General features: G+C 39.3%; 8 protein-coding genes across 11 annotated transcripts; 4 read left to right on the top strand and 4 right to left on the bottom strand.

Moving 5' to 3' along the window:
- Positions 1-1,636: 1,636 nt before the first annotated feature.
- Positions 1,637-17,977, top strand: nedd1 (NEDD1 gamma-tubulin ring complex targeting factor). 2 transcript variants are annotated; one of them, XM_041796363.1, is made up of 16 exons: positions 1,637-1,723; positions 4,177-4,320; positions 4,472-4,566; positions 5,803-5,919; positions 6,236-6,376; positions 6,703-6,932; positions 9,162-9,363; positions 10,590-10,713; positions 11,014-11,142; positions 11,272-11,322; positions 14,185-14,274; positions 14,358-14,524; positions 14,608-14,788; positions 15,117-15,258; positions 15,348-15,414; positions 17,295-17,977. In XM_041796363.1, the coding sequence occupies exons 2-16, from the start codon at positions 4,185-4,187 to the stop codon at positions 17,397-17,399; spliced, it is 1,977 nt and encodes a 658-aa protein (XP_041652297.1). In that variant the 5' UTR covers positions 1,637-1,723; positions 4,177-4,184; the 3' UTR covers positions 17,400-17,977. The 2 variants fall into 2 exon arrangements, with proteins under 2 accessions (XP_041652297.1, XP_041652296.1); XM_041796362.1 differs by having other exon boundaries at positions 11,011-11,142.
- A 2,829-nt stretch (positions 17,978-20,806) lies between these two features.
- sycp3 (synaptonemal complex protein 3) lies at positions 20,807-28,997 on the top strand. 2 transcript variants are annotated; one of them, XM_041796364.1, is made up of 8 exons: positions 20,807-21,240; positions 21,342-21,423; positions 21,525-21,559; positions 25,552-25,669; positions 25,789-25,888; positions 27,326-27,424; positions 28,263-28,367; positions 28,585-28,997. In XM_041796364.1, the coding sequence occupies exons 1-8, from the start codon at positions 21,114-21,116 to the stop codon at positions 28,636-28,638; spliced, it is 720 nt and encodes a 239-aa protein (XP_041652298.1). In that variant the 5' UTR covers positions 20,807-21,113; the 3' UTR covers positions 28,639-28,997. The 2 variants fall into 2 exon arrangements, with proteins under 2 accessions (XP_041652298.1, XP_041652299.1); XM_041796365.1 differs by lacking the exon at positions 28,585-28,997 and having other exon boundaries at positions 28,215-28,301.
- Positions 28,998-31,302: 2,305 nt separating this feature from the next.
- Positions 31,303-41,789, top strand: si:ch211-59o9.10 (uncharacterized protein LOC561841 homolog). The gene is made up of 11 exons (XM_041796637.1): positions 31,303-31,438; positions 31,922-32,132; positions 37,259-37,316; positions 37,412-37,841; positions 38,931-39,022; positions 39,111-39,191; positions 39,414-39,489; positions 39,858-39,949; positions 40,221-40,339; positions 40,421-40,520; positions 41,504-41,789. The coding sequence occupies exons 2-11, from the start codon at positions 32,008-32,010 to the stop codon at positions 41,573-41,575; spliced, it is 1,245 nt and encodes a 414-aa protein (XP_041652571.1). The 5' UTR covers positions 31,303-31,438; positions 31,922-32,007; the 3' UTR covers positions 41,576-41,789.
- lyrm5b (LYR motif containing 5b) lies at positions 41,670-46,599 on the bottom strand. Of its 2 annotated transcripts, XM_041796639.1 has the most exons (4): positions 46,322-46,599; positions 42,663-42,717; positions 42,003-42,203; positions 41,670-41,920 (listed from the first exon to the last, which is right to left on the bottom strand). In XM_041796639.1, the coding sequence occupies exons 2-4, from the start codon at positions 42,705-42,707 to the stop codon at positions 41,915-41,917; spliced, it is 252 nt and encodes an 83-aa protein (XP_041652573.1). In that variant the 5' UTR covers positions 42,708-42,717; positions 46,322-46,599; the 3' UTR covers positions 41,670-41,914. The 2 variants fall into 2 exon arrangements, with proteins under 2 accessions (XP_041652573.1, XP_041652572.1); XM_041796638.1 differs by having other exon boundaries at positions 41,670-42,203; positions 46,322-46,595.
- Positions 46,600-50,701: 4,102 nt separating this feature from the next.
- Positions 50,702-60,904, bottom strand: actr6 (actin related protein 6). Its single transcript, XM_041794663.1, has 11 exons — positions 60,706-60,904; positions 58,877-58,994; positions 58,725-58,793; positions 57,342-57,465; positions 55,250-55,385; positions 54,413-54,469; positions 54,231-54,329; positions 53,936-54,014; positions 52,199-52,370; positions 51,803-51,941; positions 50,702-50,966 (listed from the first exon to the last, which is right to left on the bottom strand). Exons 1-11 carry the CDS (start codon positions 60,771-60,773, stop codon positions 50,837-50,839), a joined length of 1,191 nt encoding a protein of 396 aa, XP_041650597.1. The 5' UTR covers positions 60,774-60,904; the 3' UTR covers positions 50,702-50,836.
- A 1,927-nt stretch (positions 60,905-62,831) lies between these two features.
- Positions 62,832-82,194, bottom strand: LOC121515474. The gene is made up of 13 exons (XM_041796265.1): positions 81,701-82,194; positions 80,830-80,923; positions 79,438-79,525; positions 78,858-79,194; positions 78,596-78,689; positions 78,321-78,408; positions 74,416-74,722; positions 72,963-73,056; positions 72,760-72,847; positions 70,120-70,438; positions 67,327-67,420; positions 67,158-67,245; positions 62,832-66,150 (listed from the first exon to the last, which is right to left on the bottom strand). The coding sequence occupies exons 1-13, from the start codon at positions 81,759-81,761 to the stop codon at positions 65,581-65,583; spliced, it is 2,322 nt and encodes a 773-aa protein (XP_041652199.1). The 5' UTR covers positions 81,762-82,194; the 3' UTR covers positions 62,832-65,580.
- Positions 82,195-85,960: 3,766 nt separating this feature from the next.
- Positions 85,961-93,928, bottom strand: LOC121515259. Its single transcript, XM_041795933.1, has 4 exons — positions 93,822-93,928; positions 87,772-87,865; positions 87,487-87,574; positions 85,961-87,269 (listed from the first exon to the last, which is right to left on the bottom strand). Exons 1-4 carry the CDS (start codon positions 93,865-93,867, stop codon positions 86,223-86,225), a joined length of 1,275 nt encoding a protein of 424 aa, XP_041651867.1. The 5' UTR covers positions 93,868-93,928; the 3' UTR covers positions 85,961-86,222.
- Positions 93,929-95,086: 1,158 nt separating this feature from the next.
- On the top strand, positions 95,087-101,664 carry kcnj11l (potassium inwardly rectifying channel subfamily J member 11, like). Its single transcript, XM_041795944.1, has 6 exons — positions 95,087-95,215; positions 95,776-95,938; positions 98,601-98,840; positions 98,917-99,186; positions 99,273-99,480; positions 100,727-101,664. The coding sequence occupies exons 2-6, from the start codon at positions 95,780-95,782 to the stop codon at positions 101,161-101,163; spliced, it is 1,314 nt and encodes a 437-aa protein (XP_041651878.1). The 5' UTR covers positions 95,087-95,215; positions 95,776-95,779; the 3' UTR covers positions 101,164-101,664.
- Positions 101,665-102,677: the final 1,013 nt, after the last annotated feature.

Genomic DNA, 102,677 nt, shown 5'->3' with positions numbered 1-102,677 from the left:
TTCACCACTTTTCCAGCCATTTTGCCAGTTTTAACACATTTTTTTATTATTTACTAATAACGGCTTACAAGTGAATTTCCGTAAAAACAGGTCAAATGTTAGTCATTTTTAAAACACTTTGAATATTTATTGATTTTGGGGTGGATTTAACAGCTGCAGACATTTAAAGCCAAAAGATACTGTTAAAACCAGAACATCTTCTTTTCCTGCTTTTCTGAATTTAATGATCTTCTGGGGGCCGGACAGGAAGCTTTGGGGGGCCTGATTTGGCCCCCGGACCGCCAGTTGATGATCACTGCCATAGACATTATATAAAATACGACCCGATGACTTATTTATTGTTAAAGAGTGACCAAACCTCGTAGTTATGGCTGAAGTACGTCAATCCTGGATTAAAAAAAAGTTTATAAAATGTTGTGATTATAGGATGAATTGAAATAAAACACCCTTCTGAAAGCACGATGTTAACAGAAATATTACCAAAGTGGTTGATGATGTCAGACCAGACCAGCTCAGCCAATAGAAACAGTTCAGTTTCAGTTGCTAGGTTTCAACCTGTAGAGCAGGGGTCATCTACTACATCGGTACAAAGGCCAGCGTTTGTCTGTGTAGATACTGAGGGGACCCGTTAAATGACCCAAAGAAAAGAAACAGTTCTCTCTAAATAATTTCATTTTCTTTGAAATGTTCATGTTTAGCCCTCAGCAGTGAACTCAGTCCCTATTACCTATACTGAAGCCAGACACGAGGGGGCGACTGAGACATTTAAGCCACATGTAACCCACACATTTCCAGAGGGAGGTTTCTGGGGGATAGACTTATTCAGTCAATCCTGATCCATCATCAGAGCTGGACTTTACTATTAGAAAGGCTACAGCTGGGGCGCCATACAACCAGGAGCGCTGAGAACACATAATTATCTTTTCTCTTTCTGTCCTCTTGGAATTTAAAGGGGTAAAGACGCTCATTAAAAGTGTGAAATATTAAATAAACTTGGTCATGTCATAGTGGCATTTAAGAAATCTTAAAGTAAAATGTAAATGTGAAATATTTATGAGTCACTTTGGAAAAAAAAACACTGAACACAAGTTATTTTGTGTCCTCCGTTATTTTAACAAATATTAATTGTTCACATTTATGATCATATATATCAAATCTTGAGAGTTTTTGGTTAATAATAAAATCAAAAAAGAAAAAAAAGTCATGTGTTATTGAAATAAACATTCAAACTTAGTATTCTAAAGTCAGTTCGTTACCAGAAGTCCATTAAAAATGTCCAAACCAACATTTAGAAATTTCTTGGACATTTGAGGGCCTCATGTCTGTGTTTGCCTAGGGCCTCAGAATTGCTTAATCCGCCACTGTTTATCATAATAATCTTTTTAATTTCAGAAATTAAAAAAAAAAATAAACTATTGTTTTATTAATTTGATGTAAATACAAATCCGACATATTACACAATAAAACTAAATCAAACTTTTCTTCAGTCTGTCTAAAATTGCCTGTAAAACAGCAATATTAATATAACTTTTACTTTAAAGAAATGACAGTTTTATATTCACTTTTTGCCGTAGACTTGGATGTTTCTCATGTTATTTTTGCTTTCGCGTTGTTCCTAATTATTGTCCCTTGCGGGGCTCCGTAGTGGCGGTTTATTGGCTACAGGCGGATCACTAAACAGAACATCCTCAACAACGTATCGGTTATTAATCCGTCTTTTACGGTATGTATGCCTCTGTTGACAAACGTCGGTGAAGCAGTAGACAGTCTTTGACCAGTTAAATCCTGTTCGGTGCTCTTTAACGGGTTTTAACGGAAGTTTGTAACTTTAACGGCAGCTGGGGCTAAGTGTCGGTAGTTGTGATAGGAGCTGCTAGCTAGCAGAGCTTAACAGTGAACTCCTTCATGTTTGTTTATGTGAGGGTTTATTCATCACACCAGCATCGGTGAACTAAAAGTTAACTCTAGTTTGAATAAAACATGATTCAGTTATCGGTCTATTTCCACTGTTCGGACTGTCAGCTGATCCTTCCGTCTGTTCAATAATTTAAACTATTAACGCTGCCTGTTATTAACAGTGCTGTCACTGTGGACTAAAAACATTTTAATGTTAGCTTCATATCTAGTACCTGTCTGTATATTTAGAAATACATGTTTGTGTTAAAGTTAAACGTTTGTAGCTCACAGTCATACATCTGACTTTCGCTGCTTTTTATTTTATTTTCTTTATTTTCTTTTCAAATACATGTACTTTAATATATTCCCCCCTTTTGCAGCTATAACAGCCTCCACTTTTCTTGGAAGGGTTTCTATAAGTCTTTGGGGTGTTTCCGTGCCCACTCTTTCTGTGGAGCATTTATGAGGTCTGATGTTGGACCAGAAGGCCTGGCTCTCAATCTTTGTTCCAGTCCATCCCAAAGGTGCTGGATGGGGTTGAGGTTAGGGCTCTGTCAAGTTCTTCCCCACTAAACTCATCAAACCATGTCTCTCTAGTCCTTCTCCGAGCCACAGTCATGCTGGAATAGAAAAGGGCCTTTCCCCAAACTGGTGCCACACAGTTGGAAGCATAGCATTGTCCAGAATGTCTTGGTCTGCTGAAGCAGGGGTTCTCAACCTTTTCAGCCCGGGACCCCAAAATAAAGGTGCCAGAGACCGGGGGCCCCCGCTGTACCTGAAGGTGGTTGAACACGGCCATGCTCATTCAAGAACAGTCATGTGGAGTCAAGGCTCCCCATAAGGAGGGATAAAGGGGAAGGTTTCTGGGATCCAGCCAAACTGGGGGCCAGCAGAATCAGGGTCCATTGGGAAATTAAGCTTAAAATGAAATAACTTTTGTTAAAAACATATTTAAAATGGGTAAAAGATGTTGCTTGAGTTCGTGAATAATAGCAAAAAAATGGTGGAAATGGTGTTGAAATTGGATTTTAAAGAACATAAATGGGTTAAAAGTGGCAAAAATTAGATACAAGTGGCCAAAAATTGATTAAATTGGCAAGAATGGGTACAAAAAGTGGAACAAGTAGATTAAAAAGTGGCTGAAATGGCTTTAAAGTGCAGAAAATGAGGGAAAGAAGGTGGACTGGGATGAAAAATTGATTAAAAAAAACTGGCAAAAATAGGTTAACTGTGGTTAAAATGGGCAAAAAGGGGTGTAAAAAGTGGTTAATAATGAGGTAACAATAGGCAGAGAGTAGCAAGGATTGGTTTAGAAGTGACAAAAACAGGCAGAAAAAAGTGTTGGAAAGGGTATAAAATTTACCCAAATTGGTTTTAATTGGTAACAATGTGCTAAAATTGGCAACATTGATGTTTAATAGTGTTGAAAAAGGGTTAGAAATTGGTCAAATTGGTGTAAAGTGGCAACAGTGTAATTTGAAAAATATTCTTAGTTTTTTTAAGGCATCTGGAGACCCCCTCTCAGTGTCTCGTGACCCCAAGGTTGAGAACCACTGTGCTGAAGCATGAAGATTGTTCTTCAGACCCTGAAAACAGCCCCATATCATTATCCCTCCTCCAACCAGAATCCACAGCTGCTCGGCAGTGGAAACCCATTCATGAAGCTCTGATTGAACAGTTGTAGTCTTAACATTAATGCCTGTGAAAGTTCAGAACTCTTCAGCGATGGAATCAGCGGAGACTTGGAGACTTGTTTGCACCATGAGCCTTAGCAGTCGTTGATCCTGTCTGGGATTTTACATGTCTCCTGCTTTGTGGCTGAGTTGCTGTTCCCAAACTCTTCCACCTTCTAATAACATCACTTAGTGTTGACTGTGGAATATCCGGCAGAGATGGAATTTCACCAACCGTATCTTGCAAAGGTGGCTTCATCACAGGACCATGCCTGAAGTCACTGAGCTCTTCAGAACGACCCGTTTAGGATCTCAGATGTTTGTAAATGAGACTGCATGACTAGGTGCTTTAGGTCACGCATATGTGGCAACAAATCTGATTGAAACACGTGAATTGGATTTGATTTGGATCCATTGGATTGGATTTGAAAAAAGAAATGTTTTGATTTCGTCTAGAATTGTATTAAAGATTAAGATTCTGATATCAGGACGATCCTACAACGACATAACCTCTGAAGAAAAATAACTGGAACTAGAATCTAAATCTTTGATTTTATCTTTGACACTAAATATGAGTGCTGCTTTATTGTTTGTGTTTTTCTTCTAGGTGTTGCCATGGAGGAGGTGACCCGCCTGGTGTCAACGGGGGACTGCGTGAAGATCTGGGATGCTGTTTCCATGGCGCCGCTGGAGCAGTTTAACCCCCACAACGTCAGCCACCCCGTGGCACAGGCCTGCTGGAGCTCCCACAGTATCCTGATGAATTTTATGTTTTTATCAGCTCAGTGTTAACATGAAGAGGCACCACGCTCATTTAAAAAACACTTTATATTTGCTTATGTAGGCAGTTAAAATATGTGGGTCAAAGATGTAGAATAAGTATCCTTGATCAGCTGTTCCAGAGCAGTACCTGGTCTCAGCCAGCAGCAGCGGAGACAAACTGGTCGTTTCCAGCCTCAAATCTTCTCCTATACCCGTCCTGGAGCTCGCTGAGGGGGTGAGTGTTGAAAATGTGCTTTTAACGTCACTGCTGTCCACTTTTCTTTGTGACTATGTCCTAAAAAGTCAACGTAAAGCAGTGTTACTCAACCCTGCTCAGCCAAAGAGCCAAATCTTTGAATAATACCTTTGCAAGAGCCACAATCTCAGTGGGGAAAAGTGGAAATTTAAATAAGTTAACGGTGGCAAAAAAGGTCAAAAAGTGGCAAACGCTGGGAGAAAAGTGGCAAAAATGGGTGGGAAGTGACTAAATAATGAGCTAAAAGTGGCAAAAACATTGCTAAAATGGGCAATTCTAAGAAAAAAAGGTGGGAAAAATGGGCAAAAAGTGGCATTTAATTGCAAAATGCAGCTTAAATGGGAGAGAACAGGGAAAAGGGTCAAAAAATTGCAAAAAGCAGGATAAAAGTGACAAAAAGAAGTGGCAAAAAGGGGCTTAAAATGGTAAACACTGGGAGAAAAGTGGCAAAAATGGGTGTAAAGAGGCAAAAAATGAGTTACAGATGGCAAAAATGGTCCAAAAGTGGCAAAAACATGGAGAAAAATGAGTGAAAAGTAACAAAAATGTGCATAATCTGAAAAAAATGTGGGAAAGATGGGCAAAAAGCATGGAAGAGTGGCAAAATGGGAAATTGGCGGCATTTAATTGCTAAGGGCAGCTTAAATGGGTAAGAAGTGGCAAAAGGGGCAAAAAATTGCACAAAGCTGAATAAATGTGTCAAAAATGTACAAAAAGCCGTAAAAATTGAATTAAAGGAGCAAAAATTGCAAATAAGGGCAGTGGAAATATGCAGACAAAAAAATAGAGGTTTGCAATTAAAGCCTACTGCATAATTGTTGGAAACAAACTGATTAATATGACTTGCAATGGATAATTTCTGATGTAAAATTTCCCCTTTTTAAGGTTTTCTGTGGAATAATATTTAAAATGAAAACATTAAAGAGCCACATGTGGCTCAGAAGCCACACGTTGAGTCTCACTGACGTAAACCATCAACAAAAGTGAGACACTGAACTTGTATTTTCTAACGAACACGCAGTCTTTCAGGGTTAACGTTCCAAGTTTGAGGCAGCAAACATCTTGTTTGACTCACCCAACACTGAAGGGATTGTTTATACCAACTCTCTCTTGTTCATTTATTTCTACCTGTGATTAAAAGTATCAGAGCGATTTTCTTTTGTGAATGCAGACCAGCACAGTCACTGAAAATCTCTCTCTTTTACATCTGTTCAGAAAAAACAAACCCGGGTTTGTCTGAGCTCATCCTCTCAGTTTGTGGTCAGCGGCGGTCTGGATCACTGCGTTTACATCTGGGACCTGAAGACCAAGAGACTGCACCGCTCCCTAAAGGTGAACACAAGCGCTAGAGCTGTTATGATGCCAGATTTTCAAACCTTGAAATGACTCTAGTAGAAATCCAATTATATCTTAAATGATTTTAATGCTACAGCAGAAAAATGGAAGTTCTGGGATCCAAATATCACTTATGTTTAATGAAAAAATGCAAGATCCAAACAGGACAACTAGACTTGGTTAGGGCTCTTAAAGACATTTCGACACTCCTCCAAAAGGCGTCTTCTTCTGTAAAAGTGACTGAAAAGGCCTTTAAGAGGAGAGGCAAACTTTTTATCAAGGCAAAGTCTCAGTCTTTGTGCCTCCTCCTCAGGACCATAAAGAGGAAGTGACCTGCGTGTCCTTTAACGCCAACGACAGTTACATCGCCTCGGGCTCCACCAGTGGCGATCTGGTCCTCCACAGTATGACCACCAACCTGTCCAGTAAACCCTTCGGGCACGGCAGCAACCAGGTAAGATGCTTGGCTGTCAGCAGTGTTTGAAGGAGAGACGATTCAGCTTCAGGGTCTAAACTTTCACTGTGAGAACGCAAAACTATTTAACTTTTTTTTTAGTACTTTACAGCTTCAAACACGCTGCTTTACTCCTGATAGGTTGTAGATTTCTGTCTCATTCAGTGCTATTTTGATGCGAGTGCATAACTTATTTCCCTATAAAGAACTGGGATTTTTGGTAGTTTCAGAATAAATATAAAGAAATCAAAACATTTGCAAGTCTTAAGCTTGTGGAAATCTATCATCCACCGCTGTTTAAACACTATCAGAACTTTCTTTTTCAGCCGATCCACGATCTGAGGCTGTCCACGCTGAAGCGCTCTCTCCTGGGCAGCGTGTCGGACAGCGGCACCGTGGTCCTGTGGGACTCCAACACTCAGAAGGAGCTGCAGGTGTTCGACAGCGCCCACAAGGCTCCAGGGTCTGGCCTCGCCTTCTCCCCTGCCAGCGAGCTGCTGGTGGTCAGCGTCGGATTGGACAAAAAGATCGTCTGCTACGACACCGCCAGCAAGATGTAAGAGTGTGCAAAGTTTGAAGAAAAGTCCTTAAAGCAATCTTCAGGTATTGCAATCACAAGAATCACCTGGACAGGAAGTCAACCTGCAAACATAATGCTTCTGGCCTCAGCTATTGCTTGTGCAGGGGCATAAAAGCTGCAGGGAAATTCCTTCAAATCACCAAAATTGCGCTTAAGCGTTAGAAATATTTTGGTATTTAAACATTACCAACTTTTTTGTGCGATTTAGACAGTGTTTGCAGGATTTTCTCACAATTTTTGCTGGATTAGTTGCTCTCATACAAACCTGTCCTATAAAATAGACATATTTGATTAAAATGTTTTTTATTTTTTGATTCTATCCATCCACCCATCTTACCAGGCTAAGTCAGCACAGACATCCCTCTCCCCAGGGATATTTTTGCAGCCAGATGAGATATACAGTACAATCAGTCCAGTGAGTCCTGGGTCTACCCTCGGTTCTCCCAGAAGACCTCCAGAGAGAGGCGACCAGATGTCCGAGCCACCTCGCGCTGGTTCCTTTTCAGTGGCTCTCCTTGAGCTCCATCTGGATGTCTGAGCTTCTCACCCTATCTCTCACGCTGAGTCCAGACACCCTCCTGAGGAATCTCATTTCTACCCCTTGAACCCACAATCTCTTTCTTTAAGTCGTTACCCAGAGCTCATGACCGTAGGTAAGGGTTGGAACGAAGATCCAACGGTAAGTTGAGAGCTTTGCCTTCTGGCTCAGCTTGGTCTTCACCACAGCAGTCTTTTACAACTGTAGATCAGGGGTTCTCAACCTTTTCAGCCCCGACCCCCAAAATAAAGGTCCCAGAGACTGGGGACCCCCGCTGTACCCGTGGTTGAACACGGCCATGCACATTCAAGAATAGTTATGTGCAGACAAGGCTGTCCATTAGAGGGAAAAATGGGAGAGTTGTCTGGGGCCCACCCAAACTGGGGGCCAGCAAAATCCTGGTCCATTATAAACTTAAGCTGTGGTATTTTATATTGAACCTAAATTATAATAATAACTCTTACCAAAGAAGCAATTCTTAATTGATTTGTGTAGTAAGTAGTCCTCTTAAAATGTAAATCCTTTTGTTAAAAACAGAATGAAACATGTTAAATATAGCTAAAATGGGTTAATAATTTCAAAAATGGTGGGAAAGGTGTTGAAATTAGATTTTAAAAGTAGCAGAAATGGGTTAGAAATGCCAAAAGTTACATAAAAGTGCCAAAAATATCAAAAATGGCAAAAATGGGTTAAAGTGGGAAAAATCTGCATATTAGGTGGTAAAAAGGGATTCAAAAGTGGCTGAAATGATGTTAAAGTGGCAAAAATAGATGGAAATTTGGTGAAATTGGATGAAATTGATATAAACTGGCTAAAAATGATTAGCAAATCATGAGAAATAGTCAGAAATGGGTTAAACTGGCAAAAATTGGCATATCAAATTGTGAGATGTGGCTTAAAAAGTGGTAAAAGGGGTTAATAGTGGTAATAATGCATCGACAAAGCCAACAATAGGTGGAGAGTTGCAAGATTTGGTTTAGAAGTGGCAAAACAGGCAGGAAAAAAGTAGTGAAAAGGGTTTATAATTGACCAAAAATGGGTTTTAAGTTGCAAAAATGGGTTAAAATTGGCAAAATTGTTGGGGAAAGTGATGGAAATTGGTTAAAATGAAGCATAATTGATGTAAAGTGGCAACAGTGTAATTCAAAAATGTTCTTAGTTTTTTTTAAGGCATCTGGAGACACCCCCCCGTCCCCCCAAGTGTCATGCGACCCCCAATGGGTCTGGCCCTTAAGGTTGAGAACTACTGCTGTGGATAATTCACCAATCTGCCTGTTAATTCCACGATCCATTCTACCCTCACTCATGAACAAGACCTGAGATGTTTCCTCACCTGGGGAAAAACTTACTCCCTACCCAGAGATTAATCCACAGCTTTAAACTCAGCTACAGACCAGCCCAGTGTCTGCTGGAGGTCCCTGACAGAAGAGGCCAACAGAGGCACATCATCTGCAAAAGGCAGATTTGATACCACCATTCATTAAAGTTTTGAAATCAAAGTATTAAAAATGTGGACAACTTTATTACGACTTATGGTTGCTTCATGGTGTTGCTTTTACTTTCTGCTGCTGGAAGCTTTAAGCGTTTAATATTTCCTCTCATCAGTTCCTGTATTTATGTGTGTTTTCATTAAAATGTTTAAACCTAATGTGCTCTCATGTTTGCAGAGTGCTTAAGTCGATCCGGGTCGACAGTCCTCTGACAGCGGTGGACTTTACTCCAGACGGGACCGGTCTGGTGGTCGGGTCCACCCAGGGGAAGATCTACCAGTATGACTTGAGGAACTCCAGCGCCCCCACCAGGATCACTGTGGCACATAAAACCTCAGTGACATGTTTGCGTTTTCAGGGCAACGCCAGCAGACTCAAGGTACAACAAAAACCTGGATGGACCTGAAGTTACTGCTAATTAGTGGCGTAAAGATAAACTAGTCTGATTTAATCATAGAGATCTGAGTGCTTTAGTCCATGGAGCACTGAGTCTGTAGAAATGTAACACTAACAGCTAACGTACAGGCTGAGGTACGATAAATCAGTTTACTGAGGTCCTGCTGCTTGTTATCATTTAATCTCATGAGACACGTTTGAAATCAGGCATGTAATCCTAATGTCTTTATTCCCTGAATCACTTTTGCTCATTAAAGTCATTTTTCGTATTAGACTCAAATAAAATGGTAGGAAAAAATTGGACAAAGCCTGAGTGACATCAGTTATGTGGCGAGGGTTGAGCTGGCAAGGATCAAGAGTCCCAAGCTCCTTGTCAGTTCCACCCACTTTTGCTAATTTTGCCAACTAATAAGGCTCTCTATTTGTTAAAAATCAAACCCTTGCCTCTTGAAAGACAATTTCATCCTTTAAAACCTATAAAAGATTCCATCCTTTTGAAAGACGATGTGATCCTTTGAAGCCTTTGAAATATCCAATCTTTCCGTTTGAAAGACAAGGTCATTCTTTAAAGCTTGTAGAAAATGTCATCCTTACTTTCTGAAATAAGATGTCAAACTTTAAAGCCTTTAAAACATTCTATTGCTACCTTTACAAGAATTATGTCATCCTTTGCCATTTGAAAAAGGAAAATTATTTGAAGCCGGTAAAACGTTCCTTCCTTGCCTTTTAATCGATGCTGTCATCCTTTGAAGCCAGTAAACATTCCTTCATTGCCTTTTAAAAGGCACTGTCATCCTTTAAAGCCAATAAAACATTCCTTACTTGCCTTTTAAAATACACTGTCATCTTTTAAGCCAGTAAAACATTCCTTCCTTGCCTTTTAAAAGATGCTGCCATCCTTTGAAATCTGTTTAACATTCCATCTTTGCCTTTAAAAAGCAAAACACTTAAAACACTTAAAAACATTCTATCTTTTGCCATTTGAAAAAGGAACATTATTTGAAGCCTATAAAACATTCCTACCTTGCCTCTTAAAAGACGCTGTCATCCTTTGAAGCCTATAAAACATTCCATCCTTTGCCTTGTACACGTGTTTGCATGTTGTCATGTCAGCCACGCCCCTAATTGTTCATAACTCTTATCCTTCTTCAAACCAAAACAGACAAGTTCTAAAAACACCGTTCCTCTCTCTTCTCTGTTTCTCTCCAGTCCAGCAAACTTGGCCCCACTAAGATCGCCAGTGTTGCACGATCCTCGACCAAGCTGTCCAACAGCCAGCCAGAGTCCACTCCCAGCACAGGCCAGGCCCCCCACAGACAGCTGACGAGTACTGGTAGGAAAATCTTATCGTATCTGTGCTCACTTTATCTTACATTAACACTTGAATTGGTAAGTAATGCAACAATAAGTCTATCAGGAAATGTTAATCAACATCATCAGCTTAACCTTCAAGCTGATGACGGAGAAAGTGAAATAAAGGTGATACAGTCCTGAATGAAAGAACTTACTGCTCTGCTACTGAATGTATTTAAACACAGAGAATGTTGTGGTTTCAAACCTTTGACCAAAACAAACAAACACTAAACTAAATACTTGAAAACGCTGTCATTAGTCATGGTGTTGTGACCAGCAGGTGGCGCTGGGGTGGAGGTGATGTCCCGTGAAGCAGAGGGTCAGCAGGGGTCAGAGCAGACTCCTGTGGTGGAGAAGTTCAGCAGCGTTGGACGAAACAGTCTTGACATGTTCTCACCTGCTCGGGAAGGTAAATAACAAACTGATGATGTCACTGATGGACAACACACCCACTCCCGTCTTTATTTATTTACAACAATCATTCATTTCATCTGTTGATATGAACTCTTGTTTAATTTTCTTTCTTCTTGTCATTCAGACCCGAGGACTCCGGGGTTTACAGCAGACACGCTGTCAGGTAGAAGTCAAGGTATGAAACCATATCTTTGTAAATGTTAACAGAGGTAGGGGAGACCAGTGCATGATTCTCCACGGGTCACAGATAGACCAGCATTGTTCTTAAGCTCAGTGTCTCTCTAATTTTACTCTGCCTTCTAAACGAAGACTAGCATGCGTCCTGTCACCAGTTGGTAGATGGTTTGAATATTGAATATGCTGAATTGTGTATTTTTGTATCTTAAGGTCACTGTAAATGAGGGAAACCTCAACAATGTCCAAGACTGAAATTAAAGCTGCACAGTTTGGTAATAATTGCAGTTTACTGGACAATATTAGCGATTATCATATAAAACCTAAAGTTCTGGCAGTTCTGCTTACAAATTAACTCAATAAATAATCAAAGGTACTTCTACAAAGTTGAGTAGTATCAGTGTTGTAAAATTTAAGGCCTTTCTGCAGATGTTTTAGTAAACATTTACGGTTCTGATTATAAAAATAATCACAGCCCTTTATATAATAAAATAATTGTACACCCTGATGTCATGATTGAGATTAGATTAATAGTGCACTATGGCTGGGCAATTCATCGCAAATTAGATTAAATTGCAATATGGCCCGCTGCAATTTTCAGGTGTAGTATTTCTTTGACCTTAAATTTGTGTCAAAATAGCAGATTTAAACTTTTTTTTGCAGCAGAGATGTTATGCATGACATATGCAATCATTCCAGTGCTATATTTTTAGAATCGTGTACTAAAATCATATTTTCTTCATTTTTGCATGTTTTTCTTATTAAATTCTGAGAATTATATAAAAATTATCACTCCTTTTAATACAGCAGTTCATGTCCAATTTGCAAAATGAGTCAAAACCATCACATTAAGATTTTTTTTTTTTTTTTCAAAATTGTTCAGCCTTAATTCAGTTTAACATTTGGTTGGTCATAATATAGAATGAATTATTGCTTGTTTTTAATGGAAAATGCATGAGATTAGGAACTTAAGAAATAATCGCATATTAAATTGCAATATTGGGTTAGATTATTTATAGATATATAAATATATATATATATATAGGTATATATAGGTGTAGATTATTTTCCCAAATCGTTCAGTTCTATGCAGCACTGACTTAAATACAGGTTGAATAGATAGGTAAATATTGAATGGGAGCAGCTGTATATGTGTAAGAGTCAGTGTAAGTCCACAGCATGGATCAGTGTGACCAGGAAGTAATTTCAAACGCGTGAACTCTGTATGTGAAGTGAGCGAGCGTCGGCAACAGCTTCAGCTTGATCACACTGATTCGTCTCAGGCCGGCCACACACTAGACGATTTCCTTTAATCTGAAACGATTTTAAAACCGTGAGAGTCCACAGACTTCAGGACAGTTTCCAAATATTTTTCATCTTTAATCCTCTGAACGCACACACTAGACGACTCAGCCAGACTGTCAGATCACTGGAGACCACACACCTGCCGACCTGCCTATGACCTCACATGATCACGTGACTTCAGAAAAAAAAAAACACGGATGTCTGTCGATACCGTCTTGCTGTCTCTCCACAACAGGCTGTCCTGGCAGAGTTACAGGTGCAGCAACAATCATAAAACAAGGGAAAGACTCAGGATGAAATCATGGCTGAAATTAAGGTACAGTTGTGTTCATGGTTGTGAGCGGTGAAAGTACGTATGATCCGGCTGTGACGCTACCCCCTCTGCTCGCTCTCATTGGTTTTTGTGGGTACTCCGTCAGCGGCACTACGACCTAGAATCGTAAATATCAAATGTGTTTGATATTTATGGTTCGGGATTTTGGAGGCTATGACTTGATTTGGAGCTGTAAAACAATTGTGTTGACACCACACACATGCAGACTACTCACACAAACAGTCGTTTGCGACGAGGCTCCTCTCGGGATACGCCCCAGGATCGTCGGGTGAGGCAAATCTTGCCCCAAATCAGGCTTAAACTCCTGTAGTGTGTGGCCGGCCTTACAGTACCCTAATAGCATGAGCTGTGCACTGATAGCTTGTGTTTTCCCCATCACCCCTTGTCTGCTTCTCGTTTCAAACTGACCAACTACAAGCAGAATACTTTGTGTCATTAACCAGGAAGGCCACTTTAACAGCTTTTCTCCCCCATTATGTGAAATTCATCTATGAAACCAAGATGGTGGTGTTATGGGCTAAGCCCGGATAATAAACAAAGACCAATCCACTATCCCTGACGTTAATTTCATTAAAGAAGGGAGACAGTAGAAGGTAAGGACTGGTTGTCATCACTGGAGATACAAGCTAGGTAAGCTCACCTGAAGGCCAGTCAGCGAAGCCTCTGGCCTTGTTCGCTCTACAAGGCGCTGTGGTGAGTGGAAAGCCCAAGCTTCGCTGGCGTTCTCTTATTGTTTGGTTTTAACTCAAAAACATTGACTAGTTTCATTTAAGTTTGTGGGTGTGGGTCTGCTGTAGAGTCCAGTAACAGGCGAGATGATGTCTTCTAATCAGCAGTGGCCATCTACCTGAGTCTGGTGACGTCATCTGAAAGGGACACAGCAGCAAATATCGCACCTTCCGTGATTTGTAAATTGCAGTCGGACATATTGCAGTTAAATCTAAATTTCGATTTATTGTCCAGCCTTAGTCTCTACACCATGCAAACATTTAAGTGTCAATTCTTTTAGAATAGTTTGAAAAAACTGCTTTTCTTGTTTTTTTATGTTTTTCTCATAAATATTGAGAATAAAAAAAAAATGCATTCCCTTCAATACAGCAGCTCTCACTGATAATGGGAATCTGAGTCAAAATGATACATTTAGATGGTTTTTCAGAATCGTACAGACGTCCAGGTCTGACTGATGCTCCTGGTTCTGGACTCACTCTGGTTCTTTGTTTCTAGTTTCCAGTTCAGAGATGTTGTCCAGAGAGGCAGAGGGGCAGCCTGTCGTTGGTCGGGCCAGTCTGGACATCTTTTCTCCTGTCAGAGAAGGTCAGTCTGGTTAACTGGTTCCTTTGGTTTCCTACTGTTTAGACTGAGAGCTGCCATCTTTATTTACATCTCTTCATTTTCAGACTCCTACTCTGGAGGGGGCTCGCACCGTAAAACCCCCCTGGGAACACCCCTGGTGTCCTCAGCGGGGCGATGCTACAGCCCACTGTCAACCTTCCAGACTCCGCCCCCCATCAAAGAAGAGGAGCCAATCTCTACTGCAGCAGCAGAACCATGTGACACTGGGAAGGTGATGACCTTTGACCTCGATTTGTTCATAATTACTGATTAGGTTAAACAGAATAAAAGCGGTGATGTTGTTTCTGTGGACAGCCGAGCAGCTCCAGTCTGGAGGGTGATGGTCAGACCACGCCCACGTCCTCCCAGCAGACCAATCACAGCCAGGCAGGCCCGCCCTTCTTCACCCCGGAGCCAAGCCTGAGGAGAGCCAATGGGATTCAAACTCAGCTGAGCTACGATTCACCTGTCCAAGGAGCTCCGCCCACTGCAGCAGGTATTCAGATCAAACAGTCAGTGAAAACCACCGGAGGGCGAATGTTTGAGACTCGTAACAGACCGAAAACACGGATAAATTACAGCTAACATTTAGAGTAAGATCTGAAATTAGTACTGATGGTAGAGGAGGTGCTAAAAACTATACAGTGAGTGGTTTTTTTTGTTTGTTTGTTTGTTTGTTTTTTTGTGGTCATGGTATCATATCACAGTACTCTAAAATTAAAATGCAGATACTACATCCTGTCCACTGGTCCTCGCTCTGATCTGATGTTTCTATCAGTTATCATTATAATCTTTCTTTATCCGCTGTGTCTGTCTGTTGTCAGGTCCCGCTCTGTCTGCAGCTGTCTCCTCGTCTCTCTCTCAGAACATCGCTGATGTGGTCGGTCAGGCTGGAGCTGCTCCTCTCACTTCGCTGCAGATCCACTTTATCCAGAACATGATCCACGAGACGCTGGAGGACTTCAGGTCTGTTTCAGAGCTTCAAATCTATAACAACATTATGATTAAGAGCTTTCTGAACGAAGAGACTAAGCGTTTGTCTCCATCCTCTGCAGGGACGCCTGTCACAGAGACATCGTCAACCTGCAGATGGAGATGGTGCGGCAGTTTTACATCCAGCTGGTACGATTAAACGTTCCTACATCTCAGCCGATTTATCCTTCTTAGTAAATGTGTTCCTCTTTAGATTTTGGTGTCAGTCTCTAGTTATAAATCTTCTTCAGTACAGCAGGATGTTCATTTAGATACATTTAGATCAGTGTTACTCAACCCTGGACAACCAAAGAGCTGAACTGTTGAAAAATACCTTCGCAAGAGCCACAGTCTAAGTTGTCAAAAGTGGCAAAAATGGCTTGAAGCAGCAATAAAAAATAAGTTAAAGGTGGCAAAAATGGTCCAAAAGCAACATCTGTGAGTGAAAATGGGGTGAAAATGGGTCAGAAAGTAGCAAAAATGGGTGAGAAATGACAAAAAAATGAGTTACAGATAGCAAAAAATGGTCCAAAAGTGGCAAAAAAAAAAAATCAAAGTGACTAAGACTATAATGGGCAAAAAGCAGTCAAGAGTCACAAAAATGGGCAACAAACAGGAAACAAGTGGTATTTAATGGCAAAAGGTAAATTAAGTGGGTGAAAATGGGATAAAAGTGGTAAAATTAATGGGTAAAAATGGTCAAAAAAGCAGGAAAAAAGTGGTATTTTTAATGGGAAAACGTAGCTTAAATGGGTATAAATGGGACAAAGTGGCAAAAATTGAAAAAAAGTGTTAAAAATGGACAAAAAAGTGGAATTTAATGGCATAAAGTACCTAAAATGTGTGAAAAGTGGTGAAAAAAGGGGAAAAATGGGATAAAAGTGGCAAAAAGATGTGCCCAAAATGGGCAAAACGTATGAAAAAAGTGGTATTTAATGACAAAAGGTTTAGTTAAGTGGGTGAAAATGGGGTGAAAAAAACTGAGAAAAGGGGCAAAAATGGGATAAAAGTGGTAAAAAAAAAACAATGGGTAAAAAGTTGCAAAAATGGTCAAAAAGCAGCTAAAAAGGGTAAAGTAGGCATAACATGCCAAAAAGTAGTTGAAAAGTGACAAAAATGGCAAGAAAAGGTGACAAAACGGGCAGAAGTGACACATAAATGGGTTACAGGTGGCAAAATGGTCAAAATGTGTCAAAAACATGACAAAAAATGAGTGAAAAGTGACTAGAATTGGCAAAACACAGCAAAAGGTGGGAGAATGGGCAAAAAGCAGCGAAGAATGGCAAAAATTTGGGGGGGAAAAAAGTGGTTTTTAATGGCAAAACACAGCTTAAATGAGTGAAAGGTGGCCAAAATATCAAAAAGCAGGATATAAGAGTCGAAAATTGGGCAAAAACTGGATAATAGTAGCAAGAATGGGCAAAACTAAGTGACCAACGTAGCCTTAAAGTAGTAAAAATGGCAAATAAGGGCAATGGAAATATACAGACAAAAAATAAAGTTTGACAATTGAAGTGTAGGAAATAAACTGATTAATGTGACTTACAATGGATAATTTCTGAGGTCAAAGTTTCCCTTTTTTAAGGTTTTCTGGGGGAATTATATTTCAAATTAAGCCATAAAAGAGCCACAAATAATCACTAAAGAGCCACATTTTGAGTATCACTGACTGAGATGTTAACTCAAAGAGAGCAGGAAGTGACCATATTTGGACATGAAGGTGAAACTCCACCTGCTGTCTAAGTATGTTCACTTTTGCTTCAGAAGACAAGGTGTTGGCCATGATGCTTATCTGGTAAGAGTAGGTCAGAGAAAGAGGATTGTGGGTAATATAGGCACCAAGAAAGGACGTGTGTAAATAGAGTCTTGGTCTTTAGTGTCAAAGTGGATCTTTCTTTCTTTTTTTTTTTGCTGTTTATCATGAGGCAGAAATGTGATGCTCAGAAACTTGTTCACCAGTAAACATCATGAAGGTTTGGAGGTCTTTAAAGAGTCAGGCATCTTCAAATATCATGTCCAATGTTTTTCAGAATGAGATCCATGGTCTGATCGAGAAGTACTCTGTAAACGAGTCTCTGGTGGAGGAGATCGAGAAGCTGAGGGAGGAGAACCGCCGCCTGAGAGCAAACTACTGACCCTCAGATCAGAACGTTTACCAGCCTGTCGTGCCCTGGGTTCAGTCTCCCAGGCATCCTTCACCTCTGCGTGCCGAGGTTTACATTAGAGACCACACAGGGAGGAGGTTTGGATTTTCATCCTGGAGAGTCTTCAGTCAGCCAAAGATAAAAAACAAGCTCTCTTCTCTGCTCTTCTCTCACTGCCAACGACTGAACAACAGCGCCCTCTGCTGCCGAGGAGGACTGCAGCATAACGGACTAGTTTTAAGAACAAACATGGAGCTGAAATGTCCGTACAACATGTAAAAATCATATTTTATGGTTGAGCTCTGGCTAAGCTGCATGAAGAAATGACGATGAACATTCAGATGAACATTTTCAAACTAAATCAGAAACTGTAAAAATCATGTGTGTTTAATGTTTTTTGAAAATAAGAAAATGTATAGATAATAAAAAGATTCATATGGAAATGAAACAGAAAAAGTTGATTTTATTGGCATTAGAAAGTCAAATGTGCTGGAAATACTCGTACAAACAAGTTGACCGAATTGTAATACAACTGAAAGTTTTTAAAAAGATGCCTTCATTTAAAAAAATCTGAGATTTTTATTTGTGTAACTATGTATTTTTAATAAAATTACATAGTTTCAACCATTTTGCCACTCTTAAACCCCTTTTTGCAACTTTGCCAGGCTATTTCTGCTGTTTTGACACTTTTAACCCATTTTTGATACTTTTTGCCTCTTTATCTCATTTTTTCAATTCTTTAGCCCATTTTAAACCATTTTTTCAGCATGTTATATCCTGTTTGAGTCACTCTTTTATCCATTTTTGCCACTTCTGTTTTCCACTTTTTAACCCCTGGACATTGTGCAACGATTTGCAGGATTTAAACCCCTGTTAGCCCCGTTTCCTGCATGTTTTACCCACTTTTATCCAGTTTTGCCACTTTTTAGCCCCTTTTCATTACATTTTTTCAGCATTTAAATCAATGTTTGCTTCTTTTGACCCATTTTGCCACTCTTTAACCCTTTTTTGCAACTTTACCAGGCTATTTCTGCTGTTTTTTCTTCTTTAAACCCATTTTTTCGATTCTTGACCCCTTTTAAATCACTTTTCCAGCGTGTTTTATCCTCTTGGTCCCACTTTTCTTCTATTTTGACACTTTTTAACCCCTTTTTATTACTTTTTTTGCCCCATTTTTGCCACTTTTAACCCATTTTTGATACTTTCACCCATTTTTTCCTGTTTTCACCACTTTTTCATCAATTTTTGTCCCTTTGTGCCACTCCACAACCCATTTTTCCATTTATCAGCCATTATTTTGTAACACTTTTACGAACCTTAACCCTTTTTTAAATATCTGCTAATTATGACAGTAAATTTCAGTAAAAACAGATCAAATGTTCAGTCATTCTTAAACTATTTCAGTATTAATTGTTTGTTGGATGATTTAACAGCTGCAGACATTTAAAGCCAAAGGATTCTCTTAAAACCACAACATCTTCTTTTCCTCCTTTTCTGAATTTAACCATCTTTCGGGGGCCGGACAGGAAGCTTTGGGGGGCCTGATGTGGCCCCCGGGCCGCCAGTTGATGATCAGTGATTCAAAGGTTTGAAATGTTAGTTGGTCAAATCAAGAATTATAAGGGTTGACATTTTTGGGCTCTGGGTTGGGACAGGATCAAACCAAACAATGGAACACAGACAAAATAATCTGCAGTTTAGTTTAGTTAATATTCACTTCTCATTTATTTTTTTTAAATGTTCAACATAGAGACCAGCTGGAAATACTAAAATGATCAAACCTGGTTTTATATTAACACACGTGTAGTAATCTTATAACAGTGTGAAACTTGACTTAGGCTCTTCAACCAGACTGCAGCCATAGACAACACTCAACAACATACCTACAAATTACACATAATAACACTTTGACATAAAACACATGAGCATCAGTGAATAATTCCCCTGAAAATCTAGACCACAAACACTATTAGATTCTATTAGAAATGCAAGCGAAATCACAGTCCAGTCCAGTGCCATTCCTGCTTTATTTGCTGCTATTTAGAGCCTTTATATATGGAAATAAATCTTGAATCTCTAACTGGAAGGCAGCAGTTCATATTCTGGATGTAAAACATGAGATTGTTCATTTAGAATCTGTGTGACCTGTCTGAGAGCAGCTTGTTATAAATAATCTGCAGGGATGTGTGATTTTTAGTGTAGATTTTTCATGCACTTAATCAGTTGCAGCGTTTAATGTTATAGAACCAGTGATAGTTTTGACCTTCACAACTACATTCTAATGATTAGACCAATGTTATTTTACTCCCTATCAAACATACTCAGGCTTCTCATAGTATCATTAAATACTGTTTGAAATTAATGTTTTAATGGATAGTTTTAATGCTTTTGCTTCAAGTTGGAATAAATAGATCACAATCCTTAGGGTTGAAAGAAATGCCATTTTGATCATTTAAGGTTTTTTTTGGTATTAAACCTAACTCTTTCTTCAGGGGAATCGAGGAACCATAAACCAGAAAAAAGGTGATTTGCTTTTCTAACTTCTGCTGTGCATGGAGCAAAATGGATAGACTTAAAGTTACTATAGGGACTATGCTAGAGAGCAGTGTTACTCAACCAAAGAGCCAAATTATTGAAAATACCTTTGCAAGAGCCACAATCTAACAGGTAAAAAGAGGCAAAAACAGCTTGAAGTAGCAATAAAAATAGGTTAAAGGTGGTAAAAATGGTCAATAAGCAGCAATAAAAGGGATGAGAACGGGGAGAAAGGGTGGAAAAATGGCTAGAAAGTAGCAAAAATGGGTGAGAAGTGACAAAAAATGAGTGGAAAGTGACTTAACTGGGCAAAAAGCAGTAAAGAGTGGCAAAAATGGCAAAAAAAAAAATAATAATAAAAATAAAAAAAAATAGGAAACAAGTGGTATGTGATGGCAAAGAGTAGTTTAAATGGGCAAAGAATGGCAAAAAAAGTGAAAAAGGGCAAAAATGGCAAAAGAAGAGGCAAAAATTGGGAAAAAGGGAAACAAAAAAGTTATAAAATGGCCCAAAAAATATGTAAATTGGGTATTTAATAGCATTATAACTGAATAAGAGGGAAAGACGGATGTTTAAGGACGTTTGCAAAACAAAATATCCAAAATATATTAATGTTAAAAATGTTTAAAAATCAGACATAAATGTTTGAAATGCTGTTGTTTAATTTTTTTGATTACAATCCTTTTTGTGGGTGGGGGTCCATTGAATGGATCAGTTCTTCTGAGGGGAGGCTCACTCTCACTTTGAAAAGCCCTGCTCTAATCTAAATAAACTCTTCTGTCCTGTAATCCCTGTAGGATCTGGTATATTTTGGTATGGCCCTTTAAAGTCCTTTGTTGACTTTTGGCGGGAATCCTGGCGGACCCTGGGCGCTAGCGTTAGCTCGGTTAGCTCCACAACTTTAATAAAATTTGTGCTGACTTGCTGTTACAGCCATTTTTCGGAAAGAGACCGAAGTGGCCATCCCTTTTAGTTTTAAAATTAACTACAAATACGAGCTAAACTCGTACACTATCGAATTATTTAGCGTTTGTACTTTTTATTTTCAAACAAAGAAGAAGACAGCCAAGTTAGCAGTTAGCCGGCTAGCATTAGCTGCGTTGTGTGTGGACTGAATTGATCAAGCTACCGGCCATCAGTTTGATTTTTACTGAGAGAATCTACTGGGAAATGGCAACAGGAAGAAAACTAATGAAGAAGAAACACCCTGAGGAAAAATCAGACAATAAAGTGTTTGATTTTGTTGGAGAAGATGAAAAGAAAGAGCTGAGTGGCTCAGAGGATGAAGCAAGAGCAGGTATGGGAAGCTGTCACTACTGATGACTGCTATTCACCTGTTAAAGCTGCCCAGTACTCACAAAAACCCACAATATCTAAAATATTTCTGTATTTTACTAGATGAAACTCCAATAGTGGAAAAGACAGGCAAAAAGAGACCTTCGGTGGACCTTGAAGATGAAGGAGCTGCATGTGCAGTAGGGTATGGTATCTTTATGTTCTATCACGTATATAATAATAGCTTGACTATCTTTCTATGTAATAATTATCTCATAGCAATGCTTTCTCTCCACACTATTACAGAAATGAGGTTCAGTCCATGTTGGAGAGGTTTGGAGGTATGGGTACTACTAATACTACTACTACAGAAGCTACTAATGGAAGAAAGTGTTATTTAAAGCTAGTCTTTGATAATTCTGCACGTTTCAAAGTCTTGTTTTTGCTGGAAATGTATTTAATCAAAGTCATAATCAGTTAAGCTTCATTTGAGAGGCACATTTGGGAAACTCATACTGCAGACTGAAAGTATTATCAGCCATTAATAAGCCAAATAAAGGGTTAACCCCTTAAAGCCTGTTGTATCATATTTGATACATATTTTTATGGTACCTCTATCTAATCAATATGATCATAAATTACTGAAAAAAAATCGGAATTCAATCTAATAAATGATAAAAATGCCCTCAAGTGGATTATCAGTTACCAAAAACACCTAATGTGTCAAATGAGATACAAAAAATACATGTGTTGAATGTGATGGAAATTTGGATTTTTTTGGATTTCAGTAGAAAGTGAAATAAACATTTCAGTTACAAAAAATGAGAATTTTCTGATTATAATTTATGTGTTCCGGCTTTAAAGGGTTAATATGAATAAAATAATGTTCACAGTTCTGTAGACCAGCAAAAGTTGATGTAGAATATGTCAGTGCAATTTAAACTTTATTTATACAGGTTTTTTGAACACTGTTACAAAGTGCTCCACAAAGTAATAAAACAGGCAAACGATCAAAATGGAGGAACTTTACAGAAGTAAATCACAACGTCAAAGCATCAAACACAGAGACAAGCTAACAGAGTTATACAAAAGTTTGTCTTGGGTGTTTTAAATGTTTTTAAGCATTTCACTGACTGCATTTCCAACGGATGTAGGACAGGGGTGTCAAACTAAAGGCCCGGGGGCCAAATCCAGCCCGTGGTGCAGTTATACCCGGCCCACCAGATCATATTATATTTTTATTAGAACTGGTGCACCAGTATGAGGTCTGCAGATTTCCTCCAGTATAAAAATGTAAACTTAACCTTGATGATTTATAATATCCTCTTTAAGTCATAACAATTAGAAAAAGTAAACAGTAGAAATAATTTGAAAAAAGTTGGTAAGAAATTCGTTTTTTCGCTGTATTTTTAATCTTGTATCTCACAGTTATGACCATAAGTTATGGTTTGACTTTTTATTTCATATTTAACCTTTACATCTCACATTGTTGACTTTCTATCTCACATTTTTACCTTTTAGATTCATAATTTGAAATTTTGGATCCTATTTTGACCCTTTAAAGTCATGGTTTTGACTTTTATCTCACGTATTGACTTTTTTCAACTCCTAACTTTAACTTTTATTTCATTGTTTACCTTAAAAACTCATGATTTTTTATTTGATTTCACATTTTGACATTTGAAACTTGCGATTTCAATGTTTACCTCATATTTTGACTGTTTAAAATCATGATTTGAATTTTATCTCAGTTTTTGACTTTTAAAGTTCATGGTGTAAGTAATTTATCTCACATTTTTCCTTTTAAAAACATTATTTTTATTTTAAATGTCATGTTTTTACCTTTTAAACTTATAAGTTTGACTTTTATCAGATTTTAAGTTTTTAACTTATTATGTTCACCTTTTAATCGCAAAGTCATTTATCATCGGAGCCAAGTTTTTTACCTCAATAATTCATTTCTGGTGAAAACAAGGTTAACATTTTATGGTTAAATATCGACCCTGGTAGGCCCTCAGGTTAGATTCAGGTTCAGAATCCGGCCCCTGCTGTGACTGAGTCTGACACCCCTGGTGTAGGAGTTTATTCTGGACTGTCTAGAACAGCAAAAACCACAATCTTCTTTTGATGAGACAATATCCTCCTGAGACCCTGCGTGCACAGTAGAGGACATCATTGCATTTTGACTTTCCTACAACAACTAACAATTTCTGCTACTAGAACTTTAGTGGTATTTGTCCAGAATTTTCATGAAAGTTTAAAGTTATTTGCTTGGAATATCTGGAGAATTCATTTTGGATACTTTTGTGGGAATTTAAGGAATTTATTGGAAAATCTGGAGGATTTGATCGGAAATGTGTGGAGGGGATATTCTTTGAAATTTTCTTGAATTTTTATTGAACTTTTAGGGAATTTGCTTGGATTATGTTTGGATTTTTTCCTTGGAGATGTGGGTGGAATTTATTTGTAAATTTCTGTTAATTTGATTCGAAATTTTTGGATGATTTTCTAGATTTTTTCAGTAATTTTCTTTATGTAACTTTATTGAAATCTTTAGGCCCTTTCAGAAAAGTTAACTGAAACATTTGAGGAATATTCAAGGAGATTTGGGGGAATTTTGAAATAATTTTTAAATTTTACTGAAATTTCTGGTGATTTAGGGGATATTTTTTATTTTTTGGGAATCTCTCATTATTTTGAAGGGATTTTTTTCCTGGGATTTCCAGAACTTTCTGTCAAAATTTCTTTGATTTGGGTGTTACACTGTAAGGTAAGCCTGTTGCCTTCATTTGCAGACATAATTTTTTGGTAAAAACCTTCCCGTTTAAAGACAAGACTTAATACTATTCAGATCATCTGACTGATAAATCAGAAATGGGTGAAACTAAAAATGCATTCCAAATAAAAGCTCAGGTCTTAGGAGGATATAAACGAAACAGACAAATAGAATCAAGTAGAAATGTTGTGAATTTATTCTTTCTCAGAAGGTGGAAGTAGCTGATTGGATGTGTAATTTTAGCAGAAACAACAGCTTCTCAGAAATGGGACAGTGCCTGCTAAGGGTGTACCAGTATCTGACGGTAAAATGATTAATTATGGTATTTGATTACTAGTTATGATAAGAAATGAATGGACAGGTTTAGTGCAGGGGTAGAATAGGGGCCCATATAGAGAGGCTCTGTTTGAGGGATAGATTCCCCGGTCTCTATCCTCATACTTCCTGCCTCTCTTCAGCTATCCTATCTAAATAAAAGCAAAAAAGCCCCAAAAATATAATTAAAACTATCTATAGATATATATAAATGGACAGGTTTAATTAATTTGAAAAAATATCTAGATTATAGTTATAATGATGGTTGGAACCAGGGCTGGGCAATTAATTGCAAATTAGATAAAATCGTAATATGGCCTGCTGCAATATTCTGATCGCAGACAGTGGAGCATTTCTTTAACCTTAAATGTGTCAGAACACCAGATACAATTTTTTGCAGTAGATGGTTTATGCTCTACACTCATGTTACTCAACCCTGCTTAACCAAAGAGCCAAATTGTTGAAAAGTACCTTTGCAAGAGCCACAATCTATGGTGAAAAGTGGTAAAAACGCCATGAAGTAGCAATTAAAATAAGATAAAGGTGGCAAAAATGGTCAAAAAGCCGCGAAAATGTGTGAAAAGGGGTGAAAATTGGGAGGACACATGGAAAATGGTCAGCAAGTAGCAAAAAATGGTCCAAAAGTGGCAAAAAAATTTGTGAAAAGTGACTAAAATGGGCAAAAAGCAGTCACAAGTAGCAAAAATGGGCAAAAAAATAGAAAACAAGTGGTATGTAATGGCAAAAGGCAGCTTAAATGGGGAAAAAGGCAAAAAATGGGGAATGAATTCTGACATTGGCTAGCTACCAACAGTGCTGGTTTTTAAAGGAATTCATCCTCAGTTAAGCAAAGTTTTGATATCAGATATTCAACTAGATTATAGTTTAAGTTGTAAGTTTGAAGTTATGTTTTATGAAACATCTTTTAAGACATTTTTATTATCAGATTAATTGAATATAAAAATGATATTTACTCACACATTGACTGTGATTTCACATTTTTGTGTGGATCTGTTGTGAAGTCGGCTGTTCGTTCCTGTTTTAGTGTTTAAATCAGCAAAAGTTTGCCGAGCATCACTGCCAGTGCTTGTTGGACTGTTAGTGTTGCTGTTAAACTGGAATGGCTGCTGGTTTCAGTCCCATTATTTGGTCTGATTAGAATAAATGATATTGTTATTTTAACACCTCTGTAATAGTAATGTGAGAAATGTCTGTGGTGCTGTGTTGTTTTTTTGCCTCCAGCTGACATCAGTAAAGTGATGCAGGCCAAGAAGAAACGCCTGGAGACGCTGACGAAGAACTACATGAAGGGAAGCCAACACAAACTGGAGCAGCTGTGGAGCACTTACCACGCACAGAGGTCTGACATTCTCCTTCCTGTTTCTGCAGGAACTCTGTGATACTCACAGTCAGCCTCCATTGACTGAAGAAGCTGATTTGATATCATCTTAAAACTACACTGTGTTTGTGCATGTTTAGGCAGAAGATGACCCAGCAGTACTCCCAGCATGTTTCCACGGCGCTGCAGCAGTGGGAGACCGAAGCCCAGCGAGCTGAAGAGCAGGAAGAGAAGCTCAATGTTTGTTTACTTCCTCGTTTGATTGGTTACAGCAGTGATACTCAACGTGTGGCTCTTTTGTGATGATTTGTGGCTCTTTATGTCTTGGTTTGAAATATTACTCCCCAGAAACCTTTTAAAAGGAAACTTTTACCTCAAAAGTTACATCAAAATCACATTAATCAGTTTGTTTCCCACACTTACATAGTAGATTTTAATGGTCAAACTTAATCGTCAACTTTTTTTTTCTCTCTGTCTATTTTCATTGCCATAATTTGCAATTTTTGTCCCCTTTTTACATTTTTTGCCACCTTTTTTGCTGCTTTTAGCCCATTTTTACCACTTGTAGCAACTTTTCAACCATTATTGCCACTTTTATCCAATTTTTTGCCATTTTTCATCAGTTTTAGCCACTTTTATCCTGCTTCTTTGCACTTTTTTGCCCATTTAAGCTACCTTTTGCCATTAATTGCCAATTTTCCCCATTTCCTACCTTTTCACAGCTTTTTTGCCAATTTTAGTCATTTCGCACTCATTTCTTGCAGCTTTTTGACCACCTGTAACTCAATTTTTTGTGACTGCACCCATTTTTGCGATTTTCACCCAGTTTTCTCCACCGTATGCCTATTTTGCCACTGATCCCCTCATTTTTAGCCACTTTCTTGCTGCTTTTTGACCATTTTGCCACCTTTCACTTAAAACTCATGTAAAAACTCATGAATTTGAATTTTTATTTAATTTCTTACCTTTTGAACCCATGTTTTTTAAATTTTATTTCATATTTTGACCTTTAAAACTTGTGATTTTGAGTTTTATTTCATTTTTTGACAGTTAAAATTCATGGTTTCAGTATTCTGTCTCATATTTTGCCTTTTGAAAACATTATTTTGACTTTAATAGTCATGTTTTTACCTTTAAAACTTATCTCAGATTTTAAGTTTTTAACCTATCATGTTGATCTTTAAATCACAAAATCATTTAGGTTGACAGTCTATGGTTAAATATTGACCCTGGTAGGCCCTCAGGTTAGACCCAAATTCAGAATCTGTCAGTGTAAATTTAGGGCTAATGACGAATATACAATCATTTTCTGTGAATATCAATACATATTTTCATGGGTTTCTGTACTGAGAAAAGGAGGGCCTTAAAATATTATTGCCTATTAAAGGGGGCCCAGCAGGGAAGGTCAGGAACCACTGCTCAAGAGGAATTTGTCTTGTTGTGTTTTACTGAAAGAAGATTGGAGTCTTGTCACATTAAAACAGCATAAAACATGTTATTTGTGGCATAAAAGTGGCAAATCAAGAGTAAAATTTTGTCAGTAGTAAGACTGGTGAATCAGAACCTGATATTGGCGACAGAAATACACCTTAAAAGCTTTGCTTTCACTTGGTTTAGTTAACGATTCTGAATTTAAAGAAATGAAGGACTTTTATCATCTGTATTTTCTTTTTGTAGAATCTGTTCAGACAGCAGCAGAAGCTCCTGCAGCAGGCTCGAGTGGTCCAGGCCCAGAAGCTGAAGACTGTCAGACAGCTGTACGAGCAGTTTGTTAAGGTGAGGCTTTGACAAGCTCACTCACATTGCTCCATGGCACTTGATTTCCTCTTGAAATAACTCGTCAGTGCCTGCAGAGACAATAACAATGCAGAAAATTGTGCAAATACCAGTTCAGAAAAATGCAAACAGCAGTGACACATGAAGAAAAGCTTTTTGGTTTCAGTGGTTTACTCTGGGAGGTTATGATTCTGGTGTGTTTGGTAATGTTTAGGTTAGAAAAATTATTGGATGAAATTACCAAACGTGAACTCTTAATGAAATGATTAGATGTAAAAATGCAGTTAAACAGCTTTAAACTGCAGATGTTCAGTGAACAGATACAAAATCCAGATGGGAAAGGCTGTCAATGAAACACATGATATCCAAACTATTTTGTATTTCCTTAAGAACAGTGTTTTTACTCAGCCTACAAGTCAGTTTAAAATGTCCAGAAATGGTGAATGTGACAAAATCTGCCATGAACAATAGAAACATCTCTATAATTATCTTTTATTTTCTGGTATATGTGAAGATCAAGAAATCAGAGATAAAATTGGCTGCATTTTGCTGAAACAATCTTTTATATGCAGCGTATGAGAACCATAAGCATGTAAATAAAATATGCTGAAATTAAATAAGTATTGGGTTAATGTCTTTGAAAAAGTAGTTTAAATTGGCTTAAATTCCTTTTTTAGCTGACCGCTTATTTCTTTTGAGTTTGAAAAATATAAATGTCAGTATGATAAATTGTGACAGCTCTAGATGGTCTCCATGTGTTAATTCTAAGTAGTTCTTCTTGTGAAATTAGGAGAAATTTGGCCCCGTCAGTAACCAGAGCTGTCCTTTCCTGCTCTAGAACATGGAGGACATGGAGAAGAACCACGATAGCTTCATGCTGGGGGCGCAACAAGAGCTGAAAAAGGAGATGGCCACCCTGCAGAAGAAGATCCTCATGGACACGGTGAGTTCAAATGTAATATATTTAACTATTTTACCAGTGTGAGACAGAAAGCAGAAACACTGACTCTCATTCTGGAGCTGCTGTGGCTAAAAGGCTTTTTCTCCTTTGGCTTTCATTGAAATTTATGTAAACGCTAACGCTTCATTTCTCTCCAAACTTTGCCGCTGTGCTCCTGTGCTGAGATTGATAAATCAGTTACACTTCCTTGTTTCCACAGCAACAGCAGGAGATGGCCACGGTCCGTAAGTCTCTGCAGTCCATGCTCTTCTAGTGAAGAGCTTTGTTCCAATCCAAGGATGCATTCTGGGTAATTAACATGTTCCTTTGTTGTAACGCTGCAGCGTTGTCATGGTTACATGGTGTGACGTTTTTAGAGCTGGCTTTGTTGTGCATCACCAGAGTTTATGATTTAAGAAGATTTTTACTGGTTTGTCAGATAAACAGATGATTGCTGGTTGTTGTTGTGTAGCAGTCACAGTTAGACAAAGAGGAAATGCTTGGAGACTTTAAACAGTTAAAATAATCCAGAGATGCCTTTGTTTCCCGAGCTTTGTTTGGATTGTTTTACTCAAAACACAAGATAAAAAAATCACTTGTAGATTTCTAAACTTATGGAATAACTTTTCCATGTGAGACGATTTAAGTTTGAATAAACAAATCCTTTTCTAAAGCCTGGCTCTGTGGCTGAATTCACTGTTAATGGATTTATTGTTTGTTTTATCCATGCAGTTATCAGGGGGTCGCTTCTTTAATTTGTAATAGAAACATCAGATTTTAATGCTCAGTGAATGGCTCCTTCAACTTTCTGTGTAAGAAAGTCTTCTTTAACTGGTCTTTTAAAATATTCAGATGAAGCACTGGAATTTTTATTTTTGATTTATATATTTTAAATTATGTTAATTTAGACTACAACTTTCTGAATTTAATTACAGGGAAACAATAGAGGATCATTAAAATTTGAAGTTTAACTGTTTTTCTGTCCTTTTTTAACAAGAGGATTAGGGCCACTGTTTCTTTTTTCAATTCTGGGGTGGGGGCGGAGGATTTCAGAGGGCAAAAGTCATATTTTCTGTTCAAGACAATTCGGGGATTAGTCAGACTTCTGAGATCCCACCCATCATTTTTGTATGTAGGCAGTTATCTCAAGACACTTTACAAAGAGGGTAGGTGTAAACCAGAGTCACTCAACCAAAGAGCCAAACTGTTGAAAAATATCTTTGCAAGAGCCACAATCTAAGTGGGAAAGGGGCAAAAACAGCTTGAAGTAGTGTTAAAAATAAGTTTAAGGTGGCAAAAATGAGGAAAGAAAGTGGAAAAGGGGTCAGAAAGTAGAGTGACTGAAATGGGTTACAGGTGGCAAAAAATGGTTCAAAATTGGCAAAAATATGGCAAAAAAATGAGTGACAAGTGACTAAAATTGGCAAAAAAGTAGTCAAGAGTGGCAAAAATGGGCAAAAAATAGGAAACAAATGATATTTAAGCACTAAATGTAGCTCAAATGGGCAAAAAATGTTATAAATAGGAAAAAATGTGGTATTTAATCGCAAAAGATAGCTTTAATGAGGGAAATTGGCAGAAAATTGTGAAAAAGGCCAAAATGGGATAAAAGTTGCAAAAATAGGCAAAAAATAGTAAAAAAAAAAATGGGGGGGAAATGTTACATCAAAAGGTAGCTTAAAGGGGCAAAAACTGGCAAGTAATAGGGAAAAGTGGCAAAATGAGCAAAAAAGTTAAATGAAAAAGTGGTATTTAATGATGAAAGGTAGCTTAATTGGGCAAAAAATGGGATAAAAATGGGTAGAAAAAATAGGAAAAAGTGGTATTTTGTGGCAAAGGGTAGCTTAAATGCTTGAAAAGTGGCAAAAAGAAGTGTCAAAAATGGGCAAAAAAGTAAGAAAAGAAAGGTATGTAATGATAAAAGGCAACTTAAATGGGTGAAAAGTGGCAAAACAGGCAAATAATGTCAGAATAAAGTGGTATTTAATTACAATAGGTAGCTTAAATGGGCAGAAAATACAGCAAAAATGGGCAAAAAAGGAGGTATTTAATGACAAAAGGATGCTTAAATGGGCAAAGAAAAAGTGAAAATGGGCAAAAATGGGATAAAGTGGCAAAAATGGGGGAAAAATAGCAAAAAAATGGGGCATTTAATGTCAAAAGGGAGCTTAAATGGGCGAAAAGTGGCAAATAATAGAGAAAAGTGGCAAAAATGGCCAAAAAGTAAGAAAAAGTGGTATTTATTGGCAAAGCTAGATTAAATGGGCCAAAAAAAATGTGAAAAAGGGCAAAAATGGGATTAAAGTGGCAAAAATGGGTAGAAAAACAAAAAATGTGGTATCTTGTGACAAAGGGTAGTTTAAATGTGCCAAAAGTGGCAAAAAACAGAGAAAAGTGGCAAAAATGAGCAACGAAGTAAGAAAAACATGGTATTTAATATCAAAGGTAGCTTTAATGGGAGAAAAGTGGCAGATAACTGTGAAAAAGGTTTAAAAGATTTCCTTTTTAAAGGTTTTCTGGGGGAATAATATTTAACATTAAGACATAAAACAGCCAGAAATAATCACAAAGGGCCACGGTGAGTATCGCTGCTCTGGACCAACACAGTTAGAATTCTACATTTCTGAAAATGTGGGTTATTTTCTTTCTGAAACTGTCTGACCCCCCCTTTCCAACCCCCCTCCCTCCCAGCACACACAAACAACAGTGGCCCCTCCTCCTCCTAAGCACCGTTTCATTTTATTCAGTCATTTTTCTGAACTGTAGTTGTTTAACTATAGTTAATGTAATTATTAAGCTTGCGTCACCAGGAGGTCTACTGCTCTACGCTCAGTCCGACAGGGGGCGCTCATGCGCCTTCAGCTTTCTACTGCTCTACGCTCAGTCCGACAGGGGGCGCTCATGCGCCTTCAGCTTTCTACTGCTCTACGCTCAGTCCGACAGGGGGCGCTCATGCGCCTTCAGCTGATGTACCTCCCGTTAATGAAACCCAAAGAAGAAAGGAAGTTTGAGAGAGAGCCGCTGAGTTTCAGAGATCATCTACGATCAGACCGAAAAAACTGTATAATACTGAGGTAAAGTAAGCTTTAATGTAGTTTATAATCTCACTGTCTTTATTGATCGTAAATGTTAGTTGAATTTTACTCTGATAATCGTCGTGTTTGGTTAACTGCAGCTACTTTAGTAGCTCCCTATGCTAACAGCTAACAGAATGAATGTGTTTACTGATTCCTCTAGTAGCCAGTCTGACTGAGACTGAGTCTGAAATGTTGGATTAACACTCCTCTGTTTCATTAGCTTTAATCTGGATTTATATAATCAAAGGTCAGATTTTATAGCTTGTACATGGGCTTTACTTTCACTTCATTTATTCAGTGATATGTTCCTCTTAAAGCTCTCTTTACATATTTATTTTACCCTTATCAGACCCGTTAATGTCCATTTATAATTATACTGTGTAAACACATGTTTTATTTGCTTTTCTCTGCCTCCCCTGGTCATGTTTGGTTCCTGTTCCTGCCTCTGAATTCCCCTAACCCCCTCCCTCTCTCTCTCAGACGGACTTTCCTCTACATCCTCATGCTATGAGTCTCAGTCTGGTCTGATAGACAGAGGAGATCCAGGTGAGAACCAGGTGGAGGACATGGATGAGCCGTTAACAGGCAGCTCTGAACCGGACAGTCCTGGAGTCATGAACCGAGGCTGTCTGCTGGACCCGGATGATGTACTGTATGAAGACCTGACTGTCATGGTTCCTGAAACACCCAGGTAAGACAGCTACAGGATTCATATGCTCACCTTTAATCAGTCTCTATGTGTTCAGACATGGTCCCTGAAACACCCAGGTAAGACAGCTACATTATTCATATGCTCACCTTTAATCAGTCTCTATGTGTTCAGACATGGTTCCTGAAACACCCAGGTAAGACAGCTACAGGATTCATATGCTCACCTTTAATCAGTCTCTATGTGTTCAGACATGGTTCCTGAAACACCCAGGTAAGACAGCTACAGGATTCATATGCTCACCTTTAATCAGTCTCTATGTGTTCAGATATGGTCCCTGAAACACCCAGGTAAGACAGCTACAGGATTCATATGCTCACCTTTAATCAGTCTGTATGTGTTCAGACATGGTTCCTGAAACACCCAGGTAAGACAGCTACATTATTCATATGCTCACCTTTAATCAGTCTCTATGTGTTCAGACATGGTCCCTGAAACACCCAGGTAAGACAGCTACAGGATTCATATGCTCACCTTTAATCAGTCTCTATGTGTTCAGACATGGTCCCTGAAACACCCAGGTAAGACAGCTACAGGATTCATATGCTCACCTTTAATCAGTCTCTATGTGTTCAGACATGGTTCCTGCAGATCCTGGAAAAATCTTTAACACACTTTATAACTCTAAGGTCTTTAAAAGTCTTGTTTTACACCTGATTTTAGAGTCCACTCTGGCTTTAATCTTATTTTTGTAGCTAAATTTCTGTGATTGTAATCTTTATGCTGGTTTCACATGTAATGATAGATATTAGGGATGCACAATATTATCAGTCTGGTATCGGTATCAACAGATATCAGAATTTCTGCCGATATTTACATCAGTATTATCAGTAATTTTTGGCTGTGATTATCAGCACATACCGACTGTAAAATTTGGCCATATATAGCAGTGATACTCAACATGTTGCTTGTTTGTGATTATTTGTGGCTCTTTTATGTCTAAATTTGAAATATTATTCCCCCAGAAAACCTTAAAAAAAAAAGAAGGAAAACTTTTTTTTGCCCTTTTTTACCATTTTTGCCACTTTTCACCCTTTTAAGCTACCTTTTGCCATTAAATACCACTTGTTTCCTATTTTTTGCCCATTTTTGTCAGTCACCTTTCACTCATTTTTTTGCCACTTTTGGACTATTTTACTACCTGTAACTCATTTTTTGTCACTTCTCAACCCATATTTGCTACTTTCTGACATTTTCCACCTTTTCCTCCCCATTTTTGCCCATTTTCACCTATTTTTGCTGCTATTTGACCATTTCTTGCCACCTTTAACTTATTGTTGTGATATTTCAAGCTGTTTTTGCACTTTTCCCCTCTTAGATTGTGGCTCTAACATGGGTATTTCTCAATAATTTGGCTCTTTGGTTGAGTAATGTTGAGTATCACTGATATATACTAATAAATTAGTGGATTTTTAGTGTGAACCGACAGACCTATGTCAGGTGAGGTCTTTATCTTTCTTTATCCTCATTCTTTAAACTTTGAATTGTTTTTTAAGGACTAAAGTTTGTTTCCCGGTCATCCTTAAACCTTAAAGTGTGCAAAAGGACTGAAATTTTTCTAATAGATATCTTACCCCATATTGATAGAATAGAGGCAACAAGTGTGCTAGAAATAATCAGATTTGAGTTTTCACAACCAAAAAGTGTGTTCTTCTCAAACAAATGGACATTTTATTAATGTTGCGATAAATAATAATATTGTTGAAATAAGAAAATAAAAGAGTTAAACTACAGAGATGATAAAATTGGCCCATACTTCAGTCTTTAAGGTTCCAGAATGGTTCAGTCTCTGATATTTTAATCATTAGTGTATCAAAAGGTACAGAACTGGAGCAGACTTCACCTGCTTTTTAAAACATCTTCATAGGTGAGTCATTAATCCATCAAAATATCAGGAAGTTTTGTACTGAAGCATTCCCAATGTTTCTGCAGTTACGACGCTGTGTGGGAGTTCGTCTGTAATTTTCAAAGATCAAAAACAAGAATTTAGGTAAACGTTTATTTGTGAAGCACATTTCAGCAATAAGGCGATTAAGAGCGTTTCACATAAGACATCAGAACCTAAGGACAAAGGGAAAAATAAATACATTTGAAAACAGAGTTACTTAGATTAAAAAAAAAAAAAAACACAGAAAAGGAGAACAGTCCAAGGCTGAAACAGAAGCTAAAATGCAGTTAGACAGCTGTTTAAAAAAGTCAGAGCTATGGTACAGTGTTGTGTTAAATATATATTTTAAGTGTTTTAGTCAAAGGCAGCAGTGAGCAGGTTTCTGCAGCCTTTAAAGAGCTCAGACTTACCTGGTACTTGGTGCCTATGAGCACTATTAAAGTACGGATCATGTTTGAGTTTAACCAGAATCACACTGAAGGTTAGAATTCTGTCCTGATGACGACTCTAGTATTACAGATAGAACATTACATACACACACAGCATTTTATCGTCCTGACTCATGAGACACTGCTGTTAACCATCCATATTTAAACTGAAAATAACGGACTGTGGTAGGTGATAAAATGTGTTTGTATTTCAGATGTTTAAAGTGGAAGTGACAGTTTGAAATCTTGGTGTTTTCCCACAGCTGTTAGAGATCAGCTTTCACTTTCATTTTGAGGTGACCCTTTGAACTCGATCAGAACGCTGACGGGGCGATGAGTGTGGAAAATCCAGACATTTTATTAACGTCTGGGTAAAATGACTGTTTCTTTAGTGTTTATTCAGGTCGTCTGATTCCAGAATTTTAAAACTTGAAGCTAGTAAAGAGGGGTGGGTAAAAATATCCATTAATCAATGCATTGCAACAATGCATTGGATCGATTCACCTCCTGGCCAGTGGGGGTCGCTGTGCGTGTGATTCGCGTTGTATGGACCGAGGCGGCTCTGACCAAACAACAACCAACCATAACCATGTTATGTGAGGTTTATTACAATTCCAAAGAGGACAGAAGTATAATTTAAGTTTACATGCACTTTACTTTTTCAGTGTTTATGCAGAACTGTCCTGTTTTTTAGTTTTGTACTCCATATGCATAAATTTATTAATTTTCAGATGTTTTACTGCTCAAAAATGTGAGGTGACTTACCACATATGTTCACATGGGCATGAAAATAATTATTTAAAAATTGTCAACAGGTTATTTGTGTATTTCTACTTCTTACTGAATTGACATCGAAGCATTTAAATCAATATCGAATTGTGAGGTTCTTAACAATACCCAGCCCTACTAGTAAAATAAATACTGACTCCTGCTTTGATACCACAGAAACAAAACTAAAAGTCCTATTCTCTCAGTACTGGGTGGTTTATTGTTCTTATTTATCAGAAAATTCCAGACAGACTCCTGCTCAGTCTTAATTTCACAGAAATGTTTGAAATGAAGCGAGTTCAGGCTTTCTACTGGAGCCTAAAGATTCACACCTGACATCATAACCAGATCTCATGACACCCATCCTGCTGATTCAGCAGTCTTCTTAAGCTGCAGAGTCTCCGCTCACTCTCCAGCTCTGCACTCCTGCTTTCAGCCCTCCTCCACCCCAGCATCCTCCTGTCGGCCCAGTTAGGGGTTTGAAATGTTATCTCTTCACTCCTCAAGGTCTGCATGTCAAATAAATGTGTGAGGATGCAGTCAGAGCCTGACGCCTGGACACATATGCTGCCATAATAAATGCCTGAACAGAAACATGAGCTGACTGAACTGTTTCCACACTGAAACATCACTGATACATAGTTGTGTGTGATTCTATAACTCCAGATAAAGTTATTGATTGATTTATTTAGTTAACTTCAGATACTTCAGCATTAAGCCTGCTTTTGTGGTGTTTTCATTTAGGCTATTTGAGTTTTTATTCATGCTTTTATTTTGAAAGACCTGGCAGTTTTGGCAACAGGTGAAATGTAAATATGAGGGAACAGGGTTCAGACATATGTTTGAAATCCATGAAAATGCTTGAATTTTAGTGTTTTTGGTTTGAAAAGGGCTTGAATTTTGGAATAAGTGCTTGAAAATTCCAAAAATTGTCGTTGTTTACTAGGGATGCACGATATTGAATTTGTGCTGATATTCGATATGCCGATATTTATAGATTCATTTTAGCCAATACCGATATTTAAATGTGTTTAACATAACCAAAAATTCTTGGAACATAATTTAAGATTTGAGGATGAAAACAGAAACAAACAGTTTTTCTTAAATCAGACATTTAAGTTCAAAGATTGAGGATAAATACAGAAAAAGATATCAACTTACACTGGTCTGTTGGTCCAGCCTAAAACTCCACTAATTTATTAGTATATATGGCCAAACTTTACAGTTAATATATGCTGATAAATCATGGCCAAAATGTCAGATGCAAATATCAGCGGAAATTTTGATATCTGCCAATACTGATATTTGCCTTTCTAGCTAATATCTGCTGATACCGATATCAGGCGGATGATATCGTGCATCCCTGTTGTTTACGTCTCATGATAAAATGAGCTATCTGACTGAACAGTTTGTTAGAAAGAGAATAAAAAACGTTTTTTATCCTGCCTGAAGAACATCAGGTGGTTGTCCTTCAGTTTTTACAGGATATTTGTTCTTTGAGTTTTAAAATTTTCAGTCAAATATTATATTATTTGTGTACAGTATGTGTATAGAATTTAGCACATATTTAGGGTGCTGGAAAAGCTTGAAAATGCACCTGAAAAATGTTTGAAAGGTGCCTGAATTTGACCTCTGGAGGGAATGTAAATGTTCTTTTTAACCAGTAACATGGAGCCATGAGAGAAACACTAGAGAGCTATTTCTGGAAGAAAGAACCATTAAAGAAATACAAACAGACACAGACATATTGGATACCATATATCCAATATAAACCATATCAGGATTCTCTGTCTCCATCCTAAGTTTGATGGAGCCCTTCCTCTCCTATGAATCTGTTTTCTTTAGTTCTCATTATTTCTGTGTGGAGATTAAATTGTGTAAAGTTGTGGGTTGTTGAGAAGTTCCAAACATTTTTACAGCCGTACATAGAAACACCTCAGCAATGAAATTTCTGCTTAAATCAGCGAGATGATTCTTGATATGTGAATAAACTGTTGCTGAACTGATGGATTTGTTTGTTTCAGTCCTCAGCTGGGTAAACGGAGGAGGCGTACTCGCCGCACAGATGAACCTTTTGTTGCGGTAAGTCAGCGCCGTGGTTCACAGTACCGTCTAAAGTAATCCTCAGTGTCTTTAAAAATCTACACAGATTCACGGCTGTGTTCCTCTGTCCTCAGGCGGCTCTCGGCGGCTCTCCAGAAGGTTCCACCAGCAGTGAGCGAGGGTTTTCACACAAGTCCAAACGCAGGCGTCTGGCAGCAGCGATGGGCGAGCAGGGCGTCGGTTTTGTTACGGCGTCGTCTCTGATGACTTTTCCTCTGGGCAGCTGGTATGAGCCCCCGCTGTCCACAGCATCCTCCTCTTCCTCTTCATCCTCATCGTCAGCATCTTCGTCCTTCTCCTCCTACCTCGCACCTGCTTTGGAGAGGGCGGCGGCGTTGACTATGGCGGGCTCTGCAGCAGGAAGCGGTCCCTCTCCTCTCCGTGAAAGGGTGATTCAGAGTCATTCCTCAGCGCCTCCTCCAGCAGCGACCTCTGACGACCTGTCCTTCCTCACGGCTGAGGAGAGGAGGTGGCTGAACGGCGAGCAGGGAATCAACTCAACGGGTGAGGACAGGGCGGAGATATTTTCATCTCTCTAGTGGGGATGCATGATTTTATTAGTATGACGTTATATCTGTTCAATAATATCAGTGTCATCAGATATTATCCTTAAATGTTTAATATCAGTATCATCAGATAATATCCTTAAATGTTTAATATCAGTATCATCAGATAATATCCTTAAATGTTTAATATCAGTATCATCAGATAATATCCTTAAATGTTTAATATCAGTATCATCAGATAATATCCTTAAATGTTTAATATCAGTGTCATCAGATAATATCCTTAAATGTTTAATATCAGTATCATCAGATAGTATCCTTAAATGTTTAATATCAGTGTCATCAGATAATATCCTTAAATGTTTAATATCAGTATCATCAGATAATATCCTTAAATGTTTAATATCAGTATCATCAGAAAGTATCCTTAAATGTTTAATATCAGTGTCATCAGATAATATCCTTAAATGTTTAATATCAGTATCATCAGATAATATCCTTAAATGTTTAATATCAGTATCATCAGATAATATCCTTAAATGTTTAATATCAGTATCATCAGATAATATCCTTAAATGTTTAATATCAGTATCATCAGATAATATCCTTAAATGTTTAATATCAGTGTCATCAGATAATATCCTTAAATGTTTAATATCAGTATCATCAGATAATATCCTTAAATGTTTAATATCAGTGTCATCAGATAATATCCTTAAATGTTTAATATCAGTATCATCAGATAATATCCTTAAATGTTTAATATCAGTATCATCAGATAATATCCTTAAATGTTTAATATCAGTATCATCAGATAATATCCTTAAATGTTTAATATCAGTATCATCAGATAATATCCTTAAATGTTTAATATCAGTATCATCAGATAATATCCTTAAATGTTTAATATCAGTATCATCAGATAATATCCTTAAATGTTTAATATCAGTGTCATCAGATAATATCCTTAAATGTTTAATATCAGTGTCATCAGATAATATCCTTAAATGTTTAATATCAGTATCATCAGATATATTCCAGCTTCTCCGGCTCTGTGGTTCTGATGCCTGCTGTGTTTGTGCTGCAGCTCCAGAGGAGATCGTCATCAGTGACGATGACGAGGCTGCGGTTCGCTCTGCTCAGGTGGAGGAAGACGAGGCGTTCGCTCGAAGCCTTCAGGTACACAGTAGTGTCTACACCTGTAGACACAAACGGCTAACCTGTGCGTACGCAGAGAAAATACTCTGACTGGTCTCTACTTCTTCAGGCCCAGTTTGACGAGGAGGAGGCAGACAGCACACACCACCACCATCACCTTCATCATAGTCATCATCAGCATCATCCCACGGTGAGACCGACTCTCTGGTCCAGAACCAGTTCCTCCTAGCCCCTTCCACTTAGCCCTAGCTCACCTGCACCTCTAGGTGTGGGGTGTCCTGGTTCTTTAATGGAAGGTTAGCATTACATGGTCACTCCAAACTGAGTGTGATGGGAAATCTCCCAGCATGCCTTGTAAATCATCAGGATGTAGTTCTGTCTAACTGAGGTAAATCTCTGCTGGTCTGTGCAGTTTCACCCGTACGTGGAGTCTGGCTGGATGCCCCAGCTGCTGGCCGCCGTCTCTCCTCTGGTCAGCTTTGAAGAAGGTGAGATCTCAAACACAAACCTCTGATTGGCTTAAATCCTCTGATTATTCATGCCAATGTTCTCTGAGCTGCTCCTGATGGATAAATCAAGTTTATGGGCTTTCATTCAGTTTGGATAGAGCTGGAAATCAGGGAGAGGAAAGACTGGGAATGACAGGCAGGAAATGAACCCAGACCGCTCTCTTTGAGGGCAGCAGCGCCCCCTAGGTGCTGCAGAATAAATGCTTATTAATATAAAGCTGCCATGCCCTTCTCTTTAAAGTGAAAATAACCAACAGCTGGAGCGTTTCTCTCTGCCACAAGCAAGGAAAACTTGAGTTAAATACACGTGGAGGAAAAACAAGCAGGTTCGTTTTTCCTTTCTGCAGATCTGATTGGTCAGCGCAGAAGACGTGGGCGGGGCAGACGGCGGAACGGGCTGCCTGATTTTTCAGAGGACAATCAGGGAGACGACTACGAGGTGAGGAAGAGGAGTTGCTTTAGTTTCCTGCAGCCTCACATGTAAACAGCATAGTCAGGGATTTAATGAGTCAGTAAACACGCCTGCATCACGGCTGTTAGTATCTATGACACTAGAGCACTGTTCAGATTATATCTGCTCTCAGATAAAAGCCTCCGTCATAGGAAGGCCTGCTACACTCAGCTCAGTTCAAAGCCCTGCTTCTTATTGGAGGATTTATGCTTTGGAGCCATTGGATCCATCTGTATAAGTACACCTGCTCATGTTTCAGGCTCTTCTGGCCTTCGAGGAGCGTCAGGGCGCCGTTGTGTCCAAGAAGCTGAGTCGTAGGGAGATCCAGCGGTTTCCCACCAAATCCTACCAATCAGCAAACAGCGGCGGGAGCACGCAGTGAGTCTGCCGCTCTGATGTATCCGCTCGTTTTGTTCGATATCCGGATTTAAACGGCGCCTCTGTCTGCTCGATCCACAGGTGTCAGATCTGTTTCAGCGACTACACTGAAGGGGAGAAGCTGAGGATGCTGCCGTGTTTCCATGACTACCACACTCAGTGTATAGACCGATGGTTAAAGGTAAAATAAACAGATCGATGTTTAGACCAGCGATACTCAACATGTGCCTCTTTGATGTCTTAATTTTAAATATTATCCCCCCAAAAACTTTTTTCTCACCATTTTTCCACTTTTCACCCATTTCAGCTACCTTTTGCCATTAGATACCACATTCTTCCTCCTTTTTACCCATTTTGACTTTTTTTTTCAATTTTTACCCATTTTTTGCCACTTTTATCCCATTTTTGCCCTTTCTCACTATTTTTTGTTGCCATTTTTCACCCATTTAAGCTCCCTGTTGTCATTAAATACCAACTTTTTCCTTGTTTTTGCCCATTTTAGCCACTTGCTGTTGCCACTTTTATCCCATTTTTGCCCTTTTCACCACTTTAAGCTACCTGTAGTCATTAAATACCACTTGCTTCCTCTTTTTTTGCCCATTTTTCACCACTTTTCACCCATTTCAGCTACCTTTTGCTCTTGACTGCTTTTTGCCCATTTTAGACTTTTAACTCGTTCCCTTGCCACATTTTGGACCATTTTATGTCACGTATAATTCATTTTTTGTCACTTCTCACCCATTTTTTGCTACTTTCTGACCATTTTTCCTCCCCATTCTTTCCTTTTCAACCATTTTTGTTGCTTTTTGACCATTTTTGCCACCTTTAAGTTATTATTGTACTTCAAGCTGTTTTTTCTTCACCTCTTAGATTGTGGCTCTTTCAAAGATGTTTTTCAGCAATTCAGCTGTTTGGTTGAGCAGAGTAATACTGGTTTAGACACAAATAAGAGAGACAGTTTTTATTTTTTATCAGTTTATAATCAGAGAGAAAAGCTCTGCTGTGTTTACACAGCTGAGGTGTGGCGTTTAGTGTTTGAACTTTGTTTTAACCTCTCTATACTGCTGTTAGCTGGGGATGTTTTCCTGCATTCATCATGTAGAATCAGGGTTATTAAATGCCTCAGAAGCTCAGATGTTCTGGTCTGTTTCTCTCCTCTGACAGGACAACACCACGTGTCCCATCTGCAGAGCTAACCTGGCCGACGGCGGGTCCCTCGCCCCCCCACACCTCTGACATCTGCCTCCTCAGAGCGCTGACAGCTTCCTGCTCTCATCCCGGCGTCTGAGCCTGGCTGGCGTTCACGTTTAAAGAAAGACCACTGGAGTCATTACTTTTATATTTTTATTATTTAAATGTTTTTCCTCAGAACTAAAATCAGGAATCAAACCTTTAAAGCTGCTGGACTTTTTTGGTGTCAAGTTTTCAGTCTAATAAATTACAACAAAGATTTCTCCTCTCATGTTTGTGTCTGAATGAAGCTCTGATTGGTGGTGAGGTGAATCTGATCATGTTAGAGTCTCTATGGTGGCGTTTTCTCCTCGTAGTGTCGTCTCTTCATGGCTCCGGTGGCGTTTACTCCTCGTAGTACCGTTTCTTCATGGCTCTGGTGGTGTTTTCTCCTCCTAGTGTCGTCTCTTCATGGCTCCGGTGGCGTTTACTCCTCGTAGTACCGTTTCTTCATGGCTCTGTATTTCCTCAGGTAATAAAGCGCCTCCAGCTCTCGGGCCACGTACTCCCCTCGAGCGATCATCTCCTTTATCTTCTCAGGATCCTCCACAGATTTGTTTTTAGTGAACGCTGCTCTCAGACGGTCTCTGAAGTAGTCTCCACCTTTAGGATACTCTCGGCCCAGGTAGAGGAGCTGCAGAGGAACACAAGATCAACGACGAGAACTTTAAAATCCAGCGCTGCTTCACTTAGGCCATCATAATAACAGAAATGTAAACTTGCATATTATTCTTGTAAAATCCTGGTTTGAGAACTAAAACCAAAGTCCTGGATGCTCAGTTTTGTAGTGTCACGTTATTACAGTCAGACCTGTACGGGGTCTAAAGCAGTTCTCAACAGGTCCATCATCATCATCATCATCATCTCTTTATGAAACTGATCCACGTCTGAGTTTTGTAGCCCATTAAATTTAAAGAGTAGAGGACGTGTTAACTATAACCAGTATATTCTGGTGGTTCAGTTGAGATCGTCGACAGGCGACACATTATCAGGAGAAAAATAGATTTTTTTTAACCAAATATAAGAGGATTATTTTGTCAAGAACCTAAATCAAATTTGTAGCTCTTGGTTGACTTTGGGCCTCCATACTCACATTTTTGTAAAGTCTGATGACTTCAGATCTCAGAGGATTCGCCATCGTCCCCGAACTAAAGGAACGGAGGAAACGTTACATCAGATATTTACAGAAAGCACAAAAATATTTTCTGAAAATACTGAGGAAAAAGTGGATTCATTAAATGACTGACTCCATGTCTGACACTTTACCCTCAAACATAAACTAAGAAGTGAGCTGCATTCATAAAAAATTACATTTTGTTATTTACCTGCTTTTTTGACATCGATTTATCAGAAAACTTAGTTTTATGACAAATACATTTCTGTTGGAGCTGACTTTCTTTTAGTTCTCTGGTCAGTACCCAAAAATCCCAGCTGACACTGAAGCTCTCACCTGCTTACTGCTACTGATCAGCCTTGGCCTTTTTCAGTAAAATCTCTCAGTATTTCAAATAAAAACAGAAATAAAGCTGGATTAGACCATGTTCACGTCCATGTGTGAGAGCTTCTGATGTTTATATTAAAATGAGACAGAAAATAACTCAGAGAAAAAGATTATTTTCCCCTGTGAATGTAGTCTGTTTCTGTAGTTAAATGCAGAATTTTGATATTTTATTGCAGCAGTTTAAATGTTTCAGTTACTTATTAGATGTTCATCTTTAACATGTGGAGTTATGACACCAGAAGTCTTTAACTTAAGTTTAAAATATACATTTTAAATGTAAACTATACTCTGATTTTTTTATTAGTTTATTATCCGCATTAAATTATTTCTACATGCTCATTTCTTCTTCAAATAGTTATGATGATTAACCTTTTGTCACACGTATTTCTAATTTATTATGTACGGAAGCAGATTAGGGCCATTTTTGATGGAAAAAATAATTTTGGGCAAGTTGAGATTAAAGTCGAAATGTTGAGAATAAAGCGAGCTAGCGAGCTGAGCAGATACTAAAAGGTGACGTCGACCGACTGCCGGCCACTGATTGGTCAGAGAATGTCGTCACCGAAGAGTCATGAGCGCGATGCCCGACAGGAATCGAACCTGCCGTTTTTAAAAAACGACAACAGGTACTAGGGCTGGTGGAAAAGGTTCCCAAACCGAGTCAAGTCAAGTAGGGCTGGAACTGTGTAGTGGAAAAGCGCCATTAGATACTCACACATTAGCAGGAGAGTCAGACCAGCCCCCCCCGTCTGATCACCTGTAGAGACGCACAGGTGACAGACTCAACCTCGGTAATGGGAGAGCGAAAGGAGACAGATGGCTCGTTTATTGATCAGTGTTTGTTGTGGTGGGATAGACAACATGAATATAAACAGATCTACTGACATATCTGAAGGGAAGCATGGAGGCGCTGCATGAAAGCAGCAATTAAAACATACGGGGATTTTTATTTCTAAATGCCATACAAAAATGTAACGTACATCGTGTACATGGAGTTTTGCAGGTAACATTTTCTTCATGTATCAGACACGATACTGTTAACGAGGGCTGGACGATCATGGCAAAAATAAGGATCACAATATTTTGATTGATATCAAAATCAAGATTAATAAACATGATTATTCATTGATTTCAACATTTGAGTATTTATTGAACCACAACTTAAAAGTACAATCAAAAATAAATTAGTAACAAGTAAAATAATAATATTAAATAATAGCAATAAAAAACAATAAATAAAAATAAATATCCAATCTACATGCACTCCTGTAAAATTTGCAAAACTTGCAACATGCAAAAACCGCTAACAGCCAAAAACACAACCCAGAAATACTCTCTGAAGCACACATTAGCCGTTTTTCTTCGATTATAATGTTTTTATGATCATGAGAAGCCAAAATTGAAATCACGATCAAAACTGTCCTGCCCTACTGCTAACCAGAGTTTCCAATAAACACGTGACAAAGTCTCCCTTTTTTACCTTTTCTAACATTTTGTCATTAGCAGCAACTTGTCTAAGATCAATAAACGAGGGATCAATCTCCCATGACCCAGGCTGTCTGTCACCTGTGCGTCTCTACAGGTGATCGGATGGAGAGGAAGAGGAGAGCTGGTCTCTCCTGCTGTGTGACTATCTAAGACAACAGCAGAGAATACCTGTCTCTACAATGTTACAATGTCATTTAGCAGACGCTTTTCTCCAAAGCGACGTACATTTGAGAGCAAGAACAACACAAGCAACGATCTAGACAAGAAGAAACAACATCAGTAAGTGCCATCAAGTGCTTCAGGTCCAATTGGACGCAAGTGCTGCCATGTAGAGTTTAAGGCAGAGTACCTAAAATATACGTTGTTTGTGGAGGTTTTTTTTTTTTGTTTGTTTTTGTTTTTTGTTTTTTTGTTTTTATGTTTTTTTTTTGTTATTAGACAGCAACAATGAATCAAGGAAAATGTGGGATCACTAATCGCCATCCATTAGACTTCACAACAACTATTTACCAAGTACCAAGTGCTGGATCATTCCCAAAGAGCTGGGCAAAGAAATCCCAGAAGTAGAGCAGGACAGTGCGAGCTAACTTTAGTTGGGAAACTCATTCAACCACTGGGGACAGCAGTGGAGAATAGTCTGGCTGAGACTCAATCTACTACTGGGGGCAGCAGTGGAGAGAACTCTAAGTGTTCTACTACTGGGGGTCTCTGAAGAGCTGGGTCTTTAGCCTTCTCTTGAAAGTAGACAGGGAGTCTGTAGATCGAATGGAGTTGGGTAATTCATTCCACCATTTAGGGACAACAGAGGAGAAGAGTCGAGCTAGTGACTTAGGAGCATGATGTGCTGGAAGTACCAGGCGCCTTTCGCTGGCTGAGCGTAGTGGGCGAGAAGGGGTGTAGACCTGGATGAGGGACTCCAGGTAAACAGGAGCAGTTTTAGTTACTGCTTTGTAAGCAATGATTAGAGTTTTGAATTTAATGCGAGCTGCAACTGGAAGCCAGTGTAGAGAGATTAAAAGAGGCGTGACATGAGCTCTCTGGGGTTGGTTGAAGACCAGACGTGCTGCTGCTCTACAAACTGCCTGACATCAGTGAACATGTGAAATCACTCATTACTGATTGAACGTGAGATTCTCTCTAAACGGCGTCTGTGATCCGCTGTTAGTAATAAGAAGTTTCCACGTGAATCTCGATTTGCCCAAAATGATTTTTTCCATCAAAAATGGCCCTAATCCGCTTCCGTAATTCTGTTATTTTTGCTTGGGTGTGTTTTAATGAACTATTTCAGGATGAGCCAAAATCCTTTGAATGGTTTAGTTTGGTTTGTTTTTAGCTTAAATAGACGTAAATGTACTGTAAAGATTAAAATAATGTAAAACATTTAAACATAAAAGGAAATACAAAGTTGATAAATATTTAGCAGACACGAGCAGTAACGTTTCTCACATTTGACCCTTCTGCTCTGCCGTAGTTGTTTTCTTCTTAAGTGACCCATGTTCAACGAAAATATCCAGAAAAGTTCCAACAGACTAAAGTTTAGGCGCTAAAATACGAAGATTTATTTTATTAATAAAAACTAAATTATCTGATTTTTAACCGCTTTTCCCCTCCTGCGTTAAATCAGTCTGTTTATTGACGGTTATTTATTTACGTTTATTTTGATCCTATTTGACAGTTAAACAGGTTAAATGTGATAACCCACTCCTTACCCTCGGCTCATTAGTGTCAGTGTTAGATAAATATCCAGTCAGAGGTTTTCTTACCTGGAAGGTGATCTTCCTCTCAGCAGCTGGACAAAGTTCACTTCAGCAACAGTTAGCTAGCTCAACTTAGCATTAGCTTCATTTAAAGCTACAAAAACGTGCCGCTATCTTCTGTTTGTGGCGCCGAGTTCATCAAAATCCGCTCACAGAGACTCCGACAGACACGGAGGCTGAAGGAGAGTCAAACCTGGACGTGTGAGCTCTAAAGTTCAGACCTGCAGGAACACGCAGAGGGTAGTCCACCAAAACAGGAAGCTGACGGGTCCGCGCATGCGCGCAACTGCTTTCACGGCAATGACATGTTTAGGTCGTGAAAACGAGTACCGAGTAAAAAATAAACACTAAAAGCCACAACAAGGAGGTCCAGGCTTTCTGCCAGCAACATGAAAACGACCAGTCGATGATTTCAGGACGGAACAGAGTCAAAGAATGATTCAATAATTATTCTGAACCGCTGCTGTACTCTGCTCCGAATAAGCCTATAATAAATAACCTTCAGAGGAGTCAAAAATATTCACATCTATTCCTCCTTAAACCGCTGCTGTACTCTGCTCCGAATAAGCCTATAATAAATAACCTTCAGAGGAGTCAAAGATATTCACATCTATTCCTCCTTAAACCGCTGCTGTACTCTGCTCCGAGTAAGCCTATAATAAATAACCTGCAGAGAGGTCGGAGATATTCACATCTATTCCTCCTTAAACCGCTGCTGTACTCTGCTCCGAGTAAGCCCTAAAATAATAAATAACCTTCAGAGAGGTCAGAGATATTCACATCTATTCCTCCTTAAACCGCTGCTGTACTCTGCTCCGAGTAAGCCTATAATAAATAACCTGCAGAGAGGTCAGAGATATTCACATCCATCCCTCCTTAAACCGCTGCTGTACTCTGCTCCGAGTAAGCCCTAAAATAATAAATAACCTTCAGAGAGGTCAGAGATATTCACATCTATCCCTCCTTAAACCGCTGCTGTACTCTGCTCCGAGTAAGCCCTAAAATAATAAATAACCTTCAGAGAGGTCAGAGATATTCACATCTATTCCTCCTTAAACCGCTGCTGTACTCTGCTCCGAGTAAGCCTATAATAAATAACCTGCAGAGAGGTCGGAGATATTCACATCTATTCCTCCTTAAACCGCTGCTGTACTCTGCTCCGAGTAAGCCTATAATAAATAACCTGCAGAGAGGTCAGAGATATTCACATCCATCCCTCAGGTAGAAGTATAGATACCAGGGTTTAAAAAGATTTCTGTAGAAGTTGAAGTATCAACTCAAGTAAAAGTGTAAAAGTGCTGGTTTCAAAAACTACTTCAAGTATAAAAGTAAAAGTAATGTAAGGAGGAAAATACCATTAAGGACGAAGTTTACGCGGCGCCACAGGCCCACCTCCCCCAAAAACATTTTTCTAAAGGCCATAATGACTTTAATGTTATATTAAAATGGTTTTAATTTTTTTTTACCAGTTTTAGTCATTTTTCACTTTTCCCCCACCTTTTTGCTATTTTTTTTTTTTTTTTTGCCAATTTTAGTTATTTTTCACTCATTTTCCCCACCTTTTTTGCTATTTTTTTTTTGCCAATTTTAGTTATTTTTCACTCATTTTCCCCACCTTTTTTGCTATTTTTTTTGCCAATTTTAGTTATTTTTCACTCATTTTTTCCCACCTTTTTGCTATTTTTTTTTGCCAATTTTAGTTATTTTTCACTCATTTTCCCCACCTTTTTGCTATTTTTTTTGCCAATTTTAGTTATTTTCACTCATTTTCCCCACCTTTTTTCTATTTTTGCCAATTTTAGTTATTTTTCATTCATTTTCCCCACCTTTTTTCTATTTTTTGCCTATTTTAGTTATTTTTCCACTCATTCTTTCCCACCTTTTTTCTATATTTTTGCCAATTTTAGTTATTTTTCACTCATTTTCCCCACCTTTTTGCTATTTTTTGCCAATTTTAGTTATTTTTCACTCATTTTCCCCACCTTTTTTCTATATTTTTTGCCAATTTTAGTTATTTTTCACTCATTTCCCCCACCTTTTTTCTATTTTTTGCCAATTTTAGTTATTTTCCACTCATTTCCCCCACCTTTTTGCTATTTTTTTTTGCCAATTTTAGTTATTTTTCATTCATTTTTCCCCACTTTTTTCTATTTTTGCCAATTTTAGTTATTTTTCATTCATTTTTCCCCACTTTTTTCTATTTTTTGCCTATTTTAGTTATTGTTCCACTCATTCTTTCCCACCTTTTTGCTATTTTTTGCCAATTTTAGTTATTTTTCACTCATTTTCCCCACCTTTTTGCTATTTTTTTGCCAATTTTAGTTATTTTTCACTCATTTTCCCCACCTTTTTTCTATTTTTTGCCAATTTTAGTTATTTTTCACTCATTTTCCCCACCTTTTTTCTATATTTTTTGCCAATTTTAGTTATTTTTCACTCATTTCCCCCACCTTTTTTCTATTTTTTTGCCAATTTTAGTTATTTTCCACTCATTTCCCCCACCTTTTTGCTATTTTTTTTGCCAATTTTAGTTATTTTCACTCATTTTCCCCACCTTTTTGCTTTTTTGCACCTGTTTCAGCCGTATTTATACCCATTGAAAATGAACGCGTTTTAGTACAATGCAAACACATTCAAGAACCATATACAGTATGTATCTACTACCAACCTCCTCACTGGTGATTGGTTGGGACATTTCGAGTTTCTGTCATGGACATCTTCGTACTAGGCTTCATACGTCTGCTATTTCCTTGCTGAAGTGTGACGTGATTTGTGTCGTGTGAAGGTGAGATGATCGGTACAAACCAATAGGGTGTCAGAATGGTATTATGTTTATACTCCTTATCCAACCACAATCAAATTCACTCTATCCAGATGGCGTGATTTATCTGCATAGGTTTTTGTGTTTTTTTTATTTGTGTTGTTTTTAACAATGACAAGCTGGAATGAAAACAAGCTGAAATGAAATAGGAGTAACGAGGCTATTTTTAAAATGGCTAATTACTCCAGTAAAGTATAGATACCCAAAATTTCTACTCAAGTAAGGTAACCAAGTATTTGTATTTAGTTACTTGACACCTCTGAGAACCTGGTTGGAGGTCCAGATTTCTTTTTGTTATTTCACATTAAGGACAGGTCATATTTCACTGTGAAAGCCCCTTAGGTATCAAAAGTAGCTGCTAGGTACTCTGAGAACATTTTAAATCACTTTTTAATTTTGAGTCGAATTATAGACCAGTACTTTTACTTCTACTCAAGTATATTTTAATCAGAGTAACTGACTTTTACTAGAGCAGTGCTTCTCAACCTTTTCAGCCCAGGACCCAAAAATAAAGGTGCAAGCTACTGGGGACCAAAGAGGCAAGTATGTTTTTTATTCGAGTGGTAGATAGCCTTCTTAAAAATGGGTTCAAATTCCTTTTTGTTAAAAACAGAAATAAAATGGGATAAAAAAATGGCTAGAATAGGTTAATAATGGCAAAAAACGGTGGAAAAGGTGGTGAAATTGAATTTTAAAAGTAGCAGAAATTGGTTAGAAATGGCAACAATTTGATAAAATTGGCAAAAAATAAGCAGAAAGTGGCCAAAATTAGAGAAAGCGGCAAAAACGGACACAGATAGTGGTAAGGGTAATTAAAAAAGGCTGAAATGACTTTAAATTGGCAAAAATGGGATGAAAATTGTGACGTAAACTAACAAAGAGGGTTAACTAAGACAGAAAAATGGAAAGAAATTGGCAGAAATGCATTAAACGGGCAAAAGTGAGCATATCACATAGCGAAATGTGGTTGAAATGGACGTAAAAAGTGGTTAAAAGAGGCAATAATGGGTTTAACAGAGGCAACAATAGGCGTAAAGTGCCAAAAACAGGCGTAAATGAAGTGTTGAAAAGGGTTTTAAATGGGAAAAATGGTTTTTAAGTAGCAAAAATATGTTTAAATTGCAAAATTGGTGGGGAAAAAACTTTAGTGGTGTAAAGTGGCAACAGTTGAATTTTTAAAATATTCTTAGTTTATTTAGGGCATCTTGAGACCCCTCTCAGTGTCTCATGACCCCCAAGGGGGTCCCGACCCCAACGTTGAGAACCCCTGTACTTGAGTACAATAGTCTGGTAGTTAAATATATCTGTGCCTTTGGGAGAAATTTGGGTTCAGGCTTCGTTTCCAAGCACATGACCACACGAGCTGGGGATCAAACCGTCCCGTTGAGGACCATCTCTACCACTGAGCCACAGCTGAATCATTAATGGCCTGTAAGCTGCTGCTTCCTTTTATTTTCTGTCATTGATGAGACTCAGGAGGCTGAAACTCAGGGATAAAGCTCTGAACTACCAGGAGTTACTGGAGAAATCAGGATTCAGGAGGAAAAACAAAGAAGAGTTTTCAGTCCAGTTGTCTTCTGGCTCCACGTCTTTTATGAGTGAAACAATCAAAAACAAAAGTATAAAAACAAAATACAAAAGAAACAAAGACAAAGCAGCAGAAAAATGTTCAGATCTCTGCAGCCTGAGTTTCAGTCCTTTCAGATATCAAACTTTTCTTCACACACACAGTGTCCGTTCTCCTCGTAGTCCTCTCGAGTTACCACGACCTCGTCGTAGTCCGGACTGTGAGCCAGAAGCTTCCCTCCTTCCCACGAGTACGTGATGGGGCTGCAGGACGAGAGGATTCATGATGAAACCGTCAGTAACAGCGTGTTTTTAAATGAGTCCTAGTCCTGCTCTGCTCCACTGAGTCCTGTTCCTGTGGTTTCCACCTCCATGTCTACTGTTAGGGGGTCCTGGTTCTCATTGGATGAAGGTCCAGGGCTGCATGGACCTTCAAACAGACATTTAACGGAGCCACACTCCAAACTGAAGTATCCCAGAATGCCTTGTACATCAATGCTATAATTTTAAAATAATGACAATCATATTTTAATGTTGCTCTAATGCAGCGTTACTCAACCCTGCTCAACCAAAGAGCCAAACTGCAAAAATACCTTCGCAAGAGCCACGATCTAAGTGGTGAAAACTGGTAAAGACGGCTTGAAGTAGCAATAAAAATACGTTAAAGGGGCAAAAATGGGGAGAAAAAATGGGAAAAAGGGTCAAAAAGAAGTGTCAAAAATGGGCAAAAAAGTAGGAAAAAAGTGGTATTTCATGGCAAAGGTAGCTTAATTGTATGAAAAGTGGCAAAAATGTAAAAAAAAAAAGGGCAAAAATGGGACAATGAAGTTTGACAATTGAAGCCTTCTGTATACGTCTGTGAAACAAACTGATTAATGGGATTAATTTCTGAGGTCAAAGTTTCCCTTTTGTAAGGTTTTCTGGGGGGAATATTAATTCAAATAGGACATAAAAGAGCCACACGTTGAGTATCGCTGCTCTAATTCATTCTGATCCTGTTAACAGGCTCGTTCAGAGACCTTTAGAGGGTCAGCCTCTCCTCTCTTTTGTGTTTCTTTTCTTTCTTTTTTCATTCAACTTCAAATCATCACAAGTCTTACTTTGGAGGCAGCAGCACGGACACAGGGAGGTGGGCAGGAGAGAGCGATCGTAGCTCAGCCTCCAGGCGCTCTCTGAAACCAGGAAACAGAGAGTTTCCTCCGGTCAGGATGATGTTCTGGTAGAAGTGTGGCTGCATTTCTGCTGACAGAAGAACAGACGAATCATGTTTGAAAAGTTTTAAGCTTTTATTTCAGCAGTAAATCAGTCTGAGTTTGGCGTTTAAGCTCCAGCATCTTCATTCCCAACATTTATTGTATGTGCATAAACATGTATGAGTAATATCTAAAACCCAGTCGGTGCATGCAGGCAGATGCTGCAGTGGTGAGGGGATTTTCAGAGCAGCACTGAGACATTAAAGTCTACCTAATCTAAAGACCCGTGGATGTTAGTCTGACCTTCTGGCAGCGACTGGATGGCGTCTACGATGGCCTCGGGGATGCCCATCTCCTGGATGCCGATGTCTGACGGGTGGAAGAGCATCTCAGGAACAGCAAAGCGCTCGTTGGCCAGCCTCAGGATCTGCTCTCCTGTTTTATACTTTCCACTAAAGACCATCTCCTCTCGAGGCTGGAGGGCAGAGAGAGGGCCAAGACCGGTGAGAACAGCGGACATCTCTGAAAAGTCAGGCTGAAGTAGCAGCTTTTAAAAATTCACCCTTTCTTTTTCACAACAAAACAACTCCAAGCCATTCTCCAAGAAGTCAGAGTCCTAAAAGCAAGCTTTAGTGCATTTCAGCATCAAACTTTCAACAGGAAGTCAAACAAACCGCCTGATTTCTGGTGAATTCTTCATGTTAAAACACATCAATGTGAGTTTTTAAAGTCTAAAAACCATGCCGTGAAAATAAGGACATCTGTTTACAGGGAGCTTTTTTCTTGTTAGTGGGGATGCTGAGTAAGCAATTTTCACCCATTTAAGCTACCTGCTGTCATTAAATACCATTTTTTTCCTATTTTAGCCACTTCTTGTTGCCCCTATATCCAATTTTTGCCCTTTTTCGCCCATTTTAGCTACCTTTTGCTACTAAATACCACTTGTTTTCTATTTTTGCCCATTCGAGTCACTTTTCACTCATTTTTTTTGCCATTTTGTCACCTACAACTCATTTTTTTGCCACTTCTCACCCATTTTTTTGCTACTTTCTGACCCCCTTTCCACCCCCCCCCCATTCTCACCACTTTTTACCCATTTTTGTTGCTTTTTGACAATTTTTGCCACCTTTAACTTACTGTTATTGTACCTCAAGCTGTTTCTGTTTCACCTCTTAGATTGTGGCTCTGTAAATGTATTTTTAAACAATTTGGTTGTGTTTAAGTAACTCTGCTGTGAACAACATCTCCACCATCTTTACCACAATCTCACACACCTTCAGCCTTTAGACTCAAGAGGCTTCTCCGTCAATAAGGCAGTGTCTAATTTTTTTGTTGACTAAATTCTATATTTTGAGCAACGATTTCACATTCTTCACAAATCAGGTATTGCACTCTTCAGCTTTTATGCTATTTCCAGCTATTTTTCCACTATTTTCAGCCATTTTCATGCTATTTTAAGCTATTTCTATGCCTTTTGGCTATTTCTATGCTTTTTCGGCTATTGAATGCTATTTTCAGCTGTTTATATGCTATTTTCAGCAAATTTAAAGCTATTTTCAGCAATTCTTAAGCTATTTTCAGCTATTTTTAGGCTACTTTCAGCTATTTTCATGCTATTTTAAGCTATTTCTGTGCTTTTTTTGGCTATTGAATGCTATTTTCAGCTGTTTTTATGCTATTTTCATCCATGGTAAAGCTACTTTCAGCTATTTCTATGCTTTTTAGGCTATTGAATGCTATTTTCAGCTATTGTAAAGCTACTTTCAGCTATTCTTAAGCTATTTTCAGCTATTTTTATTCTTTTTAGCTACTGTCAATGCCATTTTAACTACTTTTATGGCATTTTATGATATTTTTATTCTATTTTCAGCTATTCTTGTGCTTTTGGCTATTTTCAGCAGTTCTTCCACAACTCATCTCTCAGCATCTTCACGTAATTTCAGCTGAAATTGCAATTCTGATCTAGTTAATTCACTGATCTTGTGAATACGTGAAGAGAACCTCAAATATTCTCTTCTACATCCATGAAGCGCTCCTCACCTTGCAGAAACCTTTTTTGATGGAGCTGAAATCGGGAAGAACATAATCCCTCATCACTGAGTTTTCTTCTCCCTTCAACCTAAAAACAGAACAGACGTGTTAAAGAGTCGCCTCGCTCATCAGGAACATCTTTACAACACTGCAGGGTTGTCAGAGAATGGTTAAAGACAGATGTTAGTGTAGTGAACGCAGCCCAGCGGGGCAGAGGGGAATGAGGGGAAATCGAAACCTGCTATTCTACAAAACAATCGAGCCTAATGTCAGTCTGAAATGTTTCTAGATCGTTGTTTCTTACTGTGCGACCTCCATGTCTTTGTAAAACTGCTGAGACACGTAGCAGACGTCCTCTTTCACCTGGTTGATGACGTGAGTTTCATCCATGACATGCAGCTGCCTGTGAGGAGCGGAGAAATGCTTTTATCTCAGTGTTTCTGAATGAAAAAGGAGATTTAATCAAACAGTCAAGCAGCAACAAACCGGTATGAAATGATCTCCTTCAGGTGATTGGTCAGCAGCTTTCCACCTACGTTGATCCTGTTAGAGAAGAAACAGAAGGGTCATCAGTATTTTACTCTATTTTTCTGTTATTTATGTTGGAGGTTTATCAGGATGTTGTTGTTCATGTTCTCTCTGAAGGGGTTTTAAGGTGTTAGAGGATGCACATCAACAAAGCTTTGCCAAAGAGAACAGCACGACTACATTAACTCAAAATAACTGACGCAAACGGAACATCACAGTTTCAGATAGCTGTGCAGTGTAGCTTTCCTTCTTCATGCATTTGTGACGTGGCTTTTTGCATTGCTGTTCTGGCTTTTGCATAAATGTTATTTTTTTGCATTGATTTTGTGCCTTTTTGCATTAACTAAATTGATTTTGCATTAAAGTTGTGTCTTCTTGCATAGATTAAATGGCTTTTTACATTGATTTTTTTTTTTTTTTTTTGCATTAACTATGTAGACTTTGCATTAATGTTGTGGCTTTATGCATAAATACTTTGGCTTTTTGCATCAAATCGAAGCTTTTTGCAGGTGAGTTGCTGCATTTTGCATTTGTCTTATTGCTTTTAATGTTTGTGTTGTTTGTATTTGTCTCGTGACTTTCATATTCATGCTGTAGCTTTTTGTGTCTTGGCTGTAGTTATTCTGTTTTGCTGAGTTTCATTTGGCATTTTCATTTTGCCTTTTTGCAGTAGCACAGTGACTTTCTGGCTCCCTGCATTAATGTTTCAGCTCCTTATATCCGTGCCGTCTTTTTTAATTCTTGTTGGTTTTTTTGTGCATGCTCCTGACCTCTGCAGGCTTCCATCATTCTTACCTGCGTATGCCATCCTTCATCTTCTTGTTGCGACAGTAGGGGGCGATGTGAGTGAAGGAGAATCCGCTGTCGACCACCAGGCAGCAGAGCTCCGATGGTTTGGAGTGGAAGTAGTGATGGGCGCTGAGAGAACCGGCTGGAGAACACAGAAGATGGATTCAACAGAGATAACAGGGATAAATGATAAATATGACTTCTACCTGACAAACAGGATGTACTGCAACAGCTGGATGTGTTTTACTAAAGGCAACAAAGTTATTTATGAATCTTTTTGGTTTTAAAATCTACAAAAATACTTTTTTGTTTGATGGTGAATCAGGAGACAACTTACAACTGTTATTGTTCACTATTTATATCAATAATATTGGACATGATGTTCCAAATGTGAACTTTCACTTTTATGCAGATGATACAGTTATTCACTGCTCTGCTCCAATGCTGCATCAAGCTCTGTGTCACTTACAGGATGCTTTTAATACTGTGCAAGTCACATTTAGGGATTTAAAATTACTTTTAAATCCCAACAAAACAAAACTCATGGTGTTTAGTAATTCAAAGTCTAATCCACAGGACTTGCCTTTTATGATTACATCTCAGGGTGACATGATTGAGCTTGTCTCTTCTTACAAATATCTAGGTTTTTTAATTGATGATTCACTGCCTTTTAAGCTTCACATTCAGCAGCTTGTTAAGAAGCTGAAGCTGCGCCTGGGTTTTTACTTCAGAGATAAGTCCTGTTTCTCATTTGCTGCAAAAAAGAGACTTGTAGCTGCCACTTTCTTACCACTGATTGATTATGATGTTTTGTACATGCATGCATCTTCACAATGCCTTCGCTCTCTGGATACTGTGTATCATGGAGCATTGAGGTTTATTACAAATCTTAAGGCCCTAACTCATCATTGTGACCTGTATTCTCGAGTTGGTTGGTCTGCATTGTCTGTTCACAGACAAAATCACTGGTATGTCCTCATTTATAAGGCTATTCTTAATTTTCTTCCCTCTTACTTATGTGATTATATCAAGTTGAGAAATGTTGGAACTTACAGTCTTCGCTCTGTCTCCCATTCTCAAGATCTATTCTTGTTGTCTGTTCCTGAAGTACGACTTGAAATGGGAAAAAGGAGTTTTAGATATGTGGCTTCTGCTACATGGAACCTCTTGCAGGAGGAGTTGGGCCTGAGGGAGCAGGTCTCTTTGAACCTTTTTAAAAGTAGACTGAAGTTGTTGGAGGATGATGCATCAGTTGGTAAATGCTTTGATGGTTGATTTATTTCTCTTCTGATGTTAAACTGGATATGGTGATCTGCTTTTGTCATTGTTTTGTATCTTTGTAAATGTGTTCTTTGACATGCTGCTGTCTTGGCCAGGACACTCTTGTAAAGGAGATTTTTAATCTCAGTGAGGCTTTCCTGGTTAAATAACTTTTAAATAAAATAAAAATAAATAAATAATCCTGATACACTTGATTGCAGGAATTTCATAACAGTTATGCTCATTATTTTATTCTTTTTTACTCATTTCAAGCATTTTTTATTTTTCAAATCCCAGCTCATCACAGAGCGTCTCTTTAAAAACAGACAGACACTAGCGATCTGTGGCGTGCGTTTAACTTCAGTTTTAAGGTCAGACTTTCTCTGCTATTAAACTCATTTCTGGGTTACAATAAGCCTGCAGACATTAATCAGAGACCTGCAGTCAACCACTGCTACCAACCAATCACAGGGCTTTCTGTCCTCTTTGTTTTGACCCGTACTTCAGTTCTTAAGGCTGTTGCATGGTTGGCTGCGTGTGTAGGACTCTGCTTGAGTTTCTGGTCTACAAACCTACAGTCTGAGTTACGGTGTAGCTTTGATGCAGCAGCATAAATCAGGCTGTAGAAGTCCAAGCCCAACCCTATATTTGTGATTTGCAAGCCCCCACAGAACTTTAATGTTCTAAGAAATTTCAAACAAATTTCTGCTTCGAAGGTGAGCTCTGTTAGTTTTCCACCTTAGCGTGTGTTTACAGGTGCTGTAGGGTAAAAATCCACCGTCATGTCACAGCAAAAGAAGACCCGGTGAGTGAACCTGATTAGAGCATGCCGTCCCACCGTTTATTCTGAGAGCCGACTGGAACTGGTACTCCTCAAACAGGATCTCATTCATGGACTCCTGGATGGAGGAGAAGTTGAAGTACGGCTCAGTGATGACGATGCTCGTGTCTGCGAAGTCCACCTGTACCAAGAAAGACGACCGAGAGGTGAGAAATATGAACCCAAACTCAGAAGATAACGGGATTAAGATTATCTCCAATATGAATGAAAAAGGGGCAGAAAAGGACAAAAAGACGCCCACTTTAAACATTTAAACTTTTAAATACATTTTTAATGTCAGTTTTTTAGGCACAACCATCTCTGTTATCTAAACCAGGGGTTCTCAATGTTGGGGTCGGGACCCCATTGGGGGTCGCAAGACACTGTGAGGGGGTCTCCAGATGCCTTAAAAAAACTAAAAACATTTTTGAACTACACTGATGCCACTTGCACCAATTTTAGCACATTATCATCACTTTTCCCACAATATTACCAATTTTAACTCATTTTTGCCACTTAAAACCCATTTTTTGTCATTTTAAACCCTTTCCACCACGTTTTTTTCTGCCTGTTTTTGTCACTTCTAAACCAAATCTTGCCACTACCTGCCTATTGTTGGCTCTGTTGACACATTATTGCCACTAGTAACCCCTTTTACCACTTTTTAAGTCACATTTTACAATTTGATATGCCAAGTTTTGCCAGTTTATATCAAATTTCCTCCCATTTAACCAAATTTTCAGCTATTTTTGCCTCTTTAATACCATTTCAGCCACTTTTAAAACCTTTTTACGACTTAATATACTCTTTTTACCACTTTAACCAATTTTTGGATATTTTTTTGGCCACTTATATCTAATTTTTTGCATTTATAACCCATTGCTGCTACTTTTAAAATCCAATTTCACCACATCTCTCACCATTTTTTGCCATTATTAACCCATTTTAGCTATTTTTAATATATTTTTATTCTGTTTTTAACAAAAGAATCGCTTTTAAGAGAGCTTCTTACAACACAAATGAATTAAAATTAGTTTCTCTGATAAGAGTGGTTATTATTCAGGTTAAATATAAAATACCACAATTTAACTTTACAATTGGCCATGATTTTACTGGCCCCCAGAAAGCTCTTCCATTTATTCCCCCTCATGGACAGCCTTGTCTCCACATGACTATTCTTGAATGTCCTGGCTGTTCAACCATCTTCAGGTACAGTGGGGGTCCCCGGTCTCTGACACCTTTATTTTGGGGGTTGCGGGCTGAAAACACTGAGAACCCCTGACCTAAACGAGTAACAACATCAAAAAGTACCAAAATAAAAAGAATTAATCCAACACAGGATACCAAAGACTTCTGTTGTTGTTGCTCTGGTATCAACATCATTTCATGACTACTACCTACCTTAAACATCTCCTTCCCAAACAGATGATCCCACACTTTCCTCTGAACATCCCAGTTCACCAAATAACCCTGAAGAGGAAGAATAGGAGAGATCAAAATAAAAAAAAAACAGTCTATGTTACGCTGAATCCTCCTCGTGTCCGCTCTCTCACCTTCTGGAAGGGGAGGATGTAGAAGAGACCTGACGGATCTTTGATCTCATCGAGCTGATTGGCTGTGAAGGTTTTTAATCGGGACGTCTTTGAGCGAAACTGACAGTTTGGGATGACGCTGTAAGAGAAGCAGATGTAGACTGATATCAACAATATAGAGGGCAAGATAGTAAAATATATCTCATCATACAAGCTTGATTCCAAAAAAGTTGGGTCGCTGTGTACAATGTAATTTAAACCAGAAGTCAATGATTTTCAAAGCTCATAAACCCATATTTGATTCACAATAGAAAATAGGTCTGAACGATACGCAAAAATAATCTAATTACAAGTTTTTCCTGCAATATTCCAATTTAAAATGTGATTATTTAGGTTCCTCATTTTTTCTGTTGTTCAACAAACATGAGAAAGAAATCATTCTATATTCTAACAAGTACAATATCAGATCAGTTCAACTAGGGCTGAATTTAGAGTCAAATATCTTACTGCCATTTTGGCTCATAGAGAAATGTTGATATCAGTTGTTTTATTGAAGGGGACGATCATTTCTCATGTTCTCATTCTGATGAAGAAAAATAAATGCATGAGCAAGAAAAGTAAGATTTTTGTAAAAAATAAAATAACATAAAAAAAGATAATTAAAGGTTTGAATAAGGTATAAAGTAGTGATACTCAACACGTGGCTCTCTTATGTCTACATTTTAAATATTATTCCCCCAGAAAACCTTAAATAAGGGAAACTTTTTTGCCCTTTTCCACCATTTTTTCCCACTTTTCACCCATTTAAGCAACCTTTGGCCTTTGAAAACCACCTTTTCCCTACTTTTTTGCCCATTTAGACACTATATTTGCAACTTTTTACCCATCCTTTGCCACTTTTATCCCATTTTTGCCCTTTTTTCTCTGCATTTTCACCCATTTAAGCTCCCCTTTGTCATTAAACACCACTTTTTCCTAGTTTTTGCCCATTTTAGCCAATCTTGACTGCTTTTTGCCAATTTTAGTCACTTTTCACTCATTTTTTTTCATGGTTGGACCATTTTATGCCAACTGTAACTCATTTTTTGTCAATTCTCACCCATTTTAAATAATATTTAAATAAAGTTCCTGTACTGTATTTTTGCTACTTTCTGACCCTTTTTCCACTTTTCTTCCCATTTTTGTTGCTTTTTGTCCATTTTTGCCACCTTTAACTTATTTCTAGTCATAGTTTAGCTGTTTTTGCCACTTTTCATCTCTTAGATTGTGGCTCTTGCAAGGGTAATTTTCAACTCTTTGGCTCTTTGGTTGAGCAGGGTTGAGTAACACTGGCATAAAGGATAAAACAAGAAAAGGAGATCGTATCAAACTGGTATTTTGACATTTTCCAGGTTAAAGAAATATTGCACTGTCTGTCGTTTGAATACTGCAGCATGCCATAATGCGATGTAGTCTAATTTGTGATTAACTGCCCAGCCCTAATCAAAAGGCTGGAAAAGTAAGTGGTACTGATGTAAAACAGGTGGAGGAGCATTGTGTAACTGCTTAAGTTAATGGGTAACTAGACCGTAATTAAAAACAGACATGATTCTGAACTAAAACACTGCATGGACTCAGGAAAACTTCCAGAAACTGTTGTCTTCTGTTTTTATTTACATTTTTCACAGCGTCCCAACTTTTTTGGAATGGTGGCTGTAGTTTTAAACCGTGTGAGAGGTTCTGCTTTAAACGACCATGTTAACAGTGACGTCATGACCGTAATAACTTCACCAATCAATGAGGCTGACTAGCTGGCATTGCTAACTTCGTCTGTAGCGCTTTACCATTAGCTACATCGCTACCTTTCCTACCTCACTTTCTCCAGACTGTATCCGATCTTCGCCGTGTAAGCTCCGTTATCCAGCACTAACGTGGCCATCCCGGAGCCTGAATTATCCACATAAATTCATGTGAAACTACAATAACTCCGTTTTATTTCACATTTTATGGAGTACACACTTGTGTTGCCGAAAAGCTCCGCCATTAAACTGTGTTCTGTTCGTCCCACCAATCAGCTTCTTCTTCATCTTTGTTTCCGGCAGAATTGACATCCGTGGGAGGCCAATCAGAACTTCTGCGTTGCTTTGCCTTACGCTGATTGGCGGCTGCTACAACCAATCAGAGACGAGACTTTAGGTCCTTTTAGAAACATGTTCGATGGAAACCGACACCTCTACTACAAGCGTTCCATCACACGAAAGCGAAATTTGTTGAAACTGAAATAATGTTGAATGTTGAATTAATGTTGAAACAACGAGGCTCTCATTTACTGTGGAAGGGGGTTAGATTAGGGCCATTTTCGAAGAAGAAAATAGTTTTGGGCAAATGGAGATTAAAGTAGAAATGACGAGAAAAAAGTCAAAATTTCGACTTTAATCTCGAAATTGTTTCGACTTTATCCTTCGACATTTTTCATGAAATTTCAACTTTATTCTCGAAATATCGACTTAATTCTCGACTTGCCCCAAATTATTTTTTCCTTCGAAAACGACCCTAACCCTGTTCCGTACATGTACAACGGCGTATTATGAGTACGTAAAGATATACGGCACTGATCATCAACTGGAGGCCCGGGGGCCACATCAGGACCCCCAAAGCTTCCTGTCCGGCCCCCGAAAGATGCTTAAATTCAGAAAAGGAGGAAAAGATGTTGTGGTTTTAAGAGAATCCTTCGGCTTTAAATGTCTGCAGCTGTTAAATCATCCAACAAACAATTAATACTGAAATAGTTTTAGAGTGACTGAACATTTGATCTGTTTTTACTGAAATTTACTGCCATAATTAGCAGATATTTAAAAAAGGGTTAAGGTTGGCAAATGTATTACAAAATAATGGCTGATAAACGGAAAATGGGTTGTGGAGTGGCACAAAGGGACAAAAACTGGTGAAAGTATCAAAAATAGGTTAAACAGTGGCAAAAATAGGGCAAAAAAGTAGTGAAAAGGGGTTAAAAAGTGTCAAAATAGAAGAGAAGTGGAACCAAGAGGAGAAAACATGCTGGAAAGGTGATTTAAAAGGGGTCAAGAATGGAAAAAAATGGGGTAAAAGAGGCAAAAACAGCAGAAATAGCCTGGTAAAGTTGTAAAAAAGGGTTGAAGAGTGGCAAAATGGGTCAAAAGAAGTAAAAACTGATTTAAATGTTGAAAAAATGTAATGAAAGGGGCGAAAGTGGCAAAAATGGATAAAAGTGGGTAAAACATGCAGGAAAGGGGTTAAGAGGGGTTTAAATCCTGCAACAAATTGGTAAATGAGGGGAAAGAGTGGCAAAAAGTATTAAAAAATGGCAAAATAGTGCAATGAATAATGACCAGGGGTTAAAAATTGGAAAAAAAAGAAGAAAAGTGGCAAAAATGGATAAAAGAGTGGCTCAAACAAGATAAAACATGCTGAAAAAAGTGGTTTAAAATGGGCTAAAGAATTGGAAAAAATGAGGTAAAGAGGCAAAAAGTATCAAAAATGGGTTAAAAGTGTCAAAAACAGCAGAAACAGCCTGGCAAAGTTGCAAAAAGGGGTTTAAGAGTGGCAAAATGGTTGAAAAGTGCCAAAGATTGATTTAAAAGTTGCAACAATTATTGAAAAAAACATAATGAAAAGGGGTTAAAAAGTGACAAAAAATGGATTATAGAGTGGGTAAAACATGCAGGAAGAGTGGTTTAAGAGGGGTTAAAATCTTGCAAAAATTGGTAAAAGAGGAAAAAAGGTGCAAAAAGTATCAAAACAGGGTAAAAAGTGTCAAAAATGGGGGCTAGATAGGACAGATCTCCCTGGTATTGACCAAAAATGTCCTCCATTTTGAAAGAAAATGCTAATACTACTACAATATTAATTTAATCAGACCAAAATATTGATTTTTTTTTTTGTGGATTTGAAGGTCCGGCCCCCGTGGTCTCTGTGGAGAATAAATCTGGCCCTTGTGCAGATGGTCTTGATGACCCCTGGATTAGAGTCAGAATCAGATTTGACACCAGATTTGTAGTTCAGTTAACTTAATGTATTTTTTCACATTGGTAAAAGAAAACATTCAGAAACATGAATGTAAAAACCGTTTCATGATTCCTGATGAAAGCGGTTCAGTGTTCTCTGGTTGGTATTTAGCTTCAATGGTCTGTTCTGTAGATGTGGGCTGCTTTCAGTGGTTTGTAACGAGTCCTCCCATCAGCTACATCCTCCTGTGATAAACACAATTTAATGTTTGCAGTCACGGAACACGTGAAATAAATATAAAATAAGGCATCAGAACAGAGAAACAAGCCAGCTTCATCCAGAAACAGAGGCAAACATTAAGAAATATGGTAAAGTATTCATCTCTCTTTCATCCAGACATTCAAAAAGTCTTTAAAGTTTTTATAAAGTTTCTTCTTCTCTCTGACTCGAGGAGCTCCTCTGACTTTAAATAAAAATACAAAAACGTGTCGTAAATAAATAAAACTCTGACAAACACATAAAAGCATTAGTGTAGTTTTGATATGAATCCACTCCTTCATCTTCAGTCCAAAGTGGTCGATAATATCCCAGGTATATCCCAGGTGAGTCTTCATACAGGTGTGGTTTAAGAGAACGTCACTCAGGCAGAGCTGCACAATCATCAGGATTTATCGCCTTTATAAAGAAAAGCTGGAAGGAAGGGGACTCTTCCTCCAGACTCTGTCCCTTTTAAATAAAAAAGCAGGTTTTATATTAAACTGCTCCATCTATGGTCTGCAGGCTCTACTGGCCCGATGTAAACAAACACAGTGAACTGAGTCGACTGGGTCTGGATCAGTTTGGTACGCCGCGGTACGCATTTATTTGCAGTTATCAAAAGTTGGAAAGGGTCCCAGTTAAAGGACCTGGACCATGCCAGTTTTTAGCACCCTTCCTTAGGGGGGCCAAGCTAACTTTCCATCCCTGAACAGTGGGGCTAAACAAACAATAGCGGGTTTACACTGACGTCACTGTGACACGGGGTGAAAATGAGAGACAAAGAGACTAATATCTGCTTAAATGAGGGATAGCTGGACTAAACTGAGATCCAAAATGTTTCCTGGACTGTGGATTATGATGTGTGGTTATAAATCTGGTTTCTGTCTCTTATGTGGACCCGATACCTAATCCTCTGTCACCTTAGATATTATTTTACTGTCTGCTGAAACTGCAGATCAGAGGAGTGGGGTTTAGATTATACTCATCACTACCAGCAGGTAAGCAGCATGATGCTTTGTTAAAGCTCCACAGTACTAACACTAAAACTTTGTAAATAAACCAAAAAGCTTTTAGCTCCTCTTGTTGTGTTGTTGACCTATCACTGCAAATATGCACTGGTGTGCAGAGATGCTGAGCAGTTATGCAGTTATTTAGGGAAAAACACCCCTTTTCATGAAACGTGGCCTTTAAGACTAAAGATTAGTCTACTGTCTGAGAGGTGTGCTGCAGTTTTTATGACACACAAACTTTCCAGGGAACATTTTCACCTCTGTATGACTCTAAAATAAATGATTATGTAAATAAAGTCAGTAAATATTACTGTGGCCTTGCTATTACTAAGTCATAACCGGGAGATAAATCAGTCTGAGGCTCTCAGCTGCTTTTTATCTGTGTGTGGCACCATTAGCATGACGAGGATGTGGTCGTTTTCTTAGGTTTTCCTTCATTCAGAGAGAAACTTTAATCAGGAAGGTGCTTCAGTGAACAGATCTACATTGCCTTTAATAAAACACACGTCTGTTATTCTGAATATCTAACATGGATGTCAGAATCTGAGTGGTATGTGGGCGGGATCTGACACACCTGTTGCAGGTGCGGGTGGGAGTGGACAATAATGGTCAGAAATCCAGCGGGAGTGAGATTATGGAAGAGTCCGGCGACAGCTCTAGTCTACTGTAATATCCCAGCTTCATCTTGTCTTCATTGATGTGACTCCAAACATTTGTATGAACAGCTTCTATTAGCTGAGGGTCTGGTCTGACCACGGGGACCGTCATCTAGATGGAGTTATTACAGACGGCACTCTAAGGCTGAAATAAAGTTGTTTCAATGTATTGATTCAGCTGTTGGAACTTTCTGACACTCAGCGGCGGGAACAGCAGACCCACGCTGATGTCACATGACCCCCCTCTACAGATTTTCTTTTATCGACTACTTTGGGGTTTAGCGTACCAAACAAAACCAAACCAAACTGTACTCAATCAAACCGGACCATCTGATGGAGATGTGGTTTAGCATCTCCTACCAGCAGCGCCGTTTGGCAGGATCATCGTTAGTTTTCTACGTGTTTTCTCTCAGTCGGTCGTTCTAAATATAACTTCTGTTAATACACGTCGACTGGAACCGTCTGTGAGCGTCCTTCTACAAATCTGTTCATGTTCGAACCGTTCTCTATAAATAAACTCGCCGGCCTTACTAAAATAACAGTGAGCTGATAAATTAGAATTAGATGGACTTAGACTGTCACCATCGAGGTCAATACCCGACCCCTTCCCTCTGGGCATAAATCCTGATCAGGATGATCCTACTGAGCATGTGCAGCTCTCCTGTTCACCACTGTGCAGCGTTCTCTCCATCCTGCAGCGCCTCAGTGTGGAAGACAACCATCCAACCGGGTCTCGACCTTCGACCTCTGATCTCCTCCGTCAGTGTGAGGAGGTTCACACCTCTGCCTTAGACCAGTCTGTCTCTACGGAGACGCTCCCCGTCCCCGTGGCGAGTGTCTACATGAGGGCGTTGAGGTGTCCCGAGTGTCCCACAGAGTTCATCATCAGTGCTCTCTGGTCCAGCACCTCTCTCTCTCTTCCCAGCGTCGCTCGCTCCTGCTCCACCAGCGCCCTGTCCCGCTCCACCGCCGCCCGCTCTCTCTCTAACCACAGCCGCTCCGCCTGCACCGCCGCCCTCTCTCGCTCCACAGATGCTCTGTCTCGCTCCACCATCTCCCTCTCTCGCTCCAGCACCACCCGCTCTCTCTCCACCAGCTCCCACTCCCTCTCCAGTCCTCCCAGCGGGCCCTCGCAGGCCTCCGGGCCCCGCTGGTTCTGATCCACAGCGTCAACAAACGCCTCCTGAGCGTAGTCCGAGGTGACCGAGGGAGGAGGGGGCGGGGCTGAGCGGGAACGGTGTCTGGGGGTGGGGTCTGGGTTCTGATCGTCGTCCTGGGTGACTGGAGTGAGGAGGGGGGCGCTGCTCCCCAGGCGGCCCTCCATCGCCTCGTTCATCAGGTGAAACCACGGCCAGGAGGAGGCGCCGTCGGCGACGCTCTCCATCCCGACAGGAGGGTACTTCAGATCCTGAGGGGGGAGAGAGAGGAGAGAGAGACGAGGAGAAGGAAGGAGAGAGAGGAGGAGGGGGAGGAAGGAGAGATAAGAGAGGGAGGACAGAGGAGAGGGAGGAATGAGAGAGAGGAGGGGGAGGAAGGAGAGAGAGAGGAGGGAGAGGAAAAAGAGAGAGGAGGAGGAAAAAAGAGAGAGAGGAGGGGGAGAGAGGAGGGGGAGGAAGAAGAGAGAGGAGAGAGAGAGAGGAGGGAGAGGAAAAAGAGAGAGGAGAGAGAGAGAGGAGGGAGAGGAAAAAGAGAGAGGAGGAGGAAAAAAGAGAGAGAGGAGGGGGAGAGAGTGGACGGGGAGGAAGGAGAGAGAGGAGGAGGAGGAGGAAGGAGAGAGGAGGGGGAGGAAGGAAAGAGAGGAGGAGGAGGAAGGAGAGAGAAGAGGAGGAGGAGGAGGGAGGAGAGAGAGGAACAAGAGAGGGGAGGGGGAGGAAGGAGAGGGAGGAGGAAGGAGAGAGAGAGAAGGGGGAGGAAGCAGAGATAAGGGAGGGAGAGGAGAAGGAGAAGAGGGAGGTAGGAAGGAGGAGAGGGAAGAACAAGAGAGCATAGGGAGGAACGAGAGAGAGGAGGGGGAAGAAGGAGAGAGAGAGGAGGGGGAGGAAGGAGAGAGGAAGGAAAGAGAGAGGAGGGGAAGGAAGAAGAGAGAGGATGAGTTGTTTTTCATCATTAATATTCAACATTAATGTGAAATCAGCCACGGCTGTAAATATTCCCCAACAATCCCCTTTTTCCTCCACTTTTATGTAAAGGACATCTAAATAACAGCTTTTTTAACTGAGTGGTTATTTGAAATGTTGGTCTTCAGGCTCCGCCTCCTCTTCACCACAACAGTCTCATATGACAGGATTTTAAACCCAGTCATCAGATGTTTAAAGACCCAGGTCTGTGTGAATATCTGAGCCTTTAGAGAGTCTAATAGCAGCCAGAGAGTCTGGAGCAGAGCCAACGTTAGGACGCCGTTCGTTTATTTCTTACCTTATATCTCCTCTTCAGATTGTCCCATTTCTTCGCCATCTGGTGGGTGGAGACTTTCCCCTGCAGGCCGAGCTCCTTCAGGATGGCTCTGAGATAAAACCGACCTCATGAACATCAGAGCAGACTGACAATAAAGACCTAATCGTTCGTAATGATCGATCAATCTTACTTCCAGGCAGCTTTAGCGGCGTTCCTTCTCCCGGTGAAGAGCACCTCGTTGGCGGCTCGTAGTTTGATCATCCTCCTAGTGTCCTGATCCGTCACTGCAGCAGAAACATGGTTAGAGATGGGTCAGAGGACCAAGGAGGTCAAAATGTTTGATACTGCGAGACGTTTTAGTACTAAAGCTTTAACCCTTAGGTTACCTGGGCACATACTCTGCATTCTGTTTTGTAACTTTGGAACCAGTCTGTGTTCTGTTGATGCGATTGGCATGAAACTGCACAAAGATGTGCATTTTTACTCATTTTTAATTTTTCAAACCAAATCATTACATTGACCAGTTTGGTATTGTGCTCAGGAACAATACTTGCGTATAAATCCCTTGGGGACAAAACTCGCCCATTTAAACCCATCATAACTGATTATCTTGATTGCAAGTTTGCAATACCATGTGTGACTTTAACTGCCATTATCTGTGATGAAATTTTGAATGGGGACCTTAGACTTGCAATTTTTACTATTAGCCACCAGATGGCGCTATTACCCTTTTTGGGCCAAGGATGTATCTGTAGGGCACTTAAAAGACACACAGTGGGATTTTTTTAATAGCTCTGTGAAATTAAAGCATAAAGAAATAAAATAGAAATGTCTGTGGGAGTTGATATGAGTATAAACTTGGGTTCTGCATGTTAGATTTGAGGGCTGTCACTTCACACTCACTTGTGAAAATGAAGCGGTGGCTCACTGTCAATGAGGCATTCGAAATGTATTTGATTAAATCACAATCCTGAAAATTACCAAAGATTTCTAATGTCATGATTAGAACTGGAGGTGATTACAAAAAAACAAATTTATACACACACATATATATATATATATATATATATATATATAGATCTATATATATCTATATATATAGATCTATATATATGAATACAACCATATAATGTAGGGGTCAAAACGTTTCCTAGCGGTCCATCTTTCGCATAGTTTCCAACCATTTCTGGACACCACACTAAAATAAAAATGCATCAGACTTGATGTTGGTGGAAAATGATGACGTATGACCGTCTTTGATAATAAAAAAAAATCCACATAGCATTTTCTATATAGAAAATATCTTATTATATTTATGTTCTGCTGAATTGAAAATTAAATACACAGGCATTTAAAGGATTAAAAACACAAACAATCCTGAAAATTACCTTTTTCTATGTCATGATCAGAGCTGGAGGTGACAAAAAAACAAATGTTTTCAAAATAGATACAAATGATAGCATTCAGAGAAAATGTCCCCCAGGGACATGTGTGTGCAGTTTTTAAAAGGTCGCAAAGGGTTAAAAAAGATTTTAAAAACAGATCCATTTCTAAATAAATGAGATGTACAAATGCAGGGTTTTCAGTGACAAATTAAAGGCACTTTTCAATCTTTTTACATAGGGCTGGGTAAAAAAAAAAAAAAAAAGATTTTCAAATTTGATCAATTTTTTGTTTGAATTTTCAATACTGATTAATTTTTTTCAAAGATCAATTTTTTATTACTGACTGTTAAGTCTATGTTTCAGTTTATTATGTTGATTGATCAAATGTGTTGGTCAATAAAAAGTTTTTTTCAGGAAACAAGTTTGGGGTCATTTTTTAGTGTGAACTTTAACATTTTAAATATTAGACCTACTTAGAAGGTTTCTCATTAATAATTTAACTGAGGGTACAATTTCTGCCATTAGTTCTCTAAGACCCCCTTGCATCCTTGCATATTCAAGCAAAACAGGTACTGTAGCTGAAATATCCCTCAATAAATCGATATTGAATCGAATCAAAAATCGAATTGAATCGGGACCTTGTGAATCGAAAGCGAATCGATTCAGGAAATCAGTGCCAATACCCAGCCCTAGTTTTAAAGTTTCCCAGCCCTTTATAGCCGTGGTAAACTGCATGTTTGTACAAATACACGGACTAAAACAATCTTTCTGATAACAAAAATGAATTCAAATGGGTTAAATTTATTTACACAGGTCAATAAATAATCAAAAAATCAGATGTTTGTGAACGTAATTATTTAGGGTTTGGGTTGTCATAGCGATGTCTAAATCTCTTTTTTCCTCCTACTGATAAATCAACTTTAATAGTTTCTACAGCTACTCAGCTCTGTAGTTCCCTCAGACCTCCTACAGGGGGCAGCATAACCCAATAAAAAGAGCACAAAAACCATCTTTATCCAGTCGACAACACACTTTTCCTTTGACCAAAAATGAAAATGCTTTAGAGCAATTGAGCCAGTGCTCTGCATTTAGGTCGTCATAATATCAGCAAATAAACTTCAATAAAATACCATCACAAAATAAAATTTAACTGATAGATTTTATAGCATGGTGACAAAAATAGAAGCCCTAGAAACCTAAAAATGGGTCGTTTCCGGTCTTTATTCACCCAGAGTTACAGGCAAACTCCTGCTGAAACACACGGCCCAGGTTTTGATTCTATAACTTTACAATATTTTCAGAGGGAAGATGGGACCTGACTGCTATGCCGTCTGCCGTCACAATTTAAAGATAAGAAATAAATTATTTTTAGAATCTAGGGATTAAAGATCTCCTAATCCAAATCAACAAACTCTAGTCATCAAAATATAAGAGCATGCCTTAATAATAAAGTAAAAACAGGATTAAATATTCCACTTTTATAGCTTTTAAAAGATAAAGACATTAAAAATCAACAGCAAATTTATAAAATAACATTAAATTCTGTGAAAAGGCCTTAAAAATCTCGACTAAAAAAGATCAAATCTTTTCCGTCTTACTTTTATAGGAGAGGTCTGAGGGGGTCGAACACTCCTCCCCGCTGGCGTCGATGTACGTCACGTTCCCATCGGCCTCGGCGTTGTCCCCGCCCACCATGCTCTCCAGCTCCGACACGCTGCTCCTCTCCACCATTGGACAGTCTCTGTCGGGGGGCGGAGACGAGACAAAGACGCCGTCTTCCTCGCTGCTCCACACCGGCGTCACCCTGGGAGCTTTTCCCGCCAGACGTCCCTCCAGAGCGTCGCTCATCAGCTGGAACCAGGGCCAGGAGGCGGGGTTAGTCTGACCCTCCATCCCCCGGGGAGGAAACTTCAGATCCTGCAAACAACAATGTTCCTGAAGTTAAAAAGCTGAAAGAAACAAAAGTTAAAACCAGAGTGATAAAAGAGCCAACAGAATCTTATTTATTTAGAAAATATGAGGAGAAGGTAGAAGGTTCTTATCGGAGGTCTGAGATTTCTCTGTTTATCCGGCCTCATTTTTACACATATTTGTCTAAACCAGTGTTACTCAACCAAAGAGCCAAATTGTTGAAAAATACATTTGCAAGAGCCACAATCTAAGTGGTGAAAAATGGAAATTTAAATAAGTTAAAGGAGGCAAAAGTGTTCAAAAAGCTGCAAACTCTGGGAGAAAAGTGGTGATAAAGGGCAGAATGTGGCAAAAATGGCTGGGAAGTGACCAAAATTTAAGTTAAAGGTGGCAAAAAATTGTCAAAAAGTGGCAAAAATCTAATATAAGGTGGGAAAAATGGTGAAAAATCAGAGAAAAAGTTGTGGAAATGGACAAAAGACTGCATTTAATTGCAAAAGGCAGCTTAAATGGGTGAGAAGTGGCAAAAATAGGCAAAAAGGGGCTAACACTGAGAGTAAAGTAGTGTGGGGAGAAGTGGCAAAAATGGGTGAGAAATGGCAAAAACAAATGAGTTAAAGGTGAGAATAATGGTCCAAAATTGGCAAAAATGTGACCAAAAAAGAGTGAAAAGTGACTAAAATGGGCAAAAACCAGCAAAAAGATAGAAAAATGAGAATTAAATGGAATTTAACTGCAAAAGGCAGCTTAATGGGTGAGAAGTGGCAAAAACATGGACAAAAACTGTAAAAAGGATAAAAGTGGCAACAAGAACAATCATATATACCAGTAAAACAAAGAACACAAGGGCACACAACAATTATTACATACAAGACATGTATCATATGTACGTGGAAACATGCATCACACAATGACAGAATGAAACTAGAAAAGCACTCAGAGAGCGCAGACCTCCGCCATTAGCCCCATCTCCCAACAGTGAAGAATCCTGTAATAAATTCCTGGATCGGTCCCCATGTGCCCCCCATCACGGCACTTGCCTATTACTCTCTCCCCGGTAGGGTGGAGACACAGAGAGGTGAAGCTTTGGCTTTGCTACAGGTGGACTGTCATGGTGGAAGCATTGCCTGCCGGTGCCAACAGATGCACTGACAGTCTCACCGGACGACTGTAAGTCATGGCAGAGGGTGAATATTCCTCTATTCCTCCCAGCATTGTGAGTATTCTCGCTACAATTCGCTGTCTTTCTCTCTGTTATGCTACGACTCATCTCCTCGAACAGGCGTGCGTCTTTAAAACTCTATAAACTCCAAAACTTTGAGTAGAAACACACCCAAAAATGCTGCTGAGATTGTAGTTATTCATGTCTGCCATCTCCTGGTGTAAAGGGGTAACAGCGCAGAGCTCCACCATTAGCTCTATCTCCCAATAGTACAGAATCCTTTAAAAAATTCCTGGATCCAGACGGTGATCCAGATCAGCCCCAAAATCTAATCAGTACTTCCTTGTGCCATTTCTGACATTTCCTGAAAATTTCATGAAAATCCGTCCACAACTTTTTGAGTTATGTTGCTAACAAACAAACAAACAACTAACAAACTGACCTGATCACATAACCTCCTTGGCGAAGGTAAAAATGGCTGAAAAGTGGTTAAAAAATGAGTTACAGGTAGCAAAAATCGTCCAAAAGTGGCAAAAAATGAGTGAAAAGTGAAGAAAAAGAAAATGTGCAAAAATCAGCAAAAAGGTGTAAAAATGGGCAAAACGCATCAAAGCATGGCAAAATGGGAAACAGTGGCATTTAATTGCAAAAAGCAGCTTAAATGGGCGAAAAGTGGCAAAAAAGGAAATAATATTTCAAATTAAGACATAAAAGAGCCACAAATTATCACAAAAGAGCCACATGTTGAGTATCACTAGTCTAAAAAAGTTTGAAGTAATTCTTGTTTTAATTGCAGCAGTGAATCAGGATGTTTTCGATGTTTATTTGCATTTTAGACTATTTTGCCTGAAATAATTTGAACATAGAAAACAGTAATTTAGCTGATATTGGGTGTTTTTAACCATTGTATAAAAATCAGTGTAAATCTTTGATTTTTTACTAGAATCACACGGATGTTTAAAGATCTGGTTGTTATCCTTCTGTCCAAAGTCTGGTTGTTCACCTTTATTTTGAGTTTTCTGTATTTTAAAGACCCAACCAGGGACAGGCATGGCAGATTATCTCTGTCTGTAAATGCTGTAGTGTGTGCAGCGTTTACTTGTCCCCATACAAACAAACATTACATAAATAACATTTATTAAACCCAACTGCTGACTGTTGTCACCTTAAACTTGGTCTTCAGGTTGTCCCACTTTTTGGCCACCTGGTCAGGTGTGATCTTCCCCGTCAGACCCATCTCCTTCACGATGCCCCTGCAGACATGAATCAGTAATAAAACTGTTTATAAATCCTTTATTTAGCAGCATGATGAATCTGATGGTTGGTGATGATCCTCACTGATATGTGGTCTGATTTTTGCTCCGTTACCTCCAGGCAGGTTTGGCGGTGTTTCTCCTCCCGGTGAACAGAGACTCGTTGGCCGCTCGGAGCTCGATCAGACGTCTGGTGTCGTCTTCAGTCACTGTGATGAAGAGCGAACATCAACACGTTTACCTGACAACATCTCATCACCTTGAATCTTTGACTTTGTTGACCTTTTTTAAAAAACTCTACATCAAGGATGTCAGACTCAGGGGCCAGATTCTGGATTTAGGTCTAACCTGAGGGCCTAACAGGGTCAACAACTAAACAGAAACTGTCATCCTCATTTTCACCAATAATGAACCGAAGGCTTAAATCAGAGATAAAAACAACAAACTCGACACATGAAATCATCAGTCAAAATAAAGTTTTTAAAAGGCAAATATACAAGCTAGAGTTAAAATCATAAAGCTCAAAATATGAGGTCAAATCTGAAAATTAGGAGTTTTAAATGTCAAAATATGAGATAAAATTTGAAATCATTAGTTTTAAAGGTAAAAAAGATACACAATTTTACATTTTGAGTCTTTACGGTCAAAATGTGGGATTTGAGTTCAAACTTAGGAGTTGAAAAGGTCAAAATGTAAAATAAAATTTAAAATCATAATTTTTAAAGGTCAAAATATGAGATAGAAATTTAAATGATGAGTCCCAAAGGTCAAAATATTGGATTTTAGGTCAAACTTGGAAGTAAAAATGGTCAAAAAATGAAATAAAATTTAATATTATGAGTTTTAAACTTCAAAGTATGACTTAAAATTTTTAATTTTTAATGTAAAAATATGAAATGAAAACACATTTTCCCACATGGCTGACCTTTTATCTTATTATTTCTATTCTTTCTTTTTCAAAATTTTGTGACTTTACAAGGATTTTTAAATAAACAAGGTAAAGTTTACATTTTTAGACCGGAGGAACTCTGCAGACCTCATACTGGTGGGCCAGTTAGAGTTAAAATAGGATTTGATTTTGCGGGCCAGATTTAACTGTACCACCGGCCGAATTTGGCCCCCAGGCCTCGAGTTTGACACCCCTGCTCCACATGGTTGTCCTGCAGAAACAGAGGTCACTTGAACTTTCCTAGTTTAAAAATGAACCTTTCTTGGGTCAAGGTGTAGCTGGGAGGAAAGAATTGATCCGTCTGATTATTACAGGAGACAAAGTTTTACTTTTCTTTCTTTCATCACATCAGAGTTCTCATCTTTTAGTTTTCTCTGTTGAAGGTAAAACCTCCGCTGGTGCAGCGTGACATAATCGACTTTATTTCTGATCTTCTGGGATGGATGAATAATTAAATAATTAGTCAAATAAACAATTTATTTTGATGAGCAGTTTTTGACAGATAAAAGGAGGCATCCAAACTGGAGCTATGGATTTAACTTCAGTCAGTCTTCCTTGTAGAATAGTGATCCTGACATTACCCACAATGCATCTCATGTAGTTGTACAGCTGTTCTCACATTTGTAGGAGAACTCGGCCATGCGGTGCAGCTCTCCCAGCGCCGCTGATCCGTTCTTCTCTTCGTTGTCCACCAGCAGATCCATCTCAGACTCCGTCAGAAACTCGGCCATGCCTCCTCGGCTCCGCCTCGCTCGCTTCTTCGGCGTCGGAGACAGCGGCTCGCAGTCCTCATCTTCGTCCTCCACGATAGGCGTGAGGATGGGCGCCGCCCCTGCGAACCGGCCCTCCATGGCGTCGTTCATTCTGTAGAACCAGGGCCAGGAGCTCGGGTTCGTCTCCACGCCTCTGGCAGGAAACTTCAGCTCCTGGTAGACAGAGAAGTCTGCAGGTCAGTATTACCAAACTGTCAGAGCGCGACTGTCCCTCCTTCCCTAGTCCAGACTCACATCGCTCCATGCTCAGCCTCAGCATGATGACCTCTACATCATGATGTCATAATACTACACTTATTAAGGGCTCTATCTGCAGTCTGAAGCTGTAGTGAGCATCAACAAAAAAAAACTCCTTGAGTAAATCCAATCACAGTATTCTGACCATCCACAAACAACGCAGTACAACACGGTCTATCTTTTCCTCCTCATTCCAATTTCCCCCACTTGCATAGAAACTAGGGCTGGGCAATTAATCACAAATTAGACCAAATCGCAGTATGGCATGCTGCAGTATTCAAATTGCAGACAGTGCAATATTTCTTTAACCTGAAAAGTGTGAAAATACCAGTTTGATACAATCTTTTTTCTTTTTTTATCCTTTATACCAGTGTTACTCAACCAAAGAGCCAAACTGTTGAAAAATACCTTTGCAAGAGCCACAATCTAAGAGGTGAAAAGTGGCAAAAACAGCTTGAAGTAGTAATAAAAATAAGTTAAAGGTGGCAAAAAATGGTCAAAAAGCAACCAAATTGGGTTAAAAGGGGCGAAAAAGGGGAGGAACAGTAGAAAAAGGGTCAGAAAGTAGCAAAAATTGGTGAGAAGTGACAAAAAATAGTTACAGTTGGCATGAAATGGTCCAAAAGCGGCAAAACCATGAAAAAAAATAGCTAAAAGTGATTAAAATGGGGAAAAAGCTGTCAAGATTGGCTAAAATGGGCAAAACTAGGAAAAAGTGGAATTTAATGACAAAGGGAGCTCAAATGGGTGAAAATGCAGAGAAAAAAGGGCGAAAATGAGATAAAAGTGGCAAAAAATGGGAAGAAACCTGCAAAAAGTGGCAAAATGGGAAAAAAAATGGGGATGCACGATATTATCGGTAGTATATCGGTATCCGCGATAATAGCTTAAAAAGTTAATTATCGGTATCGGCCGATAGTAAAATTTACATGTGTATGGCCGATAATGTGATGTCATAATTAAGCGCACGCGATGACGCCAGACGTGTGCCAACAACAACAATAAACAACATGTCAGCTGGGTGGGAAAAGTCTGAGGAGTGGGAACAAGACAGCAAAGCTGCTGTTTGCATCGCTTGTAAAGTACATCAGATGTGTGGAGGAGCTCGACAACATGCCTTTAACACCACCAGTTTAATTTCGCATCTAAAAAACCACCAACCTGATGACTGCAAGGACTATAAACAATGACAAAACTTTGTGCCAGGGAAAACTCAGTGGCAGCCTCTATTTCAGTCATTCAACAAAGCTAAAAAATACAGCAGTGACCACCCAAAGGTAAGGAGCTGAACAGGAAAATCATTGAATTCATAGCTCTTGATAATCAGCCTTTCAGCGTGGTGGAATATACCGGCTTATGGTGCATTTAAAGCCCTGCTACATTATACCTAGTAGGCGCTTATAGCCTTACCTGAACTGAAAAACTCGGTAAAGCTAAACATATTAGCTTCACCACGGTATATAGACATCATCACGTTTAGCCTCACTGCCTCCGTGGATAGATGAGGATTTCACTCTTAAAAAGTCTGTCCTACACTCACAGGAGTGCTGACTCAGCAGCCGCAGTTGCAGCTGCTTTTGCTAACATGTTTGGGACACTGAAAATAGAGATAACAAGAACATGCATGTCGTCCTACGTGACATGCGCGAAACATGGCAAAAGCAACGACGGACTTCTGTGTGCCGTCTCCCGTGCACACACGAAGGTGCACAAAGGTGTGTCCAGCATTGGAGATGTTTGTGTCACTGTGTTGTCACAGTGCTGTTTACAGTGAAATGCCCATTAAACTTGTTGCTTAGTTAGTTTGTGCTGTTTAAAGCAGAATCAGGAGAATTACTTTAGTTGAAGTTTTATTTCTGTTCATCTTGAGTCTCAGAAATGTAGAATTATAATTAAGCTCTCAACTATAGCTAGTTTTTTTGCATTTAAGAATAATTTGTTGTTGTTTTTTAAAGCCTTTTGTCAGGAGTATCTCAGGGAGCCATCCTGCAAACTGGCTGAGTAACAAGGACAATCAGTCTAAATTTATAAGCTCTTTCTTTTTTGCACTGTGGAGCTCAGTGTCAGCAGGTTATTGTGCTGCTGCTTATTGCCCTCAAAAATGCAGATGACTTTGGCTGTACTGTTAAAAATACATGTAAGCATGTAATACACATGTAACCCAAAGACATCACTGTAAGTTTGTCATTAGTGTATGGCTGTATTTGAAAAAAAAAACAACAATATATCCTTCAGTTCTGATAAAAATCAAATGTTTTGTCAGTTTGTACAAAAATAGACTACCAATATTTAAAAAAAAAATTGTAGTCCATGATAGAATTGGTGTTTATGACAGTGGAAAAAAATGTAAGTAAATATCGGTATCGGCCAAAATTTGTTTCAAAATATCGGCATATCAGATATCAGCAAAAATCCAATATCGTGCATCCCTAGAAAAAAAAGTAGGGAAAAAGTGGTATTGAATGGCAAAAGATAGCCCTAACAGGCAAAAATGGGATACAAGTGGCAAAAATGGACAAAAAAGTGGTTTTCATAGGCAAAACGTTGCTTAAATGGGTGAAAAGTGGGAAAAAATGGTGAGAAAGGGCAAAAAAAGTTTCCCTTATTTAAGGTTTTCTGGGGGAATAATATTTAAAATGAAGACATAAAAGAGCCACAGTATCACTACTTTATACCTTATTCAAACCTTCAAGTATCTTTTTTATTTTATTTTATTTTTTTTACAAAAATCTTACTTTTCTTGCTCATGCATTTATTTTTCTTCATCAAATGAGAGTATGAGAAATGATCATCCCCTTCAATAAAGCAACTGATATCAACATTTCTATGTGAGCCAAAATGGCAGTAAGATATTTGACTCTAAATTCAGCCCTAGTTGAACTGATCTGATATTGTACTTGTTAGAATATAGAATGATTTCTTGCTCATGTTTGTTGAACAACAGAAAAATTAGGAACATAAATAATCACATTTCATATCGCAATATTGCAGGAAAAAATTGCTATTAGATTATTTTTGCATATGGTTCAGCCCTAACAGAAACAAGGAAAAAAACAGGATAGAGGGAGATGCCAAGGTACCAGGAGTTTTTCTTTCCTCACTCACTTCCTGTTAGCTTGCTTTATAAAGAAGAAATATCGTGCATTCATAATTCCAGCATCCCTGTTTGACTTCTTCTGATCTGACATTAAGACCAAACTATTCAGATGAAAACAGCAGCATACTTGACTGCAACTTTTACTTTGTGGCTTTTTCCTTGTCGTTTTGGTCAGATACGGCCTTCTTACACTCCTAGATGTCTCCATAGAGTAAGTTTGATCATGAATAATGTCCACACTCATGCATAAACAATCATACTGTGTCGAAGCAAACCTCCAACCGAGCCACAAAAGCTAGCAGGCATGGTGAGTGCACCCTAAAAGGTCCTGAAAGTCTTCCTATGTGTGCTTCCTTACGGAGGGTTTTATCTCCTGCACTGAGACGTGACTGTGAGCCATGGAAAGGTCTGACCTACCTTATATCTCCTCTTCAGATTGTCCCACTTCTTCGCCAGCTGATCCGTGGTCAGTTTGCCCTGAAGCCCCAGCTCGTACAGGATCGCTCTGCAAGAGACCAGACTCAAGTTTAAGCAGTTCGAAAGACTCTGGGTGAGTCTGAAATAAACCCATGTAGGTGAAAAAAAACTCTATTACATTACAGGTGCAAATATCAGCTTCTTTAAGAGTGCATTGATTAAAAATAAAGGATAGTAAACACACTAAAGGACCGTAAATCAGAGTGTTTTCTCACCTCCAGGCCGGCTTGGCTGAGTTTTTCCTGCCAGTGAAGAGAGCTTCGTTAGCAGCTCGAAGTTTGATCATCCGTTCTGTTTCCGTTTCACTCACTGTGAACGAGACAAACACGAGTAAATAGCCAGCCAACACACGGTTAATTCTGAACCGAATCAAACAGTTCAGGAGAAGGACGAGCAAACATGAAAACACCTGAGCAGCTCATAAAATAAACCATAGAAGCTTCATCTTTAGATCCGTCATCTTCGCTGTCTGCTTACTTTTGTACGAGCACTCGCTCATCCTCCTCCAGCCCATGGGGACTCCCTCAGCAGGCGGAGCCTCTGTTTGAACCGTCCCATCATCCTCTGCGGTTTCTGCTGCTACCGTGTCCTCCATCTCTGTTTTGATGAGAAACTCCAGGATGTCGGTGTTCTCCTGGCTCTGGTTCTGCTGGTTATTACAGCGGTGAGCGGCGTTGTTGGCGTTCTCCGGGCACAGCACCAGGTTACTGTTGTAAAGGCGACCCTGCATGGCTTCATCCATGATGTGGAACCACGGCCAGGACTCCACCACCCCTCCAATGTGCTCCTGACCCTGGTAGGGCTGCTTCAGGTCCTGGAGCGGACAGGAGAATGGAACCAAACACAAGAAACAGAGACCAAAGAGCTTTAAGAGACAAAGATTATGAAAGAAAAAAAAATTAAGACAAAAAAGTCATAAATTGAGTAAACAACCCACTACTGACAGGCCTTCCTGCATGCACATCTAGACCTCCACTTCCTCCTGCTACCCTCTGCCAGTGAAACATGCTTGGTACTCCTATCACATCTGTTTGACCACCATATGGCATTTCATTACCTTGTATTTCGTCCGCAGGTTGTCCCATTTTTTGGCGATCTGGTCAGCGGTGAGCTTCCCCTCCAGACCCAGACCCTTCAGGATGGTGCTGAGGAACAAACAGTAAGGTCAGCTGAGGGGAAATTTACCAAAATAAAGTCTTAAAATAAAAAGTTCAGAGTAGGGATGCATGATATTGGATTTTTGCCGATATTTACAGATTCATTTTAACTGATATCGGTACTGATATTTAGCCTAAATATTCTTTTAGAAAAAAAAGTATTCAGTCCTTTTGGACACTTTAAGGTTAAAGGATGACCAAGGAAACAAACTTTAGTCCTTAAAAACACTTTGAAGTTTAAAGATTGAGGATAAATAAAGAAAAAGACCTCATCTCACCTAAGTCTGCTGATTCAGACTAAAACTCCACTAATTTATTAGTAGAGATCAGTGTTACTCAACCAAAGAGCCAAACTGTTGAAAAATACCTTTGCAAGAGCCACAATCTAAGTGGTGAAAAGTGGCAAAAACAGCTTGAAGTAGCAATAACAATAAGTTAAAGGTGGCAAAAATGGTCAAAAAGCAGCAAAAATGAGTGAAAATAGAGAGAAAATGTGGAAAAAGGGTCAGAAAGTAGCAAAAGTGGGTGAGAAGTGACAAAAAAATGAGTAACAGGAAGCAAAAATAGTGCAAAAGTGGAAAAAAATGAGCGAAAAGTGACATGAATGGGCAAAAAGCAGTCAAGAGTGGAAAAACAGGGGAAAAATGGTATTTAATGGACAAAAAGTAGCTTAAAAGGGTGAAAGGTGGTGAAAAAATGATGAAAAGGGCAAAAATGGGATAAAAGTGGCAAAGAGAAGTGGCTAAAATGGGCAAAAACTAGGAAAAAAGTGGTATTTAATGATAAAAGGAAAATTAAGTGGGTGAAAATTGGGAGAAAAAATTGAAAAAGGGCAAAAATTGGATAAAAGTGTTAAAAAAAATGGGTACAAAGTTGCAAGAAAAGTGTCAACATGGGAAAGATGTAGGGGAAAAAGTGTTTTTAATGGCAAAAGGTAGCTTAAATGAGCAAAAATGGGATAAAAGTGACAAAAATTTGAAAAAAGTGGCAAAATGGGTTAAAAAAAAAGTAGGAAAAAAGTGGTATTTAATGGCAAAACGTTGCTTAAATAGATTAAAAGTGGCAAAAAATGGTGATAAAGGGCAAAAAAGTTTCACCTTTTTAAGGTTTTCTGGGGGAATAATATTTTAAATGAAGACATTAAAGAGCCACATGTGGCTATCACTGCTATATATGCCCAGATTTTACAGTCAGTATATGCTGATATTCATGGCCAAAATATTAGATGTAAATATCGGCAGAAGTGTTGATATCTGCCGATAAAATTGTGTATCCCTAGTTAAGAGTCGTACCTCCAGGCTATCTTTGCAGAGTTTCTCTTCCCGGTGAACAGAGCCTCGTTGGATGCCCTGAACTCAATCAGCCTCTTCACGTCCTCCTCCGTCACTGTAAGGAACATGACACCATGTCAAAAAACAGGACTCTAGTGAAATCTAAACGATAGTGACACTTGGTTGATACAACAGCAACAAAAATATACGTCCTGGATGCCCAATATTGGGCAAATTCTGCTTTAAATTCTCAAAAACTGCAGGAAAACTTCTGCACATGGTCTAACTTGCACAAATACATTCACCAGATTAAGAAAAGTGGGTGGAACAGGTGAGGTTTGAGGGTTTCCATGTCAGTTCTACCTGCCTTTCTTAATGTTTGCAATGAATTTGTGCAACCTGGACATGCTCTTTCTTTTTGTAGGAAATACGACTGAACATGATGAAGCTTTTGTGCTTTTCTGCAACCAGTGACTACAAAATTAATGGAAAATTGAGGCTTATTTTGAAAGCAATAGGATTTAAGAGTATCAAGCATTTTGACAATCTCAATATACAGAAATTCTGACAATGGTTTTGCAAAATAAAGAGTATTTTTAGGAGTTGGCTGCAATTTCTGGCAATCAAACATGAAGAACTGGCAGTTACTGGGAGTCTCAGACTGCCATTTTTGTTGCTGTGGTATTTAACAGGCTACAATGCTGTTTTATTACAACTGGAATCGCGTCATAATGAATAATTCTGGTGTGTGACAAACATTTCTTATTCCTTTAAAATCAAAAGTACCCAGATAAATAGTCATTCAGCTAAATTAAATACAGAAATGTGACTTCACGGTGCTTACTGCCCATCCCTGGGATAGTTCATCCTGTAAAAATGTTTGTTTTCTTACTTTTGTAGGAGTTTTCAGTGAATTGAGGCAGTGGGTTCAGGGTTGACTCCATTGTGATCATTGAAGGAGTGAGGGTTTCTGGGAGTTGTAGTCCTGTGAGGAAGGAAACACGGAGGGCTGGTAGTGTGCTGGTATTCGGGCCTGGCGTTAGCTGCCTCCGTTAGCGCATCTTCACAGGTTGGCCGGCTCCGGTTGTCCTACTGAAGCCCCTCTCGGTCCATCCCGTCAGGCAGCCCCGCTCAGATTCAACGGTTAGCCTCGGAGGCTAACTCCCGTTAAAAATACACAGGCTGATGTTAGCTTCCGCGGCTAACCTAAACAGCAAACAGACACGCCGCAGGGTTTCCCGCCAAGCGGGGACAGCGGTAACCGTTCACCGGGACTGATTCTGACCTCCGCTGTGCACAGTTTTGATATGCCATCATCACCGAGGAGAAGAAACCGGAGAGTAAAAACCGTAACCGTTACTGAAGCTAGCCTGCATCCCGTTTCCTCTGCTCTGAAAGGGGGTGCGTTCGATATTTTCATCGCCGTCTGCCATCCATCATGTGACTGGCAGCACGGGAGGGCGGGGTGGAAACTATCGAATAGAGTTCGACGAAGTTTATTTATTTAAAATCATATATACTTGTTTTTTTAAGAATTATTTAAAATGTGTATTTTTTACTCATATTTCTAAGAAAACATTTTAAATGAAATATTTATATTATTTTGTTTTCTCGATCTTAGACCATTAAAATATAATCATATATTTTTTCTAGATGATATAGTGGAAATGAGGGGAATAAAGTTAGGCTAGATTTAAGAGGTGTATGACAAAAAGATAAGATTTTTTTATTTTTCTTAAACTATACATTTGTAAAAAAAAAAAAAAAAAAAAAACAGGCTTAAAATATAGTAAACAAGAGGAAACCCTTGTATCGATACTGAGGTAGAAATCAATAGAATTAATAAAGGCAATTAAAGGTTTGGTGTTTAAAATGGAAGAGTCAAAACCACTGAAAATGTGAATTTGAATTCTTGTATGTTGATAAAGTTATCAATGAAAGGGCTGTGGTCCAAATACTCCCTCCAGAAGTGGCCAAAGCCTCAATGACTTCATCCACTCAATCATGCCCCTCTATGAAACACCCTTTTAGAGCCTACCAAACCTGTGGTTATTCGTCTTTTCTACAGATCTCCCATCAGGGTTCTAGATCTATCATCTCTGCCTTCATGCTTACTTACCATCTCCAGTATCTCCTTTTAGTTTGGTTTGTTTTTACCACTTTCAACCAGGCCTGTTCCAGGAGTATGGTCCCGGGTGAAGCCTGATATGAAGCCCTTCCCCAGTTACCTAAAATCAAGTTTCTAATTCAGGCTACCGACATTGCTCTGAGTTTCCGAGACAGAATTCCAAGTTCAGAGCACATCTTTTTATGATGCATCTCCAAGATAAACTGGAAGGCACTAAAAGGCCCCAACATCCCCAGCTTCAACAACATTCCACCCTCTGCCTTTGACTATGATGCCATCCAGTCTTAATTTTGGCAGCTATTATTATTTTTAGTTTTAGTCTTTAAATGAAAGGCATGTTAGCTTTAGTCACATTTTAGTCATGATGAAAACTACAATACATTTAATCTAGTTTTAGTCATTTTGACAAAAACTAAAGTCAGTTTTTGTCAGTTTTAGTCATCACAGATCTATTTTTGTTAGTCTTACTCTAGTTTTTGTCATGAAAAAAGGCTGTCGACGAATATTTTTAGTCGACAAAATTAACACTGATCTCATCAAAACATAACATTCCATCCTTGCCGTTTGCATGGAGGCCAGTCTAGAACAGCATGTTAGGGCCCGGGGTCCTTCATAGGAATTATTTTAGACAATCTAAATTAATTTGGATGCTTTTTATTCACTCTGGGCGCCTTATTCATTCACAGTACAGTGACAGTGATTTTAGGTGTATATCTGATGGACACCTATAATGACTTTAGCTCAAGGCCCCAAGTAATGGCCATCCTTTTCCTAGCGGTAAAACAGCCTCTAATTTTCAAAACAAGAATCAAAGAAACACATCAGCTCTGGGGATCCCAACATTTCAATGTCTGCAGCAGAAAAGTAAAAATCAAAAATAATTTATTGAATTTTGTGAGTGATAACCTTATGTTCTTGATATTTGCACTGCAGCAGACTGAACACATGAAATCTATAAACAAATTTCTTGATTGACTGAAATCTATTATAGACAGTAGAAACGATGACGATTGAGTCCGCTGCATTTATAAATGTTTGTGATGGAATAAACATCAGACTGAGGAGTCTGTCCCAATTATTGAGAATCTTGATACCACAGGTTTAAGAAAAGACAGTCTTTATGATCAACAGCATCACAAAGTAACTCAGTTTAAACAAGAACATCTACAACCCCAGTTCCAAAAAAGCTGGGACACTGTAAAATGTAAATAAAAAACAGAAGTCAATGATTGTCAAATGTCATAAACAACAAAAGGCAGGAAAAGTAACATGTCTGGGCATATCCACTTCCAGAAATCATCGTCTGTCAACACAGTTGGCCATGCCATCCACCAATGACAGTTAAAGCTGCATCATGGAGAGAAGAAGCCATATGTGAACAGGATCCAGAAACACGGCCGTCTTCTCTGGACCAAAGCTCATTTAACATGGACTGAGGAAACATGGAAAACTGTTCTGTGGTCAGAGGAAACCACAGAGTCCGTGTCCTGTGGACTAAAGAGGAGAGGGAGCATCCAGCTAGTTCTCCTGGCTCAGGTCTAAAGCCTGCATCTCTGATGGTATGGGGTTGCATTAGTGCCTATGGCGTGGGCAGCTCTAACATCTGGAAAGAAACTATCAATGCTGGACAATAGAGAGAGCTTTTAGAGCAGTGATACCCAACCAAAGAGCCAAAATTGTGTTGAAAAATATCTTTGCAAGAGCCACAATTTCAGTGGTGAAAAGCGTTGAAAATGGCTTGAAGTAGAAATAACAACACGTTAAGGATGGCAAAAATGGTCAAAAGCAGCAAAAATGTGTGAAATGGGGATAAAAAGTGGAAAAAGATGGGCGAGAAGTTACAAAAAAATGAGTTACAGCTGGTAAAAAATTGTTCAAAAGTGGCAAAGAAAGAGTTAAAAGTGAAATGGGTAAAAAAAGAGGAAACAAGTGGTATTTAACAGCAAAAGGATGCTTAAATGGGCAAAAAGTGGCAAAAAAAGGGCAAAAGGGCAAAAATTGGAAAAAAGTAGCAAAAATAGGGATAAAAGTGGCAAAAAGAAGTGGCAAAAATGGGCAACAAGTAGGAAAAAAAGTGGTATTTAATGACAAAAGGTAGCTTAAATGGGTAAAAAGTGGCAAAAAATAGTGAAAAAGGGCAAAAATTGGAAAAAAGTAGAAAAAAAGGGATAAAAGTGGCAAAAAGAAGTGGCAAAAATGGGCAAAAAGTAGGAAAAAAAGTGGTATTTAATGACAAAAGGTATTTTAAATGGGCAAAAACTGGCAAATAATAGTGAAAAGGGCAAAAATGGGGAAAAAATGGCAAAAAGAGGCAAAAATGGGGGAAAAAGGGAAACAAGCGGTAGTTATTGACAAAAGTTAGCTTAAATGGGTGAAAGTGGCAAAAAAGTGGAAAAAGGGCAAAAATTGGAAAAAAGTTGCAAAAAACAGGGATAAAAGTGGCAAAAAGAAGTGGGAAAAAGTAGGGAAAAAGTGGTATCTAATGACAAAACGTAGCTTAAATGGTGAAAATTGACAAAAAATGGTAGAAATGGGCAAATTTTTTCCTTTTTTAAGGTTTTCTGGGGGAATAATATTTAAAATGAAGACATAAAAGAGCCACACGTTGAGTATCACTGTTTTAGAGCAACACATGCTCTCATCCAGACAACGTCTCTGTCAAGGAAGGCCTTGACTATTTCAGCAAGACCATGCAAAACCACATACCACATCCATCACAACAGCATGGCTTCACAGGAGAAGAGTCTGAGTCCTGAACTGGTCTGCCTGCAGTCCAGACCTTTCACCAGTAGAAAACATTTGGAGCATCAGAAAAGGAAGAAGACCCAGGAGGGTTGAGCTGCTTGAATCCTACATCAGACAAGAATGGGACAACATTCCTCTCCATCAGCTGGTCTCCTCACTTCCCAGACGTTTACAGACTGGGTAGACATAGCCCTGTCCCTACTTTTTTGAGATGTGTTGCTGCCATCAAATTCAAAATGAGCTTATATTTTCCTGAAATGTTAAAATGTCTCAGTTTAACCTCTGACCTGTTGTTTCTGTTCTATTGTGAAACAAATATGAGTTTATGAGATTTAACAATCATCGACTTCTGTTTTTATTCTAATTTTACACGGTGTCCCAACTTTTTTGGAAGTATTGTTGAAGTCTAACATTCTGCTGTCGTGCTGGCCTTACACACAGAGTTGTATAAATGTGTTTATTCTTGGTCACTTGGCGTCTTTGATCAGTTACAACCTCACAGCCTGATCACGTAGACACACGCCGCGGCCGCCGGCGCCGCTCACAGCTTCTCGACAAGCCGCTGGAACAGCGACACCAGTCTCTGCCTGGTCTCCTGCTGCTCAGGGTCCAGATCTGCGGCAGTCAGCCGCTGGTAAAACCTCGTCTGTAAGACCACCTCTTTCTCTGACGCCATCTCAGCGGGATGTCCGTTCACGCCCTCCCCTTCGCCGTCCCTCGCTCGCCGCCAGAGCACTCTCTCTCTCTCTAAATCCTCCCGGGCTCGCTCCACCAACACGCGGTCTCGCTCCAGGAACGCTCTGTCTCTGTCCAAAAACGCCCGGTCTCTGTCCAGAACCACCCGGTCTCTGTCTACAGCCGCTCTGTCTCTCTCCATCACCGCCCTCTCTCTCTCCACCGCCGCTCTGTCCCTCTCTATCGCCGCCCGCTCTCTGTCCAGATTGGTCCGGTCTCTCTCGAGCGAGGCCACGTCTCTCCGCAGCAGTTCTCGCTCTCTCTCCAGCGCGATGAGCTCTCTGTCGAACTCGGCCTGCTCTCGCTCCAGAGCCTGCCTCTCTCTCTGCAGCTCCACCATCTTCTTGTCCACCTCTGTCCCGCCCTTTACCGTGTCTCTGGAAGTCGAGGACGCCGTCTTAACGGTCTCTGTGGTGTAGTCAGGCAGTAAGGTGGCGTAATAGACGGCGGTTTGGTTACTGTTGATCACTGGTTGACTCTGCGGTGGAGGGATTCTCAGCGGCGCTCCGTCTCCCTGCTCCACCGAGACGATCTGAGGAAGCAGCTCCGTTTTGGTCTGCGTCTCATCTTTTCTGCTGTCGTCATCATTGAGCTCCAGGACGCCCCCGAGTGTCACGTCATCTTCTAGAGGAGCCATTTCAGCATCGCCTAGTCCAGAGAGAGGCGTCCCCACGCCGGTCAGAATGAGTGGAGGAGTGAAGTTGGCATTCTCATCTTCATCCAGCAGGGAGGGTTGCACGATGTTGGCGGTCCCAACCAGGCGGCCCGTCATGGCTTCATCCATCATCTGGAACCAACGCCACGTGTTGGGCTGTGTCTGGCTCTCCATGCCTTCTGGAGGGTTCTTCAGCGCCTGGGAAGAGACATCAGGATGTAACGACACAGCAGTGGCTCCAAATAAAGAAAGAAAATAGATTATTTCTATCCAACATCATCAAACTGAGGAACCACAGGGATGTAACGTCTCTCTGTTAAAACTCGAAACTCGCAACGATCTTTAAGTTTTCTCTTGTTGCTTCTCCAGTTGGCTTCTCTGTCCTGTTGATCAAACACAGATCTACCAGACTCACCCGGTACTTCTCCTTCATGTTGTCCCACTTCTTCTTCAGCTGCCGCGCTGACAACATGCCCTGCAGCCCCATCTCTCTCCGAATCGCCCTGCAGGAGAGAGAGAGAGCGGACATTACATCATCACTGCGTCATAAAACTTTTCCACTCCCCTAAAACATTTCTGCATCATTTGTTTATATACGAGTGCATTCAGTTTTTTTAGTGCTGACAGCACTAAAAAAACTGAAAAAACAGCTCAAGATCCAGGCGGAAGCTGCATGAATCAGGGAGGAAAACTGACGTACTTCCAGCCTCTCATGGCAGAGTTCCTCCTCCCCGTGAAGATGGCATCATTGGAGGCTCGAAGCTGGATCATCAGCCGGATGTCTCTGTCCGTCACTGTGGATCACATTCATCATTCAATCAATGGATTTAAAACCACAAAAACAAGTTAGAAAACAGAGAGCCAGCTCATACATGAACTAGCTCAGACGTGATTACAAGCAACAAACTAGGACCAAAATGTCTTCCATACTTCAGCACTTTTTATACCATGTGATTTAAAATGACGCAATCTTTTATTTTCACAAGCAAACGTCCAAAAACAGCGTCTACATTTAGCCCTCAGTGATCTTTAAGATGATGTAAGATTTGTTAAAATTTAACCTTTCAAATATTTAAAAAAAAGTTTCTCAACCGCTAAGGATGAAGCTCCAACACGCCTCATTAACAGCAAACCCTGACAGAGAGGGCCACAGCCAGAAACCAACTGTTCCTCATACTAAAACCACCCATCTTCCAGCTTCAATAAGGTATCTGGAATCATCTTTGTGGCATCTGGAATAAACCTTGGGGCATCTGGAATTAACTCTGTGGCATCTTGAATAAACTTTGAGGCATCCAGAATAAACTTTGAGGCATCAGGAATAAACTTTGAGGCATCAGGAATAAACTTTGAGGCATCTTGAATTAACTTTGAGACATCTGGAATAAACTTTGAGGCATCTTGAATTAACTTTGAGACATCTGGAATAAACTTTGATCTTGCATGTTAATAGAAGTTCTTTAAATTTATCCTCCCAATGAACACCAGTAAAGTTATCGTGCTGCTCATCCTGGTTATCATAATTTTCCTAGGCACCAAAGGGCTCACCATAATTGCTAACAGAAAGTCCGAGCTCATGATGATTTTTAAAAATCTCTGCTTTGAGGACATTCTTTTAGATGTAACCCTGTTTGGCAGGCCAAGAGCATCTATTTGATCTGGCTGACACTATTTTCCAGGTAAACATCTGAAACCCACTATAAATGTATTTGTGACCCTCACCCACCGGTGGAGAACCAAGGCTTAAAGGCTTCTGAAAATAGTGATGCACTGATTTAACATCCTATCAGCTGATATCAGCCTTGGGCACAAACATCAGACCTTTGGTGAGTAATGTGGCGTGAACAGACATTAGTATCAGATGTGTTAAATCCATTTTTGCTGTCATTTGGTACCAAAGTGCTGAATAAAGCAGCTGGCCAGAAGAAGTCATGTATATGACAAACTGCTCTGTTCTGATGGCCAAACATGAGGAACTGTTGGCATGGAGGGACAGTGAAAACTAAACCAGTGATGAAACAACATCTGATACTGACCATCGCTGCATCCCTGTTAGCAATATTTAGAGCAGTGATACTCAGCATGTGGCTCTTTTGTGATTATTTGTGGCTCTTTTGTGATTATTTGTGGCTCTTTTGTGATTATTTGTGATTATTTGTGGCTCTTTTGTGATTGTTTGTGATTATTTGTGGCTCTTTTGTGATTGTTTGTGATTATTTGTGGCTCTTTTGTGATTATTTGTGATTATTTGTGGCTCTTTTGTGATTATTTGTGGCTCTTTTGTGATTATTTGTGGCTCTTTTGTGATTATTTGTGGCTCTTTTGTGATTATTTGTGGCTCTTTTGTGATTATTTGTGGCTCTTTTGTGATTATTTGTGATTATTTGTGGCTCTTTTGGGATTATTTGTGATTATTTGTGGCTCTTTTGGGATTATTTGTGATTATTTGTGGCTCTTTTGTGGCTCTTGTGTGATTATTTGTGGCTCTTTTGTGATTATTTGTGATTATTTGTGGCTCTTTTGTGATTATTTGTGGCTCTTTTGTGATTATTTGTGATTATTTGTGGCTCTTTTGTGATTATTTGTGGCTCTTTTGTGATTATTTGTGGCTCTTGTGTGATTATTTGTGGCTCTTTTGTGATTATTTGTGGCTCTTTTGTGATTATTTGTGGCTCTTTTGTGATTATTTGTGGCTCTTTTGTGATTATTTGTGATTATTTGTGGCTCTTTTGGGATTATTTGTGATTATTTGTGGCTCTTTTGGGATTATTTGTGATTATTTGTGGCTCTTTTGTGGCTCTTGTGTGATTATTTGTGGCTCTTTTGTGATTATTTGTGATTATTTGTGGCTCTTTTGGGATTATTTGTGATTATTTGTGGCTCTTTTGTGATTATTTGTGATTATTTGTGGCTCTTTTGGGATTATTTGTGATTATTTGTGGCTCTTTTGGGATTATTTGTGATTATTTGTGGCTCTTTTGTGATTATTTGTGGCTCTTGTATGTCTTAATTTTAAATATATTTCCCCCAAAAAACCTTAAAAAAGGGAAACCTTTTTGCTCTTTTTCACAAATTTTTTTTGTCACTTTTCACCCATTTCAGCTACTTTTTGTGACTAATTACAACTTTTTTCAGTTTTTGCCCATTTTGAGACTTTTGCAACTTTTTACCCATTTTTTTGCCACTTCTATTTCAATTTTTGCCCCTTTTCAGCATTTTTCTCCCAATTTTCCCCCATTTCAGCTACCTTTTGTTATTCAATACCACTTTTTTCCTAGTTTTTGCCCATTTTAGCCACTTCTTTTTGCCACTTTTATCTGATTTTTTCCCTTTATCACCATTTTTTGCCCATTGAAGCTACATTTGGCATTAAATACCACTTGTTTCCTCTTTTTTTGCCTGTTTTTGCCACTTTTATCCCATTTTCACCCATTATAGAAACGTTTTGCCACTAAATACCACTTGTTTCCTATTTTTTACCCATTTTAGTCACTTTTCACTCCTTTTTCGGCATATTTGGACCATTTTAAGTCACCTATAACTCATTTTTCACCACTTTTTTCACCACTTTTTTTCTCCACTTTTCATCTATTTAAGCTACCTTTTGCCATTAAATACCACTTTTGGTCCTACTTTTTTGCCCATTTTTGCCATTTTTTTCTAATTTTTGTCACTTTGATCCCATTTTTGCTCGGTTCAACTACCTTTTGCCATTAAACAACACTTTCCCCCTACTTCTTTCCCTTTTTGACAATTTATTGCAACTGTGTACCCGTTTTTTTAACACTTCTATCCCATTTTTGCCATTTTCATTTTTTTCTCCCAATTTTCACCCACTTTATTTTCCTTTTTTCATTAAATACCACTTTATTCCTAGTGTTTTCCCCCCATTTTAGCCACTTCTTTTTGCCAGTTTATCACCATTTTTTCACCACTTTTCACCCTTTTAAGCTACTTTTTGTCCACTAAATACCACTTTTTTCCCTATTTTTGCCACTCTTGACTGCTTTTTGCCCATTAAAGTCACTTTTTGCTCATTTTTTTGCCACTTTTGGACTGTTTTTGTTAAATGTAACTCATTTTTTTGTCACTTCTCACCCATTTGAGGCTACTTTTTGACCCCTGTTCCACTTTTTCGTCCCATTTCACCCATTTTTGCCACCTTTAACTTATTTTTATTGCTACTTCCAGCTGTTTTTTTTCCTGCATCTCTTAGATTGTGGATCTTGCAAATGTATTTTCAACAGTGTGGCTCTTTGGTTGAGTAACACTGGTTTAGAGTGTATTTCAGTGGTGGAGAGTTACTTTCTGCAAACATCATCATCTCTATCTGCTTTACATTCATGCTGCTTGTTTGTAATACTGCATATTTATAAGTTCTGCATTTTAAGATACCTTTGCCATTAAACAAGGTGTTTCACTTTATCCTGCAGGATTTTAATAATTCTTTAGCCTCTTTTGACAGCAGTTATTGCAACAGCTGTGTACAATCTAATGTAGTAAACTCCTCTAAACTCCGCGTTATCTCAGATGTTATTGGCAGATAATTTCAGATAGATTATGCTCCTAGAGTCCTAATTTTCACCCAATTCTAGAGTCCTAATTCCTCCTAGAATACCACTTTAATTCCTCCTAGAGTTTTCCCCATTCCTCCTAGCCTAATTCCTCCTAGAATCCAGTTTATCCTAGAGTCCATTCCTCCTGGAATCCACTTTTCACTCCTAGAATCTACTTTTGTCCACTAAATTCCACTAGAATTTTCCTCCTAGAATTTTGCCACTCCTAGAGTGCTAATTTGCCCTAGAATCCTAATTCTTGCTCAATTTCCTAGTGTCCAATTCTTTTGGAGTCCTAATTTTTTGTCCTAAATGTAACTCATTTTGTCAAATTCCTCACCCATTTGAGGTCCTTTTGACCTCCTGTTCCACTTTTTCCTAATTCCATTTCACCCATTTTTGCCACCTTTAACTTATTTTTATTGCTACTTCCAGCTGTTTTTTTTCCTGCATCTCTTAGATTGTGGATCTTGCAAATGTATTTTCAACAGTGTGGCTCTTTGGTTGAGTAACACTGGTTTAGAGTGTATTTCAGTGGTGGAGAGTTACTTTCTGCAAACATCATCATCTCTATCTGCTTTACATTCATGCTGCTTGTTTGTAATACTGCATATTTATAAGTTCTGCATTTTAAGATGAAGTTTTTCTTATTTAGTGCAGATTTAACGACTTTAAGGTGTTTCCACTTTATCCTGCAGGATTTTAATAATAAAGGGTCTCTTAGCCTCTTCTGTCCATCAGCAGTTAAATCAACAGCCTGTCCACAATTCCTCCTAGAGTCCTAATTCCTCCTAGAGTCCTAATTCTCCTAGATGTCCAAATTGGCAGAATCCTAATTCCTCAGATAGATTATGCTCCTAGAATCCTAATTCCTCCTAGAGTCCTAATTCCTCCTAGAATCCTAATTCCTCCTAGAATCCTAATTCCTCCTAGAGTCCTAATTCCTCCTAGAATCCTAATTCCTCCTAGAATCCTAATTCCTCCTAGAGTCCTAATTCCTCCTAGAGTCCTAATTCCTCCTAGAGTCCTAATTCCTCCTAGAGTCCTAATTCCTCCTAGAGTCCTTATTCCTCCTAGAGTCCTAATTCCTCCTAGAGTCCAAATTCCTCCTAGAATCCTAATTCCTCCTAGAATCCTAATTCCTCCTAGAGTCCTAATTCCTCCTAGAGTCCTAATTCCTCCTAGAGTCCTAATTCCTCCTAGAGTCCAAATTCCTCCTAGAGTCCTAATTCCTCCTAGAGTCCAAATTCCTCCTAGTGTCCTAATTCCTCCTAGAATCCTAATTCCTCCTAGTGTCCTAATTCCTCCTAGAGTCCTAATTCCTCCTAGAATCCTAATTCCTCCTAGAGTCCTAATTCCTCCTAGAATCCTAATTCCTCCTAGAGTCCTAATTCCTCCTAGAGTCCTAATTCCTCCTAGAGTCCAAATTCCTCCTAGTGTCCTAATTCCTCCTAGAATCCTAATTCCTCCTAGTGTCCTAATTCCTCCTAGAGTCCTAATTCCTCCTAGAATCCTAATTCCTCCTAGAGTCCTAATTCCTCCTAGAGTCCTAATTCCTCCTAGAGTCCTTATTCCTCCTAGAGTCCTAATTCCTCCTAGAGTCCAAATTCCTCCTAGAATCCTAATTCCTCCTAGAATCCTAATTCCTCCTAGAGTCCTAATTCCTCCTAGAGTCCTAATTCCTCCTAGAATCCTAATTCCTCCTAGAATCCTAATTCCTCCTAGAGTCCTAATTCCTCCTAGAATCCTAATTCCTCCTAGAATCCTAATTCCTCCTAGAATCCTAATTCCTCCTAGTGTCCTAATTCCTCCTAGAGTCCTAATTCCTCCTAGAGTCCTAATTCCTCCTAGAGTCCTTATTCCTCCTAGAGTCCTAATTCCTCCTAGAATCCTAATTCCTCCTAGAATCCTAATTCCTCCTAGAATCCTAATTCCTCCTAGAGTCCTAATTCCTCCTAGAGTCCTAATTCCTCCTAGAGTCCTAATTCCTCCTAGAATCCTAATTCCTCCTAGAGTCCTAATTCCTCCTAGAGTCCTAATGTCACCGTTATGATCGACATTAACCTTAAAGCTAACAGCAGCAGCTAGCTAGCCTCTCAAAAACAAACCAACAGCAGCTCCGTACATTAAATGTCCTCTATCCTTGAGCGTTTCCCTAAAATATTAATATAAAAACATGAAATAATGACTTTACTTCTGTAAGTGTTCTCCATTTTCACCAACAGCGTCTGGTCCTCCATCTGAAAATCCAACCAGTTCAGAGACGAGATTCTTCTTCTTTGGTTTAAATTCGACACTCCACAGCGGAGGACGGCGCTCTTCTGCCACCTACAGGCTCTTCATATTTAGACACCTTGTTCTTCTGAAGTAGAGTTTTAATTCATCAGAATAGCAAAAAAGGAAAATAAAAGTAACTCAAGCAAATAATCAGTCGCAAATAATGAAAATAAACCCTTTTTTTTTTTTTTTTTTTTACCAGAGGAGTCTGAACACTTTTAGAAACAATTCAAATCATAGTCGTTGCAGGAATCCCCGGACCTGATAGAAATGTTCAAAATAAAAATAAAAAGAAAGGTGGTCAGACAACACGACACAGTGAAATGTATAAACAGAATGATGATTGTGAAAAAAATATGAACAGCTGATGAATAAGACCCAGTTTGCTATCTAAATCTGATAAAGCCTGTACTTTTAGCCAATAATACTTTTCATTTCTTAATAAAGTTTAAATGTTTAAATGTAAACCGTGACATAGATGTTTTTGACTTGATCTTATAACCGATTATGAGAATCACAGTAATGTCAACACTAACGGTAATATTTTATCTACGTCCCTCTGTCGCCCCCTGCCGGCGGATAAACGCCTCTACAGTTTTCACCTGCTCTGCATCCTTCAGCAGCGCCATCAAGCCCAACATCCGGATGAAAACACACCGGAAACGGCGGCACCTTTTCAGAATAAAAGTGTCATTGTCTTCATTAGAGAGTCCAGTAACTTGAGCACATCTCAGAGAAATTATGCTATAAAGAGTAAAATGAAACTTTGTCTTTTTTTCATGTATCTGATTTAAATTCAAGAATAACTATTTGGATTGTCGATTAAAAAAATCAATTAAATAACAACTTTAAATGATAAAATTTTAAGAAATGCTCTTTACACATTTTTTCTGCTCTTTCGTTATGCTTATTGTGTCTAAACTGCTTTTTTGTTGTTGTTGTTTAAATGCCTGAAATCTTTTCTCCCAACACCACCTCTTATTATTCCTTTCTTTGCCTAAATCACTAATAACAACATTAGTACGAATTTATTTTCATATTTATTGGGAAAATGCTGCGAATAAGAGCCATTTTAGGGAAACTTCTACTTCAGTTCCGTTTTTGGTCCTTCTTAAAAACACTCGTTTTTATTTTGAAGGCGTTAACCGGAAGCTCCGCCCTCTGTTTTCTCCTAACTTAACAGTGGTTTTGGTGTTTGGTGTTGTGTGAAGGAGCTGATGGGTAATCGATGGAGGCCGTGTTTTCTATCACGTCCACATAAATAAATTCGTCAGAAATCGTCGCTTGTTGGAGCTGCTGACACCTGAACAGGTAACCTGAGCGGTTATTTCCTGTTTACACGGACAGAGCAGTGATGGAGCTGATGCTTAGCCTGCCTCTCTGTGTAAACAGTGCTCATGTTAAAGCGTGTTTAATGTGATTTTATTGTCTTTATACGGAGATGTTCTCTGGTCAGAGTTATCTATGTTCATGCTCCTCTAGAGTCCATGTAGCTTTTAATATTTAATGATTATTATCACTGTTTTTAATGTTGATTGTTTTGGTCATCAGGGTTTTCTGTATGATTCTGCTCAAATCTGAACCAAATAAATATCTGGTTTTGATACCAGTATGGTTAAAGAGAAGTCCAGTCACCCAGTAAAGGTTCATGTCTTAACCAGTAGGACTTCTGCTTGTGTGTTCCTGTTATTACTCAGGTTATAAGATCATTTCATTTTTATTATCATGATATTAAAGTCTGTTTTTATGGTATTATGACTAACCTACCTGATGCCATTGCTGATTATAATACCAGATTGTTTAAAACATGTGGAGTTGAATAATACGGAGTATTTTTCAACAACATTGTGCTTATTTGTGTGTATTTTCAGCATCATGTTAGCCAGGAAGGGCCTCCTGCCGGACGGCTTCCTGCTGACCCGTCTGGCGGAGGACCAGAACCAGCCCAACCGGAGCCGCTCCAGATTACAGCGAGCACGCTTCATCACGAAGAGCGGATCCTGCAACGTGGCCCACAAGAACATCAGGGAGCAGGTAGACCCCCACAGCACCAACAAATCCAAACAGCGACCTACCGTGTTAAAAACTGAAGCCAACACTGAAGAGCAAACAGCTGCGGTACCTGGAGTGTCCACTAGAGGCTGTGTTCAAAGTAGCATTAGTCCCATCCACGCCCATGTTCAAATGTCTGTTTTTACGTCAGTAAACGTGTTTACAGCCTGGTTAAAAAACAGTTTGGCCTGAATGGTTCGTGTCTTTATAGACGAACACTGTCCAGGGGGATTTTTATAACTGCAGACTTCTCTGCTCAGGGTTACCTAACCCTAACCCCTAACCCTAACCCCTAACCCTAACCCTAACCCCTAACCCTAACCCCTAACCCTAACCCCTAACCCTAACCCCAACACTGAAGGAATTTGGGTGCAGCAGAGAAAGGTTGTTCACAGCATGCCCAGTGTCCAAAAACAGCTGGAACATTCTACAGGTGACTGCTTGTCAGCTGTCTAGCATATCTCAGCGACGCTATGCCAGACCGAGTTCTGAACGAGTCACAGCCGCATGGCTTCACAATGAAAGAGGGTGGAGCCTAGACTGGCCTGTTTGCAGAGGGCAAGGATGGAATGTTTTAGGATTTAAAGAAGCGGTTCTCAACTGGTGGGGTCAGGACCCAAAACTGGGTCTCAGGGCTGTTTTCATTGGGTTGGTAAAATATCTCAGATGTGTGGATAGCCATGCAGACATGTAGCCACACATTAATTCTGTTTTTTGACTGATTTATCCGTTTACCTTTAAGAGAAATATCTGAAAGAAGTGGTTTTTCCTTCAGTAATGTCCTGATTTATTAAGAACTCCAAAAACAACTAATATTAACATTATAATGGCAAACAGAGTGAAATCAAATGTTTGCATGCATGTCCTCCCAGTGTTTGTTCCCGCTAAGGTTCAAACTAAAACATAGGTCACTGATCACCAACTGGCGGCCCGGGGGCCACATCAGGCCCCCCCAAAGCTTCCTGACCGGCCTCCGAAAGATGGTTAAATTCAGAAAAGGAGGAAAAGAAGACGTTGTGGTTTTAAGAGTATCCTTTGGCTTTAAATGTCTGCGGCTGTTAAATCATCCAACAATTAATATGAAATAGTTTTGGAATGACTGAACGTTTGATCTGATTTACTGAAATTTACTGTCAGATTAGCAGATATTTGAAAAAGGGTTAAGGTTAGCAAAAATGGAAAAATGGGTTGTAGAGAGGCACAAAGGGAGAAAAATGGGTGAAAAAGTGGTGAAAACAGGAAAAAATGGGTGAAAGTATCAAAAATGGGTTAGAAGTGTCAAAAATAGGGCAAAAAAAAAAATGAAAAGGGGTTAAAAAGTGTCAAAATAAAAGAAAAGTGGAACCAAGAGGATATAACATGCTGGAAAAGTGGTTTAAAAGGGGTCAAGAATGGAAAAAAATGGGTTTAAAGAAGAAAAAACAGCAGAAATAGCCTGGTAAAGTTGCAAAAAGGGGTTAAAGAGTGGCAAAATGGGTCAAAAGAAGCAAACATTGATTTAAATGTTTAAAAAAAATTCATGAAAAGGGGCTAAAAAAATGGCAAAAATGGATAGATGTGGGTAAAACGTGCAGGAAAAGGGTTAAGAGGGGTTCAAATCCTGCAATAAATTGGTAAATGAGGGAAAAAGTGGCAAAAAAGTTTTTAAAAAATGGGTTAAAAGTGGCAAAAATAGTGCAAGGAATAATGAGCAGGGGTTAAAAAGTGGAAAATAGAAGAAAAGTGGCAAAAATGGATAAAAGAGTGGCTCAAAGAGGATAAAACATGCTGGAAAAAAGTGGTTTAAAATGGGCTAAAGAATTGGAAAAAATGAGGTAAGGAGGCAAAAAGTATCAAAAATGGGTTAAAAGTGTCAAAAACAGCAGAAATAGCCTGGCAAAGTTGCAAAAAGGGGTTTAAGAGTGGCAAAATGGTTGAAAAGTGCCAAAGATTGATTTAAAAGTTGCAACAATTATTGAAAAAAAATAATGAAAAGGGGTTAAAAAGTGACAAAACTGGATACAAGAATGGATAAAACATGCAGGAAAAGTGGTGTAAGGGGGTTAAAATCTTGCAAAAATTGGCAAAAGTGGAAAAAAGGTGCAAAAAGTATCAAACCGGGGTAAAAAGTGTCAAAAATGGGGGATAGATAGGACAGATCTCCCTGGTAATGACTAAAAATGTCCTCCATTTTGAAAGAAAATGCTAATACTACTACAATAATATTTCATCAGACCAAAATATTGATTTATTTTTTTGTGGATTTGAAAGTCCGGCCCCCGTGGTCTCTGTGGAGAATAAATCTGGCCCTTGTGCAGATGGTCTTGATCACCCTGGTTTATACAGTCTAGATTTCTAACAGTGGTGGAGAAGCTCGTCTTTGGTAGGACAACGACTCTGACATGAAGTATTGAAGTGAAATTTCTTAAAGCTTACTGATAAATCAGGCCCTAACCGTATTATTGGGTTGGTAAGATGAAAATTCTCTAAAAACAGGAATATATTTCATTTCGTACATCACATCTACTCGCTGTTCTTGGCTTTTGCTCATAAATACAAACTTTTCTCAGATATATCTGGAACAACGTTGCTTTTTTAAACCATGCTTCCATACGTAAACACATCGTTAACCCTTTAATTGAATCTTCTTCTTCGTTGGTTTCAGGGTCGCTTCCTACAGGATGTTTTCACCACCATGGTGGACCTGAAATGGCAGCACTCCTTCCTGATCTTCACCTCGGCCTTCCTCTGCTCCTGGATGCTCTTCGCCATGATCTGGTGGCTCCTCGCCTTCGCTCACGGCGACCTGGAGCCCCGCGACCCAAACGGCGAGCCAGGCCCCGTCCCGTGTGTCACCGCCATCCACTCGTTCACCTCAGCTTTCCTGTTCTCCATCGAGGTTCAGGTGAGCCCCGGTCCGTCTCCGGTACTGATCCGGCTCTTTGTGGTTCTGTCAGCTGTGAGCGCTCTGTCTGCTGCAGGTGACCATCGGATTTGGAGGTCGGATGGTGACGGAGGAGTGCCCGCTGGCGATCACCGTGCTGATTGTTCAGAACATCGTGGGGCTGATAATCAACGCCATCATGCTCGGCTGCGTCTTCATGAAGACGGCGCAGGCGAACCGGCGAGCAGAGACGCTCATCTTCTCCAGGAACGCCGTCATCGCTCCTCGAAACGGACGTCCAACGTTAATGTTCAGAGTCGGAGACCTGAGGAAGAGTATGATCATCTCAGCCACCGTCCAGCTGCAGGTCAGGATGACGAAGGCCTCAGTAACCGTGAGAAACTGATCGTTTATACGTTTGTTTTTTAACGTGGCATTTCGTCCTCGGTGCAGGTGATCCGGCGGACCGTGACAGCAGAGGGCGAGGTGATCCCGGTGTGTCAGCTGGACATCCAGGTGGAGAATCCTCTGAGGAGTAACGGCATCTTCCTGGTTTCTCCTCTCATCATCAGCCACACCATGGAGAGAGGAAGTCCTCTGTACGAGCTCTCCGCTCAGTCGCTGGCGTCCGAGGACATCGAGATCATCGTCATCCTGGAAGGTCAGGGTTCACAAAGACCAGGGCCAAGGTTTTCTAAAGTCAGCTGATCAGATTTAAAACAAGGGGGGCCGGGTAAATGAGTCTTGGTGAGGATAAATCCTCCTGTTAATCTAAACCTGACCATAAGATCCACAGTAGACAGCTGGATTCACCCTGGACTACAGCACAAAAGAGGAATTCAAATAAGACCCTGTACAGGGATTTTGATGGTTTGGACTTTCTATAGAGGATATTTTTCATGAGAATTAAATCCAATAATAAAACCAGTGATGTAAACTAAAAATAAAAGATTTTACCCCTTAAAATCCTAAAAACATCAGTGGTTAATATCAAACACTAGTGCCTATCTAAACATTAATTGATCTGTAATATTTTTAAAGTTATTTTACTTGGACTTTTTGTCCTTAAAATACAGAAATATCAAAATAATATAGTGCACAGAGGGTCTAACCTGACAGTCTAACAGGGTCAACATTTCAACATAAATTGTCAACCTCATTTTCCCCAGTTATGAATTATGGGAAAAAACAAAACAACAAAATCTGAGATAAAAAGTCTAACTTAATACTTCCAGAGGTCAAAACAAGAAAAAAGAAGTCAAAAAGACAATATGATATAGAAAGATGAAACCAGTTTGAAAGGTCAAAAATTGAGAAAAAATTCTGATTTGTGAATTTGAAAGTTCAACATGTGAGTTTAAATTTAAAATTCTTTATCTTAAAGGGCAAAATATGAGTTTAAATTTAAAATTCTTCATCTTAAAGGGCAAAATATGAGTTTAAATTTAAAATTCTTCATCTAAAAGGTCAAAATATGGGATTTAAAGTCCAAGTGAGGAGTTTAAAAGGTCAAAATATGAGCTAGAAGTTGAAATTATGAGTTCTAAAAATGTAAATGTATGCTAATATTCTAAATCGCGAATTTAAAAGGTCAAAATATGAGACAAAGTTCTAAATAGTGAATTTACAAATTCAAAATATGAGCTAAATTTTGTATTTTGAGTATAAAGGATCAGAATAAGGGATTTAAAATCAAAGTTTGGGGTTGAAAAGGTCAAAACGAGAAGGTAAATTCCAAATCATGAATCTTAAAAGGTCAAAATATGAAATCAAAAGTCAAAATCATGTTCAAGTCGTAATTCTGAGATGCAGGAATGAAAATCTGAAATGAAAACACAAATGAATTCATAACAAGGATATTTAAAAATCACCAAGGTTCAGTTATGGTTCCATACTTTTGTTTTTAGGTGTGGTGGAAACGACGGGGATCACCATGCAGGCCCGGACCTCCTACGTCCCCGAGGAGATCCTGTGGGGGCGCCGCTTCGTCTCCATCATCACAGAGGAGGACGGGCGCTACTGCGTCGACTACTCAAAGTTCGGAAACACCGTTCCCGTCAGGATGTCGTGTCTCAGCGCCAAAGAGCTGGACCAGACCCGCGGCGTCCAGGACGGGGGCTCGGACGTGAACCCGCAGGGCTGGGGGCTGGTCCGGGCCGGCAGGGGGGGCTTCCGCAGAGGGGGCCGGACCTGCGATAGCTCCGCCCCTCAGCCCTGGTACGCCCAGGCAGAGAAAACAGATGGGGAGGTGGAGGGAGAGAAGAAAGGACAGAAGAAGAAGGTGCAGCTGGAGGTGATTGGACGGCAGATGGAGGAGGACGCACTGGGAGAGATGAGCGAATAAAATCAGAGGAAATTAGATCGATTAAAATTCCTTTTCTTAGGTGAAAAGCACAGGATTTTTAGACCGGGGTTTATGTTTTTGGGCTTTTATGGTCATTTCCTTCTTAAGACTCCAAATAATTCACTGCGGGATGGTTGGATGGTTTCCAAGGATGTAAGACATTATAATTCCCACGAGTTATTTCACTTCTTTTTAAAAATGTTTAAGCTTTATTTTTTTGCAAACAGTGTCAGAGATCATCACCTCTGCATATTAAACATTACTTTAAGGAGCTGAACCTTTCCCCCCTTTATTAATGTGAAAATCCCCACAGATTTCCTGTGTGTGTAGTTTCCCATCCCCAGACTGACATAAACCCAGAGTTTACAGCAGTTATTATGTTTATCTATGAAACCTGGTGTTATATTTAACATCTCACATTTCACAACTAAACCTGTATTTATGGAAGTCTCCTCTCTCATTTAGAAAATAAGTCAATCCAAGTCTGAACTCTGTTATTTTTGATGTGTGATAAATATATTTTTTTTCTAGTTTTGTCTTTGCTGTGTTGTTTTAAAGGAAATGCTAACAGGACCAGACTGGAGCTCAACCATCCTGACACCTTGAGATAATGTCAGGTTTAATATTCAGAATAAGAAGAAAAAATTAATTTTCTGGATTTAATGTCAGTTCATTTTATGTTTGAGCGTTGCAGGAAAGTGAGAGAGAACGGTGCAGTAGAGCTCCATGTAGGTAAACACAGCCTCTGTTAGGCCCCTGTTCTCCCTCTGCTCTCCTTTAGACTCCCTGATACTCACAGCCAAGCTGAAACATTATTGTGTGTTAACACCAAGGGGCGTTAACACCACGGTGCATTAACACCACGGGGCATTAACACCACGGTGCATTAACACCACGGGGCGTTAACATCACGGTGCATTAACACCACGGGGCATTAACACCACGGTGCATTAACACCACGGGGCATTAACACCACGGTGCGTTAACATCACGGTGCATTAACACCACGGTGCGTTAACATCACGGTGCATTAACACCACGGGGCATTAACACCACGGGGCGTTAACATCACGGTGCATTAACACCACGGGGCGTTAACATCACGGTGCATTAACACCACGGGGCGTTAACATCACGGTGCATTAACACCACGGGGCGTTAACATCACGGTGCATTAACACCACGGGGCATTAACACCACGGGGCGTTAACATCACGGTGCATTAACACCACGGTGCATTAACACCACGGGGCGTTAACATCACGGTGCATTAACACCACGGTGCATTAACACCACGGGGCATTAACACCACGGTGCATTAACACCACGGGGCGTTAACATCACGGTGCATTAACACCACGGTGCATTAACACCACGGGGCATTAACACCACGGTGCGTTAACATCACGGTGCATTAACACCACGGGGCTTTAACAACACGGGGCATTAACAACACGGGGCGTTAACACCACGGGCAATTAACACCACGGGGCATTAACACCACGGGGCGTTAA

Source organism: Cheilinus undulatus, linkage group 9 (genome assembly GCF_018320785.1).
Source record: "Cheilinus undulatus linkage group 9, ASM1832078v1, whole genome shotgun sequence".
NCBI lineage: Eukaryota > Metazoa > Chordata > Actinopteri > Labriformes > Labridae > Cheilinus > Cheilinus undulatus.
Note: the sequence above shows the minus strand (reverse complement) of the source record. Positions and strands in the feature narration are given on the sequence as shown.

What these genes read in the sequence shown, in the direction of transcription:
- LOC121515474 (XM_041796265.1), bottom strand. Translation starts at nt 81,761, where the DNA reads ATGATCACAATGGAGTCAACCCTGAACCCACTGCCTCAATTCACTGAA. An exon ending in CACTGAAAACTCCTACAAAA is followed by an intron (nt 80,924 to 81,700) that starts GTAAGAAAACAA and finishes TGTTCCTTACAG; the next exon opens with TGACGGAGGAGGACGTGAAG. An exon ending in TCTGCAAAGATAGCCTGGAG is followed by an intron (nt 79,526 to 80,829) that starts GTACGACTCTTA and finishes TTTGTTCCTCAG; the next exon opens with CACCATCCTGAAGGGTCTGG.
- LOC121515259 (XM_041795933.1), bottom strand. Translation starts at nt 93,867, where the DNA reads ATGGAGGACCAGACGCTGTTGGTGAAAATGGAGAACACTTACAGAA. An exon ending in TCTGCCATGAGAGGCTGGAA is followed by an intron (nt 87,575 to 87,771) that starts GTACGTCAGTTT and finishes TCTCTCCTGCAG; the next exon opens with GGCGATTCGGAGAGAGATGG. An exon ending in ACATGAAGGAGAAGTACCGG is followed by an intron (nt 87,270 to 87,486) that starts GTGAGTCTGGTA and finishes GTCTCTTCCCAG; the next exon opens with GCGCTGAAGAACCCTCCAGA.
- actr6 (XM_041794663.1), bottom strand. Translation starts at nt 60,773, where the DNA reads ATGGCCACGTTAGTGCTGGATAACGGAGCTTACACGGCGAAGATCGGA. An exon ending in TACAGTCTGGAGAAAGTGAG is followed by an intron (nt 58,995 to 60,705) that starts GTAGGAAAGGTA and finishes CTTCTCTTACAG; the next exon opens with CGTCATCCCAAACTGTCAGT. An exon ending in ATGAAGGATGGCATACGCAG is followed by an intron (nt 54,470 to 55,249) that starts GTAAGAATGATG and finishes CTTCTCTAACAG; the next exon opens with GATCAACGTAGGTGGAAAGC.
- si:ch211-59o9.10 (XM_041796637.1), top strand. Translation starts at nt 32,008, where the DNA reads ATGGATGAGCCGTTAACAGGCAGCTCTGAACCGGACAGTCCTGGAGTC. An exon ending in GCAGGGAATCAACTCAACGG is followed by an intron (nt 37,842 to 38,930) that starts GTGAGGACAGGG and finishes TTTGTGCTGCAG; the next exon opens with CTCCAGAGGAGATCGTCATC. An exon ending in CGTTCGCTCGAAGCCTTCAG is followed by an intron (nt 39,023 to 39,110) that starts GTACACAGTAGT and finishes CTACTTCTTCAG; the next exon opens with GCCCAGTTTGACGAGGAGGA.
- kcnj11l (XM_041795944.1), top strand. Translation starts at nt 95,780, where the DNA reads ATGTTAGCCAGGAAGGGCCTCCTGCCGGACGGCTTCCTGCTGACCCGT. An exon ending in TGTTCTCCATCGAGGTTCAG is followed by an intron (nt 98,841 to 98,916) that starts GTGAGCCCCGGT and finishes TGTCTGCTGCAG; the next exon opens with GTGACCATCGGATTTGGAGG. An exon ending in CAGCCACCGTCCAGCTGCAG is followed by an intron (nt 99,187 to 99,272) that starts GTCAGGATGACG and finishes TCCTCGGTGCAG; the next exon opens with GTGATCCGGCGGACCGTGAC.
- lyrm5b (XM_041796639.1), bottom strand. Translation starts at nt 42,707, where the DNA reads ATGGCGAATCCTCTGAGATCTGAAGTCATCAGACTTTACAAAAAT. An exon ending in TCATCAGACTTTACAAAAAT is followed by an intron (nt 42,204 to 42,662) that starts GTGAGTATGGAG and finishes GTTCCTCTGCAG; the next exon opens with CTCCTCTACCTGGGCCGAGA.
- sycp3 (XM_041796364.1), top strand. Translation starts at nt 21,114, where the DNA reads ATGGCAACAGGAAGAAAACTAATGAAGAAGAAACACCCTGAGGAAAAA. An exon ending in GGAGCTGCATGTGCAGTAGG is followed by an intron (nt 21,424 to 21,524) that starts GTATGGTATCTT and finishes ACACTATTACAG; the next exon opens with AAATGAGGTTCAGTCCATGT. An exon ending in TGTACGAGCAGTTTGTTAAG is followed by an intron (nt 27,425 to 28,262) that starts GTGAGGCTTTGA and finishes TTCCTGCTCTAG; the next exon opens with AACATGGAGGACATGGAGAA.
- nedd1 (XM_041796362.1), top strand. Translation starts at nt 4,185, where the DNA reads ATGGAGGAGGTGACCCGCCTGGTGTCAACGGGGGACTGCGTGAAGATC. An exon ending in TCGGGCACGGCAGCAACCAG is followed by an intron (nt 6,377 to 6,702) that starts GTAAGATGCTTG and finishes TTTCTTTTTCAG; the next exon opens with CCGATCCACGATCTGAGGCT. An exon ending in GAGACGCTGGAGGACTTCAG is followed by an intron (nt 15,259 to 15,347) that starts GTCTGTTTCAGA and finishes CATCCTCTGCAG; the next exon opens with GGACGCCTGTCACAGAGACA.